The 144,179-nt window shown below is 42.4% G+C and overlaps 1 protein-coding gene across 4 annotated transcripts; it reads right to left on the bottom strand.

Moving 5' to 3' along the window:
• Positions 1-36,556: 36,556 nt before the first annotated feature.
• On the bottom strand, positions 36,557-135,313 carry ppargc1a (peroxisome proliferator-activated receptor gamma, coactivator 1 alpha). 4 transcript variants are annotated; one of them, XM_067989233.1, is made up of 14 exons: positions 135,156-135,313; positions 131,931-132,110; positions 85,759-85,953; positions 85,213-85,335; positions 83,975-84,188; positions 81,497-81,542; positions 81,307-81,380; positions 61,536-62,496; positions 58,743-58,859; positions 51,774-51,894; positions 51,553-51,674; positions 50,320-50,471; positions 45,350-45,409; positions 38,602-38,684 (listed from the first exon to the last, which is right to left on the bottom strand). In XM_067989233.1, exons 1-13 carry the CDS (start codon positions 135,201-135,203, stop codon positions 45,375-45,377), a joined length of 2,388 nt encoding a protein of 795 aa, XP_067845334.1. In that variant the 5' UTR covers positions 135,204-135,313; the 3' UTR covers positions 38,602-38,684; positions 45,350-45,374. The 4 variants fall into 4 exon arrangements, with proteins under 4 accessions (XP_067845320.1, XP_067845328.1, XP_067845343.1 ...); XM_067989219.1 differs by lacking the exon at positions 45,350-45,409 and having other exon boundaries at positions 36,557-38,684; XM_067989227.1 differs by lacking the exons at positions 45,350-45,409; positions 135,156-135,313 and adding an exon at positions 135,026-135,148 and having other exon boundaries at positions 36,557-38,684.
• Positions 135,314-144,179: the final 8,866 nt, after the last annotated feature.

The raw sequence follows: 144,179 nt of genomic DNA, 5'->3' as shown, positions 1-144,179 counted from the left end.
AGTTATTATTGAGTCCAGACTCCATAAAACAGCCCACATTTCAATACAAATTGGCATTAATTGGACAGTCACAGTATAGAGGTCATAAAAATGACTGGCCTAGGAAAAGAACATTTTCGCAGTGCAGTTGGAGTGCTCTTCTGAGGCTGTGATTGAGATATGTTGTACCTAGGCTGTGAGTGCTGAACCTTAACTGAGGGCTGTATACTCATACTGATTAACAAAAATTGTTTAATCACCACCCTGATTCACGATGATGCAAACTCTGCTGATACTACAAGCTTTATATTGGCAACCTCAGCTTTGAAGCTTTCTAGAAATATATATATTTCAAAACGGCATCAGATTTAAATTTTCACAGATACTTTTGATATTTTCAACTCACATTTATTTGAACGCATGCAAATCAGAAACTTTTGATACTATTAGACTAGAAATTATTGCTGGTGTTTGTTACTAATTTTGGCTCTGATGTAGATATTCTCTTGAGTTCAGGAGTGCTGGTCACTCCCATAAGTGGTCTACATTTCCTACATTCAGGAGTGTGTTGCACTGCATTATATTTAATCATACGATAGTGTAACCTGAGGGTGTAACAATGGTATCTCTTTGTGGTCTGAACTGAATATTGTAGGGTAGATTTCCCCCTGGTGTGGACTTTGGGAAGCCAGCCTGCGGAGTGAGCCTTCCATTAGTACAAGCGGGAGGCCTGGTCCATTTTGAGGGCTGTGCCTTATTAACATTTGGCTGGCGGGCTGTGGGCAGAAAACCTGCACCCCGGGGCAGCTCCTGCTCTGGGGCCATCGCAATATCAGAACGTGCAGCTGGCATTTGGGCTAGAAGAAGGTGGGCCCATGGAGGGGGGGTCCGATCTCATGAGGAAGTGGGACCTGGAATGGTAGTGATTTTGTGGCAGGTTAGTTCTGTGGAGTCCGAAGGGGCACTTCTGCTCCTCCTGTCCCCATAACAGTACAGTAAAACTTACCTGTTAGGCTCCTCTTCAACTGGACCGTCAACTGATTCTGGGTCATCGCACCGCACATGCTCCGCCCAGTACTGTCCTAATATGTCATAGGACCCCGATTTTCATATTAATAGGGCCTATCACCTGACTGAAAATTGCCGTGGCCACAGTGATGGTAAGTCATTCCCTATTATTTTCAAACTTCAAGGCTTCAAACTTTTCCTCTGTGTTTTTCACATGTGCCCTCAACCAATCTTTCAGTTACTGAAAATGCATTTGTAAGACGAGGCCAGATGCGAATTGTTAAACTGCTTTAAAACATAAGAACATAAGAAATAGGAGCAGGAGTAGGCCATACGGCCCCTCGAGCCTGCTCCACCATTCAATCAGATCATGGCTGATCTTTGACTTCAACTCCACTTTCCTGCCCAATCCCCATATACCTTGATTCCCCGAGAGTCCAAATCTCTATCCATCTCAGCCTTCAATATATTCAATGACTCAGCGTCCACAGCCCTGTGGGGTAGAAAATCCCAAAGTTTCACAACCTTCTGAGTGAAGAAATTCCTCCTCTTCTCAGTCTTAAATGGCCGACCCCATATGCTGCAATTTTGCCCTCTAGTTCTAGACTCTCCAGCCAGGGGAAACAATCTCTCAGCATCTACCCAGTCAAGCCCCCTCATAATCTTATATGTTTCAATGAGATCACCTCTCATTCTTCTGAACTCCAGAGAGTATAGGCCCATTCTACTCAACCTCTCCTCATAGGACACCCCTCTCATCTCATGAACCTTTGTTGCATCGCCTCCAAGGCAAATATATCCTTCCTTAGATAAGGAGAACAAAACTTACAGGCAGCAAGTAAATGTTCAGAGTGGTAGTTATAATCAAATTTCACTCATTTCACCCAATTTCAAAACTCTCCTCATGATTAAGAAAACTAATAAATCACACTGACTTTCCTTGGGTTAGCAGGCTGACTGCTATTTGCTTTTGGTCAGTCTAGTATTGAAACATTCATACATGGACCTGGTCAGCACTAGTCTTACAATAAACTGTCTGCCCTTTTTGTTACTTCTAATCACAGGATATGTGTGGTGTGTGTATGTGTGGTGTGCGGTGTGGTGTGGGGTGTGTGTGTGTGTGTATGTAGAGTGTGTGTGTGGTGTGTGTGGTTTGTGTGTGTGGTGTGGGGTGTGTGTGTGTGGTGTGTTTGTGGTGTGTGGTGTGTGTGTGTTTTTTTTATTCGTTCATGAGATGTGGGCGTCGCTGGCGAGGCTGGCATTTATTGCCCATCCCTAATTGCCCTTGAGAAGGTGGTGGTGAGCCGCCTTCTTGAACTGCTGCAGTCCATGTGGTGACGGTTCTCCCACAGTGCTGTTAGGTAGGGAGTTCCAGGATTTTGACCCAGCGACGATGAAGGAACGGCAATATATTTCCAAGTCGGGATGGTGTGTGACTTGGAGGGGAACGTGCAGGTGGTGTTGTTCCCATGTGCCTGCTGCTCTTGTCCTTCTAGGTGGTAGAGGTTGCTGGTTTGGGAGGTGCTGTCGAAGAAGCCTTGGCGAGTTGCTGCAGTGCATCCTGTGGATGGTACACACTGCAGCCACTGTACGCCGGTGGTGAAGGGAGTGAATGTTTAGGGTGGTGGATGGGGTGCCAATCAAGCGGGCTGCTTTATCTTGGATGGTGTCGAGCTTCTTGAGTGTTGTTGGAGCTGCACTCATCCAAGCAAGTGGAGAGTATTCGATCACACTCCTGACTTGTGCCTTGTAGATGATGGAAAGGCTTTGGGGAGTCAAGAGGTGAGTCACTCGCCGCAGAATACCCAGCCTCTGACCTGCTCTCGTAGCCACAGTATTTATATGGTTGGTCCAGTTAAGTTTCTGGTCAATGGTGACTCCCAGGATGTTGATGGTGGTGGATTTGGCGATGGTAATGCCGTTGAATGTCAAGGGGAGGTGGTTAGACTTTCTCTTGTGGGAGATGGTCATTGCCTGGCACTTATCTGGCGCGAATGTTACTTGCCACTTATGAGCCCAAGCTTGGATGTTGTCCAGGTCTTGCTGCATGCAGGCTCGGACTGCTTCATTATTTGAGGGGTTGCGAATGGAACTGAACACAGTGCAATCATCAGCGAACATCCCCATTTCTGACCTTATGATGGAGGGAAGATCATTGATGAAACAGCTGAAGATGGTTGGGCCTAGGACACTGCCTTGAGGAACTCCTGCAGCAATGTCCTGGGGCTGAGATGATTGGCCTCCAACAACCACTGCTATCTTCCTTTGTGCTAGGTATGACTCCAGCCACTGGAGAATTTTCCCCCTGATTCCCATTGACTTCAATTTTACTAGGGCTCCTTGGTGCCACACTCGGTCAAATGCTGCCTTCATGTCAAGGGCAGTCACTCTCACCTCACCTCTGGAATTCAGCTCTTTTGTCCATGTTTGGACCAAGGCTGTAATGAGGTCTGGAGCCGAGTGGTCCTGGCGGAACCCAAACTGAGCATCAGTGAGCAGGTTATTGGTGAGTAAGTGCTGCTTGATAGCACTGTCGACGACACCTTCCATCGCTTTGCTGACGATTGAGAATAGACTGATGGGGCGGTAAGTGTCCGGATTGGATTTGTCCTGCTTTTTGTGGACAGGACATACCTGGGCAATTTTCCACATTGTTGGGTAGATGCCAGTGTTGTAGCTGTACTGGAACAGCTTGGCTGGAGGCACAGCTAGTTCTGGAGCACAAGTCTTCAGCACTACAACCAGGATGTTGTCGGGGCCCATAGCCTTTGCTGTATCCAGTGCACTCAGCTGTTTGGTGTGTGGAGCGTGGTGTGTGTGTGGGGTGTGTGTGTGTGGGGTGCGTGTGTGTGTGTGTGTGTGGGGTGTGTGTGTGTGGGGTGCGTGTGTGTGTGTGTGTGGGGTGTGTGTGTGGGGTGTGTATGTGGAGTGTGTGTGTGTGTGTGTGGTGTGTGTGTTGGTGTGTGTGTTTGTGTGTGTGGTGTGTGTGTTTGTGTGTGTGGTGTGTGTGTTTGTGTGTGGTGTGTGTGTTTGTGTGTGTGGTGTGTGTGTGTGTGTGGGGTGTGTGTGTGTGGGGTGCGTGTGTGTGTGTGTGTGGGGTGTGTGTGTGGGGTGTGTATGTGGAGTGTGTGTGTGTGTGGGGTGCGTGTGTGTGGGGTGTCTGTGTGGGGTGTGTGTGTGGAGTGTGTGTGTGGGGTGTGTGTGTGGAGTGTGTGTGTGTGTGTGTGGTGCGTGTGTGTGGGGTGTCTATATGGGGTGTGTGTGTGGGGTGTGTGTGTGCGTGTGTGTGTGGGGTGCGTGTGTGTGTGTGTGTGGGTGGGTGTGTGTGTTTGTGTGTGTGGGGTGTCTGTGTGGGGTGTGTGTGTGGGGTGTCTATGTGGGGTGTGTGTGTGTGTGTGTGGGGGTGTCTATGTGGGGTGTGTGTATGTGGTGTGTGGTGTGTGTGTGTTTGTGTGTGTGGTGTGTGTGTTTGTTTGTGTGGTGTGTGTGTTTGTGTGTGTGTTTGTGTGTGTGGTGTGTGTGTTTGTTTGTGTCGTGTGTGTGTTTGTGTGTGTGGTGTGTGTGTTTGTGTGTGTGGTGTGTGTGTTGGTGTGTGTTTGTGTGTGTGGTGTGTGTGTTTGTGTGTGTGGTGTGTGTGTTTGTGTGTGTGTTTGTGTGTGTGGTGTGTGTGTTTGTGTGTGTGGTGTGTGTGTTTGTGTGTGTGGTGTGTGTGTTTGTGTGTGGTGTGTGTGTTTGTGTGTGTGGTGTGTGTGTTTGTGTGTGTGTGGGGTGTGTGTGTGTGGGGTGCGTGTGTGTGTGTGTGTGTGTGGTGTGTGTGTGGGGTGTGTATGTGGAGTGTGTGTGTGTGTGTGTGTGGGGTGCGTGTGTGTGGGGTGTCTGTGTGGGGTGTGTGTGTGGAGTGTGTGTGTGGGGTGTGTGTGTGGAGTGTGTGTGTGTGTGTGGTGCGTGTGTGTGGGGTGTCTATATGGGGTGTGTGTGTGGGGTGTGTGTGTGCGTGTGTGTGTGGGGTGCGTGTGTGTGTGTGTGTGGGTGGGTGTGTGTGTTTGTGTGTGTGGGGTGTCTGTGTGGGGTGTGTGTGTGGGGTGTCTATGTGGGGTGTGTGTGTGTGTGTGGGGGGGTGTCTATGTGGGGTGTGTGTATGTGGTGTGTGGTGTGTGTGTGTTTGTGTGTGTGGTGTGTGTGTTTGTGTGTGTGGTGTGTGTGTTTGTTTGTGTGGTGTGTGTGTTTGTGTGTGTGGTGTGTGTGTTTGTGTGTGTGGTGTGTGTGTTTGTTTGTGTCGTGTGTGTGTTTGTGTGTGTGGTGTGTGTGTTTGTGTGTGTGGTGTGTGTGTTGGTGTGTGTGTTTGTGTGTGTGGTGTGTGTGTTTGTGTGTGTGGTGTGTGTGTTTGTGTGTTGGTGTGTGTGTTTGTGTGTGTGGTGTGTGTGTTTGTGTGTGTGGTGTGTGTGTTTGTGTGTGTGGTGTGTGTGTTTGTGTGTGGTGTGTGTGTGGTGTGTGTGTTTGTGTGTGTGGTGTGTGTGTTTGTGTGTGTGGTGTGTGTGTTTGTGTGTGGTGTGTGTGTGGTGTGTGTGTTTGTGTGTGGTGTGTGTGTTTGTTTGTGTTTGTGTGTGTGTTTGTGTGTGTTTGTGTGTGTGGTGTGTGTGTTTGTGTGTGTGTTTGTGTGTGTTTGTGTGTGTGGTTGTGTGTGTTTGTGTGTTTGTGTGTGTGGTGTGTGTGTTTGTGTGTGTGGTGTGTGTGTTTGTGTGTGGTGTGTGTGTTTGTGTGTGTGGTGTGTGTGTTTGTGTGTGTGGTGTGTGTGTTTGTGTGTGTGGTGTGTGTGTTTGTGTGTGGTGTGTGTGTGGTGTGTGTGTTTGTGTGTGGTGTGTGTGTTTGTTTGTGTTTGTGTGTGTGTTTGTGTGTGTTTGTGTGTGTGGTGTGTGTGTTTGTGTGTGTGTTTGTGTGTGTTTGTGTGTGTGGTGTGTGTGTTTGTGTGTTTGTGTGTGTGGTGTGTGTGTTTGTGTGTTTGTGTGTGGTGTGTGTGTTTGTTTGTGTTTGTGTGTGTGTTTGTGTGTGTGTTTGTGTGTGTGGTGTGTGTTTGTTTGTGTTGTGTGTGGGTGTGTGTGTTGTGTGGGTGTGTGGTGTGTGTGTGGTGTGTGTGTGGTGTGTGTGTGTGTGTGTTGTGTGTGTGGTGTGTGGTGTGGTGGTGTGTGTGTGTGTGGTGGTGTGTGTGTGGTGTGTGTGTTGTGTGTGTGGTGTGTGTGGGTGTGTGTTGTGTGTTTGTGTGTGGTGTGTGTGTGTTTGTGTGTGTGGTGTGTGTGTGTGTGTTTGTGTGTGTTTGTGTGTGTGGGTGTGTGTGTGGTGGGGTGTGGTGTGTGTGTGTGTGTGGTGTGTGTGTGTGTGTGTGTGGTGTGTGTGTGGTGTGTGTGTGTTGTGTGTGTGGGTGTGGGTGTGGTGTGTGTGGTGTGTGTTGTGGTGTGTGGTGTGTGTGTTTGTGTGTGTGTTTGTGTGTGTGGTGTGTGTGTTTGTGTGTGTGGTGTGTGTTTGTTTGTGTTTGTGTGTGTGGTGTGTGTGTTTGTGTGTGTGGTGTGTGTGTTTGTGTGTGTGTTTGTGTGTGTTTGTGTGTGTGGTGTGTGTGTGGTGTGTGTGTTTGTGTGTGTGGTGTGTGTGTTTGTGTGTGTGGTGTTTGTTTGTGTTTGTGTGTGGGGAGTGTGTGTTTGTTTGTGTTTGTGTGTGGGGAGTGCCTCCAACTTCTTCTCAGTTCAGTGGTTCATCAGCAGGACCATCAATAAAGCCAGTTACCTCCCAGTTACAAGAATGGATTCTCAACAAAGACCCTATGCTGAGATCAAGTGAATAGGTCATCACAACAATAGACGTGGATGCTCATTGAAAGGTTGAGATGAGATAATAGATGAACTACTGTCCATGGTCATTGTGTAAACACTTTCTCAATGACTGGCTTATAAGCATATGAACTCTTCTTTGTCTCACCAGCTACAGCATAAGGAGCAATTTAAATGGGTCTGAACCCACTTTAATTTAAAGTACAACACTGAAAAAGCAATTAATTTCCAAATTCTTTCCATGGAAAAATGGCCATTAACCCTGAAATGTGACAACAATGCTTAACTTATTCATATCATATTCCTCTGTCCACTATTTTAACAGAGATATTGGAGGAAAAATTGGATAAGGGCCGTTTTTGGGCGCGGGTAGCCTGATGCGCTAGTACCCAGCACCCAATGTCTCCTGTGCAGGCAGGACGCAAGTTTCGACCGGCCTGAGTACTCACCCGCAATCAGTGTTCCATTCCGGGCCTTGCCTGTGGAATCAATGCAATTCGCACTTTCCACCAGCAGGGGAAGCACAATCTCTTGAAGGGAGGATATTTCTTAGAAATTTCTCAAAGGTCATTGGTACCTGTTATTTGCTGAAAATAACAATCTACCGTCTGCACAGAGTCTGAACGGAGATCAGACATCGCACACGTAAAATACAGATGCAGATCCCATCCTTATGTTTACACACTGATGAGTTATGTTAAAACATTGAATAAAGGTTGTGCACTACTAAATCCCACATCCTCCAATCTGCACGCCAGACCTCACCAATCTGCCAATCTGAGTTGGTACCAGGCCTGTGAGAGTGCGTGCACCAAGGTTCTCTACTGATGCACTAGGGACCTTGGTGCAAGAGGTGGACAGAAGGAGGGACATCCTATATCCACGGGGGGGGTTGGGGGGCAAGAGACCTTCCAGACATATATCAAAAAGGCAGCGTGAGGCAGCGGGGGATGAAGTCAATGCCAGGCGCACAGCATCATAAACATGGATGCAGTGCAGGAAGAAGTTCAATGCTTTGACACGAGTGGGCAAGGTGAGTGAGGTCAACTGTCAAGTGGTGTCTCCTACCAACTACACCACACACTACACCCCCCATCACCCATAGACCAACAAACTCTTTCCATCAGTAGTCAGCTCTTCCAACCAGATGCTTCCTCTCACCCTTACACATTACCACTGTTGCATGCCGCCCACCCACAACTCACAGGCCACACACACTGGCAGCTATTCAACCATGACAGGCACATTACCCAGACACACGTCCCACTTTCTTGCAGGAGAAGGTGGTGCATATCAGGAGGCACCAAGTGGCAGTGGCATTTAGCCTATCGAGCCTGTTCAGCCATGAGATCGTGCTGGACCTGTGACCTAAGTCCATATACTCGCCTTAGCCCCATATCCCTTAATACCCTTGGGTCACAGAAATCTCTCAATCTCAGATTTAGAATTCACAATTGAGCTAGCATCAACTGCTGTTTGCAGAAGAGCGTTACAAACTTCTCTCACCCTTTGCGTGTAGAAGCAGTTCCTAACTTCACTCCTGCACATCCTGGCTCTAAATGTTAGGCTATGTCCCCATGTCCTAGTATTCAAGTATAGGAGACCTCCAAAAACAGTTACAAATGTCTCAGCAGCCAGAAGCAATAATCCAGCCACTAACCTGTTAATCCTGCATGGTCCCTTTAAATAGTGCTGGTGGGGATCATCCAGGCACTCTAAGACACGTTCAGATGGTCGGGTTAAGACTTTGCGTTGAGTTGAGCATTAAGTCCCAAAATGGTATCTAACACTTTAAATCAGGGTTGTACACTGATTTGTATTCATTTTCTCCCTACTTTACATGCTTGCAGCATTCCTTATCTGTGCCTGTGCTAACTCCTATACCAAGGCGGTGTGCGGCGCATGTCACGCTGAAAATGTGTATGCGCAGCCAAGACGCCATCTTGGATGTCGGAGAGGTCGTGTAGCCCCGAAACAACGGGTGCTGCACAGCCCACTTTAGCGCCCATTAACTGCTGCTATTGCCAACAGTCATTTCTAGCCTATTTTTCTTATTAGTTTCAGGGTAGATTATGTCAGCGTGAGCTCCTGACATGTAGGCTGGAGATAGAACAAGTACCCAGAGTTTAAAATACAGACATTCACTGGTGATTTGTCCAAGAAATTGTTTTATTTCTTCCTAAAATCACAGTGAACTCTATCGCCTGCACTATAATTTTACAGGGTTATTGTCCTATATTTACTGAGATGATTTTGATACAGATTTTCAGCTGTTGTATGAGTTGGTTCATGTGCCTGTTTCCTTGGAAATGTACCTAAATAAAATCAAACTTTTCCAAACGACTTTAATAAATCTTTTGGTGATTTTTCCAGAGTTGCTGGAAATAGTATTAAAGTTTAAGCTGTCACTGGAGCTTGATGTTCTGTTTACAAATCAAATATTAGAAATTGTTAAATGGACAAAATAATTTAGGACAAAATAAATCACACCTGCCGCTCGGACAATACATGCTCAGAGACAAATAGTTGGTAGATATAGAAACTACTCTTCCTGTAGGTTTCCAATACACTGTTGAATAATTAGCTTTACCTTTAAATTCAAATCACATTCCATATGTCACGTAGTTCAACTGTAGCAGTGGCATATTAACCTGCTGCTACAGAAAATAGCAACATCATAATGTAGGCATAGTAAAGCTGTGATAGGCACTTGAGAATAAATATTATGGGCAAACTGAAAGGTCATTTTGTGCTTCTGATCATTTTTTTACTGCGTTTGATTTTTGATACTGAGGTGCAGCTACACTGACTTTTACAAGATGCTGTGATCCAGTTGTGGAAATAATTTCCTGTTACATGCAGTTCCCACTCTGGTGACAGCCAATTAAAAACTGTGAACACCTTGCAATCTAAGGTTCCTATTCTCAAAGGCATGCCCGCATCTGATGAAGAAGGAAATTTAGACCACATGAAATTGCCTGCCTGATGAAAACATCATGGTTGATAACAGTTGTCATTGAAGGAAGAAAAACAATTCCACTACCTACTGATATCCAAGCATCAATTTAGTTCTCATTCCAAATCAAACTTTACATTTAACATTTTATTTTTATTTTTCCCCATTCCCTGCTATACTTTTTCTGAGATTTTAGCACTCCCCCTGGCGAAAACTGGGCGAGATGGGAGTTAAAATGAAAGCGGTAAACTTATTGCTCTGTTCACCTCCTGCACCCCACCCAATGGCTCTGGGCTGCCCGATATTCATCGGCAGAACCTGGAGAGTTGCTTCTGGATGCCCGTTTCAGAGGGGCAGCTCGCCCGCTGCACTTAAATTAGGCTGAACCATTAAAATGGACCGGGCCTCTCGCAGCACTTTTACGTTCCACCCGGGAATTAAAATTGTCCCTTACTTCCCTCTTATCTCTTGCTGGGTACAGTACCAAGGACACCAGGAGCCCTCCAATACCTTTCCCAATTGCTATTCTGTACTCTAAGTGCATTTGCACACTAAACCAATGATTCTCATGATATGGTCACTTGTGGTCCACCTTTCTCTTACCAGTGGCTTGAGCCAGACTTAATATTCTATGTGTCTTCACTGATAGTCCGTCCAGCTGGTAAACTTGAAGTTAGTGCTGTTTGCTTTCCTCTTCTTGCAATTCAACAAGCCATCAAGGGAAACAAGGCTATCCCAGCTTCCATATCAAAAATGAAAGAGCCTCCCAGCAACTGTTCACACTGGCACAGTTGACATCCAGAATTCACCATTTGGAAAACTGTGGGCACAGGCCCAAACCCCATCATTTTGCAATACAGCTGTTGAGAGAGGCCCTTAATTATTTACTAATAGATAATACCAGCAAGATATGTGATGTGAAGCCAAAGAATACAATTTATATCCTACAACAGTGTAAAGAGGGGGAGGAATTCCTGAAATGCGTACAAGAGAACTTTCTTGATCTGTGTGTTTTCAGCCCAACGAGGAAGGAAGCAGAGCTGGATCTAGTTCTGGGGAATGAAGTGGGGCAAATGGAGCATGATTCAGTGGGAGAGCATTTGGGTAACAATGATCATAATATCATCAGGTTTAGAATAGTTATGGAAAAGGATAAGGAACAATCAAGCATAAAAACACTTAACTGGAGGATGGCTAATTTCAGTGAGTTAAAAAGGGATCTTGCCCTGGTGGATTGGAATCAAAAATTGGTAGGCTAAACAGTAATTAAACAAAGGGAAGCCTTCAAGGAGGAGATGGTTCGGGTACAGAGTAGACACATCCCTATGAGGGGGAAAGGAAGGGCATCCAAAGCTAGAGCTCCCTGGATAACTAAAGATATAGAGAATAAAATTAAACAGAAAAAGGAGGCTTATGACAAATGTAAGGTTCATAATACAGTAGAGAACCAGGCTGAATACAGAAAGTACAGAGAAAATCTAAAAAAGGGAACTAGAGGGGCAAAGATAGAGTATGAGAATAGATTAGCGAACTAACATAAAAGGGAACTCAAGAGTCTTTTATAAACAGATAAATAGTAAAAGGGTAGTCAAAGGAAGTTTGAGGTCGATTGGGGACAAAAGAGAAGATCTTTATATGGAGGCAGAGGGCATGGCTGAGGCACTAAATGAATACTTCGCATCGGTCTTCACTAGAGAAGAGGATGCTGCCAATGTAGCAGTAAAGGAGGAGGTAGAAGTGATATTGGATAGGATAAAAATAGATAAAGAAGAGGTACTTAAAAGATTGGTAGTACTCAAAGTAGAAACATCACCCAGTCCAGATGGGATGTATCCTAATTTACTGAAGGAAGTAAGTATTGAAATTGTTGAGGCTTTGGCCACAATCTTCCAATCCTCCTTAGATATGGGGATGGTGCCAGAGGACTGGACAATTGCAAATGTTACACCCCTATTCAAAAAAGGGAGAGAGGGATAAACCCAGCAATTACAGGCCAGTCAGCCTTACATTGGTGGTGGGGAAACGTTTAGAGACAATAAATTAATTGGCAGTTGGAAAAGTATGGGCTAATAAATGAAAGTTAGCATAGATTTATTAAAGGAAAATTGTGTTTGACTAACTTGATGAAGTAATGGAGAAGTTTGATGAGGGTAGTGTAGTTGATGTGTATATTTAGACTTTCAAAAGGCGTTTGATAAAGTACCACAGAAGAGACTTGTTAGCAAAAGGAACAGTGGCAGCGTGGACACAGAATTGGCAAAAAAATTGGATAGAACGCAGAGAGTAGTGGTGAACAGTTGTTTTTCAGTCTGGAGGGGAGTATACAGTTGTGTTTCCCAGGGGTCGGTATTAGAACCATTGTTATTTTTGATATATGGTATACAGGGTATAATTTCAAAGTTTGCAGATGACACAAAACTCAGAAATGTAGTAAACAATGTGGAGGATAGTAACAGACTTCAGGGGGACATAGGCAGACTGGTGAAATGGGCAGACAGATGGCAGATTAAATTTAATGCAGGGAAGTGTGAGGTGATACATTTTGGTCGGAAAAATGAGGAGAATAAACTAAATGGTACAATTTTAAAGGGGGTGCAGGAACAGAAAGACCTGAGGGTGTATGTATACAAATCTTTGTAGGTGGTAGGACAAGTTGAGAAGGCTGTTAAAAAAACATATTGGATCCTTACCTTTATTAATAGAGGCATAGAGTACAAAAGCAAGGAAGTTATACTAAACCTTTATAACACACTGGCTAGGCCTCAGCTGGAGTATTGTGTTCAATTCTGGGCACCACTGATTAGGAAGGATATCAATGCCTTAGAGAGGGTGCAGAAGAGATTTCCTAGAATGATACCTGGGTTGAGAGACTTCAGTTATGTGGAGAGACTGGAGAAGCTGAGATTGTACTCCTCAGAGCAGAGAACTTTAAGAGGAGATTTGATAGAGGTGTTCAAAATCATAAACAATTTTGATAGAGTAAATAAGGAGTAACTGTTTCCAGTGGCAGAAGGGTCGGTAACCAGAGGACACAGATTGGCAAAAGAACCACAGGCGACATGAGGAGACATTGTTTTATGCAGCAAGTTGTAATGATCTGGAATACAATGCCTGAAAGGGTGGTGGAAGCAGATTCAATAGTAACTTTCAAAAGGGAATTGGATAAATACTTGAAGGGAAAAATTTTACAGGGTTATGGGTAAAGAGCAGGTGAGAGGGACTAATTGGATAGTTCTACCAAAGAGCCCAATGGACTGGATAGCCTCTATCTGTGCTGTATTATACTATGACACTATGATACTTGAGGCACTGACATGAATTATAGGTTTGGGGATATAAATAGTATCCCACAAGTCCTCACCATATATCATCCATATATTTACAACCTAATCAAAAAACGAAATAATTATATTAGAGCTGATTTTCCTGGTGCCCGTGCTGGGGAGCACAACACATGGGCAGCACACCAGAAGAGCAGTGTGCACAAGGTCAGACTTTAGTGGCCCGGTTTCCTGTTGGGGCTAATTTAAATAGTGTGGCCTCCAATTGGGCAAAGCCATGAAGGCACAGGAAATTGCTGTGCTGCTCCAGGCCTTAAAGGCCTGTGGCTGCTTAAAAGAGGTTGGTGTATCTTGGGTCTTCGGGAAAGCCTGTGGAGCCTGAGTAAGGTTGGAACATTTTAGAAACCTGCACCTTAAGTCAAATATCCTGGAATACTTCTGAGAAGTTATTTCTGCCAGCAGATCATTTTTAAATTGAAAGGCCCAATGAGGAAGATTTTGTGCCTACATTACCGTTGTGGCATTTTGGAGGGCTGGTAGTGTCCGGACACTCAGCTTTGATAATGAAGCCATTGCCCAGCTGTTGCAGGAAGTCGAGAAAAGGAGAGATGCCCTATTTCCCCACCATGAAAATAAGGTCCTGAAGGCTGCGACATGCATAGCATGGCAAGGGATGGTTGAGGTCAATAGCAGCACTGTCCAAAGGACATGGATGCAATGCTGAAAGAATTTTAATGGCCTCACCAGTGGGGGAAAGTAAGAGTGATCCTTTGCACATATATAAAGCTGTTTGTGAGCTTCTTGGCAACAACCCATTGTCTGCTATCACGCAATGTTAAGTGCTCATTCAAATTACATGATGTAAGCTGGCAGAGTTTTATGCCCGCTTTGACCTATTTCCCTGGCCATAATGCACATGCACTCCACACAAATACTTGAAAGGATCTAATGCATGAAAGAACATTAAAGCAGCAGTAACTTCAAACTCATTGCAACTCCTTACTACATAGCGAGATGCCTCAGCCAATGGCGTAGGGTGCCCTGATGCTGCAATTTTTAATGGAAGTCCCATATGCCTCTGCAGGAGAAGATGGATTTTAACAGAAGGCAACTCAATACTACCAGAGTGAACCCATTTGAGGAAAGAGCAATAGGGCTGTGACAACACAAGTTGATAGAGGTGGCAGGACATGACGAAGCAGGCTGAGGGTTCATTCCTCTCTTACCCCCCTAGCCTCGCAATCATTGTCATTGGCAATATCAACTCTGATAACTTTCCCTGTTAGATGTAAGTGGTGATATAAGAGTATTTGTATACATTAACTTCATTCTGCATTTGCTTTTATGATTGTCCCTCTTTATGTCTTCACATAACCGGCACAGCAAGAGGATGTCAGCCCTTCCGGAACCTATAGAAAGCTCATCTGGTCTCCATGCCATTCCAGGACTTGTCAGGCCGCAGTGTGGTTACCTCCACCCAGAAGAGGAGGGAATTCTAGGTAGAGAGTATGAGGGGGCACTGAGGTCGAATCACTGAACATTAATCACTGAGAACTGGAGATTAGGAAAAAGAGGTGCGGAGAATGGAGGCCCCTCATCAGAGGAGGGCAGTGCCTCCTCCAACAACTGCACAGACAGAGGACCCAGATCTCTGTGACCACATTTTCAAAGGAAGAATGCAGTCATCAGGCAATGTGCCCAGTGACTCCTACAATATGACGAGGAGGTTAACTAGTGCTGTGAGGGAGGGTTTAAACTAATTTGGCAGGGGGAGGGGAACCAAGACATAGCAGCAGTGAGAAGAGACAAGGTTCATAGGAAACTAGCAGGGACAAATAGCAGCAGAATAAAGAATTGTGTAGAAAGATCAGGAATTAGATGGAGGAAAAAAGTAAAGCCGACTAGCATGGTGTTGGACTACATATGTGTTAATGCGAGGAGAGTTACAAATAAGTTTGATGAGCTGCAGGCACAAGTTGCTACATGGGGTTACGATATAGTGGCTTTAATGGAGACCTGGCTTAAACATGGGCAGGAATGGGAACTAAACATTTCTGGCTACATGTATTCAGGAGGGATAGGGAAGGAAAAAAGCAAGGAGGGAGGTTGGCAGTATTGATCAAGGATAATATTACAGTTCTACAGAGAAACAATATACTAGAGGGCTGAAAGACTGAATCTATTTGGTTAGAGTTAAGGAATAGAAAAGGAACTGTTGTATTGCTGGGTGTTTACTATAGACCCCCAAATGGTGAGAAGGAGATAGAGGAGCAAACCTGTAGGCAAATTTCAAAGAGATGTAAAAATAATAGAGCAGTAATGGTGGGGAACTTCAATTATCCTAATGTAGACTGGGGGGAAAAACAGCGTAAAGGGCAAGGAGGGTGAAGAATTCCTAAAATGTGTACAGGAAAACTTTCTTCATCAGTATTTTTCTAGCCCAACGAGGGAGGAAGCAGTGCTGGAACTAGTTCTGGGGAATGAAGTAGGGCAAGTGGAGTATGTTTCAGTGGGAGAACATCTGGGTAATAATGGTGGACTGGAAACAAAGATTGGCCAAGAAAACAGTAAATGAGCAATGGCAGGCCTTCAGGGTGGAGATAGTTCTGGTACAAACCAAGCATATTCCCATAAGGAGGATAGATGGGGAATCCAAAGCTAGAGCTCCCTGGATGATGAAGGAAATAGAGGTTAAAATAAAACAGAAAAAGGAGGTGTATAATAAACGTCAGGTACAGAATACAGTCAAAAACCAGGCAGAATACAGAGAGTGCAGGGGGAAATTGAAAAAGAATATAAGGGCAAAGAGAGAATATGGGAAAAGATTAGCATAAAAGGAAACCCAAATTTTTTTTATAAACATATAAAAAGTAAAAGGATAGTTAAAGGAATGGTGGGGCCAATTAGGGGCAAAAAAGGAAATCGTCTTGTGGAGGCAGAGGGCATGACTGAGGTACTGAATGAATACTTTACATCTTTCTTCACAAAAGAAGAGGATGAAGTTAATGTCGCAGTAGGGGAGGGGGAATTACAGATATTGGATAGAATAAAAATAGATAGAAAGGAGGTGTTAAATAGGTTGGCATCACTCAAAGTTAACAAGTCACCCGGTCTAGGTGGGATGCATCCTAGGTTGCTGAAGGAAGCAAGGGTGGAGACAGTAGAAGCTCTGTCCACAATCTTTCAATCCTCCTTGGATATGAGAGTGGTGCCAGAGGACTGGAGGATTGCAAATGTTACACTCCTGTTCAAAAAAAGGGGAGAGGGATAAACCTGGTAACTACAGGCCAATCAGTCTAACGTCAGTGGTGGGAAAACTACTAGAGACCATTGTCAAGGACAAAATTAGTTCTCACTTGGAGAAGTATGAGCTAATAAGGGATAGCCAGTAAGGATTTGTTAAAGGCAAATCATGTCTAGCTAACCTGATTGAGTTTTTTGATGAAGTAACAGAGAGGGTTGATAAAGGTTGTATATATGGACTTTTAAAAGGCATTTGATTAAGTACCAAATAACAGACTTAATCGGAAAATAGAAGCACGTGGAATTAAAGGGACTGTGGTAACTTGGGTATGTAATTGGCTAAGGGATAGAAGGCAGAGAGTATTGGTGAACAGATGTTTTTCTGACTGGAGCGAAGTGTACAGGGGCGTCTTCAGGGATCGGCATTAGGACCATTGCTTTTGTTGCTATATATAAATGACCTGGACTTGGGTATAAGGAGTACAATTTCAAAGTTGGGGGATGATACATAAGAACATAAGAAATAGGAGCAGGAGTAGGCCATACGGCCTCTCAAGCTTGTCCCGCCATTCATTCAGATCATGGCTGATCTTCGACCACAACTCCACTTTCCTGCCCGATCCCCATATCCCTTGATTCCCCTCGAGGCCAAAACTCTATTTATCTCAGCCTTGAATATACTCAATGACTCAGCATCCACTGGGCTCTGGTGTAGAGAATTCCAAAGATTCACAACCCTCTGAGTGAAGAAATTCCTCCTCATCTTAGTCTTAAATGGCCGACCCCTTATCTTGCGAGTATGCTTCCTAGCTCTAGACTCTCCAGCAAGGGGAAACAACCTCTCAGCATCTACCCTGTCAAGTCCTCTCAGAATCTTATATGTTTCAATGAGATCACCTCTCATTCTTCTAAACTCCAGAGATTATAGGCCCATTCTACTCAACCTCTCCTCATAGGACAACCCTCTCATCCCAGAAATTAATCTCATGAACCTTTGTTGCACCGCCTCTAAGGCAAGTATATCCTTCCTTAGATAAGGAGACCAGAACTGTACGCAGTACTCCAGGTGAGGTCTCACCAAAGCCCTGTACAATTATAGTAAGACTTCCTTACTCTTGTCCTCCAACCCCCTTGCAATAAAGGCCAACATGCCATTTGCTTTCCTAATTGCTAACTTTTTGTGTTTCTTGTATGAGGTCACCCAAGTCTCTCTGAACACCAACATTTACTAGTTTCTCACCATTTAAAAAATATTCTGTTTTTCTATTTTTCCTACCAAAGTGAATAACCTCACATTTCCCCACGTTATACTCTATCTGCTGCTTTCTTGCCCACTCACTTATCTTGTCTATATCCCTTTGCAGACTCATTGTGTCCTCCTCACAGCTTGGCAATGTAATAAATAGTAAGGAGGATAGTAGCAGACTTCAGGAGGATATAGACAGACTGGTGAAATGGGCAGACTCATAGCAGGTGCAATTTAATGCAGGTAAGTGTGAAGTGATGCACTTTAAGAGGAATAACATGGAGAGGCAGGACAATCTAAATGGTACTATTTTGAGGGGGGTGCAAGAGCAGAGGGACCTGGGGGTGCATATTCATAAATCTTTGAAGGTGGCAAGGCAAGTTGATAAAGCAGTTAAGAAAACATATGGGATACTTGGCTTTGTAAATAGGGGCATTGAATACAAAAACAAGGAAGTCATGTTAAACCTTTGCAAATCACTGCTTAGGCCTCAGCTGGAGTATTGTGTACAATTCCTGGCACCACACATTAGGAAGGATGTCAAGGCCTTGGAGAGAGTACAGAGGGGATTTACCAGGATGATCCCAGGGATGAGGGACTTTGGTTATGTGGAGAGATTGGAGAGCTGGGATTGTTCTCCTTAAAGCAGAGAAGGTTAAGGGGAGACCTGATAGAGGTATTCAAAATTATGAGGGGCTTTGATTGAGCAAGTAGGGAGAAATTGTTTCCTCTGTCAAGTGGGTCAGTAACCAGAGGTCGTAGATTTAAAATAATTGGCAAAAGAACTAGAGGAGAAATTAGGAGAATTTTTTTCACACAGAGGGTTGCTAGGATATCGAATGCACTGCCTGAAAAGGTAGTGGAAGCAGATTCCATTGGAACTTTCAAAAAGCAATTGGACATCTTCTTGAAGAAGCCTAATTTGCAGGGTTACGGGTAAAAAGCTGGGTTGTGGGACAAAATTGGACAGCTCTTTCAAAGAGTTGGCACAGGCACGATGAGCTGAATGGCCTCACTCTGTGCTGTAGGATTCTATGGTTCTATGATTCTAAGTTTGGAGGAATCCATATTCTGTATATGTGAGGTTCTCATGCACAGACTTGAAAACATGCAGACATCCTTGGAGCGGATGCAGTTCCAAGGTCAAGTGATGTGCAGCCCCTCACTGCTGAGGCCTTACTGCCAGTTTTAGATTCTCTCATGAATGCTCAGACTGCTGCAATACAGCACCCCCCTCCCCTCCACTCTTCCTGGCTGTATTGTGGCCTCCTGAATCAACAGGCTTACAGAAGAGGTTGCTCAAATCAAGAGAAAACTAGTGGTCACCTTGGTCATTGTCATGTCTGTCATGGAGTCTGTCAACCCATGAGGTCTATGGACAAAATGGCAGTGATGGAGAAGTGGAAGGCTGGAAGAGACCATGGACATTGGTGTTCTCTCTCCAGTTGGCTCCAATTCCGCAGGTATCAGTCACCAACCATCCCATGACTACACAGCAGCTTGAAAGCAGGCAAGGCCAGGCTGTCCCTGCCTCAGTGGATGGGCTGCAGCTTGAAGTTGGCCTATCTAGTGTGTGAGTGCACAGAGATTGAGAGTCCATAAGACCATAAGACCATAAGAGATAGAAGCAGGAGTTGGCCATTCGGCTCCTCGAGCTTGCTCCGCCATTCAATGAGATCATGGCTGATCTGATTTTTACCTCAACTCCACTTTCCCGCCCTTTCCCCATATCCTTTGACTCCCTTGCTGATCAAAAATTTGTCTAACTCAGCCTTGAATGTATTCAATGACTCAGCCTCCACAGCTTTTTGGGGTAAAGAATTCCAAAGATTAACGACCCTCTGGGAGAAGAAATTCCTCCTCATTTCCATCTTAAACGGGCGACCCCTTATTCTGAGACTATGCCCCCTAGTTTTAGATTCCCCCATGAGGGGTAACGTCCTCTCAGCATCTACCCCATCGAGTCCCCTCAGAATCTTGTATGTTTCAATAAGATCTCCTCTCATTCTTCTAAACTCCAATGAGTATAGACCCAACCTGTTCAATCTTCCCTCATAAGACAATCCTTCCATACCCAGAATCAATCTAGTGAACCTTCTCTGAACTGCCTCCAATGCAAGTATGTCCTTCCTTAAATAAGGGCAGAAAACTGTACGCAATACTCCAGGTGTGGTCTCACCAGCACCCTGTACAGTTGTAGCATGACTTCCCTGCTTTTATACTCCATCTCCCTAGAAATAAAGGCCAATATTCCGTTTGCCTTCCGGATTACCTGCTGCACCTATATGTTGACTTTTTGTGTTTCAGGTACGAGGACACCCAGATCTCTCTGTACCGCAGCATTTTGTAGTATTTCTCCATTCAAATAATATATTGCTTTTTTATTTTTCCTCCCAAAGTGGATGACTTCACACTTTCCCACATAATGTTCCATCTGCCAAATTTTTGCCCATTCACTTAACCTGTCAATATCCCTTTGCAGACACTTTGGGCTCGATTTTAGCACCCGCGATCGGGGATTCCCGGGGCGGGTCGGGAGCCCGGTTCCAACCCGCCCCATTTCCGGGTTCCCCACAGACGCGCTGACATGTGCGCGCAGCCCCCACATGTGGGACTCCCGCCAGCAATTAAAGCCGGCGGGGTGCCACTTAAGGTATTTATTTTGGTATTTCAAGTCGTTTAGAGACCTGATTAACGTGATATTTTAGGAGGGTTGGGATTTTACAAACAACTGGGACTGTTTCCCATACTGGGGGAAACACTCCCAGTTCAAATGGACGTGTTGCAGCCATCAGCCTGTGGCAGCTGCAAAGGTCCATATGACAGGTGGGGGGGGGGGAGGGAGAGACCCTCACTCGTTGCAGGAGGCCAATCTGTCACTTTGGACAAAGTTTGGCCTCCACCACCCTCCTCCTAACAACAAAATTCACCAACTTGCACACTTACCCCGGGGTCCAGACACATGTACCTACCTTGCGGACCCCCTCAGATGTACATCTTCTGGGTGGGGGCCGCCGTAGCTGCAGTCATGACCTCCTCGGAGGTCGAACAGCATCACCAGCCTCGCTGGCCACCCCGTCTACCTCTAACACATGGAGCTCCACAACACAGTGCTGTGACACATCCACCTGCACAGCAGGAGGGAGGGCAACCGCAGAGAGAGATGCGTCGCAGAGGGCACTACCCTTTCCACAGGGTCCACAGACCGAGGCTCAGCTTCCTGGACCTCTCTGAGCAGCAGTGCACACGGAGGCTCAGAGTCACTCGACATGTAGTCGTGGACATCTGCAGCCTCCTTCATGCCGAGCTGCTCCCGGCTGGCCCGAGCATCATCTTCTTACCTGTCGCTGTCAAAGTCACCACTGCCCTCAACAACTTCTTCTCCGCATCCTTCCAGGGTGCCACCGGGGACATCGCCGACGTCTCTCAGTCGTCTGCACAAAAGAGCCCTGCAAATACACCTACACCCACTCTGCAGTGACACAATGGGTGGCATCAGTTGTGGGTCTTCATTGTGATCCTCAGGAAAGGGCATTATTGCACAAACCAGACAAGATTCGCAAAGATGTGACAGTAGTGGTGCCAATATAATATGTTATGTGAGTTGCTCAGAAATTAAATATAAGTAAAAACCATGACAAACCCTCAAACACCCTTGTGCATCCCCTTTATGCTCACGACACGTTTGCCTTACGCTGCCTACTGCACATATGTGATGCATGCCCTGTGGCTGCAGCACAGGTAGTGGCAGGTTGAGTGAGGCTGACTGTGAAAGAGATGCATGAGAGGGTGAGTATGAGATGGAGCCATGAGATTATATGAGGAATGGGTTGAGTGGTAGTGGAGGGATGAATACTGACGAGGTGAGTAAGTGCAGGTAAGATGAGGATGAACTTTGAGTGGGTGTGAGGAGTGATGTGACAGAGTAGTGTTGGCTGTGCAGAAAGAGATGTGGGGTGGGGGCGGTGATGTGGCAGACGGAGTATAGGGAAATGAGTAAGTGTACTCACTTTGGCTGACCTACTTAGGTCATTGCAGCGCCTCCTGCACTGTATGCAGGTGGGCGATATGTTGGTGGTGCAGGTGACCTCCTCTGCCACCTCGAGCCAGGCCTTCTTGGTGGCAGAGGCAGGCCACTTCCTCCCGCCCGCCGGGGGAAGATCTTTGTCCTTCCCCTCCTCCTCACCCCATCCAATGATACCTGGAGTGAGGCATCATTAAACTGGGAGCAGCCTTCCCCCTGGGCTGCTCCATGCTGTAATTTTTCCTATTTCTTGCAGCATCAGTCGGTGGAGGACTGCCCCTTTAAATAGAGCTCCTCCAGCTGACAGACCTTACTGTGCATGCGCAGTCCGCCCGACGCGCAGCTCAGCAGCGGGGAACCCGGAACAAGAGGTAAGTGGATCCAATCAGCCTGCGATTGCGCGCGGGGCAGACTGATTTCACCGGGCGCGTTACCCATGCCCCCAATCGCACCCCCCGCCGCGAACCCGGCGCCATGGTAATATCGAGCCCTATGAGTCCTCATCGCAAGTTGCTTTTCCACCTATCTTTGTATCATCAGCAAATTTGGCCACAAGACACTCTGTTCCTTCATCCAAGTCATTGATATATATTGTAAATAGTTGAGGCCCCAGCACCAATCCCTGCGACACCCCACTAGTTACAGATTGCCATTTTGAAAATGACCTTTTTATCCCGACTCTTTGTTTTCTGTTAGTTAGCTAATCCTCTATCCATGCCAGTATATTACCCCAACACCATGAGCTCTTATCTTGTGCAGTAATCTTTTATGTGGCACCTTATCGAATGCCTTTTGGAAATCCAAATATACTGCATCCATTGGTTCCCCTTTATCCACCCTGCCTGTTACTTCCTCAAAGAACTCTAATAAATTTGTCAGATTTCCCTTTCATAAAACCATGTTGACTCTCCTTGGTTGTATTATGAGTCTCCAAATGTCCTGCTACTACTTCCTTAATAATGATTTTAGCATTTTCCCAATGACAGTCACCTTGGGTCCGGGAGCCTGACCTAGACCTCTGCTGCCATCCTCCTGCCTTATTGTTCCTCATGAGTACCACTGAAATGAAGCACTTGACTATTTCGCTGTGCACAAAAGACACCCACTGTTAGAAAGGGGAAGGTATATGGCAGAAAGTTAGGTTGACAGGACAAAAAATTGGATATCTGTGCAACAAATGTATTGGCTACAGATTATGCTTCATGCAAAATTCTTTTGGTGTTATCAGCCATGGCAATGGTGGATATCGAACATTCCCTACCAACCACCCTTTTGGTCCTTGCACTTCTTCAAACAAGAGTGGATTGGTGGATTGTTTGAAGGTGAAGGTATTGTGTGAGCTGTATTTCTGGCATTCACCTGCATGATTTTGTGCTAGTGATTGCACACTAGCTGGACACTGAAGGAGGAGCACACTTTTTGATTCATGCAGGAGCACTTCAGCCCTCATGGGTCATGTCAATCATATCCTGCACATGGACAAGCCTGCAAATTGGTACAAGTCCAAGATATGTGCTTTCTGCTCCTTATACCTATGGAGAAGATGATGAATTGGCTTGCCCTGGCAAATAAGGCTTCTGTCACCTGGTGGATGCACCAATGAACTGCTGACTGGCTTATGCAAGCTATGTCCCAGGGGCTTTGAAATCCTCCAGTAGTGTGGAAATTGAGTACTATGGCTGTCTTCATTGGCACAGACGTTGCTTTGAAGGCACAAGACTGGGGTTTCCTAGAAGATGACACAGCTCTCACAATGTAGCTACTAAACCAGAGCTTCTGGAGATTCAGGAATGTCTGTCAGAATCCATAAACCTGCTCACCTGGGTGCTCCCGAGTTGGTGTTATTGTTTCCTGGTGCATCCTTACTGCTTGTGCATCCAAAAGAGCAGTTTATTCTCCTTCTTCTCCTCCAGGTAGCACATTAATAGAGGGATGCCAAACAGGGCCCCCATCATTCAGCCCTACGGGAGGGGATATGCAGCATTATAGGACTTCGCCCATATTTCCGAAGTACTGTCCCTACCGTTCAGGCTCTCCTGCGATCCTATGCCCAGGGAAAGTGCTCCTATTGCATTTGGCGCACCCATAATTTTAATTGTTCTTGCAATTCCTTGCTGTTGATTTTGATTCTTTTAATTGCTACAGTTCAACCAACTGCTATTCAGATGGTGCCAATTTAAGATTTGTATTTTGAAATTCTGCATGCCATTATATAAATGAAGGTACAGAAATATAATCAAATAACATTTTTAGCTGCACTTTAGAAATATTTTACAAGTGTTAAACCTGAACTTGGTGACGTGGTGTCAGTCCTATTTCAAGATAATCTGAGCAATTGAAACAGATTAAGATACAAGTCAGTAAGAAATTGGTAACCTACTGAGATATGTAACTGGTTCTTGAGATTGTAATGCAAATCTGAATTTGATGTAAAGTGATATTAGGAAGCAGGACAGAAGGGTCCCAGGTTAATTTCCTGATCTGTGCTCAGATAGTTAATCTCAGCCAGGACAGCTGCAGGAGCACAGAATAGGCCTTAGTGTCCCTGGGCCAGCCATTTTCAATCATCCTGCACCTGATCCTGCTGTCCAGTGACCCCTCCTGGAAAATGTGCATCAATGGATAACAAGTGAGAACAGGATTGGGCTCAGCTGTAATTTCCCCCTATGGGTCAATAGTCTGCCAATATTCACTGCCTAAGTTTAAGAGATGAAGAATGACGAGGAACCAGTGGAATTTTACCCCGCCATTAGTCAGCCTCTTCAGAAAGGGAAGGGGAACATTATGTGAGGGGTGTGAGAGAAAAAGAAACATTTAAATTATACTTTATATAAAACAATAAGCTTCTTACAGGAAAAAAAAACACACTTTGGATTTAATGTGGAGTGATTATTATTTACCTTAGCCAATGTAATTAGTGTTGGCAAATGCTGTATTTGGCATTATTTTTTCAGAAATTAAATTTCTCTTCAAGTCTCAGATCACTACTTTTTGTTTTTCAAATCTATGCGACTGATGGTTAATTCAACAGGGGAATTAATTCAGACTATTCTATTACCACGATAGAAGGTGACTGCAATTGTTTCCAGATGGCATATAAAACTAATGTGGAGTAACCTACATTTACAGCTAAAACATGGTTTCCTTGATAGATTTTTTTAATACTGAGAGCTAAGTTGTGTTATTCACAAACATATGGGGGTAGAAATTTGTCGGCATGCAGTTTCGGGCGCGGAGGAGGTGATGTGGCCACAACGCACCCCCAAACCGTGAGGCGATCCCGAAATTGGGCCTCGGGTCTCATCTAAATAACGTGGGCAATCTGCCAGCAGCTGTCACACCTCCACAAGCAGACCACCCTTCCGTGGGATTGAATTTCAGGCCACCTATCTCATCGGCAGCAGCCTCAATTAAATGTCAGGTTGTGGGGAGGAATACAGGAGGGGGCCAATTGTGGTTAGCAGAGATGCTCAGGAGTAATGTGAGCTGGGAGGAGCATTTCTGCTTCTCCTGGCTCAACATCAAAATTTAAATTATTTTTTTACTTACCTTTTTGCTAGGCCACATCCAGGAAAACCTGGGTGGAGCAGGTTTGATGCCAAATTCCCAGAATGGTCCAAAAACAGGTGTTAGGCCCCTCATTACCATACGCAACGGGCCTAATACCTGTTTTAGGCGGCTGCCCCAGACACCTGAAAGTGGCCCATCCCAATATTGGGTGAGATGTCTTTCAGGCATCCTCAGGACGCAGTATGTTGGTCCCCAAAATTGGCACTCATGACACTATTTTACGCTCCTTAAGTGGGCGCAACGAGGTCCAATTTCTAGGCCCTGTTTCTGTAAATTTGAACAGAAAGAAAGGGCCATGTCTGTGGGAGAACATGATTTTCAGGCCTGCCAAATGCATATTAAATACAAATGAAAATCTGATGTGAGCACATTGGCATATTACAGATGGGAAAGACAGGAATTTACATGAGACCCAAACTGTAATGTCAATCATCCAATTACAATTTGTTTCATTTCTTTTTAGGGAAAATTGCTGACCATCCATTGTTAGATTTTGGCATTGTCATGTTGTTTTGTCCATGAATTGACAGTACCAAGATTTACCGATAGTGTTTACCACTACCAAGGGATGAAAAACTAATATGGGCAAAAAAGTCATGCCCATTTTTTCATAAAATTAAGGTCCCCATTGAATATTAGGGTGCAGGTTTCATTTTCCTTTTTTGTTGCCTCCCTTCCTCTCCACGTATGAGCCAAAAGTCTGTATGTTGACAAGCCTGCACCTACACTCATTATTGATGTTCACACCTGGGCGAGGTCAAAAGCCAACAATCAACAGCAAGCACCCTTGCTAATTTTTCCACACTAGTTGGCTTAGCAATGTCCCAGCTGAGTTCATTTAACTTGGCATGACCAGTGATCAAATCTGGGTCCTTTCAACTCTTCATAGCTCAGTACCAGACCAGATGGTGCATCTATTTATTGAGCCATCAAGGGAGTTGCAGGATGCATTTTCAACATGTGCCATTGACCAAGGGGAAAAAATTACAATTGCACACATTTAACATTTAACCAGATGTTTTTTTTTCAGTATATATATTAAGAATTCAACTCTAGGCTAAAACTGCTGTACAGACTTCAGAGATAAAGCAGAATGGTGTGTGTTCATGTCAGTTTGCCTCTGGTACTTGAACACGAAGTCAGTAGAGAATCTTTCTCCTTTGAACCCTTGAGATCGCTTGGGAAACAATTGGCTCATATCATCTCATTATTACCAGGACAAAGTATTATATGGCTATGTCTTTGGACTAGATAAAAAAAACATTTTTCAAATCACAATTGATACAAACTTGAATTAATCTAGATTCATTCAGAAAAGATTGAGTTATTTAATTTGTGTGAATCAGAATTAGACATATTCACTGCTTTAAAAAAACAGAATTGTGTCTATGCAGTTGTGGAATTTGTCATATCTGATCTTTTATCCAGTTGCACAGAACATTTTAGTGACAGACTAAATGTTTTCACCCTATTGTGCTTTGATTCCTTCTGGATGAAAGGTGGAAGCTGTCAGATAGATAATTGATGTGGTATCTGTACTGCGTCCAAATTCCTTGGAAAACTAGTGGGTTAATGAGTCTGATTTCTTGGCAATGTAGTGGCTTTGTGCATTTGCTTTGTCTCATTACCTTGATTATCCTGGCAGTCCTATGGGCTTATCTATCCACAGTGTCTGATTTTCCTGGCAGTCTAGTAGATCTATGCATCTGCAGTTATGATTTGCTTGGAAGTCTAGTGGGTTTATGTATCTGTAGTATTCAATTTCCCTTGTGTTCAGGTAGGTCTAAAAGTCTGACTTTGTTGGCAGTCTAGATTATGCATCTGCACTGTCTGATTATCTTGATAGTCTTGTGAGTCTGTGTGTCCATAGAATCCAATTTCCCTGGCAAAGCATCCAGTTTCCCTAGCAGTGTAGTACATCAACATGGCTTATATGCCTGATTTCCCCAGCAATCAAGTGCAAGTTAAGAACAGACGGCAAGAAATATTTTTTTACACAGTGTGGTCAACAGATGGAAAGAGTTGCCAAGAAGGCTGGTTGAGACCAGGAGACTGGACTCATTTAAGAAACAGCTAGATGCTATAATGGGAGATATATAATGGGAGTGTGTTGGTATTCCGGAAGGATTAGTCAAGTGGTTCAAGGGCCTTCTGTTGTATTTTTGAGTCTTTCCTACCCTTCTTACTCTAGATTTTTCAGCTTCTATATATTAGATTGCCCTTCAACACGAGTCCCAATTCACTATGCTTTTAAAAATAACTTCGCCAGCCTTGATATCTCGGTAAGCCTTTGGAAACATGCCCAGGATAATGAACAGAGCAACCTTTGTGCTAATTATCTTAGCTACTGGAATGATTGAAGCCTCCATAGAATCTTTCTCCTGTCTTTGATAACCAGTGGAGAATTATCCAATAATGCAAATTAGGCAATTTTAATAAAACAGTACAATAAAACAATAAAGGAGCACAAAAAAATGCTTTAAAACATCAAGGCAAATAATAAATTGCACGCAGTCGAAACTTGGGCATTGTACAATCTGTGCAAAGCAAAATTCAGTCATTTTGCAAAATGCTCTGTGATTGTGATTTGCACATTCATTGAAAAATGGTCAATTCTATTTAGAGCAGAGAAAAGTTTCATTAGGACATCTGGCTTTGTTGCCAGACACTTCCTCAGCATTCATTCATAAATGAGTGTCATGGCAGTCCTGGGGCCTCTGTCTGCTCACCAAATCCACACACTTGGGCCTTTTCCTCATTCTCACTCCCATTAGCAGCAGCATCCTTTGATACAGGATGAACAATTTCCACATCAATCAATAATCTGGATGTCAGGTCATTTTTATCAACACTGATAACGCATTCAAAATTCACGTCCGCTGGCTGTCACGACAGAGGATTAATGCGTTCAAAGAGGTTCACTGCTTCAGAGGTGGCCATCAGTATCCATGTGGGATCCCCAACCGTGAGAGATGCAGCTGCTTCCTCTGTTGATGGGCTGAAATTTAGTGCTGGAAGCACTTTTCAGTGGATTCCTCCCATGATAAATGGATTACCTCCTGAACATCCAGTGAAAATGGAAAGCCAGTATCATGTGCATCGGTAGTATAGTGGTATAGTGGTTATGTTACTGGACTGGTAATCCATAGACCAGAACTAATAATCCGGAGAACATGAGTACAAATCTCAAATCGCAGTTTGAGAATTTGAATTCAGTTAAAAAAATCAGTAAAAGTGACCATGAAGCTGTTGATTGTGATAAAAACCAAACTGGTTCACTCATGTTCTTTAGGGAAGGAAACCTGCCGTCCACTTCAGAGGCAGTTAAGAGCCTGGTTTATATGTGACTCCAGTCCCACACCAGACTCTTAACTGTCCTTTGAAGAGGCCTAGCAAGCCATTCGGTTGTATCAAACCTGCACAAAGGATTGCAGTGGTTCAAGAAGAAGGTCCACCATCACCTTCTAAGGATAACTAGGGATGGGCCATAAATGTCGGCCCAGCCAGTGACACCCACATCCCGAGAATGATTTTTTTTTAAAAAGTCACTTCTCACACCAAACATTTCATGTAGTGCTGTTTTGTGGAAAACACACCAGCAGCCATTGGCTGGATCCTAGACATTGATAGTAAAAATATTAGCTCCATCGCATTTAGACATAAGACTTCACGTGAGCTCCGCAGTTCAAACTATCAAAGTAACTTTTCTGCCTTGCAATGTCAAAGAGATGTAGCCACTCCTCAAAAAGAACCCCAGTTATTCATGCATTTTTACTGTGTCTATAGATAACAACACCATGAAAGCATTGCAGGGTTTTGGAATTCGCAGCCACCAGCAGCTTTTACTTTAGCCCAGTCATGCTAGTGCAAACCATGATGGTAATTTGCTGCTTGGCTTTTTCCCTACCTGAGCATTTTTTTGTTGATGAAAGCTAACATTTTGCTTGGGTGCAGTTTGTAAAAAAGCCAGTTTCACCAGCATTAAGGATGTCTTTGGGCTTATAATAAGATAATATTTCAGGAGTTTTATCACACACATTCAATACTTTCTGTGGGAGCATCACATGCATTCCAATGTTATTTAATTGCGTGGAGATTTTTGAAGCGACTGACTCACGATGCAAAAACTGGATCAGTTCAAAATTCTTTGCCGAATTCATTCACCTTTTCCAGCAAAACAAGGATGGATATCCCAGGAAGCCAACTTCGATAACCTGTTTGAAACAGCTCAGCACAGTTGATTCAACATCAGGACAATCTGCATTACACAACCAATAAAATAACTCAAAATGCTTTTTGAAAATATTTCCTCATGCCATTTTTTTCTCAGTAACTGAAATTCCCACTATCCAGACTAAAATTTTAACAAAATAAAAAATCAGAAAAAATATTTATTTCACAATATGATCATTTTTTTTGTTTTTCATACCTTCTGTCTTATATTTGGCTTTTGGCGCTCGCTATACTCTCAGGTTCAGTATCACCAGCCACTGCTGTAAGCTGACCTCACATTCCCTACGATCCAGAGTTCCCGTTTTTCTGCCCAATATCCAGGTAAATGATAATATTACCCAGGGATCATAACAGAGAACCTTAATCTGTACACTGGCTACTGGAACATTTTTTTTTATTCGTTCATGGGATGTTTGCGTCGCTGGCAAGGCTAGCATTTATTGCCCATCCCTAATTGCCCTTGAGAAGGTGGTGGTGAGCCGCCTTCTTGAACCGCTGCAGTTCGTGTGGTGACGGTTCTCCCACAGTGCTGTTAGGAAGGGAGTTCCAGGATTTTGACCCAGCGATGATGAAGTAACGGCGATATATTTCCAAGTCGGGATGGTGTGTGACTTGGAGGGGAACGTGCAGGTGGTGTTGTTCCCATGTGCCTGCTGCTCTTCCCCTTCTAGGTAGTAGAGGTCGCGGGTTTGAGAGGAGCTGTCGAAGAAGCCTTGACGAGTTGCTGCAGTGCATCCTGTGGATGGTACACATTGCAGCCATGGTGCGCCGGTGGTGAAGGGAGTGAATGTTTAGGGTGGTGGATGGGGTGCCAATCAAGCGGGCTGCTTTGTCCTGGATGGTGTCGAGTTTCTTGAGTGTTGTTGGAGCTGCACTCATCCAAGCAAGTGGAGAGTATTCCATCACACTCCTGACTTGTGCCTTGTCGATGGTGGAAAGGCTTTGGGGAGTCAGAAGGTGAATCACTCGCCACAGAATACCCAGTCTCTGAACTGCTCTTGTAGCCACAGTATTTATATGGCTGGTCCAGTTAAGTTTCTGGTCAATGGTGACCCCCAGGATGTTGATGGTGGGGGATTCGGCAATGGTAATGCCGTTGAATGTCAAGGGGAGGTGGTTAGACTTTCTCTTGTTGGAGATGGTCATTGCCTAGCACTTATCTGGTGCGAATGTTACTTGCCACTTATGAGCCCAAGCCTGGATGTTGTCCAGGTCTTGCTGCATGCGGGCTCGGACTGCTTCATTATCTGAGGGGTTGCGAATGGAACTGAACACTGTGCAGTCATCAGCGAACATCCCCATTTCTGACCTTATGATGGAGGGAAGGTCATTGATGAAGCAGCTGAAGATGGTTGGGCCTAGGACACTGCCCTGAGGAACTCCTGCAGCAATGCCCTGGGTCTGAGATGATTGGCCTCCAACAACCACTACCATCTTCCTTTGTGCTAGGTATGACTCCAGCCACTGGAGAGTTTTCCCCCTGATTCCCATTGACTTCAATTTTACTAGGGCTCCTTGGTGCCCTAGTAAAATGCTGCCTTGATGTCAAGGGCAGTCACTCTCACCTCACCTCTGGAATTCAGCTCTTTTGTCCATGTTTGGACCAAGGCTGTAATGAGTTTTGGAGCCGAGTGGTCCTGGCGGAACCCAAACTGAGCATCAGTGAGCAGGTTATTGGTGAGTAAGTGTCACTTGATAGCACTGTCGACGACACCTTCCATCACTTTGCTGATGATTGAGAGTAGACTGATGGGGCGGTAATTGGCCAGATTGGATTTGTCCTGTTTTTTGTGGACAGGACATACCTGGGCAATTTTCCACATTGTCGGGTAGATACCAGTGTTGTAGCTGTACTGGAACAGTAAGTTAAAAAAATAAAAATGTACCTATAATAGTTGGTGACCCTGCAATGTCAGATGACAGGTATATTAATGTTGGTCTTTAGGAGGAAGTAGTTTATTGGAGGGTGGAGAGATATTGCACATGATTGTTAATGCAAAGATGAGGGGCAGGGAGTATTCACCTGAAGCGCTGTTCAGTGATCTGCTGCCAAAGAGCTCTGGCTGCAGGCTGATGCTGGTGCCCTCCTGTTTCCTTGCCATCCTCTATGTCATCAGTGTCATCTCCCTTATCATGCTGATGGTTACTCATCCAATTGTGGTTCCATGTGTTGTCCATGTTGCTGAGCAAAATTGTGCAACAAGCAGCAAATCGCAGTCAGATGGGACATTATTCATGGGCTGTATTACAGGAAGCCACCAGACCTGTCCAGGCATCAGAATTGTTGCTTGAGGGCTCCAAAGGTCTACTCAAAAGAGTTCTAGTTGATGAATATGATTGTAGTGCAGTTTGGTCATTGTGCATAGACTGCTGAGAGGAGTCATGAACCAAGTGTTATGGGAATAATCCTTGTCCCCACATGACCAGCCTCTCATTTGCTATGCAGGGTGAAAGAGTGAGGGCATGGAGGATTGGCGCAATAAGAAAGCACATGGCAGCTTCCAGGAAAGTGGGCACAGACCTGCATGACGCGCTGCTGGTGATCACACACCAGCTACACATTAATGGAGTGGAAGACCTTGCAGTTCATGAAGGCAGCAGGACTCATTTGCAGGAGCCTTCATGGCGATGTGCATGCAGTCAATGATGCCTTGGACTTGGGCAAAGCCATGCAATATCTGTGTACCCCGGAGTCAAATCCTGCTGTTTCCAGATGTCCATAGGGAATGTAATGAGCCTGTTTGCTTTTGCACCAAAAAGTGATTGGCAACAAAAATCAGACCCAAAAAAATCAACACAGGCAAAAATTCATTTTGCCATAACTGCATGAAAGGCTTTAGTTGAAGGACTCAGCCTTTCCCAAGAGCCTGGCCTGAGGCTTGACGGCTTAGGCACATCTGGAAAACAATTTCAAAACATCAAAGTTAATGTTTTCAGTAATCTCTTAGAATCCTTAGAATCATAAAATCATAGAAAGTCATGGCACAGAAGGAGGTCATTCGGCCCATCGTGTTCGTGCCGGCCGAAAAAGAGCTATCCAGCTTAATCCTACTTTCCAGCACTTGGTCCATAGCCCTGTAGGTTACGGCACTTCAAGTGCACGTTCAAGTACTTTTTAAAGGAGTTGAAGGTTTCTGCCTCTACCACCCTTTCAGGCAGTGAGTTCAAGACCTCCACCACCCTCCGGGTGAAAACATTTCTCCTCAGCTACTATCTAATCCTTCTACTAATTACTTTAAATCTATGCGTCCTGGTCACTGACCCCTCTGCTAAAGGAAATAGGTCCTCTCTATCTAGTCCCGTCATAATTTTATAGACCTCAATTAAATCTCCCCTCAGCCTCCTTTGTTCCAAAGAAAACAATCCCAGCCTATCCAATCTTTTCTCATAGCTAAAAATCTCCAGCCCTGGCAACATCCTCATAAATCTCCTCTGTACCCTCTCTAGTGCAATCACATCTCTCCTGTAATGTGGTGACCAGAACTGTATGCAGTACTCAAGCTGTGGCCTAACCAATGTTTTATACCGTTCTAGCATAAACTCCCTGCTCTTATATTCTATGCCTCGGCTAATAAAGGAAAGTATCCCGTATACCTTTTTAACCACTTTATCTACCTATCCTGCTACCTTCAGGGATCTGTGGACACGCACTCCAAGGTTCCTTTGTTCCTCTACACCTCTCAGTATCCTCCCATTTATTGTATACTCCCTTGCCTTGTTTGCCCTCCCCAAATGCATTACCTCACACTTCTCTGGATTGAATTCCATTTGCCACTTTTCTGTCCACTTGACCAGTCCATTGATATCTTCCTGCAGTCTACAGCTTTCCTCCTCACTATCAACCACACGGCCAATTTTTGTATCATCTGCAAACTTCTTAATCAAGCCCCCCACATTCAAGTCCAAATCATTAATATATACCACAAAAAGCAAGGGACCTAGTACTGAGCCTTATACTGCTTTATATCTAAGTACACAACTGAACATAACAATTCATATGATTTGTACACCAGTTTTCACCCAATATAGAGTAAATTTCACTCAAAAGTTATGGTATAAAGAAGAGCAGCTGTTCAGTTTCTACTGAGACATAACACCCCAGAAGCTACGGTGGGGTAGATTTGAGGCCTCCTGCATGCTGTATACTGGGTGATAGTACTGCAAATATGGCATGGAATGACATATTACCTGTTCCTGCTGTTGCTGTGGTACAGCAATCTTCCCCAGTGCAAACAGCTGGGTGGCTGGAGCACTTCCCTAAGTCAGATGATAGGCCTATTAAGGATGCAAATCGGGGTGGTATCATATACATAGGGCCCAATTGCCATTTTAGGACAGTACTAGGCAGAGTGCACTGCTAGTCCAGCTGAAGAGAAGCCCACAGGTAAGCCTGTGTTTATTTTTGTGGGGTTGGGGGGAGCAGAAGTGCTCCTCCGGCCTCTGCAAAACCAGCCTGGGTTACTGTTACACCAGGTCCAACCCACCCCGGACCTACTTTCCTCTGGCCCGGAGGCTGGTCAGGCCGAGCAATATTGCGGCAGCTGGGAGTAAGTGGGTTGTTCTGGGCAGCTAGATTTCTGTTCGCAGCCTGCCAGCTTAATGCTAATGAGGCCTGGTCCTCAAAACGGACTGATCCTGCCGTCGGCACTATCGAGCAGTCGACCGTTGCACTCGGCCAATAGTTAAAATCTAGCCGTGTGTCTTAGCATCACAATATCACAACGCACCATGCAGGGTAAGGACAGGGAAAAAGCACTCCCTTTTCTACTGACTACTGCGACTCCCTCTCCCAGCCATGGTTGGTAAATCCACCTTGATGAGTAGATGTAACAGTTTGGTAGATGATTTGTTGCAGCATGGCATCCCATCACAAATCCCACAAACTACTTTTAAAACGTAGTCACTGTTTCTTATGTAGACAAACCTAACAGCCAATTTGAATACAAGCAAGGTCGAACAAACAGAAATGAGATGGATGACTAATTAATCTCTTTTTGGCGGTTTTGGTTGAGGGAGGAATGCTGGTCAGGACCTTTGGACAACTTCTTGCTTTCCTTCAAAAAGTTTCATGGGATCTTTTGGAGCCTCCTGTGCAGTCAGACAAATTTTGGCAAATGCAACATTCGCTCAGTACTGCTCTGGATTATCAGCCTAGATCATGTGTTTCAGTCTGTAATGATGCTTGGATCTACAATTTTCTGATTCAGAGGCAAGAGTGCTACCAACTGAACAAGGGCATTATAAAGTGTGAGTAATTGCTCCCTTGGACTTAATAGTCTAACGATCTATTTATTCAACCCAAAATAATAAGTTTTTTGTGAACGTCATTGGAGTTCTGAATTTTCTACATGTTCATCTGTAATATGAGCACAATTAGCCTGTTGGGTAGAATCAGAGAAGCTCATTGTCAGTAATAGTGTAAATGGAGCACATCTGATACTTATCACAAGTGGGGTCATGCTTCAACGCAAATGTAAACAAAATCTTACCGGTCAGTTCGTGGGAAAAGGAAAAAAATGCACTTCAATTTAAAAATACTAGCAGATGTTGATGAAATAAAATCAGAACTTTTATTTGAATAATAGATATATTTCATTTTTTTTACAATTAAATTTTCCAGTCTCTGAGAAAATCAGTATAGCAGGTGGTACAGTCTACTGTCTAATGGTGTTATCATAAGAAAGAGCAAGAAAGATATTGAACAGTATCTTGCCAAAACCTAGTTTTTATGGATTACATTTTTTTTGAAGTTTATAATATTCACCAATCTCCTTATTGTTTTCTCTTAAGGAATTGTTTTCATTTAGTTGCCTCTACATATCACGGATTCAAATATCATACACAATGTTCAAATGACGGGTGATCTTTTCATACATTCATATACTTCTTTTCTCCATTATGTCTATTTCTTCATCTTAAATATACAGAATGCAAGTCTTGGTCTCAGAGCCATAATAATTTGTTTCTGCAAATGGATTTATCTGTGTATTGAGGCTTGGAATAGTCTTTTGTGTTTGGCTCAAACTCTGTATTAATTAAATGCACTATAAGGGGGACTTGGGAGGGAAAAAATACATAAAACCATAGTAAATCATTTTAAAGGACCTAGATTTGAATTACCTCATCAATGCAGAAGCATGCACTGCACTTGATAACTGCAGAAATATTTCTAGAACGTGTTTACTGATTCTATTGGAAAAGCGCATTTTAATGATACACTTATAGATGCTGAAGGCAATCTGTCACCATCTGTGTTCATGTTGCTGAATAGTTATGCATATGTAGCAGAAGTAGAGCTATCAGCATTTAGCTTGATGGTCATTATTTCAATGTGAAAAGTAAACTCTGAATTCTTTATTCCATCAACATGATTCATAAAATACAATAATGGAAATTTAGGTTGTGGTATGAGAGTGAAGTCTGCTAAAATATTGATGAATATATGCTACAGAATAAAGAAATACCAATCCTATTGAAGGTTAATGACCAATCAAACCACTGAACAAACAAATTTGAGAGATCAGCAACTGATGAGATCTGTTGTAGGACAAGGTGATTAATTAATTAAATTAAAATGGGTATGAGTAGAAGAGAAAATTTAGGTGCAGAATAACAACAAAATGTTAGTCACTGGTATCCCTTAACCCGAATGTTACATAGAAATTTGAACTTTATAGAAATTTGAAGCATGACATGAAGTGGAGGGAGGAGCTGGGTAATGCAGTGAGTTAAATACCAGCCCTTCACTGCTGGAATATTCAAATACAGCCCCCACTAAGGAGATGAAAGTCTACCAAGTTTTCTGGCTGTAAGGGTTCTACATGAAATGAGTTGGAGCAGGCACTAAACTGGCAACCATGCTCAAAAAGGCTAGTATGGGAATTAAAAATACTGCCACATCGTTGCAGTAGAGTTTCTGTCCTGAGGTTGGGGCAGAGTACAGGGAGCATTTAACTTTGGTTTATCCGACCTGGGAGCATTCACATGATAGGTACATTGGATACCCAAAATAAAAAGCATTCCATTCCTTATCCCGCCTAAAAAAAAGTTTAAAACATGACATTAATAGTTTAGATGAATTCAAGAAACTAATTATTAATCCATTCATTCATTTAGATCCACATTTTACAATTTTTAAATTCATAAAGCAACCTGAGCAGTTTTGATTTGTATGATGATTACACACACAGGGCAGAGTTTGAAACATTGTTTCCCTTTATTAGTTAATTGAGGTTGATGAGAACTGCACATTTAAAAAAAAATCACAGTAATTCTATACAATGGTTCAACCACACATTACAGGTAGAAGTGTCAGCCAAAAGGAAGCTCAAATGGATGTTCCTCCTCACATTTCCTGGTCAGTACAGTTCCATCAACTAATATATTTTCACCCACAAACCTAACAGCACAGTGTCCTCAGAATTTACTTTAATTAAAATTAAGAATAATCAAGTGATATAATACATTGCTATTCTAGTTATTGTACAGAGCAAATTTTATTTTACAATCATTAAAATCCTCATCACGTTTGCCAGACAGGACAAAACATCATTACCCAAGTTATAAAGGATAGCCGAGAACTAACATTAGCTACGAATGCACAGTTTCACTTTTTTTGTTCAAGTTAGCCATTGCTACACACAAAACTATGAAATACTGTAGTAGCAATAGGTTAGAAGTTTAACATTTCTTAATACACACAATAAGCACCTAAAGAAGCTGGGTAATGTGCCTGGTCCTCCACCTCACAACATGATATGCTAAAATTAGATTTTTAAAAATAAACATTTATTGCTATTTTTTGTATTTATTTTTACAATCTTGCTATTACAATAAAGAAGAGAATATTCAAAATCCAGGGAAGAAAATGTAAACCTCAGTTTGGCATCATGTGATAAAATGAGTTAAAAGACCTGAAATTTTATCTAATAATAGTGTGAGCAGAGATAAAAGACTAGTGATACTACAGGTAATGAATGACTAGGTCAAAAACCTTTATATTGCTATTAGTATATACTTACAAAGTTGACAACTCAGTTTAGCAAACATATGAAGACAATTTTCCAATGACAGACATTAGGATCTCGCAATACAAATTACATTAGTGATAACAAATAAACAAAATGTCACCTTCCACAGCCCGAAGCAAAATGAGTTTAGGTGAGTAATATAACTGGGAGATGATGGAGTGGGGAGGAGGATGGGGTTAACACTATTCACAGTGTCTCTTCTTTTCTCAACAAATCGTAAAGTTAAACTGATTTGAAATTTGCTAACTTTATTTATCCATTCTTCTGTTGGCTTTAATCTTCTTTTAAAATAGATGTAATTTGTGGGATAATATTATTACAGGTTAACAGACAACTAATGGTCTGTAATTTCTGATCACATCTGACATTTTCATTTGAAATTACAAGCAAATCATGAGTAATCTTTTCACTTTTTTTCTCCTGACTTATTAACTTGTATCTAATTTAACATAAAGGACAAAAATGAAAGCACCTTTAATGATTAAACATAGCCATGGGAGTGGTGACATGATTCATTTTCTAAATCGTTCAGTTGCAAGCTCATTGTGATGCTACATTACGGGAAATGAGCATTGGTCCATGTGTTCAGCAGACACACAGACAACTTTACTGATCTCAGTTTCATACCTCTCCAACTTTCTAAATATATTAGCGTACACTAGTGTCTAACTTGTGGTTACATTCTTGATTTAATTATTGAAAAGAAGGCTGTATTTACAGTGCATAGCTGTAACAAACAAAATAACATTGTCATATTTACATAAAATAAAAATACTTCAATTTAACATTAGTAAATTTGTAACTATATTTCAGCATTTAGTAAATAAAATATTTGAAACACCCCAGGTATTTAATCCCAATTCTTGTCAGTAATATAACACCACATCCAAATGTCAGAAAAAATGCTGAACAAGCTGCATATTCCATCAATCGGATTATCATTTTTATATCATGTGTAAAACATTGCTAACCTATCGGCTGTACTCTTGCATTTGGATTCCTTTTTTTTTAATTGAATATCCTTCAACTTTCCTCACACACTGCAGCAGCTGTGTTCATGTAAACTTCATTTATACAGAGTGTAAAGGGGGATAAGATCCCAGGATGACTAATGCAAGTTCTTTAATGGTAAATGACAGGTTGCCTGCAAGGTACTGTGGCTTCCTCCACGAGTAGCACATTTGGTATCTGTTACCTACGCAGGCTTCGCTGAGCCTCTTTCAGCAAGGTGTCAAAATCCATCGAATCATACTTGCTTTTAGTAGAAGCAGGGTCAAAGTCATCTGAATTGGAATCTACAACAAAGGAGCACCATTTCATTAATATTGTTTCTCATAAAGCTTTATAAAATTAACTCTTTCTTAGTGTTCTGCTTTTTGTGATTGTTTTAATACTAATATGGTGTATAAGAACTCAAAGCAACTTTACCATTTTAGATTTAAAATTGTAATATAATCTAAGAACTCCTGGTTAATAAAGATTGACCTTGTGCCTTAAAAGGAAATGCAATGGTAATTAAAATCATGAGGAACTGGTTTATATCACTCAAAACATTTTCTATCTGAGTATAATATATAATACAGATGTACTCTGGTTTTCAGAATCCTAGGTAATTTGTGAGCAGTCTCCATCTCACAATATTGTTCATTTTTCAGTAGTACACAAATAATAATGGCAGGGTAGCACAAATCTTTGCGTGCTCATTGACCACAAGGTCATGGATTTAAGCTCCTCTGCCCACTTTGTCTCTGATTTCTGGCAGTTTTCAGCTGGGCTTTAGGTGAAGTGTTGTGTGAACAAGACATTCTCGGGGGTGAAATTGGTCAACGGCAGTAGCAAAAAATGGGCTGATAGCCTGTTTTACACCGGAAAAGAAAATTAGGCACAGCATAAAACAGCCCTTTTTGCATTACCAATTTTACTTGATCGATCTCTAGAGGAGAAAAGGTGAAATCAATTGATTCACTCTATTTGGACTGCATATTCTATCAGGCAATTCACATAGTATCTTTGATGGTAAATGTAGATAGATGAGATAAAAGTCCTCCTTGTTTGTGTCAAATGGCTTGGAAGGTTAAAAAAACAAGACAAAGAAAGGAATAAAATCTTATTAAAGAGGAACCACAATTAACTTGTCTTTTCACTTGCATACAATTTAAATGATTGTGTTTTTTTTAAAAGTCTAACATCCTTCTGTGCCTCGGTACTAAGGTTACATTTTTTGCTGCCTATATATACGATTTTGGTTGACAACCACATCTTCATTCAAGTGAACAAACGCTGTAGCCTGCAAAGTTAAATAATTGTCTTTATTTATCTTTTTCAAATTCAAGCTTTCATAGAATCATAGAAAGTTACGGCACAGAAGGAGGCCATTTGGCCCATTGTGTCTGTGCTGGTCAAAAGAGCTATCCAGCTTAATCCCGCTTTCCAGCACTTGGTCCGTAGCCCTGTAGGTTACAGCACTTCAAGTGCACATCCAAGTACTTTTTAAATGAGGTGAGGCTTTCTGCCTCCACCACCCTTTTGGGCAGTGAATTCCAGACCCCCACCTCCCTCTGGGTGAAAACATTTCTCCTCAGCTCCTGTCTAATCCTTCTACCAATTACTTTAAATCTATGCCCCCTGGTCACTGACCCCTCTGCTAAAGGAATTAGGTCCTTCCTATCCACTCTATCTAGTCCCATCATAATTTTATAGACCTAAATTAAACCTCCCCTCAGCCTCCTTTGTTCCAAAGAAAACAACCCCAGCCTATCCAATCTTTTCTCATAATTAAAATTCTCCAGCCCTGGCAACATCCTCATAAATCTCCTCTGTACCCTCTCTAGTGCAATCACATCTCTCCTGTAATGTGGTGACCAGAATTATATGCAGTACTCAAGCTGTGGCCTAACCAATGTTTTATACAGTTCTAGCATAAACTCCCTGCTCTTATATTCTATGCTAATAAAGGAAAGTATCCCGTATGCCTTTTTAACCACTTTATCTACCTATCCTGCTACCTTCAGGGATCTGTGGACATGCACTCCAAGGTCCCTTTGTTCCTCTACACCTCTCAGTATCCTCCCATTTATTGTGTACTCCCTTGCCTTGTTTGCCCTTCCCAAATGCATTACCTCACACTTCTCTGGATTGAATTCCATTTGCCACTTTTCTGCCCACCTGACCAGTCCATTGATATCTTCCGGAAGTCTACAGCTTTCCTCCTCACCATCAACCACACGGCCAATTTTTGTATCATCTGCAAACTTCTTGATCAAGCCCCCCACATTCAACTGCAAATCATTAATATATACCACAAAATGCAATGGACCTAGTACTGAGCCTTGCAGGACCCCACTGGAAACAGCCTTCCAATCGCAAAAACACCCGTCAACCATTATCCTTTGCTTCCTTTCACTGAGCCAATTTTGGATCCAACTAGCCACTTTCCCTTGGATCCCATGGACTTTTACTTTTTTGACCAGTCTGCCATGTGGACCTTGTCACAAGCCTTGCTAAAATCCATGTAGACTACATCAAACACGTTATCCTCATTGACCCTCCTTGTTACCTGCTCAAAAAATTCAAACAAGTTAGTCAGACATGACCTTCCCTTAACAAATCCATGCTGACTGTCCTTGATTAATCTGTGCCTTTCTAAATGACGTTTTATGCTGTCTCTCAGAATCGATTCCAATAATTTGTCCACCACTGAGGTTAGACTGACTGGCCTATAATTACTCGGTCTATCTCTTTCTCCCTTTTTAAACAATGGTACAATGTTAGCAGTCCTCCAATCCTCCAGCAGCATGCCTGTAGCCAGGGAGAATTAGAAAATGATGGTCAGAGCCTCTGCTATTTCCTCCCTTGCTTCTCTTAACAGCCTGGGTTACATTTCATTCAGACCTGGTGATTTATCTACTTTCAAAGATGCTGAACCCCTTAATACTTCCTCTCTCACTATGTTTATCCCATCCAATATTTCACACTCTTTCTCCTTAACTACAATTTCTGCATCGTCTCCCTCTTTTGTGAAGACAGACACAAAGTATTAATTAAGAACCAAATACACATCTTCTGCCTCCATAGGTTACCTTTTTGGTCTCTAATAGGCCCTATACTCTTTCCTTTATTATCCTCTTTCTCTTTATGTATTTATAAAACATTTTTGGGTTTTCCTCAATTTTACTTGCCGGTGGGTACAGAACACCTGTCGCGCAGCCTGACATCCCTTCGTGTGTCCTCCTTCTTCCAATCACCTCATATAGGGAGAATCCCACTGGGAAACCCATTGATGCCAATAATGGTGCTGGGTGCAAATAAAATTGACCACTGGCACAAATACTCATGAGAACCTAAGTTCTTAAATTAGCGAAAATGGTTTAAAAAAAAGCTGAAACTTCCATTTACCAACAGAAAAGGCTGCAGACCTCATCCCAAATCCCAGATGAGACAGGCCATCTATACCTGTAAAGTTGCTTCAAAGGCCCTTGCCTGATCCATCGGTGGATATCGTAGCAGCACACAACTGCTCTGATAGACCACCCTTAGGCTCTTCCTGGGCTGAAGACAATCTCCACTGTATTTTTTTTTACACCAAGGAGAGCAATTTTCTGAATCTTCAAAAGGTAATCAATCCCCTCCAGGGTCCCCTTTCTCTGGGGACCTTTGGGGCTTTCTAGAGGCTTCATTGGAAGGGCACACTGGATGGAACTCCCCCAGAGGTGGCCCCTTTAACTGAGGTGGATGGAGGCAGAAGATTTGCTCCCTTCCCACCCCTACTGGAATTTAGGGTGGCATTTTCATGGGGTGGAATCTGGGTGAACGGTTTTTCACTCCACATTCCAACTTGCTCACCACCCTGACACTGGATCAGAATTTTGGGACCAATGCACTTACTTGTGCCCTTTAAATCAGCTATCACCACTGTGATTCCCCAGTTACACTGGACACCCATTTCACATAGACATCCTTTCCCAGACAACTTCTTGTATGATCGACTGCATGCAGAACTGGCATATCCCCAGTGGCTATTTAAATGAATTGTCCACCTATTTGAAGTGGGCACTTCTAACACCACTAGAAGTCCAGGTAGGTTCCGGTCTTTGTGTCCAGTGACTATCAGCCAGGTGCAGAGGCACACAGGAAAATTGGCCCTGAATACTGGAATAATGGTCACTGTGTCATGTTCCAGAGGCTGTCTGGCACCATGAAAATGTATCTCAGCAAGGACTCAACCTCATCAGGAGAGGAATAGAGGAGCACAGAATATTAATGAAAGAAAAATAACCACACCTAAACATAGTTTTGATCTTACAAACACTTAATAAGAAACTAATATTCTACTATCTTACATCTAGATCTGGATGGTCCTATTCTGGGCAAAGTTCCAGTGGAGTGGGGCTTCTCCCATCCCTCCATATTCGCCCAGCGCCAACCCAGTTCCCTGGGTTGGAGGTCATTTACTATGCACAGTGGACTCCTGGCAGGATTGCTGCTGCCAAGAGGGAGCCTACCAGTGTGAAGTGGAGAATCCTGATGGTGCTGCAGTGGGGATACTGCTGCAGCACCAGAAAAAGCAAGAATACTATTTAACGGGGCAAAAGAACCCAAAAAACTGTACCAAAGCTCACGAGACTGAAGCATTCAGGGGTAAGTGCTGGGTCCAGATTTGAAGGACAGGGGGCCTCTATTAGGCCCAGCTCCCTCCTTTGCTGAACTCAGGACCTATACCCTGTGCCTTCTGCCAACATCCACATGGTGGTTCCAGGAGGCAGCGGTAACTGGGGCAGATGGGATGGAAATGAGCTGGGAACCCAGGCTCCCCCTCAGACCATTTGCATGTGGCAGCCAGGGAAGAGGTGGTCAGCGGCAGGGGTGAGGGGGATGGAAATTGAGATCAAAGCAGTGGTAGGCCTCAATACCCAATTTTTCCTTCATTCTCTGCCACTTTCCTGCCCCATTTCGGGTGGGATGATGGTGGAGAATCTAGCCCCTAGCCTTTTCCATTCAGTTTTGGAACAGAATAGGAAATTCTGCCTCCTTCCATCGTTTTTATCTACTATGTATGATTATTTTTTACATCATTTATGTATACCACATTTTAGCAAATACTTTAGCCTCAAATTTAATGAAGGAGATTACCTAACTATTAAACTAGGTTTTCCATACTTTTAATTTCAGTGAATGTACTGCTCTTCATTCTTTATTCAGATAATCTCGGCATTTTTTTCAGTCCTTCAACAAATGTTTTCACTTCCATTTTCCTTTCCCTCCATTTTACAATGAACTCATATTGAACTGCGAATTTTCTATTTTTCACTTTCTTCACATTATCATAACCTTATATTCAGTAGACTAATTTCTCGACTGTAGTTTATAATACACGTCAAATTTTCAGTCGCCTTTTTGATCATTTGCATGCTTTAAGTTCTTAACTCTAATATAGCCAGCATAGTGTGTTATATGTATATCCCAGTTGACTTTCCTAACCAGTGGAGATGATTTTCTCCAGTTACTATTTTGATTTCACTAGAAATATCGACCAAAGTAATTCTTTCCACATTTGTTTACAATGTTGTTACATACAACAATCTGAAGGAAATCATTCCCACAGAGGTCTTGGCTGATCTGATTAAAAAATGATTTGGAAAATAAGTTTCCCAAAATAAGCTAGTTGGAAAAGTCCTGGCGAGGTAGGTATGCCATTACTGTGAAATATTTTTGATATCTATCTAGTCATCAATCTATATGTTTTTGTGTTAGCTGCCAATCTATCCTTCTTCAGACTCAATATGGTGTGTGTCACATGTTTTGCTTTAATCTACCAACTAGCTAATTAAGATGAAGTATGTTTTTTTCTCTTTTAACTATTCTCTTCCATTTGGTAATTATGCACTAATCATGGAAAAGGGCTCCTACTCTTTTATAGGTCCTTCTAACTGAATTATCTCACTTAAAATATAAGACAACATTTTCTTGCTCTCGGAGCTCAATGTAAACTCCCATTCTGTTCATTTGAATTCGCACTGAAAAAATATCTGATAAAAATAAAACGTTAAAACCCTTCAAAATAACAGAAATCCCATTTGGCTTTTAAAAAGTTATATCCTGCAATTTATAGAGGAAGGAAAATCTTCTTTCAATCTCTTTCTCAAAAATTAAAGTGATAGTGCAGCATTTTTAGCTGTTTCTAAAATTGTTGTGAATTTTGGAGGAATTTCATTTTCCCAGCCACAAAAATGTTAAACCTTATTGTGAGTGAGAATTTACTAAGTTGAAGGGGATTGGATTCATGCCATTAAGTAGATACTCTGATATCACATGGGTTTCTGATGCACTGTTCTGGATTCAACTGTCATATTGGAGCTGGCTCAGCATTGTTCCAGTGCAGGCAACCCATGAACCTAGCATTTCTGTGCTGGCAAAAATTCTTGTTTAATAATGGCATGAGATGCCACTACTACCAATTCTTAGTCTCCAAGATTTCCTCCCCCTCCTCAAGCCACCTACCCTGCAGCTGTGAGAATCCCTATACACCACACATCCTCAAGATCCCTTCAATTTCTCTGAAATCTCCTTATTGTGCTGCTGCTACTTCTCTTTTTTCCTGGGATTGAGGACAGTTGTAGAGGGCAGCTAGCTGGGTTCAGTAATGGTGGAGAAGTGATCACGGATGAATAATTTGCTTGATCACTTTTGTGAAACATGGAGTATTTATGCAAAACTTTAATTCAATGAGATTAAATAGATGGGGCAGAGCCCATGATGGGACAAAGTATACACAACTCATAGAAAGAGTCAAACATCTTTATCTCGTTTGTGGTTTTATTACTTCTATGGCGCTCCTACTGGAGTGTTTTCACCTCAAACCTGACCTCCTAAAATGAACTTCACGCCTCCTTCATCGTTCATTCTCCAACATGATGTCACCTGTCAGGCAGAGGACTAAAATTCACACTCATTTCACCCTCACCTTAGTTGGCCACCTTCTCCAAAATTCAGGTCATCAACCCCAGAAACATATTCCACAGCTCTGTTTGTAAGTAAGAATAAACATGATTCTTTTTTTGTGCTTCTAACCATTGAGGAAATATTTTAAAATAGCTATTGCAATTTTTGTTTAAATTATGATCTAATTGGTGTGTCTGTATACAACAAGAAAGCATTAAGTAATTAGTGTGAATACCATTTGCAATTAATTTTACTGCAGTAGGTGGGCATTTTGTTAGTATCTAATTTACAAAATTGAAAATAAAGCATTTTGAATTATACTATTCAGCAACTGCACTTACAGAAACACAACTGTTTTAAAATTACAGTAAAAAGGAAGGCTTCAGATGGATTTTTCTTGTTACTTTTAAATGGAAAATGAGAAGTAGGGTTTTAGATAAGTTTTCAATAATGGTTTGGCAACGTTAGAAACATTTGTTCTAATTCATACAGTTCAATATGAGTCAGTTAAATATTTCATTTTCTTGACATTGTTTAATGGCATTTATAAAGTCACTGTTTAGCAGCTAATATACTCTGAATACTGTGCACTGCACAGATTTAGAAACTCTTTTCATACTCCACAACTAAATCCAAATTTATCATTTATTTAATGTCACTTATATAAATTTGAAATTAATGATTGGAATTTGAGCCTAATATTTTTTTATTAAGTAGGAAAATTAGGAAAGAATACTGCAGACCATTTAGTAACAACAGTGTACTATTTTTGAAACACGGGGAGAAATTTGACTTGCGCCCAAAATGGACGTAAAGTCGGCAGAACAACCGATCTGTGCCAGCCTGACGTTCGAGCCTCATTTAAATGCCACTGGCAAGCTGCACGTGCCAAACAGGTAGGTCAGGTCTGGGGGGAGGGGGATATCCCAGAGGGTGGGGGCTTGGACACGCCGGTAGTGGGTCAAAGTTTTTTGTGAGCCCAGGAAGAGCACTTCTGCTTCTCCTGAGCCCACAAAAGTAAAAAATAAAAATATCTTGGGCCTTTTTCTGAGCAGCCCCCAACGGTCCCTTTAAAGAGCAGTGGTTAGGCCACCCAAGGCCTGGTACATACGTTGTGCAAGCTCTACTTTGTTGTACCTGGATTTCACATTCAGGGTTCTACAACCAGCATAGGACCTCGATTTGCATATTTAATGAGGGTAACGCTGGTTTCAGATGGGTGCCCTGGACGATTAAAAATCGCACAAGCCAATATGGCACCTGGTGCACTTCAGATCCAGATCGGGCATGACAGATTGCAGTGTGATTCCAGGGGCCTGACACCCATTTTAGGGGTGCAAAACGGCCAGTGGTAAGTTGAATTTCTCCCCCATGATCATAAATTACATGTACACTAAATCATTAACATGCAATAAAACTTGGACATAAAAATATATGAAAAGATAGGTGGTACATTTTGGTAGGAAGAATGAGGAGTCCACATACCACTTGGATATTAAGAGCCTAAATGGGATAAAGGAGCAAAAGGATCTAGTGGTACAGATACACAAATCACTAAAAGTAGCGACACAGGTTAATAAGGCCATAAAAAAGGCAAATCAAACACTGGGGTTCTTTTCTAGAGAGATAGAATTGAAAAGCAGAGAAGTTATGTTAAACTTGTATAGAACCTTGGTTAGATCACACTTGGAGTACTGTGCACAGTTCTGGTCTCCATATTATAGAAAGGATATAGTGGCAATGGAGAGAGTGCAAAAAAGATTCACAAGGATGATACCAGAACTGAGAGGATATACTTATTAGGAAAGGTTGAACAGGCTGGGGCTAAGGCTCAGGGGTGACCTGATAGAGGTCGTTAAACTAATGAAAGGGTTTGATAGGGTAGACGTAGAGAAAATGTTTGCACTAGTGGGGGAGTCCAAAACTAGAGGTCATAAATATAAAATAGTTGCTAATAAATCTAATAGGGAATTCAGGAGAAACTTTTTTACCCAAAGAGTGGTAAGAATATAGAATGTTCTACCATAAGGAGCAGGCAAGGCAAATAGCATAGATGAATTTAAGGGGAAGCTAGATATGCACATTAGGGAGAAAGGAATAGAAGGGTATGCTGATAGGGTTAGATGAAGTGGGAAGGGAGGGGGTGCATGTGGAGCATAAACACCGGCATAGATCAGTTGGGCCGAATGGCCTGTTACTGTACTGTAGTTTCGATGTAACTCGATATAAGAAAAATGATAAAGACCATCAGGCCTGTCATATCTAGTTGATGGTGCAACCTTGCACAATGTTCACCGACCCCCTAACTATGCTATATCCTGGGAGAAGCAAAAATGAGGAAAAAAACTGCAACCGAATCAGGAAAATGTCTTGAAAATTCATCCATGGCTCCCTAAGGCAATTAGGCAAGGCTCCAGGAGACCATGGTTGCCCATGACTCGTCACAATCACAACTAACTAGTAACTGGAAATATCCTCCTTTCTCAGGAACAACAACTTGCATTTATATAACGCCTTTAATCTAGTGAAACGTCCCAAGCCACATAAGGAGATATTAGAACAGGTGATCAAAAGCTTGGTCAAAAAGGTAGGTTTTAAGGAGCGTCTTAAAGGTGGAGAGAGACGTAAGGAGGCGGAGAGGTTTAGGGAGAGAATTTCAGAGCTTAGGACCCAGTTAGCTGAAGGCAGGGCCGCCAGTGGTGAAGTGATGAAAATCGCGGATGCGCAAGAGGCCAGAATTGGAGGAGCGCAGAGATCTTGGAGGGATAAAGGGCTGGAGGAGGTTACAGAGATAGGGAGGAGTGAGGCCGTGGAGGGATTTGAAAACAAGGATGAGAATTTTAAAATTGAACCATTGCCGAACTGGGAACCAATGTAGGTCAGCGAGCACAGGAGTGATGGGTGAACGGGACTTGGTGTGAGTTAGGAAATGGGCAGCAGAGTCTTGGATGAGCTCAAGTTTACGGAGAATGCAAGGTGGGAGGCTGGCCAGGATAGTCAAGTCTAGAGGTAACAAAGGCATGGATGAGGGTTTCAGCAGCAGATGAGCTGAGGCAGGGGCAGAGACGGTGATGTTACGGAGGTGGTCAAGTTCCTTTTTTTAAAGGAATTAGTGACTCCATCCTCACCACATATCTCAGCAGTTTGTTCCAGAGGGCAATACTTGACTCTTTGCTTGAAGATTTTAAAGGTATGACCTCCAGCCCCACCAAACCTATCCGGTTCAAATCTATTCCCCTCACCATTTTAAAAACCAATCAGATCCCCTCCAAGCCTGCGTTTCTCCAAAGTAAATAACCCTAAGTCTTGGAGCCTACCTTCATAACTAAGATCTCTAAGATTTGATATCATTCTGGTCACCCTCCTCTGCAGCCTCCCCAGAGCCTCGATGTCCTTTACCATATGTGGGAATGAAATTTGAACACAATATTCCAACTGCAGACATCATCCTACATCGTTGAAGTGCAGTATTCTTTGATTAGTACTCAATGGACCTAGTAGTACAACCTAAAACTCTATTTGCTTTCCCTAAAACTATCTCACACTGTGTACCTTCAATGAGTGATCATCTACCACCCTGCAGTTTTTTTCATGCCTGGAATTTCCTATCCCTAAGTGAATAACAGTGTATTGTCCATATTAAATTATGTCTGACACACATAAATGCATTTACCTACCTTATTTAAATTGGCCTGAAACCTACCAGTTTGATCTGAATTAACTGGGCAGCAGCCAGAAGAGGGAGCATGGGTAATGCAATGCTGGACAGCGAGTTCTTCAGCCAGTGGCCCTGGGAAGGGCAGGCAATTTTTTTAAAAAGCCATTTGGCCCCTTCTGCAAAAAGGCTAATTTCCTCACAATGCCAGTATTTCCTTTGGGGGTATAGGCCAGAACCCAGGACTGGACCCCATGTCCACCATGTCACTGATGTACTGGCTGCTTGATGTGACCCAGGCCAGGGGAAGGAAATTCCTCTGGACCCACCCCCTCTGACATCAGAAGCCACGTTTGGGATGGACTGAGATTTCTCGCCAAACAGAAATTCCAAGCAGAGGCTTAGGGATTCTGGACCTCCAACCCCAGCAGAGGCTAGAACCCAGTATACCAAGGTCCTTGCACTATTTCTTGCCCCTCTGCTGCTCCCCTGGTAGACTTGTGCTGGGATTGTGCTGCTAGGTGACACAAATTTTCAGCCACAATCTATTTCGCTTATCAGCCATATCTTTATCCTCAAACATAACCTGCCCCCTGTCAATCCCTCAAAGGACCAATGAGGGCCTTGATTGTTCTCTGACTCCCAATGTATTGTGATCAATACAGCAATTACCCACATTCCTAATACTAGCTTCAGTTATTCTAAGCTGCTTTTTATAGTTATCCTTATTTCCATGACAAATGAACCTTTTATTCATAATGGAATACTTTTTGGGGTTAATTTCTCTATGCATATCCTTATTTAGCCATTTAGGTTTCATTTTACCTTGCACCCTCCTTTTATTCCTAGGGCTATACAAGGTTTTCATGTCCTTCATCACTGATGTAAAAATAATTCATTTTCCTACTGTTATCACAGCTATTCTTGCCCAACAGCATAGCATAATGTGCCTTTCCTAAATCTTGCCTCATTAGTAAAATTTAGCCCTGCTGAAATTAGCTACTAATATTAAATTATTTTTGGATTTTTGTAGCACTCTAAGAATCTGCTGGCTAATGTCTGTAAGTCTACTCAATACGTGAGTCAAGTTTTGACATTTGCCAAGTCTAGGTACGAGACAATTTTGCCCAGGATGTAATGTTACAGAAATCTCTAGCAACTCATTATGATTTTCTATTGCAAATCTAAGAATTTTGATGATATTGGCTGAACCTACATTTATGAATAATTAAAGCGAACTGCATGAAATCAAAAGTGATTCAAAACCACGTTTATTTTCAGATGTCTATATTGTCTGTGAAAACACTAGGAGATATTGTGTTGTAGTGTAATCTCACCTAGATCTGCATAGTTAGACTTGTAGAATTGTCTACGGCCACCAAAGCACAATTCAAAAGGGGGCTCATTAGATCTTCGCAAAGTGTGTCCATTCTCAAGGGCAGCAAATGCATCACATGTGTAACGATACGTGATGAAACCATAGTTGTCACTGGAAAGAATTGGAGCAAACACAATGTATGTCATTCACTACAGCAAATCTCACAAATGATAAATTAGATGCGGAATATAATCCACTCAGGCAATAAACAAAGAAAGCCTTGCATCTATATAGAAACATCTTAAAGTGTTTCACATACACTGAGTCATTTTGAAGTGCTTTGACTATTATGTATGGAAGCATGGAAACCACTTCTACACAGAAAGATCCCACAAACAGCAATGAGATGAATGACCAGTTAGTCCGTTTTTGGTGGTGTAGGTTGAGCAAGGAATTTTGCACAGGACACTGGAAGAACTCCCTGCTCTTTTTTGAATAGTGACATGGAACATGGAATAGACTGAATAACCAATATTTTTTTAATTACACACACTGGGGCCGATTTTAACTTGTTTCTTCTGGCATTAAGGGGATGGTAATGGCTTCAAAATGGGGTCGGTAGCCTTACCGCCCCATTGACCTTGACAATGCGACTTGCGCCATTTTGAAAGGGGCCTATCACTGGTTGCCCAAAGTGCCTGCCTGTTTCAGGCGGTAGACCCATTTCAAAATGCTAATCGGGGTCCCAGGACCCCAATTGCCATTTAGCACACTCCGATCATTTCCACGGGCAATGGAGCCAAAGAGGCCCAACCAAGGCAAGTTTGGTATTATTTTTGTGCAGCCTAGAGGAGCAGTAGTGCTCCTCTGGACCTCACAACAATTATCTGGGCCATTGCCATCCCTCCACGATTGTGACCCCACACTTACCTTGATGGCGGCCGAGGCGGCTCGATATTGGCCAGTCTTAATCCGGCAAGCTGCATCAGGAGGCCCGTTTGGTGTCCCACAGCTCGCCAGTTCGATGTAAATGAGGCCAGTGCCTCAAAATCGTGGCCGCCTCTTCGCCGGTTGGTCGTGTAAAAGTCAAAATTGATCCCTCTGACGCTCCAAAATTACGGGGACCCTTCCAGTTCCAAATCCTTACTATGTCTGAGGTTTTACCCTAGGTCTATTATCTCAAAGAGAAAACCAGATTTTGGATATTCGGGAGCACATGTACTGTGTGTAATTTAACCATTTGCAATCTCACCCATCTTCGCGCAAATGGACAGTGCACTCTTCAATTTCACCAAAAACTTCAAACCGCCTCTTCAGTTCGGTACGTGTTATGTCACCCCTGACTTTTCCCACATAAATAACACGACGCTCCTCCTGGAGAGATTTATAAAATTTCTTTGTAAGCCAAAAAGTAATTCTTCTACAGTTACAGCATATCTAAATAAGAAAAAAGAGACCTACTATAATGCTTACAATTGCCTTTTGCCTTTGCCGCTCCCTTTGCTTTGCTCTTTCAAATTCACGTTTCTCATAGTCTCTTCGATATTCCTCCCTCTTCAGCCGCTCATTTTCATATTCTTCATAGCTGTCATACCTGAAAAAATTTAGTATGTAATAAGAAAATGAAAAACATTAACAGTCAAATTTGTGCATGCAGCGTTTTGTATAGAAACAGGCTTCTTTTGATGTTATGGCCTTTACCTGTTCCAAAAATTTTTTAAGTTATTAGAGAATCACAGATAACTAAGAGTATGTTTCAAAGGTGGACTTAGATACCTGTAGTGGTGTGAACTTCCTCAGGGGTCTCTCACTCCGCCACCATAACTTCGATGGAAGTCCGGTTTACGTGCATAAACGGGGTTTCCGCCAAACTTCCACCAAAGTTATGACAGCAGAAGAAGTCTTGAGGAAATTCCTGGGAATAAATCTTCAGAGTGACATAAAAGTATTAGCAGGTTTTCCAATGTGCTTTTTTCTTGAAATTTGCATTAAGGAGTATGTATTCCTCAAAACACTGGTCAGAAAGTTCACTGACCGCAATCCCGACAGTTACGCAGCGATTGCGGCCTGCGGTGCCCTCCAGCTCTGACCTTGCCACAGTTTGCGGGGATAGTGGGAAGTGGCTTTATTTGCATGGGGCTGGTGGGCATCCATGCAACTAGAGGTGCATCTTGGGTGCCTGCCTATCCCATGCTGCCAGAAATTCTGGTGCCCACCAGCTAGCCGGAGGAGTAGGGGACCAAGCTCACTCTCTCCCAGGCCCCATTTACAGATCCCATTGGTCCCCTGTATAAGGGGCCAATGCTGAAACTTGCTGTTAAAAAAAAATGACCTTATTTGGGGGTCTAGGCTGTTTCCCTGGCCTGGACCCCCTCCCTGCCAAGTGGGCCCTATTTGCACCCTTCTGTATGGCTCAGAGGCTCAGGCCCCAAAATTCCTGGGCCTTGGAGGGCGACTTAGACATACGTGTGTTGCCAGAATTACATCCTGATGCAAGTGGAACCCACGATGCATATTCCTAACAGCAATCTTAAAAGGGAGCTTTCTCTTCAGAAATCCTGCAATCCTCAGCCAGAATTGCCCACCCAGCCCCCAGCAAAGTGGCAAGGTGCCACTCTGAAATTCCTGCCCCCTCCTCTCCCAGGGCGGACACCTTGGGAGCGGAGTAAATGCCACAAGCTTCTGTCCGCTTCATGCAAATGACCCCATCCCTGGAATGTGGGATGGGGTAAGGGCTAGGGCAAACTAGCGGCTGGAAGATCCTAGGTGGAACGGGGCTTTAGGAATTTCAGACTTTAAGACCTGGCCCGTGAGCCATTGGAATGGGCGTTTCTCGTACTCTTTCCTGATTGAAAAAGTGGCAGACAATAGGCCTCTGCTGCTTTGCAGCTAGCCACGAAGAGTTGCATGGTAGGAGCTCAGGTTAACAAATCCTTTCAGTTTTCCCTCTATCCCCATGGTAAATGCCTAGCCTCTCATTGACTGCCTTCACCTGACCAGATAGCTAAGATTAGTCATTTTCAGAGTGGGAAACCACATCAATGAAGCTGTATTCTACCTTTCCCCAGGACAATGTGTTGGAACACCAACAAGCAGCATCACTGTACAACCCAGATACTCGCTATTGTAAATCAAATACTAGGAGTTGTTTTAGCACCGTCTATCTATGGTTTACATGTAATGCACAAAATCTGTAATCTTCCCATCGCAGCAAAGCACATTTAATCATATTGTCACTGTGAAATTTACAGTATTGATTAAACATTACAGAAGTAGGTCAGTTACACAGGACAGAAAAAAAACCTGCAAAAAAAAACTTCAATTAATCTTCACAGCACCTTCTCATAATTTAAGTTAAGGTGCTGAACCAGCAGAAACCCATCACCAACTTATAGAGCAGCAGTTTCACTGATGTCCTGAAGTAGTACAGCAACTTTGCTCCATGACATCAGTGTATGAACCAATACTTGTTTATTTTATGTTTTGATGAATTTTTGTGCTTGTCAAGGTGAGGGATATCAGTGCTAAAGAATGCAGCATTTTTCACTTTTGGGACCCAGTATCAGTATCATAAGATAAGTTGAATACCTAGCAAAGTTTCCTTTACAAAAATCAAAATACTGCAGATGCTGGAAGTCTGAAAACAAACAGAAATAGGTGCAGTAAGGGGTGTGCTTCTGAAGTTTGAAATTTCAGTGCATTGTTGAGACAAAGTAAAGAGAACTTTGAAATAAAAGCAGAAAATGCTGGAAACACTCAGCTGGTCAGGCATCATCTGTGGAGAAAGTAAGGTAGGAGGGTGGTAAGACCTGAAATGTTAACCCTACCTCCCTCTCTCCACAAATGCTACCTGACCTGATGAGTGTTCCCAGCGTTTTCTGTTTTTATTTCAAAGTTCCATTTACATTGTCTCAACAATACACTGAAATTCCAAATCTCAGAAGTACACCCCTTACTGAACCTATTTCCTAAAACAACCGTAGATAAGTCACCCGGTCTGGATGGGATGCATCCTATGTTGTTGAGGGAAGTAAGGATGGAAATTGCAGAGGTACTGGCCATAATCTTCCAATCCTCCTTCGATATGGGGGTGGTGCCAGAGGACTTGAGAATTGCAAATGTTACACCCTTGTTCAAAAAAAGGTGTAAGGATAAACCCGGCAACTATAGGCCAGTCAGTTTAACCTCGGTGGTGGGGAAACTTTTAGAAACGATAATCCGGGACAAAATTAACAGTCACTTGGACAAGTGTGGATTAATAAAGGAAAGCCAGCATGAATTTGTTAAAGGCAAATTGTGTTTAACTAACTTGATTGAGTTTTTTGATGAGGTAACAGAAAGGGTTGATGAGGGCAATGTGGTTAATGTTGTGAATATGAACTTTCAAAAGGCGTTTCATAAAGTGCCACATAATAAGCTTGTCAGCAAAACTGAAGCCCATGGAATAAAAGGGGCATGGATACGAAATTGGCTAAGTGACAGGCAACAGAGAGTAGTGGTGAACGGTTGTTTTTTTTGGACTGGAGGAAGGTATACAGTGGTGTTCCCCAGGGGTCGGTACTAGGACCACTGCTTTTTTTGATATATAGTAATGACTTGGACTTGGGTGTATAGGGCACAATTTCAAAATTTGCAGATGACACAAAATTTGGAACTGTAGTAAACAGCGAGGAGGATAGTGATAGACTTCAAGAGGACATGGACAGGCTGGTGGAATGGGCGGACACATGGCAGATGAAATTTAACGCAAAGAAGTCCAAGTTGATACATTTTGGCAGGAAGAATGAGGATAGGCAATATAAACTAAAGGCTAAATTCTAAAGGGGGTGCAGGGACAGAGAGATCTGAGGATATATGTGCACAAATCTTTGAAGGTGGCAGGACAGGTTGAGAAAGCAGTTAAAAAAGCACACGGGATCCTGGGCTTTATAAACAGAGGCACAGAGCATAAAAGCAAGAAAGTTATGTTGAACCTTTATAAAACATCGGTTTGGCCACAACTGGAACATTGTATCCAATTCTGGGCACCGCACGTTAGGAAGGATGTGAAGGCCTTAGAGAGGATGCAGAAAAGATTTACTAGAATGTTTCCGGGGATGAGGGACTTCAGTTACGTGGATAGACTGGAGAAGCTGGGGTTGTTCTCCTTAGAGCAGAGAAGGTTAAGGAGATTTGATAGATGTGTTCAAAATCATCAAGTGTTTAGACAATGTAAATAAAGAGAAACTGTTCCCATTGGCGGAAGGATCAAGAACCAGAGGACATAGACACAGGTGTCAGCTGTGGCTCAGTTGGTAGCACTCTCGCCTCTGAATCAGAAGGAGTGGGTTCAAGTCCCACTCCAGGGACTTGAGCACAAAATCTATGCAGACACTCCTGTGCAGTACAGAGGGAGCGCTGCACTGTCAGAGGTGCCGACTTAGAATCATAGAAATTTATGGCACAGAAGGAGGCCATTCAGTCCATCATGTCTGTGCTGGCTGAAGAAGAGCTATCCTGTCTGATCCCACTTTCCAGCTCTTGGTCCGTAGCCTTGTAGGTTACGGCACTTCAAGTGCACATCCAAGCACCTTTTAAATATGATGGGGGTTTCTACCTCTACCACTTTTTCAGGCAGTGAGTTCCAGACCCCTGCCACCCTCTGGGTCAAATTTTTTTCCTCAGCTCCCCTCTAATCATAACAACACAAGAACATAAGAACTAGGAGCAGGAGTAGGCCATACGGCCCCTCGAACCTGCTGTGCCATTCAATCAGATCATGGCTGATCTTCGACCTCAACTCCACTTTCCCACCCGATCCTCATATCCCTTCATTTCCCTAGAGTCCAAAAATCTATCTCTCTCAGCCTTCAATATATTCAATGACTCAGCATCCACACACCTCTGGGGTAGAGAATTCCAAAGATTTTCAACCCTCTGCGTAAAGAAATTCTTCCTCATCCCACTCTTGAATGGCCGACCCCTTATCCTGCAATTATGCCCCCTAGTTCTTCACTCTCTAGCCAGGGAAATCAATTGCTTAGCATCTACCCTGTCAAGCCCCTTCATAATCTTATATATTTCAATAAGATCATCTCTCATTCTCCTAAACTCCTAATCTGACCCATTGTGTATTCAGTATACTGGGATGTAATGTTTCCCGTGGCTAACCTGTCTGAACACCAACGACACCTTTGATTGCTGTGATCATCTCCCAGCCTAATATATGCTATGCGTTTTTAGAACCCCTCACTCACCTGACGAAGGAGGTAAGCTCCGAAAGCTTGTGATTTTCAAATAAAACTGTTGGACTATAACCAGGTGTTGTAAGATTCCTTACATTTGTCCACCCCAGTCCATCACCGGCATCTCCACACCAGAGAGTATAGGCCCATTCTACTCAACCTCTCTTCATGGGACAAGCCTTTCATCCCAGGAATTAATCGAGTGAACCTTCGCTACACCGCGTCTAAGGCAAGTATATCCTTCCTTAGATAAGGAGACCAAAACTGTATGTAGTACTCCAGGTGAGGTGTCACTAAAGCCCTGTACAACTGTAGTAAGATTTCCTTACTCTTGTACTCCAACCCCCTTGCAATAAAGGCCAACCTGCCATTTGCTTTGCTAATTGCCTGCATACTAACTTTGTGTTTCTTGTACGAGGACACCCAAATCTCTCTGAACACCAACATTTAATAGTTTCTCACCATTTAAAAAATACTCTGTTTTTCTATTCTTCCTACCAAAGTGAATAACCTCACATTTCCCTACATTATACTCCATCTGCCACCTTCTTGCCCACTCTCTTAACCTGTCTATATCCCTTTGCAGACTCTTTGGGCTCAATTTTGAAATGGTAGCGGGTTGGCAGAGCAGAGGTGAAGGTGCGGGTGGCAAACCCGAATAAAAATTACTTACCTTTTCCGATGCGATCGCGATGTAATTGATGGTGATTAAAGTTCTTTCCGGGTTACGTGCCCAGCAACTCCTGATTGACAGGCTGGCTGCCGACAGGAGCTTCAACGCTGGGACGGGGGGGGGGGGGGGGCGGGGAGGGGAGAGAGAAAGAGAAAGAGAGAGAGAGAGACGTCATCCGGCGCTGGAACGGAAGATCGGGGGGTGGGGGGGGGGAGAGTGGTAGATCGGGGTGGGGGGGAAGATCAGAGAGGGACATCGTGGGCTGAGAGGGACATCGGAGAGGGAGACATCGGACATCGGAGCAGGGTGGAAAGGTAGATTTATTTTGTTTTTTAACTTTGTGCAATGGTTTTTTATTTAATTTATTTAGTTTATTTTTGCCTGATCAGGTGAGATTTGGAAGCCGTAGGAAAGCCGCCCAGGTAAGTTTTAAATCATTTTAACTACCTAATATGACAGAAGTAAATTACCTTAAGTACCTCAATGAGATACATTTGGTTCTTTACCTATCATCCTACCGGCTTTAATTGCCAGTGGCACATCCGGATTCGTGCAAATTGGCTACTGCCTTTCCTACATTCCAACAGTGACCACGCTTCAAAGATACTTCATTGGCTGTACAGTGCTTTGGGACATCCTGAGGTCGTGAAAAGTGCTACATAAATGCAAGTCTTTCTTTATTTAACATGATTGGCAAAAGAACCAAAGGCGACATGAGGAAATACTTTTTTTACATAGCGAGTAGTTATGATCTGGTATGCGCTGCCTGAAATGGTGGTGGAAGCAGATTCAATCATGGCTTTCAAAAAGGAATTGGATAAATACTTGAAGGGAAAAAATTTGCAAGGCTATGGGGAAAGAGCAGAGGAATGGGACTAATTGGGTTGCTCTTGTAGGGAGCCGGCGTGGGCTCGACGGGCCGGAGCCTTCTTCTGTGCTGTAACCAGTCTATGATTCCATGAACCATTCCCTTTAGTCTCTCTGAACAAGATTAATAATTTAGTGCCAATTAGAGCATACTATGGACTGTTTTCTGTTGTGGACTCATGTTTACTTGGACCTGGGTTCAAACTGTCCAGATGCCTTTCCCATAGGACCCCTACAGTCACTAGAGAGACCAAATCTGCAAGACTGAATGTAGTTTTTTCCAGAAACAGACACTAACAACTTCCTGCATACCTTGAGCATCTAGCTGCTGTTTGCTGGCATGTGGAGTACTTGAAACGCTTGCTCAATGGGCAAGCTCTTTTGTTTTCCCCTCCTGCTCTTTTCCACGTGTTCCAAATAATAATTTCAGGCAAATAAGTTGGACCTTCAGGCAACAATGGAGCACCTGCTCCAAGTTAACACTGATTAACTCTAGTTTTAACAAAGTAGTCGATTTTTAAAAAAATGAGTACATCTTTCCAGGGTAAGCACCTACCTGAAAATCTCAATGAAATATTAATGTATGTTATTGCTTTGACATCAGGAGGAAAGTGTACTTAGTGAAGTTTTGATTTAATAGAATACATTAAAAGATTCTACACTATTATAATCCCTCACCTGGGTCTACTATAACGGCTGTAGGGTGACCTGGAGCGTGACCTTGAATATGAGCAAGGGCTTCCACGAGACCTGTGTTGTACCCTACTGCGCCCTGAATCATAGTGGTGATGTGATCTATAAAGCAAAATAAATATAAATATATGATCACTGGAAATAATACTGATAGTATAATCTTTTAAGGTGTGAGAATTGACATCTCTTCGGCATTTACTAACCCACTGGAAAGCAGGGGATGGGTTTAATTCTTCACATGCACAGTCAAACCATCAGAGGGAGATGCTGAGCAGAGTCTAAGCACTTCCACCCCAGGAGGCTGAAAAATGTTGGTACACCTTTTAGCTACCTTGTTACTCAGTAGAACTGGCAAAGGCATGTGGAGAAGATTGCTTCTAGACTAGGGGACATCATGGCATAGTGGGATGGGAGCCTAACGGAGGGGGAAAATAACAAAAAAAAGTACTTAACAAAATTGTACATAATTTATATTATAGTTATCCCATGGCTCAGCTGGTTAGGGCCATAAGTAGATGTGCAATACAGACCAGGAGAGATAAGTCCAATCCTTGGTCTGTATTGAATTAGCTGATCTCAGCTATGGAGATGAGGGTGCCCCTGGGTTAGCAAAGAGGAAACTGACCAGGATTCCCACCTGATTACTATCCAGCGACTTCTGGTGGAAGTACAGCTGGGGATATAAAGGATTGGATCAAGCTGTGCTGCCTTTCATGATAGAATAGCCTGCTGCCATTCACTAGCCAGACTTACATGTGAAGAACGCCGAGTGGGGCATGGTATTAAAAGGCAACAAGTGCCTGTGGAACCTTGTCCCAGCAAGGAATCAACATCCTTGGGAGAGGAAGGGAGAAAGCTAGAGGAAAAATAAAGATTATATTTTGAAATCTCCATACATTGATTGTGGATGCTATTCATTGGTAACCAAGGACAAGTAAAGCAAGTAATCATAAAATCAATAGGAAAAATGTCTCACAAAAATTCAACAGAAAATAAAATAATTCACACTCTGTCTCAGAATCAAACACTCTAATTGTAAAGTAAGGTTTTTGTATAAATGAATAAAATATGTTTTCCAGCACAGGTCATTAATATAGCTGTAGTCCGTGCAGGCTCGTCATAAAATCCTGCGGTGCTGAATGACGAGCACTCAATGCCCTTTCCTCCTTATCTCTCTCCCCCTCTCTCGTCACCTCTACTGTTAGTTGAGAACAGCTCTGGTTAATATATGGGGTTGAAATCAACCACCTACATCGTTCTTACAGATTAAGAATGGCACAGTGGCTTTGCAACCAACTCTGACAGTGCCAAATAATCATAGCAGCAATGAACACAAATTCCTTAAATTTCATATTAGGTCTCCAGACTTATCAGATAGGATTTATCAATCACTTTAATTTTAAATAGCTTGGGTATAGCCATGCAATTAATGTGCACATGTTTTTAATCATTACTTTTTATATAATCTGTAATCTATATCAGGAAACAATCTGCAGTTTATTTTTGATAGTGATATTGCATTACTACAAATAATTGAGCCAAGTATGGTGTCTTGCCCCTTCAATTATCCTTAAGTACGTTGCAAACTATCCTAAGTGCCCATTTATGCTGTAAGTTTTATATCAATACATAATGTTGGTATTTCAAGTTCATCTTATCAGTACAAATTCTTTTGGGTTATGCCATAGCTACAGAACATGTCACTTGTACAGTGAACTCTCCTGGGTCTAACATTATTTTACTTTCCACATAATGATAGTTAAGGCTATGCTGTGCTGATATCATCAGCGTGACAAGCGGCTCTGCTTTAATGACATACATTGTTACTAAATATCATATCGCTTTATGATATAAAACTCAGAATATCAGGTTTAATGATCATGTACATAAGTTTAACCTTCTCAACAAAAGAAAGTGACCTCTCTGGTGGCATAAGTAAGGCCAGTTCTTAATAATACCTGAATTCCCAGAACAGGCCTTGAGGTCAGGTGAATAATTCATGGCAATGTAAATGGGTTTTAATAACATTGATCTTAAATGAAAACAGATGTTTATTTCCCCAAGAAACATGGCAGTAGATTCATTGATCGCTGGTAATTTAAAAAAAAATATTATAATGTCTAGCAAACCAACTTTACAATATGTGGTGGTTAGTGCTGCATATTCTCCTTCCTTTCTCTAACTTAAAGGGAAGATTTCCTCTGAGCACTCTATGTAACAAGATCATAAAGGGGTTTGCAATTTGGCTGCACATAATGCACGGAGGAATTCTGCTTCCCCCTCACTCCCTGGGTGTGGAATGTTGAAAATTGTTTTCTGTTGCATAGTTAGATTCCTGTTTCTTCGAGAGTAAGGTTACAAGCTACAATCATCACTCCTGATATCCAATCATTTGATGACCACGGTATGGATAAGACTAAATTTTACTGGACATATCTCTACCACCAATAGCAGCAAGCTGACATGAGGACAGTTTGTTCAAGCTCCAGCAGAAGCTCTTACAGCCAGTCATTGGAAACAGGAAAATAGATTACCTGTCGGTATTGCTTCTTTACCGCATCAAAATAGTAATGTTACGTTACTGGCAACACCTGCACCATGTTATCCATTTTTGCAATTTTTATAGTTCTACTGTAAAAATAGAATTAAAATGGTGATGGTAAAATACAAGAGTACATAATTTACTCATACGGGCCTTGGTGTGAATCATCTACAATACTTCTATAAACATAATATATTCCCATCTAACCAAATTAGCTGAAAGATTTGTTTACTTACCTGGAAGAGGATCTACTGTATGGAGATCTTGATCTGGAATGAGAATAGGGGGAGCGAGAATAAGCTCTATGTCTGGGGTAGGAACTAGATCTAGACCTTGCCCTGACTGTTCTTTGAGAAGGTGCATAAGTCTTTGGTGAGTAGACAGAATCACTGCAGGGTGAGCTGGACAGAGAACGAGAGCAAGGTCTTTCTAACAATAGCCCATCGGGTGTTCCATCCCATGGATAGAGAAATTTTTCAGTCTCATCATCACTGTCATCAAACACGCCATCCAAAGACATTCCTGCACTGAGATAAGTAGGCAGTTTTGAATAATATTCATGGCAAAAGTCTTTTTCTCTCTGATGACTTGCCTTATCTTCTACTTCATCAAAGAAAGCTTGACTTGGATGTCCAAAGTGTTTGTTTAGTTCAGCCCGTATCTCTTGGTCTTTCAGTTGTATTCTGCTATTAGAGTAGTTGATAGACTGTGTATCCAGCTGCTGACTTTCCTTCTTATAGCCTTGATCTTCATTAGCAGAAAGAAAGTTTTGCTTGTGCTCCCCAGAGAAAGGTTCTCTGCAAGGGTAATCTTGGAGTTTAATGTCTTTGGCTTCTCGTACCTTGCAGAACTCCCTGGTGTTCAATGATTCCGCCTTTGCATTTATGAACTGACAGTAGTCATGGTCACCAAACAGCCTAGTGCTTGGCCGTTTCACCTTCCTCTCTTCACTTTGGGTAATGCTAAGTCCACTGGGTAAAACTGAAGTCTTACTGAGCTGGGCATACAGTTCAGTTTGTTCTGGACCCTTCTTTACAGGACTGCTCAGTTGAGAGTTGGAGGCAGAATCACTTAAGCGTGATTTCTTTGGTGGTGGACTGCGCACAGGAGAACTGCAAGATGACCTGTGTTTGACTGCAGTCTTAAAGGGATTATCTTGATTAGCTTTATGTGGAGGAGTGGTTGGTGGTGTCAGACCTGAAATAAAAATGACAGTATATATTTTCTCACCAGTGATAGAAGGCGAAGTTAGAATTAAGAGCATTTTGAAACACTGTAAATTCTCAGATAACCAGGTACTGAAAGCTAAATCACATTGTGATATATTCAGTACAGCATTGCCTTGTGCAGCTGACAGCACAATTTGCATTAATGCAATGTGCAACAGATTCTAAATGACTTGATTACAATGTTCCTGTCTTATTGCTGCTCATTATTTAAATGAAGTGCTACCAATGCAGTCTGAATTTTATAAATGATACAGTATTTCGATCAGATTTGCAATATATAGGCATCCATGTAAATCAAATAATAAAAGATCCTCAGCTGTAATACAGTTCATAGTTAAATTTGCTTGAAATATTTATATCTGGTTTGGCTCATAGAAGTGTTCTTATAGAATTTGTTCTGAATCTGCAAAAATGACTATTGCTAATACACTAATTTTGTATCAATATTATTTGAGCATTTCTTACTATCCCCTACACTTTGTTGTGCTAACCACTGCCGACAGATTTGTGTAAAGACAGATGGCTGTCCTATGCTGAAGGCCAACAAGTAGCAGTTTATGACTGTCATTATACACGCACAAACACCCTGCATTGCAACGCTATACGGGAATGTAATTTGGGTTATTGTTCCTCTGTCACCTCTTTGCCACTTATGTGCATACTGCTTACTGCACTCCATAACAAATACCTGATATATATTACACAAACAGTAATTGTATTGAGAAAATCATTTTGGATAAACAATGTCAGTGAAGCTTAACACTTTCTAAAATAATTATTTTTTGTTTAAATGCACTTTTATTACAAACTACAAGTTACACATTTATTTTCACATTTATATTCATATTTCCAATGGTCTGTGAATGTCTGCGAATAACACCTTCTACTGAATGTTAAGCAAAGTCCTTCTTATTATTCTGCTTTTCTTCAGATGGATTTAGTAGACTACTTGTCAAATGTCATATGGAACCCCTTGGCTATAATTCCTGAACACTGAGCAGTCAAATTCTCAAATAGGTCTGTTTTTCATACTATAGCAATTTATGCCATTCAAAGCACTTGCCACAGGTCAGAATTTTAGGAAAGCCTTTATTATATGGCTTTGTGTAAATACATATAAATTTTAGGAAATACAATATACCATAAATTGTGACTATAATGTCATGGACATTCATCCACCGACCTTCGGGTAAGCGTACTCCAAGGCGGCCTTCGAGACACACGACAACGCAAAATCGTCGAGCAGAAATTGATAGCCAAGTTCCGCACCCATGAGGACGGCCTCAACCGGGATCTTGGGTTCATGTCACGCTACACGTTACCCCACCAGTGAACAAATGTTATCTATTTTTAATATAATGGGTCATTTGCTGGCTTTCTCTGCCTTCCGGATGTTTCTGCCTCTCTCTGTTTTTTTTCCTGTTTGTTTTTTTGTTGAATGTGTATTCGGGGGTTCTGCAGGTGACACCTCTCTGTCTGAACACGGTGATTGCCTTGGCAACGGGCAGTTGCAGGGGCATTCTGTAAACACCATGTATTGTTCTATATGTATAAATGCGTAGGCTTCGAGGAGCTCCTGAACATTTACCTGAGGAAGGAGGAAGCCTCCGAAAGCTTGTGAATTTAAAATAAAATTGCTGGACTATAACTTGGTGTTGTAAAATTGTTTACAATAATCCTCCAAGCTACTGACTGAAAGCTAGTCCATTATTACATGATATCTAACAAATGGTATTTCTGTTCAAATTCACTGGTGTCAACTGTTAATCACATTTTTGTTCATTCGTTTTAAAACAAAGTGAGCAAGAACATGATTTATTTTGTTTATATCTCCAAACTCTGGAAAATATTATCTATTAAGTCTGAGATTTGGTTTGCTTGGCTAGTTCTAACTGTTCAATATGATTTACATTACATTTTAGTTAACAATTTCTGTAGGACCATCCATCCAAATCCATTTGCTTTTATAATAATTCCCACACAATATGATCTCCCAGATGAACACTGCAGAGTATCAGCCTGCAAGATGTTCAAACCAGTTGCTGCTAGCCCCTAAAGCAATTTCACCAGTTTTGTATCATTGTTAGGACAGTATCAAACACACAACCAAAACACTGAACAATTTCTTAGAACACACTCCTTAAATTATGTGACGACATACTTTCAGAATCATATCTGGCCACACCATAAACAAGACACAGTTTGAGTGGAAAAGCATGTTACATGCACATACCACAGTTTAACATTAGCAGAAATAAAACAAAAGCAGATGATAAAAAACTAGTACAAAACAAATAAGGAAGCATGCACCTGTTACTCACTTTAACAGTGTGAATCTGAAACCTGTACTGAGCCATCAAATAGGAAAGTCAAATGGATAACGTTCAACAAATGATGAGTCGCTGAGTCAGAAATGCTAGGGCAAATTTTCCTGCTTCCCACCATCCCAGCGCTGGACAGAAAAGCCAGGATTCCTGGTCTATTAACATGGCATGGGGGCACCCCTGAAGCAGTCCCAGTCCCTGGCAGGGCCTAGCATCAGCAGAAGAGGCAGGAAATTTAAGTGCAGCTGCAGGCCTCTGAGGCCTGTTGTAGGCATGAAAAGCTTCCGTGATTGGGGCCTGCGAGATTGGCTGTAGAAGATCAGCAGCTAAAAGTTCCCGATTATCTCTAAACACAGTGGGGTGGTGGGGGGGGGGGGATGGGATTGAGCGTTGCTACTACCTTGCCTTCCTGTCTTTGGTCTTGTACCAGGAACTCCAGGAACCCCATACACTCTCCAGTTGGTGAAGATCTGGGGGCAACCCATAGCACCATGGTTCACTGGTTCTGCGCTGGGGCACTCAGTCAGTGATACCCAAGGAAAATGAGGGGGGAGGCTGGAAATGGCCCTCCCACCTCACTTATATTGATGTGATGGACCTCAATTCACTGTGGAAACATGTCATGCTCTGTTCCCCCCCACTCCCTCATCTGTCCACCCCCAGAAGTCCTTGAAATCCTGGACTATGTAAAAGGAGTGGTGACCGAACAAAACAGATGCCCGGCCCTTGAGCATTCCCCAGGGGCAAGGGTCAAAAAATCTAACAGGTTATCCTTTTGTATTGTATCTTAGCTTAGTTCAGTGGTAGCACCTTTGCCTCCGAGTCAGAAGATTATGGGTTCAAGCTTCACCCCAGGACTTAAGGACATAATCTAGGCTGATATTCAGAACAGTACTGAGGGAGTGGTGCATTGTAGGAAGTGTCATCTTTTGGATAACCGATTAAACCAAGTTCCTGTCTACCTGTTCAAGCGCATGTAAAAGATTCCATGGTGCTTTTTCGAAGAAACGGAAGGGCATTCTTCCAGTGTTCTGGTCAACGTTCATCCCTCAACCAACACCACCAAACAAATTCATTTCATGCTGTTTATTGCGCACAAATTGGTTGCTGCATTTGTCTACAGAAAACAACAGTGATGACACTTCAAAAATTAATTCATTGGCTGTGAAGTCCTTAGGCACATCTTGAAGACATGACAGACACCAAAGAAATGTAAGTCTTTCTCCACCCCCCCCTGATTTGGGCAGCCTGCAGAGCCCACTACAATCCAACCTTAGCATGCTAATCATGGTTAAATGAGTGTGGAATGTACAACACTTCAATTCCCTCCACTACCATTTATTCCCACCTCCAAAAAGCAATGTCAACATTAAGATGGTTGCCAAGCGGAAGTACTACAAGGGGCCATTTTGATCACTGCTTTTTTGTGTTTTTGCCAAACTGTGATAATAAAACTTGTTTGCTACTGCTTTCTCGACCCATACCTGGCTAACAGCTGCAGTATAGCTTAAGGATTTGTCCACCTAGATTTTGTTTGCCTCAGCAGCCATTGCCTTTGCCTTGGGCACTCTCCCTTTACCTCTGTTATGAGGAGGAAGAAGATGAGGATCAGGAAGAACAATGCAGGGAGGCTTGACTGTTCATAGGCGTCATCTGGCACCCACCCACAGGGACCCGTGCCTCCATGTCTGCAGGCACAGGTGATCTTTTTTGAACCTCTCAATTCACCGATGCTTCAGAAGGCTGGGCTTCACTAGAGAGGCAATAACAGTTTTGTGTCAGCTGTTTGTCCCAGACCTGGAGCCTATCTGTACCAGTAACTTTAAGAGGCACACAACTTCACCAAACATGAAACTTCCAGGCAGCTATGGGAGACATTTGTAATATCAGCCAGTCAGCCGTACACCGCTGCATCAAGTGATTTACTGATATCTTGTTTGTTGCACAGCCCAGTTCATCTAATTCCCCATAGGTGTTGCACATCAACATGAAAGGGTCATACTTTTATCAGGATAGTTGGATTTTCTCAGGTGTCGTTGATGGGTCTATGTCACCACACATATCCCTTGGGAGATGGCCATCAGATTTGTCAACAGGATAGGGTACCATTCTCTCATGCGAATAGAAAGACATGCATTTATAAAGCACCTTTCACAACCTCAGGACATCACAAAGCACTTTGCAGCCAATGAAGTACTTTTGAAATGTAGGGCTCGATGTTAGCAGGGCGCAGGTTCGCAGCGGGGGGTCGACTGGGCGCGTGGGTAACGCGCCCGGTGAAATCGGGGTGCTCCGCACACAATTACAGGGTAATTGTAGCCACTTACCTGTGCTTCCGGGTTTCCCGCTGGAAAGCTGCGCGGCGGGCGGACTGCGCATGTGCAGCAAGGCCTGTCAGCTGGAGGAGCCCTATTTAAAGGGGCAGTCCTCCACTGACTGATGCTGCAGAAAATTCGAAAAATTACAGCATGGATCAGCCCAGGGAGAAGGCTGCTCCCAGGTTTAATGATGCCTCACTCCAGGTATCATTGGGTGGGGTGAGGAGGAGGGGGAGGACAAAGATCCTCCCCCCGGCGGGCGGGAGGAAGCGGCCTGCCTCTGCCACCAAGAAGGCCTGGCTCGAGGTGGCAGAGGAGGTCACCTGCACCACCAACATATCGCCCACCTGCATACAGTGCAGGAGGCACTTCAATGACCTAAGTAGGTCAGCCAAAGTGAGTACACTTACTCATTCCCCTACACTCCGTCTGCCACATCACCGCCCCCACCCCACATCTCCTTCTGCACTGCCAACACTATTCTATCACATCACCCTTCACACCCAATCAAAGCTCATCCTCATCTTACCTGCACTTACTCACCTCGCCAGTACTCATCCCGCCACTACCACTCAACCCAATCCTCATACAATCTCATGGCTCTATCTCATACTCACCCTCTCATGCATGTCTTTCACGGTCAGCCTCACTCAACCTGCCACTACCTGTGCTGCAGCCACAGGGCATGTATCACATATGTGCAGTAGGAAGCGTAAGGCAAACGTGTCGTGACAATGAAGGGGATGCACAAGGGTGTTTGAGGGTTTGTCATGGTGTTTACCTATATTTAATTTCTGATCAACTCACATCACATATTATATTGTCACCAATACTGCCAAGTCTTTGCGAATCTTGTCTGGTTTGTGCAATAATGCCCTTTCCTGAGGATCACTATGAAGACCCACAACTGATGCCACCCATTGTGTCACTGCAGTGTGGGTGCAGGTGTATTTGTAGGCCTCTTTTGTGCAGACGACTGAGAGACGTCGGCGATGTCCCCAGTGGCACCCTGGAAGGATGCGGAGGAAAAGTTGTTGAGGGCAGTGGTGACTTTGACAGCGACAGGTAAGAAGATAGTGCTCGAGCCAGCCGGGAGCAGCTCGGCATGAAGGAGGCTGCAGATGTCCACGACTACATGTCCACGGAAGCTGAGCCTTGGTCTGTGGACCCTGTGGCGAGGGTAGTGCCCTCTGCGAAGCATCTCTCTCTGCGGTTGTCCTCCCTCCTGCTGTGCAGGTGGATGTGTCACAGCACTGTGTTGTGGAGCTCCATGTGTCAGAGGTGGACGGCGTGGCCGGCGAGGCTGGTGATGCTGTTCGCCGTCCGAGGAGGTCATGACTGCAGCTACGGCGGCCCCCATCCGGAAGATGTACACTTGATGGGTCCGCAAGGTAGGTACATGTGTCTGGACACCGGGGTAAGTGTGCAAGTTTATGCATTTGATTGTTAGGAGGAAGGTGGTGGAGGCCAAACTTTGTCCAGAGTGACAGAGTGGCCTCCTGCAATGAATGAGGGTCTCCACCCGCCCCCCCCCCCCAACACCTGTCAAATGGACCTTTGCAGCTGCCACAGGCTGATGGCTGCAACACGTCCATTTCAACTGGGAGAGTTTCCCCCAGTATGGGAAACAGTCTCAGTTAATTGCAAAATCCGATCCCTCCTAAATTATCAGGTCAATCAGGTCTGTAAACAACCTGAAGTACCTGTTCAAGTACTTTAAGTGACACCCCGCCGACTTTAATTGCCGGCGGGAGTCCCACATGCGGGGGCTGCGCGTGCATGTGAGCACGTCAGTGGGGAACCCGGAAATGGGGCGGGTTGGAGCCGGGCTCCGGACCCGCCCCGGGAATCCCGGATTTTCGCAGCCCCCCCGCCACGAACACACCCGATTACGGGTGCAAAAATAGAGCCCGTAGTCTCTGTTGTAATGTTGGAAACGCGGCAGCCAATTTGCGCACAGCAATGACCCACAAATAGCAATGTGATAATGACCAGATCATCTGTTTGTCTAGTGATATTGGTTGTGGGATAAATATAAACCAAGACACCAGGGAGCTCTCCCCTGCTGTTCTTCAAATAGTGCATTGGGATCTTTTATGTCCACCTAAAAGGGCATCGAAACAACGAGGTTCATGATGCCACCAGGCTTACCATTTAGCAGACTAGAGAGATTCTGAAGGTATGGTTCTAATGCCTGAATAGATCTGGGGAGTGCTTTAATACAGTCCAGCTAAGGTCCCTTGCATCACTGTAGTCTGCGCGTGCTGCACAATTTCATCATCCATAAAGGACTATTAATTAGTGGCCCAGAGGTCGAATAGGCAAACAGGGTCAGTAAACCACTAAAGCCTTTCTTGAGGAAGAGGCCAAAAAAGGGGAACCTTTACCAGTTGCTACTAAAATGCAGGCACAGCTCATAAGGGTCACCTTCAACTAAATAAGATCCCTGCCCACTGCATAATCAGTCTTGCCACATTTTCCCCTTTGGCAACCATACCACCTCATTCATGGAACCCTCATCCACCATTCCGATTTTGAAAGCCTTTTGATACTCTTTCTCCGAGACATTCAACCCTCTTAGTGCCACAAATCAATCAAAACATCTGTCTTCTGTAAGAATAATTATTTACTGAATATGCTATTGAGACATTTCCTAATTTTTTCTATTGCTATGCCTACCCTTTAACGCCCAGCAGGAGCCTGGGGAAATGGAGGTGGCCTCTTGGTCTCAGATCACTTGAGGACTCAAAGGGAACTGCTGCAGGTTGTGTCCCCTGTGTTGTTGCATATATCAGTTTGTCCTTGACTGCTTCCTCCCACGTGTGCAGGCATCCGAGCAAGAAGGCTGATCAGATTGTATTAAGCAGATTTTGGAAGCCCCGAGAAATGCTTGTTTGTATTCTGGTCCCAATAGTTTGGAAGCCAGAAGAGATAGCCCTCTCCATTTCCATTCCAAGATGTTATTAGCAGAAATCACAGCTTCCATGCCAAAAGCTAAAAGCAGACTCTCTCCTGCGGGGCCCTCTGCTAAAGTTTGTTCTGGAGCTGTCATGTGCTCCAGAGTTGATTGCAAGGCTGAGCTCACATCCGATAGGGGGGGACAAAACCTCAGAAAGCCTTTGGAAAGCCTCAGTGGCATCTCAACTCATTAGTCGTCTTATCAACTATGAAGGGGAAGGGAACTAAAGTAACAGGCAAAAGTGAAGGAAAACCAAAGATTCAGGCATCAACTTATAGCAAGTGATGATGTAGCCCAGCATCCAATCCCCTGCAAGAAGGTGCAGCCAAGTTTTAGGTCGCAACTGACTGTTACTGTCCTGGCACCTGTGCAAGCCCTTGGGTGGCATAGTGCCCTTACAATAAATGGCAGATCTCGGAATCTTCCTCTTTGCTGACCCAGACACTGAGAAGACAGTTTGCCATGATCATTCTCAAATAGGTTTGCCAAGGCCTGGGGAAATAGTTGGTCCAGTGTGCCCCAGGGCCATAAAAATCATGTTTTGTCCTTGCCACTCCTTTTACAGGTGGGAGCTTAATATTCCTACTCCTGGCCGCACCAGAAGATTCAGTGAGGCCTAAAACCAGTGAGAATCTAGAGAAACTGATTTCTGTTGCATTTCCTGACCTCTTATCACCCCAAATTTGGGTACAACAAAGACCAAAATCAATCCCATACAATGTTACAACACAGAAGGAGGCCAATCAGCCCATTGCACCATGCTGACTCTCTGAAAGAGTTATCCACTTAGTCCTTCCCCTTTCCCCATTTTGTTTTACATTTCTCTTTTTCAAATATTTATGCACTTCTCTTTTAAAATCTATCCTGGATTTTGCTTCCACCTTTGTTTCTGATAAGGCATTCCATGTCCTAACAACCCTCTGCATACATTTCTCCAACATCTCCTTTAACTCTTTTGGGATAATCTTAAATTTATGACCTCTGAGTTATTAACCAACCAATCAATTAAAATAGTTTTTCCTTATTTATCTTATCAAAACTTCTCATAATTTTGATCACCTCTAGCAGACTTCATCTTAATTTTCTCTGTCCTGGCAAACAGAGCCCCAGTTTCTCTAGTCTCTCCTCATAATTAAAACCTTTCCTCCTTGGTACAATCTTAATAGATCTGTTCTGTGTTCTCTCCGTGGCCTTGACATTATTCCTAAAGAAGGTTATCAAAAGTGAGACACAATGGGGTACAATTTCCTCTGCCCTACACTTGGGGAATTGGCATCTCCAGGGACTTTTCAAGTGGGTAGCACTTCATCTATAGCATGTACAGGCCCAGTGTAATTACTGTCATGAGGTGGGCAAGTTACTGTGCTCCCAACTCATTTTCTTGTAGCTATGCTTGCTGGGCAACCTGTAAAACCTGGCATGATGAGTTACCTCCGGACTCTTGCCGATCAGAGGCAAGTTCCCATAACTTCCCAGAAATGCTAGGGAACCAAGGGACTAGTGAGAAGGAAGGATTAAAGGAAATTAGTATTAGTAAAAAATTAGTGCTGGAGAAATTAATGGGACTGAAAGCCGATAAATCCCCAGGGCCTGATAATCTGCATCCCAGAGTACTAAAAGAGGTAGCCATGGAAGTAATGGATGCATTAGTTGTCATCTTCCAAAATTCTACAGATTATTGGAACAGTTCCTGCAGATTGGAAGGTAGCAAATGTAACCCCACTATTTAAAAAAGGAGAGAGAAAACAGGGAACTACAGACCGGTTAGCCTAACATCAGTAGTAGAGAAAATGTTAGTGTCTCTTATAAAGGATGTGATAACAGGACATTTAGAAAATATCAACGGGATTAGACAAAGTCAACATGGATTTATGAAAGGGAAATCGTGTTTGACAAACCTACTGGAGTTTTTTGAGGATGTAACTGGTAGAATAGATAAGGGAGAACCAGTGGATGTGGTTTATTTGTATTTTCAGAAGGCCTTTGATAAAGTCCCACATAAGAGGTTAGTGTGCAAAATTAAAGCACGTGGGATTGGTGGTAATATACTGGCATGGATTGAAAATTGGTTAGCAGGCAGGGAACAGAGTAGGGATAAATGGGTCTTTTTTGGGGTGGCAGGCTTGGGCCCCAGCTATTCACAATACATATCAATGATTTGGATGAGGGAACCAAATGAAATATTTCCAAGTTTGCTGACGACACAAAATTAGGTGGGATCGTGAGTTGTGAGGAGGATGCAAAGAGATTTCAAAGCGATTTAGACAAGTTGAGTGAGTGGGCAAATACATGGCAGATACAGTATAATGTGGATTAATGTGAAGTTATCCACTTCGGAATGAAAAACAGAAAGGCAGAGTATTATTTAAATGGTGATCGATTGGGAAATGTTGATGTACAAAGGGAACTGGGTGTCCTTGTACACCATTCACTGAAAGCAAACATGCAGATGCAGCAAGCAGTTAGGAAGGCAAATGGTATGTTGGCCTTCATTGCAAGAGGATTTGAGTACAGGAGCAAGGATGCCTTACTGCAGTTATACAGGGCCTTGGTGAGACCACACCTGGAGTATTGTGTGCAGTTTTGGTCTCCTTACCTAAGAAAGGATATACTTGCCATAGAGGGAGCGCAGTGAAGGTTCACCAGACTGATCCCTGGGATGGCAGGACTGTCGTATGAGGAGAGATTGGGTTGACTCGGCCTATATTAACGCAAGTTTAGAAGAATGAGGGGGGATCTCATTGAAACATATAAAATTCTGACAGGGCTAGACAGACCGGATGCAGGGAGGATGTTTCCCCTGGCTGGGGGGTCCAGAACGAGGGGTCACAGTCTCAGGATACAGGGTAGGACATTTAGGACTGAGATGAGGAGAAATTTCTTCACTCAGAGGGTGGTGAACCTGTGGAATTCTCTACCCAGAAGGCTGTGGAGGCCAAGTCACTGAATATATTTAAGAAGGAGCTAGATAGATTTCTAGACACAAAAGGCATCAAGGGATATGGGGAAAGAACGGGAATTTTGTATTGAGATAGAGGATCAGCTATGATCATATGGAATGGCAGAGCAGGCTCGAAGGGCTGAATGGCCTACTCCTGCTCCTATTTTCTATGTTTCTATGTTGTCATTTTTAATTTGAAGGCCCCTGATCTTGGAGGCCTGCGAGGGTTGCAGTGAGTTCAATTCTGCACCAGGAGCAAGGCCTATCTGGAGTAGGATTGCCAACTCTGGTTGGATGTATTCATCACATGACTTCACGAACTCCCACTACCTCGCCCCCACTCTCCTGCCATTGGCCATCCAACACATCCATCCTCGCAGCGCACAGCCTTCCCGTGCCAATTGAAAAGTGAACAGACTCTTCATGACTCATTTGATGATTCTTGACAGTCAAACAGCCTTTTATCTCCCAAATCCTATATATTTATAACTAATAACCGAAAGTGTTCAAAGTAAATGAAAAAAAAACAGTTTTTTTAGTGCCCCTATGATTTTTTTCTCTTGGGTTGCTCTCAGTAGTAGCTTGGAGATTAACCTTCAATTCTTGGCGACTGCAGGGCAATCCTGGAGGGTTGCCAACCATAATCTGGAGTTGGGCCTCTTTCTGGAGGAAAATTAGCCTAATTCTAGCTGAGCCTAACCAATGATTTGTACAGATTTAGCATTCCTTCTTTGCTTTTGTACTCTATGCCCCTATTTATAAAACCTAAGGTCCATCTACTTTTTTTAAACAGCTTTATCAAATTGATCTCCTACTTTTAAACATTTGTGTATCTGAAAACTTAAGTTTCTCTGCTTTTCTACCCCTTTTAAAGTTTTACCATTTAGTGTATATGTCCTCTCATGCTTCCTTCCAAAATGTTTCACCTCACGATTCACCATATTAAATTTCATCCACAGTCTATCTGCCTAATTTACTAACCTATTTCCTCATGAAATTTCTTACAGTCCTCTTCACGATTAACCATGGTCTCTATTTTAGTGTTGACTACAAATTTTGATACTGTGCTTCATACTCAAGTCCAGATCATTTATATATATATATATATATTTTATATATAATATATATATTAAGAAGAGCACTGGTCCTAATACTGGTCCCTGGGCACAGCATTGTTTGCATCCCTCCAATCAAAACAAAATCATTAACCATTACTCTGTGATTTGTCCTTTAGCCAACTTCCTAGCCACGTTGCTAAGTTCCTTTAAGTACTGTTCACTTTAATTTTATCAAGCCTCTGATGCAGCACCTTATCAAACACCTTTCTCATTATATGTCAATTTTGTTTCATATTCTCTTTTAGCCTTTCTAATCTATTTTACTTCTACTGTATATTTTCTATATTCCACTAGATTATTATTGGCCTATATTTGTCACATGGCTCTTTTTAAGACTCATTTTAATTTAAATTTCTCTGTTCATTCAAGGAACTCCATCTTTTACAGCACTTAATTTACTTCTTGTAAAAATATATCTAGTTCATAACCTAACCATCTCATGCTTGAAAGTTTTCCATAGTTTGTCCACTGTCTTATCTGTCAGTTGTTCTTTCCAATTTATCTGGACTAGTTTCCTTTCCATCTCACTAAAATTAGCTTTTTTTCCAGTTAAATACTTCTGCTTTGTTTGTTCACTCTCCTTTTCAATTTTATATTGAACCTAATTATTGTTATAGTTGTTGTTTGCTGGATGTTCCCCCTATCGTTACATTGCTACTTGCCCCACTTGATTTCCTGAAACTAGATCCAGGACTTACTCTTCCCTGTTGGACTAAAACATAATGGGGTAAATCTCGACTTTGTGCAATATGGTAAAACGGGTGTTAGTGAGTTGATAGCCCATTTTACATCTCTCCAGATTTTTATTTCCACTGAGTTCAATGGAAATAAAAATCGGGAGAAATGTAAAGTGGGCTGCCGACTCACTAACACCCATTTTACACTATTGCACAAAGTCAAGGTCTACCCCATTGATCTAGAAAGTAGGCTTAGACACATTGTAGAAACCCCTCTCCTTATTTGCCACTTACAATACTTTTGAACCTGTCTATCTTTGGATAATTAAAGTCACCCATCATTATGGCACTATATTTTAAACATTTTTCTCCAATTTGTCTACATATCTCTTCCTCTATCTCATATCCACTGTTTATCATTTAGTAATAAATTCCCAAATGAGTAATAGTCCCCTCTTCATTCCTCAACTCTAACCAAATAGATTCAACTTTTGCACTGCTTATATTATCTCTAATTCTAGTGCTTTGATAGAATCTTTGATTAATTTTATCACCTCCCTTTTTTCCTATTCTATCCCTCTTGAATATTTTATAATCAGGAATATTTAGCTTCCAGACCTGTCCTAGCTTAAGTCACATCTTTTTAATGCCATGATCTTACACCCACGAAAGTAATTTGTGCCTCTTGTTCATCAGTTTCATTCAGAATACTTTGTGCATTTACATTCCTACAACTCAAAACTACTTCTATCTGTTTGGCAATCTTATTCCTTTTAATTCCTTCTACTCCTGGTTAGCCAAGCACAAGTTGCCTTTTAGAATTTTTTGCTGGCTGGCCCTGATTAACTCCTGTTTCTTCAAGCACTTAATAATTTCATCCAGTATTAAAAACTCGAGTAGTTTATCACCAACTGAAGTAAAATTAATTGACATAATTTCTTGGCTTATCCCTAACTCCTTTAGAAGAAGACACATTTATCGCTCTCCAGTTCTCCGGCACAATTTCTCCTTCCACAGAATTTTGGAACCTGAGGGATTACACCAACACATCCTAAAGAAAACTAGGAAAGAAATACTGAAAGCTCTGATTATAATTTTCTACTGTAAGATTAATTTCTTTAGTACTATTTATTTTTCAAAAATTACCTCTCCATTAACTGGTGCTACAAACCCAATTCCCACTTTCTATGTGAAAACTGAGTTAAGATATTTATTTAGTAATTCTGCCATTCCCTCACTCTCCAGTACAAGCTTGTCTCCTTCATCAGCACTTCCCACAATGCAGCACTTCTTCAGTACTACATTGAACTATCAGTCTAGACTATGTACCCAAATCCCTCAAGTGGAGCTTGAACTGGAGAGTTCCAGTTGACAGCTGTTACCTGGATTAATGGACATATGAGACTAGTTACTGCATTATATATATCTTCATCTATTGTGCCCTCACATGTATCATAATTTCTCCCAATTGGTCAATTAATGAGATCTCACTAATCTCATTTTTAGTGAGTAGAAAAGGAAACTAGCCTAGATCAATTGGAAAGAACAAATGGTAGATAAGACAGTGGACAAACTATGGAAAACTTTCAAACATGAGATGGTTAGGGTACAAACTAGGCGTATTTTTACAAAAGTAAATGAGGTGGAGTAAAAGCTGGAGTTCCTTGGATGAACAGAGAAATTAAAATTAAAATGAAACTTAAAAAGAACCATATGACAAATATAATGAAGTGGAATATAGAAAATATAAATTATAATCAGAGCTTTCAGTTAGATTGTGGCTAATATACTAATTTCTCAGGCTCTTTTCCCATAGAGCTGTGAGATGTGGGCTGAGCAGTTCCATACTACATAGGAGGCAGTCAAGAGATTACATTACATGCATAGTAGTAGGTACCTCTAACATTGTAAAGTAATAAATCATTACTCAAAAGGACAGGGAACTTTTCTGGATTCAACAGGTCACACAGCTAAGTTAGCTATTAAAATGTTTAAATTGTTGCTTCTTAAAAAGATATTTCTACAAGTGGAGAATTCTATTTGACAGTTATTACCTGGATTATTGGACATATGAGACTAGTTACTGCATTATATATATCTTCATTTATTGTACCCTCACATGTATCATCACCTCTCCCAATTGGTCAAGAAGGAAATTCTGATTTTGAGCTATTCTTGACTGTTGACTTCAGGGGTCCTCCAGGTCTTGTTAATTTGAACTGATTTCCAGATTTTCAGAGGTAGCTTGCAGTTGAGAATTCCCATTTTACAAGGAACTTGTTTTTCAAAGCTTTACAAAACTGTTATGTTAAAGGAGCATCATTTTCATTGAATAAGTATTTGACAAGCCTCTTATTTGTCTGTATGCTGATGCAACACAATTAATTAAACTGTACAGAAAAGCACCACTGCATCACTTGTGTTTAATGTCATCATTGTGGATTTTGGGTGGGGGCAATTAAAAAGGAGCGGGTCAATTACCCACTCCATTCACTCTCCATGGGGATTTTAACACCATTGTTTTTGGTGGTGGATGAAGCATTTGCCTAAATCAGGTGGAAGCCGCATACAGACATTCAAATCGGGGTCCTATTACATCGGTAGGACCCTGATGGCCTTTTACCTGCAGTCTGAGTAGGGCGGCCATGGTAACTGCCCGCTCAGTGAAACCTGAAGACTAAAGGGGCCACAATAGGAAAGTTTCGACCTCTGCTGCCCTGGGTTCTCCCCACTTTCCTCATCACCACTTACCTTCTAGCCAGTCGCCAGCCAACTGCTTCTCTCTGCCCGTTTCAGGCTGGCAGGTGGTTGGTGAGAGTAAATACGGCCCTGGAATTGAAATAGCCTCAAATCAATGCCATCGGCAGGGTGGGGGGGGAGTTAGGAAAATAGGAACAGAAATAGGCCATTCAGCCGCTCGAGTCTGTTCGCCATTCAATTAGATCATGGCTGATCTGTATCTTAACTTCATTTGGCCGCCTTGGTTCCGTAACCCTTAATACCCTTGCCTAACAGAAATCTTATCAATCTCAGTTTTGAAATTTTCGATTGACTGAGCCTCAACTGCTGTTTGGGGGGGAGAGTTCCAGATTTCCACTACCCTTTGTGTGAAGAAGTGCTTCCTGACATCATCCCTCAACAGCCTAGCTCTAATTTTAAGGTTATGCCCCTTTGTTTCTACTCTTCCACCAGAGGAAATAGTTTCTCTCTCTCTATTCTATCAATTCCTTTAATCATCTCAAACACCTCAATTAGATCATCCCTTAATCTTCTATGCTCAAAGGAATTCAAGCCAAGTCTATGCAACCTCGTCTATGACGTTGTTCCACCCGCCCAAAACCCACTCCCAGTTAAAATCCCTCTCATGTGTCTCTTTTCTCTCCCCAAACAAAAAAAAATTGCAGAACACTTTTATCATGAAAATTATGTCCCTTTAAAATGCCATCATTAGATTGCGAGCAACGCAGTAAGAGAACAGATACTTATTTTCCTTGTATTTCTCTATCTATGAAGATATTAGAACCAGTGGCGGTGTTCTTAAAGAGCTATTATTGACACTGAAAAGTTGTCAAGCAAGTTTTTCAATGATTTTGCATTCATGCGATCCAAAGACATCAATCACATCACCAACTGGTGTTGTGTGCATAAGATTCAGTATAACTTTCAAAATGTGTATATGAAGTCAGTAGCCCTGGGTTGGACAAGAAAAATATGTATGGTTCCACTTTCAATCCTATTGAATAGCCCCTTGCTGGGTTACAGGTGTGTGGTCACCGAATAAGGACAGAATTGGGCTATGACAGCTCCATTGTCGAACAGCATGCTGGCACTCACTGTTGCAGCAGACATCAGATAAACTGCAGCTCAAACTTTCCTAATGACTAATATGACTATTCCAGAGAAGGGTTTTCAGACACGGCTTTCTGTTGATTCTGTAATAGTTTCTCTAGTTGTCTGTTTTGGTCCCTCCTCTTGCAGTTTCTATAATTTATCTCTCTCCTCTCCAGCTTCACATTTATTTCTCTCTTTCACTCCTCCTTCACTTCTGTTTTTCTCCTCTCTCTCACTTTTCATCTCTTTACTTCATTAATCCCTTCTCTCTTTCCTCTTGATTCTTCTCACTTTTTTGTCCCCAGCAAATGGGCCATTGAATTACAATTGTAGAGAGTAGCTATTGCATGATATCCTAGAGAGTGGGTCTATAGTGGTGCGGTTATCATGGCTGTTGTATCTCAGAGATTTTTTTTGCCAGAATATAATTGAGTCCAATGTTTTTACATAAAATGATTAGTGAATAATAAAAGTAAAACATAATCAATTAAAAGGAGAAAATCAGACTTAAATACTTGACAAAGGAGTAAAAAGAAAATTGAGTCACAACAAACAAAAGAAATGTTCATATAAAGATACAAATGCCATAGTCATGAATAAATATTATAAATTGTTATATAACTATCCAATAGATTAATTATTCCAAAGATATAAATTGCTATATAAATGCATAATAGGCCAATAAATATTTATTATATAAACAGCTAATAAATTACGAATGGGCTGTGTGGATGAAAGTTGATACAGTGATTGGGAGATGGGAAGTATTAATGTATTGTCATCCATCCAGAACAACCCCCATTGCTTCATCATGATTCCAGAATTTTCACCTCCACACTCTATCTGGAAGGCTATTCCAAGTGTTGGTCACTCTCTGCATGAAGAAGAAATTCCTGATACCTGTCCTAAATTTACCTTTTATTAGTTTGAACAGAAGTCCCCATGTCCTACTCTCACATTTTAATTTAAAGTAACAGTCCAGATTAATCTTTTCCGTAACACATACTAACTAATTTATCTCTCAGCCCGAAAAGACCGAGTTTCTCTAGTCTTGCCTCATAAATCAGACCCCCGCAGTAGGGATCAGTGTCATGGCTCGTCTCTGCACTGATTTCAGCACTTGAATATCTTCTTTGTTTCTCAGCATCTGAACTGGACACAGTGCTCGAGGTGCAGTTTGACCAGAGTGCTGTACAGTTTGATCATGACTTCCTTTGACTTGTATTCTACTGCTTTGGATCAACTAGATCATAGAGCCACAGATCACTGTCCACCCAACTAATCAGGTCAAGGGCTCTAAAATGTTCCAGTTTTGCAGGCATACATTCACACAGACACAAAAAAATGATTAATTTGGCAGTAAAGAAATTCCCTTTTAGATAAAAGACACAAGAATAAGAAAAATCAGGGAGCAAGAAAAAACATAAGAGCCATTATATCTCATCCAACTAGAAACCTAGCTCTTCCATTACAATATTCAACTGGATTCGAATTCTATTCAACTGGATTCGAATTCATATTCAAAGTATTCCAATTAGATATCTGACATTTTGATTCTATCACTTAAATTGGATGTAATGTAGCATATAAACACATTTTAAAAATAATTTTTTTGACCCTTAAAGTGATTATGGGACATGTTTCAACTGATTTGTGCACTAAATCTTATGTGATCAATGAAAAACACTCAGTGGGGTTGTGTGGAATGTTTGACTGAAGAAGACATAACTCACGAATGACAAAGTCATGAGTAAGTTATAAAGTCTGCCTCATGAGAGGAATACATATTACATTCTACTGCTCCCTATTGAGTATTCAGTTTATACAACATGTGTTTTGTATAATAGATCATTGAAAGGGAAATGTTGAATAAATTATGGAAATGATACAATAACAAAAATATATCACAAAGTCTATAAATTACCATACATTGTGTAAAATTTAATGTGCAATTTGTGCCTTTATGATTGATTTGACTAGCATTTGCATGAGAGAACAGTACTAATATTATCTCTTTGCTTAGAAGCAATGTGTAGTCACCGTGTCTCAGTCCTAACTGTCATAGAGCTACAATATTTTTACTTTGAACAGCGAAAAGCTCTTTCTATTTAATCACCAATTTAAAGATGGCATGTGGATATTTTATTTTTACATTAGTTTTGGCTTACAATCAATACCTACATAAAGAGAGATATTTATGGCAAGCATAAGGTTATTTAAAAATAAAACATAATGATGGTGTTCATTATAAAAACAACATTATGTTTGTGTAACAGATTGCTGCCCTTCATTTCCCCAGTACGCTCATTCTATTGTGCATTTGTGTTTGCTTGGATACCCTATCAAATAGGGTGGCTACTGAATACCCTGAATAGCCATTGGCCTTCATGTACTAATTTGTGTGGGAAAACAATGCAGCAATGGGAACCTATCAGTGGACTGTGAAAATGTACAACTAGTATCATAAACAGCCTGGAGCATATATCGGGGAAATTGCTGCTTGAAATAGCATCAGTGTTTGGAAAATATAATCCTGCTATTGAATTGTTGATTCAATTTATAAAGATCAACTGATCGACAATGTAAAAGTAAAGCAAAAACAGGTCTTACCAGCAGTACCAGAGAGTTGCACACTCAGCGTTCGTTCAATGGTCTTGGTCTCAAATGGGGAACCTTTAGGATCACTGAAAAATGTGTTTTTATTCCTTTCAGTTGCTTAATAGTTTGGCATTAAATAAAAATCAAATGCATTGCTTCTTCAAATATGAGCAGTTTATAATTTTTTTTTAGAAACACTTACTTTGATGATTCCGGTGTCAACGGCAGGGACAGAGTTGTTGGTCTAGCTGTAAAAATGAAAACAGAAACACTCGAGTTATTGATAACCTAAAACATGTGTCATTTAGTTTTTCCTTTCTGTGTTAAATTCATTTAGGAACAGCAAAAGATGCTATAACCAATGAGATAAAAAGAAACACTGAATTCTGGGCTTTTGCAATTTAAACAAAAAATGCTAGAAATTCACAACAGCTCAATCACCATCTGGAAGAGAAAGATTAACGCTTTGATTGGGAATCTTCAATAAAAGTGAAGAAAGGCCCAACCAGCTGGTCCATCAGGGAAACCTGAGGACCTTCCTGGGCCAGACTGTCGCCATAAAAAATTTTTCCTTGCTCTAAAGGTGACAGGTTGCTGCTATTTCAGGATGATGCAGTACAAACCGATGTCAGCCCTCAGCTGGCATAGGTTCCATGGACCATCCAGCTGTGGTTCAATTGGTAGCACTCTTGCCTCTGAGTCAGATGGTTGTGGGTTCAATTCCCACTCCAGAGACTTGAGCTCAAAATCTATGCTGGCACTCCAGTGCAGTACTCAGGGAGTGCTGCACTATCAAAGGTACCATCTTTCAGAGGAGGCGTTAAACCGAGGCCCCATCTGTCATCTCAGGCAGACATAAAAGATCCTATGGCACTATTCGAAGAAAAGTAGGGGATTCCTGGCTAATATTTATCCCTCAACCAGCATCATTAAAACCGATTATCTGGTCATTATCACATTGCTGTTTGTAGGACCTTGCTGTGCATAAATTGGCTGCCACCGTTCCTACATTACAACAGTGTCTACGCTTCAAAATGACTTCATTGGCTGTAAAAGGCTTTGGAACATCCGGAGGTCGTGAAAGGCGCTATATATATATGCAAATCTTTCTTTCAAAGACCCTGAGAGCAGCAGGAATTTAAGGCAGAAGTTAAATGGGGAATACCTGGTAGAACCGGGTTCTGCCCCAAATTCCATACCCATGGAGGGTGATGCGCCCATTCTCTGCCCTCTCTGGACCCAGAAATTTCAGCCTGTAAGTCATGATTTACACAAACAAATAGGAACAAGAGTACGACTAGGGAAATCAGCGTGGAAAATTTCTTTTGTAACATTATATTATACCCCATTTTAAATTAACTGACTAATCAGTTATCATTTATGTAAATATTTGTTATACTAAAAAGAATTTGACTCAAATTGTAGATGGCAGTGAATTCACAATAAAGATAACTGTAATGAATCAAAAAGTCAGCACATTTCTTTTCATTATAATGCTAAGGTATTCATGTTGGTATAAATTAGAAAATAAATCAATTTTTTAAAAACAAAATAGCTTATGAGCTGCAGCTACTAGATTTATTTTTAATATTACAATATATAAATATTCAAGTGATATTGTGCATAAAGGATGTAAGTTGGAGTGTGGAAGTTTATGTAAAATGAGCTACCAAGTGGTGCCAATCAAGTAGCACAGCCAGTTAATTTTGCATTCATATACCGAGGATGCCAAGAGGTGTAGAGGAACTAAGGGACCTTGGAGTGCATGTCCACAGATCCCTGAAGGTAGCAGGACAGGTAGATAAGGTGGTTAAAAAGGCATATGGGATACTTTCCTTTATTAGCCGAGGCACAGAATATAAGAACAGGGAGGTTATGCTAGAACTGTATAAAACATTGGTTAGGTCATAGCTTGAGTACTGTGTACTGTTCAGGTCACCACATTATAGGAAGGATGTAATTGCACTAGAGAGGGTACAGAGGAGATTTACGAGTATGTTGCCAGGGCTGGAGAATTTTAGCTATGAAAAAAGATTGGATAGGTTGGGGTTGTTTTCTTTGGAACAAAGGAGGCTGAGGGGAGATTTAATTGAGGTATATAAAATTATGACAGGACTTGACAGAGTGGATAGGGAGGACCTATTTCCCCTAGCAGAGAGGGGTCAGTGACCAGAGGGCAACAGTACCCATTTGTGACCTGGTAATTGGTAGAAGGATTAGAGGGGAGCTGAGGAGAAATTTTTTCACCCAGAGGGTGGTGGGGGTCTGAAACTCACTGCCTGAAAGGGTGGTAGAGGCAGAAAGCCTCAACTCATTTAAAAAGTATTTGGATGAGCACTTGAAGTGCTGTAACCTACAGGGCTACGGACCAAGTGCTGGAAAGTGGGATTAAGCTGGATTGCTCTTATTCGGCCGCCACAGACACGATGGGCTGAATGGCCTCCTTCTGTGTCATAACTTTCTATGGTTCTATGTATTTGTGTGGAAGATATGAATATCCAGTCAGGTCACAAATGGGTACTGTTGTTACACTCCCATGTTACACAGTTATACAAGTAGATATAGGGGCAGTGTGAATCAATTCCCATAAAAGATATTCAGACTGACACCACTGAATCCGAGAAGGTAGCTACGGCAGGTTCGAATTTGTAACGGTGACATATCACAAGCCTGTTCTTACCTTGTAGGTTATGCGATTGTTGAGATTGCAGCTGCATCTTCCTTTTGGAGATGCTTTTGTCTCTACTACTAATTTTGTGGTCATTTATCTTGGACTGAGGAGGGTCGTCACTAGCAGTCAGATATTTGAGCAATTCTGTGCATGGGCGGCGCTGGGCCTGTGACTTCTGCTGTTGGCAAATATTCCTTGCCTTGGTACTTGAAATTGGCTCCACCTTATAAGGACATAAGGAAACAACAGCATTATTAAAACTGTGAATATGAGTTAGTCAACATACCAACTATTCCCACTTGAAAAATAAAGTTTGTGTTACTACACTACTTTCAAAATTAGGCAGTTGCTGGTATGGTTTTTGTTTTGTATATTTCATAGCATAACAAAAAGGTGCAGCTGGTAATAATTATAACAAGGCACGTGTCACATGAGATTAACCCTAGTGATTGTTGAGATCACAGAAAGACTTGAAGAAAGCAGTTTGAGGGCACTGTCTTCATGTTAAAGTGTATCGGTTTGTTTAAGGAGGGAAAAGAACCACAAGACCTATGCATCATTTTTGCCACAATAAAATCATGTGCAAGTGACATGACGGTATGCTTGGATATAATTGTGTAGTGTGTTTCTAACCAAATCAAAGAAGGTTTGCAAAACACTTTTCTGATGAAGGCAGTGGCACTTTGAGAAAATGGGTACTGCATCTTATAACATTTCATGCACAGACACTGACATTTTTCGAGCACAATGATAAGAAAGTGATGGGAGCTGAGTTTTCCAGCAGTACCTGCTACTACTGGAGTGGAAAATCTTTAAAATTCTTTTCCAGTTTCTAACAGTTTTGCAATCTGTTAAGAATGCAGCATCAATACAATTAATATTATAATATAATATTGACTTTAATCACAATACAAGTAGCTAATGTCACACTACAGTGGTATTTTACTGATAATATTATACTTGACTACGATGGTAAATAATCCATTCTGAATGTGTATGTCAAGCATGTTGAGTCCAGACTTTGCTACAAATCTATATGCTGTTGCCGATTCATTCTTTAGTATACAATTAAAATAAGTAATCTGCATGACTTTTGTTGAAACCAAAGTCAATAATCCATCAGGATTTTCAGTCATTCCAGAATACCAAGTTCATTAGTTTGTACTGCAACTACTCCCATTCTTTAAGGGATAAAATATTCCTTTCTTCCCTGCACATAAATTTCTTATTACAGCACTGAAGTGTACCTTCACAACATTAGGGCTTGGTCTAATCCTGTTATTATTGGTCACGTGTGTGTGTTTGCTGCCTCCATGGCATTCATTGTAGATAAACTGTGAATTAGCCGGAGCCAGCAAGAGCTTCTTCAACTGGAAAAATACAACCAAAGTGAGGAGAAATTTAAATGAAGCATGAAATAAACAGAATCTACTTGTAAACAACTTCTTATCAAATCATGTGTCATTCAAATTAGCCCAATTTCTAACTTCCATGGTATGTTGTTGTTTTTAATCATTTCAAATATGGTTAAAAGTAAACCGTGGTTAAGAAAAACATCCTTACACATGCTCATATTTAGAAGCTTTAATGTTATTGAACCCAGTAGAATACAATCTGTTCTTAAAATGCAGTGCATCTTTCCTTAATGTTACCATTTTTGTAGGCATTTATTACTTTCATTTTCTTGTGGCCTTAATTTAAAAATCCAAAACTTATTTTGACTACATCACACCCATGCAGAGGGTAGCCAGAGGCTCATCTAATTCTTCTTAAACAGTAGGAAGGATTCTTACTAGAGATGGCTCTTCAGCCTCTGGAGTTGGAGGAGTGCAGTCAGGCGTCAAGGGAGGGCTAGGATCATTGACATTGGTCACATTCCCATCTGTCAGTGCGTCAAATGAAGGCAGTCCATCCTCATCCACTGGGATACTGTCCAGTGTCTCCGTTAGAGCAGCCAACAAGTTAGCCTCATTTTCTTCATCCATCTTCTGCCAAAAAAGAAGGGATCCTTCAATTGTTAATCACATGATGTCCTACAGGAACATAAACTTCTAGGAAAAGTGCTTCTTGCTAAAGAAAAAAAGGCACCTCAAAAAGAACACAGTAAATGAGAGCACTACTATGCATTAAGTTGTTTCTTACTTCTTTTTGTAAGTATGCTACTGGAATTTATATTTTAAACATTAACCATTCAACTATTTTAGCAGATAAATTTTAGCTGGCCCAGCATGTTAATATATTCACACACTGCATCTCTGATTCTCCTCATTGAGAAATGCTGCACCTCCTTTAGTGCTTCCACAACAAACAAAGCTCAGATCAGAAACTAAGTAAAATGAGATTCAAACCTGGCAGGCTCACTGCTCCATGGCAATAAGTGTTAATATGCTAATCCTTAACACAAACCTTTCAATTGATAAACTATCTTTCAAAGTAACCACATATTTAGCAATTTTATCTCAATATCTTTCTCTGAGTAGGCAGTTAAAATTGACCAGGTGACTTATGCCGATGTCCTGTCTGGGTACCACCATCTTCCATTTCAACCTGCTTTTCTGAGCAGACGACAAAGACATCTGCCTGAAGCCAGCGGAGTACTTCTTTAAGTATGCAGTTCAGGGTCCGATGACATCATTGAGCCCCGACCACAATTTTAACTCTAACCTGAGCAGGAAAGCCACTGTAGCAGGGCGTGGAGGAGCAGAGTGCTCCTCCAGGCCCCACAAGGAAAGTTTAGGCCTCCTCTGCCGCAGAATTCCCCCTTTCCCTACCCTGGAACCCCGGTCCCCTGGTCTTCACACTTATCTGAGTCCTAGCTGCCAGTCTGCAGCTGCTTCCCATCCACTTCCCAACTGGAATGGGGGAAAGGTCGGCCACTGGTTAAATTTGCCGTGGCCTCATTATAGAATCATAGAAAGTTACGGCACAGAAGGAGGCCATTCGGCCCATCACGTCTGTGCCATGCCATTGTGCCATCCTGCCATGGGTGGGGAGGAATCTAATAACTGAAACCCATTGTCAGTTAAAATTCCAACCCCCCCTCACCAACCGACATTTCTAGACTCCATAGCATAGATTTTCTGATTCAGTTTGACCAATTTACAGGTGAAAATCAAATGCATCCGATAGGAAATGTGGGCAGAGATCTGTTACGTCAGATGTCTACACTCCTTGCGCATGATGAACATTTCAGGAACAGAGAAGCTTAATTTCAATTTTAAATTAGGGGCGGAGGCATCCTCGATGTGAATTACAAACAATCTGATGTGCAAGATGACCATGCTTAATTATGGCCTTGAGAATTGGGTGTCTAAGGTTGATAGGCAGTGATAAGTAAATGGAGTTTGATTTAAAGGACACAGTAATGTTAAGGTTAAATGTGTTTCAGCTATTTCTTTACTGTTTCCGTCTTTTAATTTTGCCGACACTGAGGGGAGAATTTTAACCCCGCGTGGGTCCTGAAAATCAATGATTTTTGAAGCGCGACTGCAACCCAGCTCCAATGTGCCCATTTCCGGGTTTAATCCAGACGCGTTTGGATGCGTGCGAGTAACCTACTCTCCACATTCGGGACCTTAATGATTTCAGGGGGGTGGGTATTTATATCATCAATTATCATCCTTGTGAGATGTTAAGTAGGTGTTTCTCAATTAAATGTGACTGAACTTTAAATTTAACGACTCCAGCACGGGTTTCCCGGGGCTTGTGACTCTCACCAGTGAAATGAAAGTGAGATTGAGCCGTAGTTCATGTGGGTATTTAAAATTGTGATTGCCCCATCTGAATAAAAGCTCAGTTATTACAGCTGGTGTCTCAGTTCCCACTGGCAAACGTTTAGCAGAGAGTTCTTGTGTTGAGATAACTTTTTCAAAACTTTGGAGCCTTTCAAACTGACAAGATCAGGATGGAGGGGGCGCAATGGATGTATTCGAGAGGACATCTAAAGAGGAAGAAAATAACCATCCATGGCAGCCACGCCGTGCTGTGTTGGGATCTGCAGGTGCACAAGAGAGAGGAGACAAAGTTCTGGTGAACAGCAGAGAGAAGAGCTGAGTGGAGAACAGCAGAGAGGGAAGCAACAAAGGGGGCAAGATCACAGGAGGCACTACCCACATGAGAGGGTCTACAGACAGAGGCTGAGCTTCCTTGACCTATCTGAGGAACAGTGCCTACGCAGGCTCAGATTCATCCAGCAGGTGGTCACAGGCATCTGGTGCCACTTTGAGAACAGCTGCTCCTGGCTGGATCTGATGGCCAAGGATTGCCCATCGCAGTTAAAGTCACCACTGCCCTCGATTTCTTTGCCTCTGGCTCCTTCCAGTGCACCACCACTGACATTTCCAGGGTCTCTCAGTTGTCTGCACATAAACGTATTAGGTAGGTGACGGATGGGTTGTTTGCCAGGGCGTTGACCTACATAAACATCCCCCTGCGTCGACAATAGCCAGAATGAGCAGGCAGTCTGTTTCGCCTCTCTGGCTGGCTTCCCACAGGTTCAGGGTGCAATCGACTGTGTACACATGGCAATCCGAGGACCACCACGATTCAGGAGTTTTCATCAACCGTAAGGGGTTTCACTCTATCAATGCACAGCTGATGTGTGACCACAGAAAGAGATTTATGCAAGTGTGCACCAGATTCCCAGGCAGCTGTCATAATGTCTTTATACTACGGCAATCCAACATTCCAGATCTCTTCCAAACAGGAGACAGACTTAAGGGTTGGCTCATTAGAGACAAGAGATTCCCCCTTCAAACTTCACTCATGACACCTGTGAGGAACCGAAAAATGAAGTGCAAAAGCATTACAACCAGAGCCACATGACCACCAGGTGTGTCATCGAGCAAGCCATCGGCATTGAAATACTCAGGCCAGCTCGCACCACCACCAACCCCCCCCCCCACCCCTTTGCACTACCACACATACACCCACTGCACATCCGCCCAATGGGTGCCGTCATGTGTTGACATTCATCGTGAAGCAACTGAAAGGGCGAGTTGGCACTCGGGACGTAATAATGCGCAAGATGTGGAAGTGGTGCTAATCAATAAATTTTATGTGCCAATATAAAAAAGGAAACTTCACAGCATAACATTTCTTCAAGTATCCATGTGCATACTCTAGGTGAATTACAATTGTTTGAACATATGCTTCCTACCGCTTCTATGAGGTGCATTCCTTGTGACTTCAGCAGAGGCAGGTTGCTCAGATCTCTGCCCTGCTTTTGGCTTACGATCTCTGGATTTTGGAGCCTGTGAGGGCCCCGCCAAAGACAGCTCCACGTGCACCTGTGCAGGGCCAGACTCGGCCATTGGCAGAGGAGACAACATTGAGGTTACTGATTTGGAGGGGGGGTAATGGGTGAGGTGTGGGAGCGCGTTGAGTGGAGTCTCCACTTCCATGTCCATTTCACCATCATCCCTCTCCTGGGCCAGCGCTTCACCACTCCCAGAGAGCAACTTGATGCACATCAGTGATGCGTTGTAAGGCCACGGATAAGGCATCTGTCATCCTGTTTAAGGCGGTAGACATGCTGGCTTCCAAAGTATGCATGGCCATGGTCGTGACCTGTGTAAACTCATTTTAGAGCTGTGCTTGAAGCTCCATGGAGGCAGCCGCTCTCTCCTTGACAGACATTCTCACAATTACCTGCAACATCAATCCACTCATATTGTAGTTGGGACTCCTCCATCCTCTCCGCTATTGTGGAGAGTGTGCATGGCACATTTTCCAGTGCTGCGCAAAGTTGCAGCTGTACCTCAATCATTCTCATTCGCAACAATGCCCCCCGGGGTTCAGCATCTGTGTCCAGCTGAGCAGAGCTTGGAGAGGAGTGCGCCCTCCGATGCAGACTCTCCAAAGCTGCCCCTGCCACCAGTGTCTGATCCTGCTCACTTGTGAGTTGTGAATCACCAGGTGAAAACCCAACTAACTGTGTTACAGGACCCACCGAAGTGCGAGTATCTGTGCTGGTGCATGGCTGTACGTCCTGTGATGGTGCACCCTCAGAAGGAATAAGGTCTTCTGAGGAATTGTTGTCATGGACAGGGGAATGTCAATGGATGTTATTTATATGGACTTCCAGAAGGCATTTGATAAGGTCCCACATAAGAGACTGTTAGCTAAGATAGAAGCCCATGGAATCGAGGGAAAAGTATGGACTGGTTGGGAAGTTGGCTGAGCGAAAGGCAACAGAGAGTAGGGATAATGGGTAGGTACTCACATTGGCAGGATGTGATTAGTGGAGTTCCGCAGGGATCTGTCTTGGGGCCTCAATTATTCACAATATTTATTAACGACTTAGATGAAGGCATAGAAAGTCTCATATCTAAGTTTGCCGATGACACAAAGATTGGTGGCATTGTAAGCAGTGTAGATGAAAACATAAAATTACAAAGCGATATTGATAGATTAGGTGAATGGGCAAAACTGTGGCAAATGGAATTCAATGTAGACAAATGTGAGGTCATCCACTTTGGATCAAAAAGGATAGAACAGGGTACTTTCTAAATGGTAAAAAGTTAAAAACAGTGGATGTCCAAAGGGACCTAGGGGTTCAGGTACATAGATCATTGAAGTGTCGTGAACAGGTGCAGAAAATAATCAAGACGGCTAATGGAATGCTGGCCTTTATATCTAGAGGACGGGAGTACAAGGGGGCAGAAGTTATGCTGCAGCTATACAAAACCCTGGTTAGACCGCACCTGGAGTACTGTGAGCAGTTCTGGGCACCGCACCTTCGGAAGGACATATTGGCCTTGGAGGGAGTGCAGCGTAGGTTTACTAGAATGATACCCGGACTTCAAGGGTTAAGTTACGAGGAGAGATTACACAAATTTGGGTTGTATTCTCTGGAGTTTCGAAGGTTAAGGGGTGATCTGATCGAAGTTTATAAGATATTCAGGGGAACAGATAGGGTGGATAGAGAGAAACTATTTCCGCTGGTTGGGCATTCTAGGAGTAGGGGGCACAGTCTAAAAATTAGAGCCAGACCTTTCAGGAGCGAGATTAGAAAACATTTCTACACACAAAGGGTGGTAGAAGTTTGGAACTCTCTTCCGCAAACAGCAATTGATACTAGCTCAATTGCTAAATTTAAATCTGAGATAGATAGCTTTTTGGCAACCAAAGGTATTAAGGGATATGGGCCAAAGGCAGGTATATGGAGTTAGTTCACAGATCAGCCATGATCTTATCAAATAGCGGAGCAGGCACGAGGGGCTGAATGGCCTACTCCTGTTCCTATGTTCCTATGCATCCCCACAGTTTCTTCTTGTACGCATGAAAGCCCTAGAAGACAAAAGAAAACAATATGAATTAGTCCTGGCAAAGTAACAATCTTGCCAATCAACATACTCGGTCTTCTCATAGTTCAGTCAATCATTGATGAAATAAAGTCATAATGTGTGTGAAAGGTGTTTAAATTCTGTCATCAGCAGGCATTTGTGAGTTCCCAGTCTCTCTATCTCTGATTGAGTGGAATGCACATGTGTCACTTATCTCCATGGCGGTCTCCTCTGTATCAATGACCTGCACTATTTATGGAGGGCCATCTCCAGTCCTCTCCCTCTCCCTTGCGTTTTGCACTCTCTTCTCCACAAGGGGTGAAAGAACAGAACTGTGAGTGACTGACGGTCATGTACTCACCCGATGGATGCAGTGCATTGAGTGAGCGTTACTTTCAGACAGATGCATCACATTGCATGAGGATTGAGGTGAGTGGCAGCGGTGGATGGGTAAATGGGGCGGTGAGGAAGTGCGTTAAAAAGTGAACCATGGTTGCTCTTGAAACTTAAGTGGATGTGAGGAGTGTTGTGATGGAGTATGTTTGGCAAGATAGAGTAAGAGGGGGGTATTGTACACCACAGGATGTAGTTGAATCAGCAAATGTACTCACTTTTCCTGACCTGGTTAGGTGATTAAACTGCTTCCTGCATTGCAGCCAAGACCTGGGCACAGTGTTTCTGCTGCTCACCTCTTCTGCCACCTCCAGCCACGCCTTCTTGGTGGCAGAACCAGATTTCTTCCTCCCATTGCTGGGGTAAATTATTTCCCTCCTGGTCCTCACTGCACCCAGCAGTACTTCAAGAGAAGCATCTGTGAATCTGGGTGCCCCCCTTGCTCTCTGTGAATCCATGGCTTCATTTCCTCCTTTCTCTTCCAAAATTTATTTTTGCATTGGCCGTTTAAATAGTGGACTTCAGATCACATCATGTAGGTGCACAGTACGCCCGCTGTGTAGCTTGGAGACTCGAAACCCAGAAGAAGAAATTGATTGCTTCAATTAAGTTGCAATCGCAGATTCTGACCCACTCACTTCACTTCCAGGTTTCACGTCCGAAAAACTTCCATCCCACCCCTCGGTCTCTTCCCGGTTCCATGTTAAAATCCAGGCCTTAGGTTCTCATGAGGCATTTTGCAATTTTTTTTGTCCAGCACCTTTACTGGGTTTCCCTGTGGGAATCTCCCTATTTGAGGTGGTTGGAAGAAGATGAGGATCAACAGAGTGTTTCAAGGTAGGTCAAGCTGTACAAGAGAAGTCCTGTGCCCACCTGCCTGTACTCTCACCTGCAAACAGAGATGAACATATCTTGCTTTGGTTGCTATCCCTGCCAAGATGTCACCAACCATATTTGCAGGCCCTGGCATACCTAACTGGCAATGGACATGAGGAACTGTCTTCAAAGGATCTGGGTTATCAGAGAGTGAGTTGCGGATCTGCACCATCTGTTTGAAGGATACCAGTAGCTACCATGCAGCATAGAGCTGGCACATCCAATGATAGTGACAGTCAGCCGTGGCCTGAAACTTGGCTCTACTTCCTTGTAGGCATGCTGAAATGCATGGGTTGATGTCATCAAGTGACACAAAGTGCCATCCTCCTCACAACCACTTCATGCAGCATTATTTCCAATTCATCATCCAGCAAACAGGGATCAGGTGCTGGGTTGCTCCATTACTTGTCTATGGACTCATGTATGCACCTTGGGTTTCCCTTTCATTCATTTTTGCCTGTTGCTTCTTAGTTCCCTTTACCTTCAGCCTTGGCAAAGGCTGTTAATAGGTTGAGATTAAGGGCATCATTTTAAAATTCAGGGCATAATCTTAAAATTAGAGCCAGGCTATTTAGGAGTGAAATCACAAAGCACTTTTTCACACAAAGGGTTGTGGAAATCTGGAACTCACCCTCCCCGCCACCTCCATAAGGCTGCGGATGCTGGGTCAATTGAAATTTTCAAGACTGAGATCACTCGATTTTTATTTGGTAAAGATATCAAGAGATATGGAACAAAGGTGGGTAAATGGAGTTGAGGTACAGATCAGAATGACAGAACAGGCTCGAAGGGCTGAATGGCGCACTCTTGTTCCTATCAGCTGCCTTCTGAGCCTTCCCAAAGGTATTCAGAATGTTTGCCCCATATTCTGACACTCCTCTTTAATTGACCCCATCCCTTTAAATTTCACCTTGATGCAGTTTTCTGCTCTCACCATACCACTTTGCACTCAGTCACATTTGGATCTTGAGCTATGCTAATAAACTGACCTTGGAAAAAAACTGTAAATTCTGGAAATCTGAAATAAAACAAAAATGTTGGGAAGACATCGTAGGTAACTGAGAAGTCTAGGTTCAATGATAAATGAGTCAGAAGGCTGTGGCTTCAAGCTCCACTCATGTTACTTGAGCACATATTGCAGGCTGACACTCCAGTGCAGTACTGAGGGAGTGCCATATTGTCAAGGGATGCTGTCTTTCAGATGAGATGTTAAACTGAGGGCCTGTCTGCCTTCTCAGGTGGACATAAAAGATCCCATGGTGCTATTTGAAGTATGAACTGACCAATATTTAGCCCTCAACCAAAAATCAGCTTATTTGGTCATTTATCTTTTTGCTGTTTGATTTCAATGGAATGAAAATCAGGGGGTTTCTATAACAAGTCGGCAATCTGCTCTGACAGATTACCACCTATGCTATTAAGATAAAATTATACCCCAGAGTATCTGTTGAAAGTAATTGTTTAACACATACCCCCAACAATTTAAATCTCTACAGGTGATTAGTGGGTGTTCTCTTTTTTCAAAGGGATTTCTGTTATCAAATCATCTGTCTTTCAAGTTGTCCTTGCTTGAATAAATATTGTGTGGCTTTCTAAAAAGATATTATATCTTCTATTATCTGGTACATTCATACTTTAAAATAAATTCCAATTGTTATCTAATCTTCATAGACAAATATCTGGTAGTCATCTGCACTAGAAATCGTACATGATTTTAATTTTTATCACAATGCAAACCATTCATATAGGGAGCCTAATTAAGTATTTAGGAGTATAGGAAAGTACAGGACTGGAAAAGACTACAGTCCATCTATCTAGTCCCAAAAACTAATAGTTCTCCATCGCCCACTCTTTCAAATACCCATCTAATTCTCAATTACATTTTCCCCACAGTATTTGCCTCTACTGCCTCTCTGAGCATTCACCACCCGGTCCATAAAATAATTCAATCTAAACTGACTCTTGACCTTCCCTCTTCTAAGTTCAAACCTGTGTCCCATGGTTCTAGAGTTTCTGGCAATTTCCAACATATTATTGGGTTCTATTTATCTATTCTCTTAAGAATCTTGATCACTTGAATAATATCTTCCCTCGAGTTTTCTCTTCTCCAGAGTAAACAATCCCAAGCTTTCAACCTCTCCTCAGAATTCAGATGCCTTAAGCTAAATATCAGTTTGATGTCTACAAATGAGCTCTGCTAGAAATTCACAATAAACATCTTTGAGTTGGCCTGAGAAAAGCAGTGATGGAAATTTTCTAGAATAAAGGGTTTGATACTTGATAGGTTAAAAACTGGAGTGAAAGCTGTCCCAATGATGCAAAGGTATGATAATCTCTGTCTCTGAGACATATAGATCAGGTTCAACACACAGTCAATGCTCAGTAAGCTGATTTCAGTTGGGATATTGGTAGTACTGCTACAATACGGATAAAGCTTCTCGGGTTAAGGAAGGGAAAATTGAGAAGATTTCCATTCCTGATCATTTTACAGGAAGTGGACTTGTTTGACACCAAATGAAGACAAGATTGGACTTAGGTCTGATGTCCTCCACTGTCAAATAGCCTTTTAGCACTTACTGTCAAGACTGATGTATGCATAATGGTCAGCTGGTTGAGGTATTGGAGAGTGATTAATACTGTATAACTGTTCCCAGTGAGAAATCAATGCCTTTGGCGGAGTGGAGGAGAAAATTAGAGTTTGTGTTAGTTCTTCAGTACATGATCAGACAAAAGGTTTCATTTTACTCCTAGCTGAAGTATTAGATTACTATGTGTTACACTATTTCATTCATTAAGTGAAGATGAGACCTACAGAATTTGTCATTCAGAAACAAAACTTGATTCTATGGGTTCATCAGAAACTGTTAATTTTTTTCAGAAGTCATTCTTATGAAGGGTAATTCACTCATTACAGACTTTTTAATATTGTAGCGTATGTTTAAGTATATTACACTTATATTATTTGCTGATTTTTTGCTCTTCATAAACAAATTAATTATTTAGGTTTACAAATGTTTAATTTGTGTTTAATATCTGACAATTCATAAAGTGTGCAGTAGCATAGAGTGAAACTATTTTAAATCCAGCAAGCAGATTACTGCAAGTAGGGTAAATTGCTAATCCTCGGGGTACACGTCTCTGTACCCCGAAAAGTACAATTTCTTGATCGTAGAGGACAAGGTTCATTTCTAAGTACCCCTGTTTGACCATTGATAAGAAATGGCTCTGTAAAAATCCAAAATTGTAACAATTTGTGTTGGGAATAGCTAAAATGTTTTAATCTAAAAAACATCAGGGAATATGATGGGGAATATTAATATACCATAAATGAAATCAATTATATTGAATAAATAATAAATGAATGGCAGCATTGAAGGGTTGTTGACAAAAGGCCAAATTCAGAAAATCATTCCACATATTCCTCCATTTCCTGGATATGGTGGAGCAGATGAGAAAAAAAAACATGGAGCTTCACTATCTGAGAATTTATACATTTGTTCCCATTTCCTCTCCTCTGACCTTAAAGTGATGATTTTTGCTCAGGGATGGTTCCAGAAGCACCAGGTACTCTCTGGTAACTTGCCCAAGGAACCATGTGTGAGCCCAAACAGTGAGTGTTACAAGCTAGTCAACTGTGGAAGTCATCACAGCCTGATCCTGTCCTCTCCCAATTTTCAAGATGCATGCATTTTCCGGCATGAGTCACTGGATAGCACTCAGGACAGGAGCCCTGGATGATTTTTCGCTACCTAGCCCAGGGATGCTGAAACCAATTATAGTGTCACATGTGCTGCCTAGGTTAAGGTCCTCTTACTCAGCAATAGGCCTGGATTAAGACTTAAGAATTTAGTACTACTCCAGGCACTGCATTCACCCATTAGGACATTGCGGAACCACAATTTTCACAAAGGAAAATTAAAATTCTCCCTCCTCTCCCAAAAGTTTGAATACTCAAACTCTTCCTTAAAGGCAGATAAAATCTGGATTATTTTTTCATCTTTGCCTGACTGAATCTTTCTCCTTCTCTCACACATTATAACTTTAACTGGATAAACTCTCATTAATAGCATTGCTCAGACTTGCTACTGAAGCTTATCTGCACTCTTCCCCTCCTGGTGGCCTTGGATTTGCACATTATGCTTCAGTTCAACCCCTGTTATACAGTACACAACCTGGGTGAGGTCACTGTGAGCATCAAATCTGACAGTGATTTCCCTGTGACAATCATATTTTTGGAAGTGAATGTACTGTCTGAAAATTATAAAACTAAAAGTATAATTGTATAACACTACAGGTTTGACTTCCCTCCCACCCACCATACTGACACTGGATAGCCAATATGGTAATCAACAATTTAAAATTGATGTAGAAACCCTCATTGACAGGTCCAGCTTTAAAAATATACATCACAAGCCAAGGAGGGAAAGTGAGTTTGCAAAATCTTAATAATTAAGTCTCAAAGTCGATTCATGTAGATCTGTAGTTCCCACCTCATGATAATCATGAGGATTTATCCAGATGTTTTACCATTTGATGATAAATATGAGGATTATATGAAGTAGTGTGATAAATATGTTTCACTGTACAAATTAACAATCATATATTAAGCCTATGAGTACTACAAGTTCTTTTTAATGGAAGCATAATAGATATTGATAATTATATCAATTATTTATTTCATGATTATTATGTTTAAATGGGAGCTTTTTTCATGGAAACCAAGACGTAGAGCTATAGACTATAGTGCAGGACATCACTGAGATTCCAAAGAGTGATAAAGACAAGGTAAATCAAAAAGTAACAATTTGGTGACACAAAATTGTGGGAAGAAGAATTAAGGAGTTCCACAGTTCTGAGATTCTGGGAAAGAATCAGTTGCTTGATTTCAAAACAATAGAGAAGACGACCATATAAGATGGTATATTAGCAGTTGAAAAGGAACCAGAAAGGAATGTTCAGAAGAGCACTGAGCACAGTTGTATCAATTAAAATAGAAATACACGGAAGGCAGTGATAGAAAGAAAGAAGTTTAGAGGATGGGAATAAGACAGTGGAAATAAGACTGATAAAAGTGTGCAATTGTAAATTGTTTTCTTCTTTGTGATGTTAAAACTGAATCAGATTGATTACTTTGTACCTTTCCCCTGTAAATAAAGTTGTGCAAATACAACGTACTGGCAAAATGTCATTCCTCTTCCCCAGTGACGTACGGCTATAGATCTGGCACAAACAGAGTCAAAATAGGTAGTTAATTAATCGTAGCTTTATCTATTTGACCTTTGTAATGTAAGACATGAAGCAGTGCAGAAAAATGCAAACTATGATCGGGCACATTTATTGCCTCATGCTTTGAAAGTGCCTAGTTAGGACTTCAAAGTTATATACAATTTAGAATGATAGTTAAAAAAGAGAACGTGATATTATCTCTTATTTTTAAATTATACTGCACATTATGGAAATGAGGGTGCTGTCATAGGGACTGACATAGGGACAGTAGGGGGAGTAGCTGCTCCCCAATGTTAATACTGGAGGTGCTTAGCATCCCCAACGTGAGTTGACTACCATTACATCAACTGGGGAGGGGGTTGGTCATTACCAGATCTGGGCAGCCAGCTATCACTTGTCAATGTTTGTAGCCCATAAACCACTGGATTTAAATTTTTGTCAATCCAAGGAACTGCATAACTCCATAGAGAATGGGAAATTTGAATGCGATGATTTAAAAGCAAACTAGTGAGCCGCCAGCTAGCGAGGGCTAACTAACTACAAGCCTGCCCTGCTTGACATGACACTAAGCAGCACCACAAAGCACAATGCCTCACCTAGTCTGAGTGCTGATCAACAGTTTTCCCTTCAACATGTTCCTCTGCAGTTTTGTTCCTTGTGTGAAGGGCTTCGTACTTGGCGTTGAGAGTGGGACCAGAGTTTTCATATTGGGAGATAGATGCATGGATGAGAGATCCCAATAGAGATTTCTGATCATTCAAAGATGATTTTTGTGCTAAGAAAACTTGAATAATCCAATGATTCGAATTGAACAACATAAAGAACATACCAACATGGGAATTTAGTGCTAAAAATGAATTATCGGACAATTTAAATTAAAAGACTTAGAATTAAAAGGAATAGATTGTATATTTGGGGGAGGGGAGAAGGAGTTCTTTACTCATGCAGACCCAATATTTTGAGGAAGTCAGTGCTGGTAGTTGCCACCTGTGTTTTTACTGGAGGTTGGTCTTCAGTCCCGCTTTGGTGCATCTCCAGGAGGTGATGGCAAAAGTAAATGCCTTCTGCACCACTCAGGAGACATGGGAAGAAATGATATAAAGAAAAGAAAGACTTGCATTAGATAGCGTCTTTTATGACCTCAGGATGTGCCAAAGCGCTTTACAGTCAATTAGGTACTTTTTTGAAGTGTAGTCACTGTTGTAACGTAGGAAACGCAGCAGCTAATTTGCACACAGCAAGCTCCCACAATCAGCAATGATTGAGGGACAAATATTGGCCAGAACACCGTGGAGAACTCCCCTCCTCATCTTCGAAATAGCACCATGGAATATTTTACATCCACCTGTGAGAGCAGACGGGGCCTTGGTTTAACGTCTCATCCAAAAGACAGCACCTCCGACAGTGCAGCACTCCCTTAGTACTGCACTGGAGTGTCAGCCTAGATTATGTGCTCAGATCTCTGGAGTGGGATTTGAACTCACAACCTTCTGACTCTGAGGCGAGAGTGCTACCAACTGAGCCACGGCTGACATGGCTGCAGATTCTTCAGCCTTCGGCCTTCCTGAAAATCTCTGCGCCAAAATCACCAGTGGCAAATCTTGGACATAGGATCTTGTGATATGTTTACAGACCTGAAAAAAGCTACCAAAGCACAAATAACTACGTATGGGTATGATCTTGTGGCCATTACAGAAACATGGCTGCAGGGTGACAACGACTGGGAATTTAATATGCCAGGGTATTTAACAATCAGGAAGGACAGGCAGGAAGGAAGGGATCACTGTAATACAGATAAATGATATTGGGACAAAGCATCAAGATAATGAAACAGTTTGGGTAGAGATAAGGAATAATAAGGGGAAAAAACACTAGTGGGCGTAGTATATAGGCCTCCTAATAGTTGCAACTCTGCTGGAAGAAGTATTAATAAGGGAACAGCTATAATTATGGGGGATTTTAACTATCATATTAACTGGACAAATCAAATTGGGCAGAGCAGCCTTGAGGAAGAGTTCATTGAGTGCATCAGGGATGGATTTCTTGAGCAGTATGTAACTGATCCTACAAGGGGGGAGGCAACCTTGGACCTGGTCCTGTTTAATGAGTCAGGATTAATTAATAATGTCCTAGTTAAGGATCCCCTTGGAACGAGCAACCACAACATGGTTGAATTCCATATCCAATTAGAGGGTGAGAAGGTTGATTCTCAAACAAGCGTACTGAGCTTGAATAAAGGAGACTATGATGGTATGAGAGCGGAATTGATTAAAGTGGACTGGGAAAATAGATTAAAGGGTAAGACGGTACATGAGCAGTGGTGTTCATTTAGGGAGTTATTTTATAACTTTCAAAATAAATATATTCCACTGAGGAAAAAAGGGTGTAAAAGAAATGACAGCCATCCGTGGCTAAGTAAAGAAATCAAGGATAGTATCCGACTAAAAACAAGGACATATAAGGTAGCCAAACTTAGTGGGAGGATAGAAGATTGGGAAGTCTTCAAAAGACAGCAAAAAGTAACTAAAGGATTGATTAAGAAAGGGAAGTTAGATTATGAAAAGAAATTAGCAAAAAATATAAAAACAGATAGCAAGAGTTTCTATAGTTATATAAAAAGAAAAAGGGTGGCTAAGGCAAACGTAGGTCCCTTAAAGGATGAGACCGGGAAATTAATGGTGGGAAACATGGAGATGGCAAAAATGCTGAACAAATATTTTGTTTCAGTCTTTACGGTAGAGGACACTAAGAATATCCCAACACTGGACAAACAGGGGGCTCGAGGGGGGAGGAGCTAAATACGATTAAAATCACTCAGGAGATGGTACTCAGTAAAATAATGGGACTCAAAGCGGATAAATCCCCTGGACCTGATGGCTGACATCCTAGGGTCTTGAGGGAAGTGGCAGTAGGGATTATGGATGCTTTGGTGATAGTTTTCCAAAATTCCCTGGACTCAGGAGAGGTCCCGGCAGATTGGAAAACTGCTAATGTAACACCGTTATTTAAAAAGGGTAATAGGCAGAAGGCTGGAAATTATAGGCCAGTTAGCCTAACATCTGTGGTGGGTAAAATTTTGGAGTCTATTATTAAGGAGACAGTAACGGAACATTTAGATAAGCATAATTTAATAGGACAAAGTCAGCATGGCTTTATGAAGGGGAAGTCATGTCTGACAAATTTGCTTGAGTTCTTTGAGGATATAACGTACAGGGTGGATAAAGGGGAACCAGTGGACGTAGTGTATTTAGACTTCCAGAAGGCATTCGACAAGGTGCCACATAAAAGATTATTACTTAAGATAAAAAATCACGGGATTGGGGGTAATATTCTGGCATGAGTGGAGGATTGGTTATCGAACAGGAAGCAGAGAGTTGGGATAAATGGTTCATTCTCGGACTGGCAACCAGTAACCAGTGGTGTTCCACAGGGGTCCCCAACTCTTTACAATCTATATTAACGATTTGGAGGAGGGGACCGAGTGCAACATATCAAAATTTGCAGATGATACAAAGATGGGAGGGAAAGTAGAGAGTGAGGAGGACATAAAAAACCTGCAAGGGGATATAGTCAGGCTGGGTGAGTGGGCGGAGATTTGGCAGATGCAATACAATATTGGAAAATGTGAGGTTACGCACTTTGGCAGGAAAAATCAGAGAGCAAGTTATTTTCTTAATGGTGAGAGACTGGAAAGTACTGCAGTACAAAGGGATCTGGGGGTCCTAGTGCAAGAAAATCAAAAAGTTTGTATGCAGGTGCAGCAGGTGATCAAGAAAGCCAATGGAATGTTGGCTTTTATTGCTAGGGGGATAGAATATAAAAACAGGGAGGTATTGCTGCAGTTATATAAGGTATTGGTGAGACCGCACCTGGAATACTGCATACAGTTTTGGTGTCCACACTTAAGAAAAGACATACTTTCTCTCGAGGCAGTACAAAGAAGGTTCACTCGGTTAATCCCGGGGATGAGGGGGTGGACATATGAGGAGAGGTTGAGTAGATTGGGACTCTACTCATTGGAGTTCAGAAGAATGAGAGGCGATCTTATTGAAACATATAAGATTGTGAAGGGGCTTGATCGGGTGGATGCAGGATGCAGTAAGGATGTTCCCAAAGATGGGTGAAACTAGAACTAGGGGGCATAATCTTAGAATAAGGGGCTGCTCTTTCAAAACTGAGATGAGGAGAAACTTCTTCACTCAGAGGGTAGTAGGACTGTGGAATTTGCTGCCCCAGGAAGCTGTGGAAGCTACATCATTAGATAAATTTAAAACAGAAATAGACAGTTTTCTAGAAGTAAAGGGAATTAGGGGTTATGGGGAGCGGGCAGGAAATTGGACATGAAGCTGAGTTCGGATTGGTCAATGCCCTGTGGGTTGTGGAGCGGGCCCAGGGGCTGAGTGGCCGGGTCCTGCTCCTACTTCTTGTGTTCTTTAGATTTGTGGTTGGGATCAGATCAGCCATGATCTTATTGAATGGCGAAGCAGGCTCGAGGGGCCGATTGGCCTACTCCTGCTCCTATTTCTTATGTTCTTATGTTCTTATGTTAAAGCAGAATTACCCAATATTTCTCTAGTCGGGCAAAGTATGCAAGCCACAAATTGTTTCCTCTCAACCGGATACACATTGACTGCTGCCTCACGTAGGCAACCTTATCGTTCTGTGATCATGTTACCGTACTACAGCAGTCTGAACATTGATAGAGAAAGTTCAGACCACGCTTATGGGGTCATGACGGGTGGGGGAAGATGGGGGTGTCTCCATTGAAGATGTTCCTGAAGTTGCCACATGCTCCATGGTGTACTGCAGTCCTGTTAAATTGTCCTCCAATGTCCTGCACTTCCTCCTAGTGGACTCCTCCACACTGTCTGCAGCACACTGTTCAAAACATTCCCCAGTTCCTGCTCAAATGCTTGACTCTCTGCTATTATTGTTATTTTAATTGTGGGACTGGTGGGCTGTAGATTCTTCAGTCTTCGGCCTTCCTGCAAACTTCTGCACCAAAATCCCCAGTGGCAGAGGTCCTAATCTTGAATCCTGATCCATAGACTGTTGCTATAGAAGCTTTGGGCTCCAACCTACAATTGGTTTTCTTGTCTGGCTTCAACATGCCGGCAGATTAGATAGAGAAATCCATGATGCCGGGGAGTTTTCCTGGTGTCCTGGCCATCATTTATACCTCAACCATCAACTAAAACAGATGATCTGGTAATTTATTTCATTGCTGTTTGTGGGAGCTTGCTGTTTGCAAATTGGCTGCCGTGTTTCCTATATTACTGCAGAGGCTGTAAAGGCTTTGGGACATGCTGAGGTCATGAAAAGGAAAAAATATAAGCAAGTCAGGCCACTTGGCTTTGTGCACGTGGACAAGAGAGCTTATTAAAAGTGCGACTCAGCTGTTTAGCTGAATGTCTCTTGTACATAGTGCAAAAGTTTTCTCGGCTGTACAGATGTTGCTGTAGTGGCATCCTCTTGGTCAGTGCCTGTTTCCTGCTCTGGCCTTGCTTTTAGGCTGGTCTTCTCCTCAATGATTAGGCCTCTTTTATTGCAGCATGCTGCAAATAGATTTTTGTTAGGCAAGGGTATTAAGAGTTACAGAACCAAGACGGATAGATGAAGTTAAGATACAGATCAGCCATGATCTAACTGAATGGCGGAACAGGCTCGAGGGGCTGAATGGCCTACTCCTGTTAAAATGTAAAATAAAAGCATCGTGGCAAGTGCCAGCTGATCTCCCTGGCATGCCTTCTTTCATCTCCCACCATTTCAAAACTGTGTGTGGGGCACTTTAAAACCCTATCATTAATTGAAAACTTACCTTGAATAAAAATGACAGTTTCCCTTTAAGAACTCCCTTCCTGACATGAAAGAATTCAGTGCACCTTTAATGGGTGAAATTAACGCACATTTGGACTTCCCCCTAAAATTTGTAAAATCCAGGACATCATATCAGTTCTGTCAGTTGCACGTATTAGGCATGCACAATTAAGCTGTCATACATTCTGTGGCATAACATTATACGTCAGTGGAAGGCTGTTTGGAAAACTGCAGGGTGGGCAGTTGGAGAAATTTCCCACTGATGTTTCTCAGACACAATTTTCCAGTCCCCACTCACGTCATCAATGTAGGTGGCAGTATCAAAAAATCCACTCTCTAGTGTTTTTAATGTCCTTAGTTTAAATTAGGGACTAATTATAAAACTAAAAGTATAGTTTATTAAAATAAGGATTAATACTACTTCTTTAAATTTTCTCAGGATTTCCCTAGCATACTGCAAGAAGAATATTTGGTAAAATGAGATTTTTGTTATCTGTAACTGAATAGTCCCAAAGTCTGGAGATCCAATTGCTTTTCTTTGATCATCAATCTGTTCCCATTGTATTTGATAATTCATATATTCATATACGTGGGCTTCTGAATCCGAACAGTGTTCATCTAATAGCTCTTCCTTTTGTTCTGTACTCATTAAACAGAATTGATGCTGCTTGACATCTAGCTGTCTCACCTGACTTTTCACCTAGCCACATGAAACTGTTATGCTTTTAGTTTTTACACAAGACGGTAAATTTTACTTGGTTCCCCATTACTAACATGGAGCCAGTGCGTATTAGGAAATTGTGGGCACACTGCCATTTTTTTATCCATTGAAATTTACCATCAGATATTTTTCTCAGTTACAGATTCTCAGACAACTCCTACAAGTAAATGGAAGCAAGGTCACACTGTAGGCTTAAAGTAATTCCAAGGAGGAATGGTTGAGTGAAGACTTAACCATTCCTCCTTGGATGATAGAAATATATATATATTCAGAATTAAAGGACAAGGGGTTATATTTGCAAATTAAGGCCAACAAAATAAAATAGGAAATGCAGGGGGAACTATTTTACTAAAAGGACGGTAAATATGTGGAACAGATTACTGGCATGGGTGGTGGAACCAGAAACCTTAATGGATTTCAAAAAGGAATTCAACAGGTTCTTCTCAACAAATGGGATTCAGGATTATTAGAAATGCAGCAACGGAATATTGTGGATAGGTGGGCTGGATGAACCGAAGGTTTTGTCCTTTCTGAAACTGTTATCATGTTACTATAACAAAGTCACACCCAATATAAACTGCATTGTAAACTGGACCAGTCACTAGGTCGCTGAATATGAAGCTTTACATGACGGTTTGTTACTGGCCCACCACTAGGTCTCCCTGTGATCTATCTATCTCCCTTTGATGGATTTCTAATTTGAACAAGACAAGCTGAACAAAAAATGACCAGGGCAAAGGAAACATAAATATGTGAATTTTAAACTGCAAAAGAGCTGCCAGTCAAACTTATACACAAATAAAACTCACTAGATGCTTGTACTTGAATTGAATTGCTTAGCCCTTCCGTCAGACACTTGGTCATTAGCAATATCTATATGCTGTTCATAAAAACAAGCTGAACCATAGTTCATTTATAGTTATAGTGTATAAAAACAAGCTGAACCATTTTCTGTGAATGAACCTGGATTTTAACCACATACATACCAAGACAGAAAGAAGTGAAACAACACAGTGATGCACCATAGAGAAAGCTAACTAAATTGCTGTTTTTTTGTTTAGCAACAATTTCTGTCTCATACTGAACATCAATGGTAAAAACAAACCTAATTTTTAAAGAAGTGTTTGTATTTTTCCTTTTTCTGCGTGTTGCAAGTTGGACAAATCAAATCGACCTTTTTTTTCCAAAGGAGAATCTTCACTGCCACAAAGGGGGAGAAAATGAACTGTTCTGCTTTTGTACGTTGCGGATATAACTAAACATCATTTCCATGTTAGCAGCATCATTACAATATTACACACATGCCTTCCAGTGGAAGTGATTATCTAATAGCCTTTGGTGCTGAATTTGCCCTGTTTTATACTGTGGACATGGGTGAGTACATCTAATTTTGTTAGGTGCAACATTCTGACATTTTGGAATAAAATCAATTTATTTTTAGATTTTTACACAGGTTGCTAATTTGACACATCTATCCTTGAAAAGAGCACTGCAACTTTTTCTTGTTTATGATGTCTTAACATCTGAACAATTTGCATTAATAATCCACAGTGTCAAAAATAATCCCACAGCAGCATTCCCGGAGGCTGATCACAGTAAAGGTTTTAAAAGCTACCATCCAATGAGAAATAAAAAGTAAAACAAAGGAATCAGTTTGGGGGAAGGGAGATTTTGAGGATGGGAGAAACCCAGAGACACTTATGTATTACTTAACATTAAAACAAAACTTAGCAAAATTAAATCCATGAAGGCAAGTACATTTAACATTTTTGCTGCCATTTTGCTCTCCCCCAACATAAAAACTGAAGCCACTCTTTCCTCCCATATTCCTAAAATTAGAAGAACTGATACTTCCTCCATCCTGGATCCAGAATTAGGTCGATTATTTATTTCTATAGCCTGAATCAATAGTCAGAATTTATACCTGCAGAACCAACAAATATTAAAACTTAACCTATATGCCATTCCCACATGTAAAGTCGCATGCTTCAGAAATAGAACCGTGTCTGAGGTGCTTTGCGTGTGGTATTTAATGACCTCCATTGCTGTCCCTCTTACTGGTAAAGAAGATCTGGAATTCTGATTACTGACCCTCTCAGCACTTTAACTATTGGATTTCAACATCACAAAATCACATTTTAAATTTACAAATTCATAAATAAATGGAAATTTGCAACAGGATGCCCATCTCTGTACTTTTTGATTCTATAGATTTTGTTACAACTTGCTACTTGTTCCGTACCTGTTTAGTTCTGACTTGTTTTATTTATTATCTTGTGCAAATACCAACACAAACATTGCAAGGGCCAGGAATATAAGTTGAATGCACACATGAGCTAATGTATCTTAAAGAGTAACTTCTTAAAATTTACAGTGTGTAAATCATGGGATGGCCAACTGTCCTGCACAGTGTCTATCGCCTTAAATGAAGTAATCAAAAGAGAACTGTATCCTGCACATGTACATAATAAACAGAGTTTATTTGATGGATGACCACAAAATAAGGAGAATATTCTATGGTGGTCTGACAACTTAAACCACTGGCGTCAGTGTTGTGAATGAGTTATGCTGACATCTTGGAAATTTTCATTAATGATCCAGTTCTGCTACTTAATTTTAAATACCTTTATTTTTTTTTATCACAACCTTTTCATTCTACGTTAAGTTATAATTCTGCATACTATGAAAAAGACATACTGCTATTTTTTTTAATGTAGAGATTGATTCAGGTTATGGATTCAATATCAATAATTATGGTAACTGAAACCAAAGAATCCTTGAAAATCCGCTCAATTTGTTCAGTAACAAAAGGTCACCCTGTTCAATTTACACTTGATTCCGAACACAATATTAAAAAAAACCTGAAAGTAAAATTTATCTTATCTGTCTCAGCCACTTGAGTTCTGACTGCAAAAAGCAATTTGTTGATTATCAAAGAAATAAATTACCTGTTTACCTTAAAGCTTTGTTCTGAACCAAATTTAAATTTAACTATAATGGGGAGCTGCTCTGATTCATTCTTGTGAGAAAGTGAAGACTGAAGCAAAATAGTAACTGGTTGCCTTTATTTACAGAGTTTGCACGAGAAATTGTACATTCTTAGTAACAACCAACCAATTAATCATTTGTTTAAATAGTTCTAATTTCAGAGGAGCCCCCTATTGATCCATTTTTTAACCTATTTACCTTGCAGGGCAGTATCCCACTGTAAAGTAAGCAATGTAATGCTAGTGCAGTTGGAGGCACAAAAGGTAGTTTACTCTGTGCCTCAAGTGGTAAAGTGATGTCAGCAGCATTTTGATTCTGGTCATGGGTGGACATTCCTAGCTGGTACAGACCTTTCCCCAAACATCTTGGAAGTTTCTGTTCATAACAACAATAATGAGAACTTGCATTTATATAGCGCCTTTAATGTAGAAAAACATTTCCAGGTGCTTCACAGAGTCATAATCAGACGACAATGGACATCGAGCCAAAAAAGGAGATATTAGGAGGGATGACCAAAAGCTTAATCAAAGAGATGGGTGTTAAGGAGGGTCTTAAAGGGGCTGGAAGAAGTGGAGAGGCAGAGAGGTTTAGGGAGGGAATTCCAGAGCACTGGGCCTCGACAGATGAAGGCACAACTGCCAATTGTAGGGTGAAGGGAAGGGAGGATACACAAGAGGCCAGAGTCGGAGGAATGCAAAGGTCTGGTGGGGGGAGAGGGGTTGTAGGGCTGCAGAAGGTTAGAGATAGAGAGGAGCAAGGTCATGACAGGATTTAAACACTAGGCTGAGAATTTTAAATTTGAAGCATTGGGGGACTGGAGCCAATGTAGGTCAGTGAGGACAGGGGTAATGGGTGAGCAATCAATTTGGTTCAGTAATAAAAGGTCATCCTGTTCAATGGGTGAGAAGAACTTGGTATGGGATAGGATACAGGATTTTGGATGAGCTGAAGATTGTGGAGGGTGGAGGATGAGAGGCCAGTCAGGAGAGCATTGGAATAGTTGAGTTGGGAGGTGTCAAAATCACAGATGAAGGCTTTAGCAGCAGATGGGCTGAGTTAGGGGTGGAAGCGGGTGAAGTTACGGAGGTGGAAGTAGGTGGTTCTGGTGATGGAGAGGATATGGGGTCGTAAAGTTAGCTTTGAGTCAATTAGGTTGCTACGGTTGTGAACAGTCTGCTTTAGGCTGAGACAGTGGCCATGGAGGGGGATGGAATTGGTAGAAAGGGTATAGAGTTTGTAGCAGGGGCTGAAGATGTTGGCTACAATCTTCCCAATGTTTAGTTGGAGGAAACTGCAGTCCATCCAAGACTGCATGCTACACAAGCAGTCCGGCAAGACAAAGGCAGTGGAAGGGTCAAGAGCCCAACAGTGCCTTCCAGTGCTGACACCATCAAAGTGGGAACTACCCCATTTGCTTGGGTCAGGTGGGTGCAAGCACCACTTTGGGTACCTCTCTGGTAACTGCCTGTCCAGACTTGCTGGAAACTTCAGTACCTGCCCTACCCTGAGCAAGAGGGCTGCTCTGGAGAAATGTTGTAAAGGAATAAATTTAAAGTCTTCAAGAGTCCAAGTAACTTGCCTGGCCCGGACCCTACTCACTAGGCATACCAGCCGCCACTATTATGCTGGGGCCCATTCCAGGCTCAGCAGCAGGAACTCCCACCTTAGGATGTATCCATTTTTGGCTCCACCCCTCAAGCAAAGAGGAAACTCCCAGAAACGGCGGAGACCTGACGCAGCCCGGTCTCCACTGTTTTCTTCAGGGTTCCTTTGGTCTCCTACAGGAGTTAACACAGGAGACTGGTGAAATCCTCATGCAATTTCAGTCCCACAATATTTTAGAGGGTGTAAGTAGCTGCTTACAAATAAAAGCCTTAAGGAAAGTTGCAACACGACCCTGTTTGGGAGTAGGGCCGGGTATCTGACTAGGAGTGAAGTTGTCAGCACCCCAAACACATGCCTCAATAAACCCACAAATCCTGGATCCTACCCCAAATGAACTGTGAATCCTGTCTACAAACTGGGAATGCTGCTGTGGCATTATTTTTGACACTGTGCAATAAACTCTGAAATATTAATACGAATTGTTCAGATGTTAAGACATTATAAACAAGAATAAGTTACAGTGCTTTTTTCAAGAATAGATGTATCACATTAAGGACCTGCACACAAAGGTGGGCTTAAAAAGTCTAAAAATAAAATGATTTCACTCAGAATGTTGCTCCTAACAAAATTAGATGTACTCACCCCTGCCCACAGTAAAAAACAGGGCAAATTCAGCAGCAAAGGGAACCGGCTCATATCAGATAACTGCTTCCACTGGAAGGCATGTGTATAATATTGTAATGATGCTGCTAACATGGAAATGATGTTTGGTTATATCAGCAAAATACAAAAGCAGAACAATTCATTTTTTCCCACTCTGAAGCAATGAAGATTCTCCATTGGAAAAAAAAGTCGATTTGATCTGTCCAACTTACAACATGCAGGAAAAGCAATATATCCGAACACTTCCTTAAAAATTAGGTTTGTCTTTACCATTGATGTCCAGTACGAGACAGAAATTATCCGACAGCTTAATGGCTTAGCTTATCAGTTCAGGTTAAAGGGATGCAAAACTCAAAGGCTCTTAGACTAGCTTACTCTTTGACTAAATATAGCACACGCAAAAGACTTATCTTACGTACAGCTAGCACAACATAGCACAATATAGTAGTGGATAAAATTGAACATTTTTGTAATTTAATAATTGCTCTATTTTTACAATGTAAATTTTGGTGTATTTTATCTAAGTTGTATGAACTGTGCTTATATTGTCTAAAATAGAAAGCTAGTGTGACTTGAATTCCAGCACTGTGAATTTGCAATGACTTGACTGACAGTGCCAAGGCATTTTTTAATCACTTTTTCACACTCTATAGAGACTAGGCTGGCTTGTAGCAAGACAGCTGACCTGATACCACCATGTATTTGGATTGTGACCACAGTACACTGTGTCCTCTATGACAGAACTGAAGGCCTTTTATAATTAGATCGACCATTTGTCTCCAGTTTTAGCAAGGATCAGAAATTCCTTGAGTCTCCGGGAGGATGATGACAATTGCCCTTTAGCAGATAAAAGTGCTGCCAAGATGCAGTGGATTAGGTAGCACATGCTTTGGCTAAGGTGGGCGTGAACTGAAACTTGAAACCTCAGAACTGCCAAGTGAAGTAGTAATGAATGTGGTGGAATGTTTGCGTAACAGGACTGTGACCTGTACATTTGTACTTTCCACATCATGTGCCTGGGAGTGGAAGACTGCGGCTGGGAGAGCGGTTAAACACTTAGGTTGACACAACAGCTGTTTCATCCTGATTCAAACACATAAGCAAAGGCACGGTTAAAACAGGATCTAATTGGTTCTGTGCAGAAAAGCATGGAGAATCTGAACAAAAGCAAAAACATTTTTCTAAAAAAATGGTGCTTTAAGCCAAACTCTTAATACAGCTGATTTTGATCCACTTGGTCAATAAAAAGACTAATTTGTATTTACTGCTGTGACCCAGTTGGAATAGCTTGCAATATATCTAAATAAAAGTATTTATTATGACAGTGTTGAGATGTTATTATCTAACATACTGTGCCAAGGAGTATGATTTTACCCACCTGCTCTGCAATCTCAATGTATTCACATGAAATCCTGCTCTCCTCAGTTAACCCATTTATTTGGAACAGGTTAACGTCCGTGCTAAAATAGCAGAGACTGGAGGTTCAGATGTACACTTTAAGGGGGGAAAATTCAATAAGGGCCATTTTTGGGCACGGATAGCGTAATGCGCTATTACCCCATGCCTGATGGCCCCTACGCTAGCAGCACATGAATTTCGAGCTACCTGCTATTTACGATGATATCTCCGTGCAGCCAGCGCTACTGTGCTGCTGAGAGGCTGCACAGAGAATGAGGAAGTCTGAAATGGGGCGTGCTCAGCGCATGTCATCGGCAGCCTGCACCTCTTAAAGGTGCACGTGCATATTTTAAATGGGACAGGCACAATTCATTAGGAGGAGAGAGAGATGGCCGCAAGGATGGCAGGACCGGCGCGAGAGAGGGCCCCACGCTTCTCCAATGATGCACTGGAGGCCCTGATGGAAGGGGTGGACAAAAGGAGGGCCAACATGTACCAGTAGGTGGCAGGAGACCCTCCAGACTGCAACTCTGCAGGTATCGGCAGGCTGTGGCGCAGGAAGTGAACACAAGGAGTATGGCACCACCCACGTGGGTGCAGTGCCAAAAGAAGTTCAATGATTTGACACAAGTGGTCAAGGTGAGTGAATGCAAGTGTCAATTGGCACATCCTACCGACTGCACCACTGCTCTGTGCATCACATTCCCCATCACCCACCCACCAACAAACACTGCCCATTCATACGCAATGCTGCACTTGGCATGCTGCATCTCACCCACACATAGTGCCACACTTGCAGGCCACACAACTCACAGATCACACACACTGGCAGTTATTTGACCACGACAGGCACATCACCCACACACCTTGTAGGATACTCACTGACACACTATCCTCTGTCTTGCAGGAGAAGGTGGCGCATAACAGCCAGCAGCAGAACGGATCTGAGGGTGGATGGGGACGCTAACATGTCCTCATCCCCCAAAACAGATAGTGCTTCGGATCACTGGGCAGGCCGTCACTGCAGCGATGACAATATGCCATGCTGGAGGTCCCGATGAAGGGGGTCTCTGTATATCTAATGCTCCTTCTCCTTTCCCACATCTCCTTCCTCCCATAATCTTTTCTGACTTACGTGCTGCACATGCTGTCAGCACACACCTCTTACTTGCTCTTCTCTCCACTCCACAACTCAACCTGTTTCCCTTTGTCATTGCAGATACCAAAGAACACGTGGTGGCACCGTCCGAGGAGGAGGAGGAGGAGGAGGAGGAGGGGGACACTGAAGCCACATCGTCACTCAATCTGACACTTGCATCCACCAGTTCAGAGACTGACACTGCGGGTCCTTTAGAGGTTAGGTCAGAGGAGGGATCTGCACTTGGTGAGACACTGAGCACAAGTGCGCAGGAGCCGGGGTGGGGGGAACAGATACCACAGGTGCCAGCTTGCTGGAGGGCGAGGTTGTTCACTGGTTCTGCTGCAGAGGAGTCAGATGAGGACTTTGATGGGCCAGACTACAGAAGACAGCTGATGGGCATACTCCAGCAAATGCTTGGGGCATTGGAAAGCCTGCCAGAAAGCCTGTGTACCCACTGCTGCAATGTAAGCTCAGACTGCTGCTATTGTGGCTCTGGGGACCACTGTGGAACGGAGCTTCCAGGGCGTCACAGCACTCCAGCAATCCATTCTCCAGCTGATCACCAGGATTGCTGAGACGTCGCCCTGAGAGAGTGACAGTGGCGCCATGGCAGTCGGACCTGCTGTCTTCTCTCAGGATGACAGCCTTCCTGCTCCCACCCCTGCCTCTCCGCCAGTGCCCCAGTTATTGCCTATTGGCCAACCAAGCCAGACTGCCGCAGCCCATGCTGAGATGGTGCAGTCTGAAACCGGGCCCTCCCGGCCCAGAGCTGCTCGAGGTCATCCTCAAAGGCCATCTTCACGCTCCTCTATGGAAGGCCAGCAGCCTCGCACCACCCATGCTCCAGCCACTTGGGAAGCACCTCGTAGGAGCAGTAGGAACGGTAAAGGCACACGAACAACAGGCACTAAGGGAATGCACAAGGGTGAATAGTCATAGAGTTATACAGCACGGATAGAGGCCCTTCGGCCCATCGTGTCTGCGCCGGCCATCAGCCCTGTAAATAGCTCTGTTCTGTTTCCATAATTTCATTTATTCATTCATAAATATGACTTTGAATTTGCATTTGGCGGTGGTTTTTATTTGTGTGATGAGCTGAGGGGGAAACCAATGTGCAATCAGATGGAGGGTGATTTGATTGTCTTGTGGGAGCGGAAAGGTGGGGAGTGTAGGACTGTTGGTGAGTTGGGGGATGTAGTTGACATTATTGATAGCAGGCACGGATCAGGCGAGCACGCAGAGCCCTTGCAGAGAAGGCGTGTGGTCCCTGTTGAAACTTTGTGTCTTCCTCCACTTCCTCTTCCAGCTCCTCCCCCTCCTCCTCCTCCTCAGCTTCAGGCTCAGGGTCTCCTCCGATCAATGGTGGCAAAGGCTGGTCCCTCGTGATGGTGAGGTTGTACTGCATTACTATTCCACCATTACCAACAAGCCAGGGGATCAACCCTAGTTCAAGGAGGAGTGTAGAAGAGCATGCCAGGAGCAGCACCAGGCATACCTAAAAATGAGGTGCCAACCTGTGAAGCTACAACACAGGACTACATGCATGCTGAACAGCGGAAGCAACATGCTATAGACAGAGCTAAGCGATTCCACAACCAACGGATCAGGTCAAAACTTTGCAGTCCTGCCACATCCAGTCGTAAATGGTGGTGGACAATTAAACAGCTAACGGGAGGAGGAGGCTCTGTAAACATCCCCATCCTAAATGATGGCAGAGTCCAGCACATGAGTGCAAAAGACAAGGCTAAAGCGTTTGCAACCATCTTCAGCCAGAAGTGCCGAGTAGATGATCCATCTCGGCCTCCGCCTGATATCCCCATCATCACAGAAGCCAGTCTTCAGCCAATTCAACTACTCCATGTGATATCAAGAAATGGCTGAATGCACTGGAAACAACAAAGGCTATGGGCCCCGACAACATCCCGGCTGTAGTGCTGAAGTCTTGTGCTCCAGAACTAGCTGCGCCTCGAGCCAAACTGTTCCAGTACAGCTACAACACTGGCATCTACCCGACAATGTGGAAAATTGCCCAGGTATGTCCTGACAACAAAAAGCAGGACAAATCCAATCCGGCCAATTAACGCCCCATCAGTCTACTCTCAATCATCAGCAAAGTGATGGAAGGTGTCGTCGACAGTGCTATCAAGCAGCATTTACTCACCAATAGCATGCTCACCGATGCTCAGTTTGGATTCCGCCATGACCACTCGGCTCCAAACCTCATTACAGCCTTGGTCCAAACATCGACAAAAGAGCTGAATTCCAGAGATGAGGTGAGAGTGACTGCCCTTGACATCAAGGCAGCATTTGACCGAGTGTGGCACCAAGGAGCCCTAGTAAAATTGAAGTCAATGGGAATTAGGGGGAAAACCCTCCAGTGGCTGGAGTCATACCTAGCACAAAGGAAGATGGTAGTGGTAGTTGGAGGCCAATCATCTCAGCCCCAGGACATTGCTGCAGGAGTTCCTCAGGGCAGTATCCTAGGCCCAACCATCTTCAACTGCTTCATCAATGACCTTCCCTCCATCATAAGGTCAGAAATGGGGATGTTCGCTGATGATTGCACAGTGTTCAGTTCCATTCGCAACCCCTCAGATAATGAAGCAGTCTGTGCCCACATGCAGCAAGATCTGGACAACATCCAGGCTTGTGCTCATAAGTGGCAATTAACATTCGCGCCACACAAGTGCCAGGCAATGACCATCTCCAACAAGAGAGAATCTAACCACCTCCCCTTGACATTCAACAGCATTACCATTGCCGAATCCCCCACCATCAACATCCTGGGAGTCAACATTGACCAGAAACTTATCTGGACCAGCCACATAAATACTGTGGCTACAAGAGCAGGTCAGAAGCTGGGTATTCTGCGGCGAGTGACTCACCTCCTGACTCCCCAAAGCCTTTCCACCATCTAAAAAGCACAAGTCAGGAGTGTGATGGAATACTCTCCACTTGCCTGGATGAGTGCAGCTCCAACAACACTCAAGAAGCTCGACAACATCCAGGACAAAGCAGCCAGCTTGATTGGCACCCCATCCACCACCCTAAACATTCACTCCCTCCACCACCGGCGCACTGTGGCTGCAGTGTGTACCATCCACAGGATGCACTGCAGCAACTCACCAAGGCTTCTTCGACAGCAACTCCCAAACCCACGACCTCTACCACCTAGAAGGACAAGGGCAGCAGGCACATGGGAACAACACCACCTGCACATTCCTCTCCAAGTCACACACCATCCCGACTTGGAAAAATGTATTGCCGTTCCTTCATCGTCGCTGGGTCAAAATCCTGGAACTCCCTACCTAACAGAACTGTGGGAGAACCTTCACTACACGGACTGCAGTGGTTCAAGAAGGCAGCTCACCACCACCTTCTCAAGGGCAATTAGGGATGGGCAATAAATGCTGGCCTTGCCAGCGACGTCCACATCCCATGAACATATAAAAAAAAATGCAGCATACCACCCCGAATCTGCCCACCCACTCTGGGGAGTATTGCACGGCTTCTCCAGATCGGTCCAGGCAGCAGAAGCATTGTTTGAGGAGGCCTATGGTGTGATCCATGATGTTGCGTGTGGCAGCATGGTTCTCATTAAAGGCCTGCAGTGCACATGTGCGTGGGTTCCTGACTGGAGTCATGAGCCAAGGCGTGAGGGGATAGCCGCTGTCGCCCAATAGCCAGCCTTTGACTTGCCGAGGCGGGCGAAAGACACTTGGCACGTTGGACTGCCGCATGACGAAGGCGTCGTGACTGCTTCCAGGGTAGCGAGCATTGACCTCCATGGTCGCACACCAGCTGCACGTTGAGGAAGTGGAAGCCCTTTTGGTTGACGAAGACGGCTGAGTTGATATGCGGGGCACGCAGGGCAATGTGCGTGCAGTCAATGGCACCCTGCACCATGGGGAAGTCAGCAATGCGACTGAACCCCCGTGTTCGCTCGTTCTGCTTGTCTCTGTCAAGAGGGGTGATGAACCTGTTCCTCATCTGGTACAGTGCGGCTGTGACCTCCCTTATGCAGCAGTGCACTGCATACTGCGAGATGTTGCACACATTGCCAGCAGAGGCCTGAAATGATCCTGAGTCGTAGAAATTCAGCGCCACGGTGACCTTCACAGCCACAGGCAATGCTGTCCCTGCCCTGCTCTGAGGCTGCAGATGTGGCCGCACCAGTTGAGTTGACAGATCTCAGTCACGGCTTCCTTGGTGAACCTCAAGCGTCGGATGCAATCCTCCTCGGTCATGTTGAGGTAAGAGAATTGGTTCCGGATGGCCCTCATTGGATAGGGCCTCCTGCTCAGTGCCCTGCGCCTCCTCGTCCTCCCTCTCCTCGCAGCTTGACCTAATATGCATGGCCTCTCTGCATGCTTCCAGTCGTGCTCAATGCCCAGCGGGAGTCCTAGCAGACCACCCATGGTTGCCAGGAATGTTGTTCAACCACGGATGTAACTTTCCGAACCGTAAGGCAGTACCTGCCAAAGCTCTTTCAAATGTACTCTAGGAACTCTCAGTAAAAACAGGGAGCTTCAAAAAACACTTCCTATTCCACCAGCAGCCAGAAGCAATAATCCAGCAACTAACCTGCCACACCTGCATGGTCTCTTTAAATAGCGCTGGTGGGGGGTCATCTGGGGACTCTACGACACGTCGGGGTTAAGACTGTGCGTTGAGTTGAGCGTTAAGTGCCAAAATAGTGTCTATCACTTTAAACCAGCGTTGCACACTGTATCCATTTTCTCCTTACTATACATACTTCCGGCGTTCGGTATTTGCACATCACGCTGGAAATGTGCGTGTGCAGCCAAGACGCCACCTTGGATGTTGGAGGTGCCACGTAGCGCCGCAACAACGGGCACAACACGGCCCAATTTAGCGCCCTAAGTGTCCATAGCTCGTATCAGTCACATAATTTCAGGGCCTAATTTTTCCAAAAATAATGTCGCAACAAAAGGTAAATGTCCTGAAATAGTACCGGCTTCAGGAAAAACTGTATCACTAACTTTATCTGTTTTGGGGAGAAAGAAAAGTCAGATAAATCATGAGTCATTTTCATCATTATAATGTCATGTACAGAAGACAAACTAATGCATTTCAATCAGATTGGTGTCCTCATACTGTGCATTTGAAAAAACAGAAAAAAAAGGTATGCCAAATAATTCATGTAAAGGGTGTCCTTTTGACTTCAAAAACAAACACTGGATCCTGGCCTTATGTTGGGATTTCCACAGGTTTTTTAAGGGCTGGAGCCTAGACCCACCTTTTATAAGGTCAGCGGGCGTGGACTCCCAACACTTAAGAGTTTCCACGTCCCCGACTGTCAGTGGGACTTGGCATTTCAGGGGTGGCATGCTTAGTGAGACCAGACATACCAAACCATCAAACAGCAGAAGTGGGCCCCACATTGGGGTATACCAAAGCTCTTTCTGAGGGGAACTCAGCAACCTCCACCTAAGCCGATAAGTTGCTCTGAAATTTGTGGCCAGTGGGTGAAGGCAGGCACTAGATGTGCATATAGTGGTGTCGGTGCCTACCAAAGCTTTAAAATAAAAGGAATTCCCCCTGACTCTGTGAACTTTGGCAGGGTCAGTGGCAGTTTTCCTGAGCGGACGCATCCCAGTACTTATGTCAGGATATACATCATCTCCTTTCCATGAATTTTTGGCCTCAACATCTTTTTATACCAAATTCACATGATTGTAGGGGTTCAGCACTAAGGAACTTAAGATTTGTTCTAGCTCATGCATAAACTATGGTACTTGCCACCTTACATATTACATTTCAAATATATATAAAAATATATACTATTAATACTAACATCAAATATCCTGATGCTACTGATCATCCAACATCATCTATAGTATGTGAGCCTACTGATCCATGTTTCATTGCAAAGGTCAAACCTCTGGTTACACACATGCAGTATGCTATAACTGTATAATACTTCCAAACTCTATTTTAGTGCAGGGGAAAGATTGATAAATTATGCAGGTTTGGTGCCAAAGTGCAGCAGCTATCTAGTACCAATTGTCGGTACTCCATTCCCTGAAACGTCTAACTAAAGTGACTGCTTCAGGTTCTGTTCTTATTTTTGAAGAGAGCAAATGAATATTATGAAAAAACTCTGGAACTGGAAACTAGAAAAATTGATAGAGGAACAGCTCACAGGAAACCTATTAATGCGAGTCACAAGACTAACTAAGAAAACATCAGTGGCTATTAAAATTCAGGCAAAGCCATTTTACACAAGGTCTAATAATCGATTAAAGCCATGTGCACTGAGAATGAAAAGCTTATTCTTGAAATGCACAGGAATTGACAAAATAATCTTGGAGTGTGTATGAAGCTAAGGTCAGTTATAATATCAATTTCTTATCAATACAAAGTGGTTTCAAGTATGCATCAATGCAAAACTGGCAGTATAACTTTGGAGTCAGGTTGGTGAGCACACTAAAGCCAAGAGGTGTGAGAGCATCCCTAGCAGGTAGTCTCACACTGCTTGGGCTTTGCACTGAGTATACTGCCATTCCAGTCTGGTGCACAGCCACATTTCATCCATGCCCAGGCAGCCTATTGTGGTCTGGGAGCAGCATAAACTTACTTTTGACTCTTTTTAATATGTGCATACTATCACTGTTGCCTGCACTCTCATAAAACTAAAAATTAGCCAGCTATAGAGCATAACTCTGAGCATACATCCACGCAGCTATGTGCAGTGTTCCTTTGTCATTGAACATAACTTGGATCTACTGGCTGCTTATCGTACCATACAGATACTAGTCTGAGACCGCTATCTGTAATATAATGGCAGCTTAAGTCAAATAACCTTTAGAGTAATTACAAAATAATCATTAGCCAAACATTTTAACAATCCTGTAATACTTTTTCAAAGAGTTGAAGAAGTACAACAGGAGTGTTAAAGTGTTTGTTATTCAGCAGGTAGCCACTCAGCTTTTCCTTTTAATTCTCCAATACAGAAACTGGCTGCCCCAAATATCCAGCAGAAAGATATTCTCTAAAATGTATGTTATCAATTTTAAGGAGCACTGTCTTCCTGAAAAGTGTTTGACAAAGAGTTTTTTGTTTGGGAAAGAAGAGGCTTGCATTATTTTCATTACAATGGTGTCATGCACAAGTGACATGATAATGTGTTTCGACGTGATATCCATCATTGCGTTGTGTGCTTGTAAACAAACAAAAAGGTTTGCCAAACAATTTTTCATGCAAATCTAAGAAAACAAAGAACAAGAAACTGTCTTTCAATCCATCATGGACAATTTGTATTATCATGGACGCTACTCAACCCATTTAACCACCTGAGGAAAAGTAGTATAATGTTTCTTCCTGTTAACGAAACGTAAATCAATCAAAACCTTACAACTACTAGTCCAGTTGCCTTCCTGGCCAGGATACTTCAGTGGTCCCATTAGCTTAGGAGTCATCATTTTCACATAGCATTCGATTATCTCTATCTATATTTATTTCTTCAGCCCTCAGCCTTGTTCCTAACTAGAAATTCATTCAACTATTTTTTTAAAGGTGTTAATTGGCATAACATTCGCTGTTTCACTGGGAGTTTATTCCACTCTATGAAAAAAAATCCTTCTTATCTGAAATCTTCCTAAAAGCTTGTTAATTTTATACTCACATCTTTTAGTTATGCGATTACAGTCCAATTAAATACCGTGTCTGAATCTCACATTATCAATTCCTTTCAGCATTTTTAAAACCTGGATCATGTTTCTTCCCAATTTCTTTTCTCTAATGAAAACTCTGAATCTTTCTTCATAATTTAGAGCTCCAACTCTTGGAATTATCCTAGTAGCTCTTCTCTGATCCATCTCTTTAACATTTAAACACTCCTGTTGTACTTCTTCAACCTCTTTGAAAAGTATAACAGGATTGTTAAAATGTTTGTTATACTTTTACCCCAATGTTTGGCAAATAAAATAGCATTGAAGGGAGGATGCCTAAAATTGCAAACAATATTCCAAATCTGGAGATGCATCTCAGTACATGATTAGCCTTGTTGATAGTAACCACATTTATTAGGAACTTTCAATGAATAATCACCCCCAAATCCTTTTCCTTTTCTATCTTTGCCAATGGACATTCGTTCATTGTGTGCATAGTCTCTGTTTCTCGTTCCGTTTAAATGAAAATTAACTAAACAATGGACTTACTGTTTGTTAATATTTATTGGGAAGCTAAATTCAATCCAGTTGTTTTTGAACAAGTATGGAAATGCTATTGTTGTACCACTTAAGTGCTAATCCTTCTAGAATTACTACACCCAGCAAGTATCCTGGGGCTTGCGAAAGTCAACACATTTAATAAAAGAAACACTGTTTAAATTTTGTCTACTAGCATTCAGGTTATCCACCCTGTAAGTAACCTCTAGCAAAATATTTCAGGGAACATTGTAAAAAATATATATGTGCAGGCCTGAACACAGTCAATCGACATTTCTTAGGCAAATGGAGATACACAGATTTTACGATCGTGTTTTTATGATTTTTTACTTTTCCAATAGAAAGAAAGACTTGCATTTATATAGCACCTTTCATGACCTCAGGATGTCCCAAAGCACTTTACAATCAACAAAGTACTTTTGCACACAGCAAGGTCCAACAAACAGCAACGTGATAATGACCAGATAATCTGTTTTTTTTAGTGATGTTGGCTGCATATAATGTTGTGCTCTAGTGCTCTATCATGATGGAAGATCCACATCGTTCACCTGAGGAAGGAGGTAGCCTCCAAAAGCTTGTGAATTTAAAATAAAATTGCTGGACTATAACTTGGTGTTGTAAAATTGTTTACAATGATGGAAGATGGTAGCCTAAATTTTGCAATGGGGTGTGATCCTTGCCAGAAGTTTGTTGGGATGGGAATGGCACCTGCCTGATGTCATGACTGCTGACCCCATCGTAATTTCCAGAGTCAGGCTCATTTGAATAATTACAGCAAGCTCCTGGCATTGGAATTGTCTCTGATTAGGGGCTCACCTATTGAGTGGGGGGGGGGGGCGGGGGGAGGGATTAGTGTGTTCTTGCAGGATTTAAAGCAACAGCTTAAAGTGCCAGCCATCATCAGCATTGTTTCAGCTACAAGAAATCCATTTATTACTGTCCAAATGTCAGATAGGTCTACTGCAGTGAAAAGAGCCCCCCCCCCCAATCCTTCCCCCTTGCTTAGTGGATCCAAATGTTAAAGTGCTGTTACAGAAGATTAGGCTAAAGTGGACGCCCTCTTTGGAATGGATAGATGAAGGGCCCCAAGGAATGCTGCTCACAGCCAGTAGAGGAGATGGCCAGGATAATGAGTGGCAGCACAATCACCCTATGCATAGGAACTCAGTTCTGGAAAAACCTTAATGACCTTACCAGATCAGGCAAGGTAAGAGGAGTCAGCCATATCTCCCAAGAAAGCAGTCATGCTACTTGAATGATTTTCCCCTCACACTGTGTTAAAGTGCATTAATTGCTTGCCCTTGCTGCTTATGAAGCAGCACAGTGACCTTTGCACCCCCAAACTATACCTGGAAGTGTTCCTTCATTCACATCCTTGCATGCATTCACCCCCACAAAAGTCTTGCATGGAATCTAACTGCTTGTTACAATCACCTGACATCACAATCATCAAGGGTTGCATGCTGAAACTAAGCTTTACTCCATGCAATAACAGCAATGGGTAATTTTAATTTTTTTATCTATTTTTTTAAGGAGGAGAAAAGCCATAACAGCCAGGAGAGATTTGTGACACGTAGCACCTCATGACATGGCAGGAATGCACTCAGATGATGACACTGTCTCTTGGGATATCAGCACATGTGGCTTTCTGTCAGGCCTCTCTGATATCTACACATGTGGCAAAGTGCAGACAGGGCCAGGTTGCCCTTGCAGCAGCACAAGAGGTACAGGCTGGTGATGGGTCTCTCAGTCATAAGAGCCTCACACTAACACAAACCAGTCAGCCACTTCATGCACTCCTGCCACTCAGGTCACACCTCGGAGAAGCACTAGATTAGGTTTATGAGTTTATACTTCACACACTGGCACCAAGGGGAAACACAATGGTAAGAAGTGCTAGGCATCTACACATACATTATGGATTGACAATAGAGTCTTGGTTATGCGTACACACTTTGTTTTTAGAAAGGTGTGGAATTGTTTTCCTGAGGTAGCCTTAACTGGAGCTTAGTGAGTTGTTGACTACAGAGAAGGGGCTGCAGATGATGGCATCTTTGTGGAAGGAGAAAGGAAGGAGAAAATCTCCGAAAGCTTGTGAATTTAAAATAAAATTGCTGGACTATAACTTGGTGTTGTAAAATTGTTTACAATCTTTGTGGAAGGAAGAGGAAATGTGGCAGGAATGTTAATGGAGTAGCCAGATGTGGAAATAAGAGAAGAGCTCTTGTATGAGAGTAGCATAAGCTTAGCTGGCAATGGGTTCTCCTCCACATCCTTTTCAGACTGCTGCCCTTGAATCTCTTCAACCCTCTTTATAGCAGCACAATCCTTGAGAACCTAGCTGGACAATATTGCAGACCCCTAGATAAACCCAGGCATCTGAAATGCGCCTTCAACTTGCTAGTGGTGTGCTCAGTTATTACTGGTAGATGTTTGGACCTCATTAGGGTTATGTGCTGGGATGCCACAAAGTGTCATTAGCCACAGCTGCCAAGGACAGCCTAGATCTCCCAGGTGTGACCCTGAGACTTTCCTTTCAAAGTCAAAGAGTGCTGGAACACTAAATTGCCTTAAATGGTAGCTGCCAGTGAAACAAGCATTCATTTACATAAAGTGGTGCTGATGGTCACAAATGAGCTGCATATTGAGAGAGGGAAATCCTCTCCTGTAGACAAAGGTGCTGGTATTGATCAAAGGAGCTCACGAGCAACATGATTGCAATCTGAAACTGCTAGGACATTCAGAAATCCTGTCACTGTGTAAAATTGTAGTGCCCTGTCATGTTGCTGGAAGATGTCTGTGGGGACGTAGATAAAATTGTTTGCTCCAGCCGACAATGCATTCGTGACTTGCTTAATGCATCTGTGCACAGCTAACTGGCTAATGTTAGTAATGTCCCCCGTGGCAGCTTGCAGTGATGCCATAACATAGAAATTCAGGGCAGTTGTGATCTTAAGAGCTACTGTCAGTGTGTGCATGATGTGGGAGGTGGGGTGTATGTTGGGTTGCAGCATATGTGTAACTCAGTGACAAATTCTTTTGTAAAGTAAAGCTGCTGTAAGCACTGCCCCTAGAAAACTGGAGGTATGTGCGCCACTGCCTGTATATTCTGAGGGCACTGGTAGATAGGAACCAGGCATTGCAGGTGCTGCCCGACGAGCCTGGCATCTCTCCATTGTTCCTCATCTTCTTCCAAAAAGCAAAGATACAGGGCAATTACCAATGAGAAGCTCAATGCACTCCAGTTTGAAATTGGAAGGTGACGGGTAAATAGTAGACCCACAGTAAATGCATGAAGGCAAATAGAAAAGTAGCTAACACTGTCATAAAACAAAACAAAAAAAAGTTACCAAAACCAAATCAGAAATAAGGTACGTGCTAACCCTATGAAGGTGCTGCTCCTCAACTTTTGTTTGTATTTTACACCAGCACTCTTTATCTTCAGTCACCTGTTACATGTAGGGGGGTGTGGGCGGGCGGGGGCATACTGGTGGACCTCTTGGTGGGGCTGCTCCTGTACCTGACAAAAAATGCCATCCACAGGTCCAGGACGAGTAAGATTGCTGGGTAGGGCTATTGCGTGCCCAAGTAACATTGTAATGAAATCACACGGTGTCCACTAGTTTGCTCAAAGCTTTCCACGACTGGTGGGCACCACAGGGACACAATCTGGTTCATAAACAATGAGAACAAAACTACCATTTAATTTAATAAATGCGCACAATTTTGGTTGCTGGGTCACTTGCTCAGTTTCGGTAGTGCCCTCCTTCTGAGGAGGGGGAGCAATTGTTCTTTATTCTGGTGGGTGCATGCCCAATGCAACTCTACTGAACCGGGCAATAAAGAGCCATGTGAAAGATGGCTGCTGGACTTCAAAATAATTCATTTATTGTGAAGTACTTTAGGAAGCTTCTGAGAGATGTGATATAAAATAAGATTTTCTTCCACAATCCAACTCCACTTTTTACCTTTACAAAAATCAGGGTAGGATGACAGTAATGATAGCACATTCTTGTTTTTCTAAATTAAATCCTGGAGCATTTTGTTTAAAACAGCAAAAATTGAGAAAGAAGTTTGGCACTCACAGAGTTAAAACACATTGATTTCATGTGAGTAATTAACATCACTTGCTGATGTTATACATTACAAAGTAATAATAGAGTATGGGACTAGGTGTAACAACAAGTAAAATATCAAATATGTTACAACCTGAATTATACATCCATATTTTAAAGCACTTACTGATTTGATATATTTTTTATACTTTTGAAACAAATTTGTAGCAAAATTAGTCATTCTATTTCAAGCAGAGAGCAGGCTCCTGCTATTGTGTTACTGTACCACATGAGTCATGCTGCAGTGATACTGTACCATATGATTCATACTGCAGTGATATTATGCTTTATTTCACAGCATCTAACAAAAAAATAGCACATCTTATATATGCTATAAACATAATTTTGGTCTATGTAAAAAATAATTTAATTTAAGAAGGGGAAAAAATTTAACCCTGTGGATTTATCTCAAAGTATAGAAACATTTTAAGGTTTCCATGTCATCCTGTGACCCATTTGGGGCACTAACCATGCAATTGGGATAGCCTGACTTTCCTGCTTTTGGTTACTATTTTCCATAGGGTACCCAACCCACCTGCTTTTGGCGGGAGTTTCCCGGAATTGGGGATTCCTCTCCCGGGCGCTGCCTCTAACAGCCCAGGGGATCAGCTCTTTAAATTTCCTGCCTCAGTGCAACCTCCCACCTCCCAGCTCCGTGATGTCACCGGCTGCTGATCGGAGAAGCCTCTGGCAAGGTGACGTCTCCCGACCACCACCGCATCTCCGTGGAGCGCTGTGAACTGTCAGGAGGGGGTTCGGGAATGGGGGTGGGGGACGACTAGGAAATTATCTCAACTCACCTGAGGATTTAATATCCAGCGCAATTGAGGTAACCGAAGCTCCAGAGGCAGAAGGGATTTCCATTCATCAAGTGCCTCTTCTAATTCTTATTATGGACTATTAAAAGTTTCCCATTCTTTCATATTATAGCTCAGGAGCATTTCAATTCCAATCATTATTATTTTCTACTGTATTTCTAAGGACCAGCTCAAGAGGATTTGAGGTAGGTCACCTAGAATCATAGAATCATAGAAAGTTATGGCACAGAAGGAGGCCATTCAGCCCATCATGTCCATGCCGGCCGAAAAAGAGCTATCCAGCTTAATCCCACTTTTCAGCACTTGGTCTGTAGCCTTGTAGGTTACAGCACTTCAAGTGCACATCCAAGTACTTTTTAAATGAGTTGAGGGTTTCTGCCTCTACCACCCTTTCAGGCAGTGAGTTCCAGACCACCACCACCCACTGGGTGAAAAAAATTCTCCTCAGCTCCCCTCTAATCCTTCTACCAATTACTTTAAATCTTTGACCCCTGGTCACTGACTGCTCTGCTAAGGGAAATAGGTTCTCCCTATCCACTCTATATAGTCCTGTCATAATTTTTTAGACCTCAATTAAATCTCCCCTCAGTCTCCTTTGTTCCAAAGAAAACAACCCCAGCCTATACAATCTTTTCTCATAGCTAAAATTCTCCAGCCCTGGCAACATCCTCGTAAATGTCCTCTGAACCCTCTCCAGTACAATCACATCTTTCCTGTAATGTGATGACCAGAACTGTAAGCAGTACTCAAGCTGTGGCCTAACCAATGTTTTATACAGTTCGAGCATAAGCTCCCTGCTCTTATATTCTATGCCTCAGCTAATAAAGGAAAGTATCCCCTATGCCTTTTTAACCACCTTATCTACCTGTCCTGCTACCTTCTGGGAACTATGGACATGCACTCCAAGGTCCCTCACTTCCTCTACACCTCTCAGTATCCTCCCATTTATTGTGTACTCCCTTGCCTTGTTTGCCCTCCCCAAATGCATTACCTCACACTTCTCTGGATTGAATTCTATTTGCCACTTTTCTGCCCACCTGACCAGTCCATTGATACCTTCCTGCAGTCTTCAGCTTTCCTCCTCACTATCAACCACATGGACAATTTTTGTATCATCTGCAAACTTCCTGATCAAGCCCCTCCACATTCAATTCCAAATCATTAATATATACCACAAAAAGCAAGGGACCTAGTACTGAGCCTTGTGGAACCCCATTTCAAACAGCCTGCCAGTCGCAAAAACACTCGTCAACCATCATCCTTTATTTCCTGCCACTGAGCCAATTTTGGATCCAACGAGCCACTTTCCCTTGGATCCCATGGGCTTTTACTTTTTTGACCAGTCTGTCATGTGGGACCTTGTCAAAAGCCTTGCTAAAATCCATGTACACGACATCAAACGCGTTATCCTCATCGATCCTCCTTGTTACCTCCTCAAAAAATTCAATCAAGGTAGTCAGGCACGACCTTCCCTTAACAAATCCATGCTAACTGTCCTTGATTAATCCGTGCCTTTCTGAATGATGATTTATGCTGTCACTCAGAATCATTTCCAATAATTTGCCCACCACCGAGGTTAGACTGACTGGCTTATAATTACTCGGTCTATCTCTTTCTCCCTTTTTAAACAACGATACAACGTAAGCAGTTCTCCAATCCTCTGGCACCTCGCCTGCAGCCAGGGAGGATCGGAAAATGATGGTCAGAGCCTCCGCTATATCCTCCCTTGCTTCTTTTAACAGCCTGGGAAACATTTCATCCGGGCCTGTCGATTTATCTACTTTCAAAGATGCTAAACCCCTTAATACTTCCTCTCTCACTATGTTTATGCCATCCAATATTTCACATTCCTCCTCTTTAACTACAATCTCTACATTATCCCCCTCTTTTGTGAAGACGGATGCAAAATATTCATTAAGAACTGTACCCACATCTTCCACCTCCACACATATGTTACCTTTTTGGTCTCTATTAGGCCCTACTCTTTCCTTAGTTATCCTCTTGCTCTTTATGTATTTATAAAACATTTTTGGTTTTTCCTTAATTTTACTTTTCAGTACGTTTTCATGCCCTCTCTTTGCTTTCCTAATTTCCTTTTTAATTTCACCCTGCACTTTCTATACTCCTCTAGGCTTTCTGCAGTATTGAGCTCTCGGTGTCTGACATAAGCTTCCCTTTTTTGCCTGCTCTTACCCTGTATGCTCCTTGTCGTCCAGGGTGCTCTAGATTTGGCAGTCCCACCCTTTTTCTTTATGGGAACAAGTTTGCTCTGAACCCCTTGAATGCCTCCCACTGCTCTGACACTGATTTATTTTCAGGTAGCTGTTTCCAGTCCACTTTTGCTAAATCACTTCTCAGCTTAGTAAAATTGGCCTTTCCCCAATTTAGAACTTTTACGTCTGTTCTATCTCTGTCCTTTTCCATAACTATGCTAAATCTAACTGAATTATGATCACTACCACCAAAATGCTCTCCTACTGATATTCCTTCCGCCTGCCCAGCTTCATTCCCTAAAACTAAATCCAGAACTACCTCCCCACCCCCGATTTTGTGGGGCTTGCTACGTACTGGCTAAAAAAGTTCTTCTGAATTAAATTTAAGAATTCTGCACCCTCTAGTTAATATTAGGGTAGTTGAAATCCCCTACTATTGCTTCTGCACTTCTCAGAAATTTGCCTATATATTTGCTCTTCTATCTCCTTCTGACTGTTTGGAGGTCTCCCAGCAGTGTGACTGCTCCTTTTTTGTTCTTTAGCTCAACCAATATGGCCTCATTTGATGATCCTTCTAACATATCATTCCTCCTCACAGCCGTAATTGTTTCTTTAACCAATATTCCTCTGCCTTTCAAACTCAATTACTAATTTTGTGCCTTTCATTTCAGGCTCTGCTTCTTTTCCTTCTGAATCTACACTCAGCTTCCCATCCCCCTGCCAAGCCTCTCCTCTCTATTGGTATGGAGATGGAGACTGGGGAATGGGGGCTCAGGGAGAGAGGGAGACTGGGGAATGGGGGCTCAGGGAGAGAGGGAGACTGGGGAAAGGGGGTTGGGGGTGAGGGAGACTGGGGAATGGGGAGAGATGGGGACACTGGGTCGGGGGATTGGGGGAGAGGGGGAATAGGGGTTCAGGGAGAGGGAGACTGGGAATGGGGGTTCGGGCAGAGTGGGAGCCTGGGGAATGGGGGCTCGGGGAGCAAGGGAGACTGGGGATGGGGGATCAGGGGACGGAAGGTTGGGGGAGAGAAGGGGAATGGTGAATGGGAGAGAGAAGGGGTGAGGGTGGGGACCAGCATTTCCTGTAGAGCCAGGAGCAGCAGCAACTACATGCTGAGTGGGAGTGGCACTGAGAGGAGCAGCCAGTAATGGGTGAGTGAAACCTGGGGACCTTACTGTGGCTAAATAGTGAAATATTGTTTCCACTGGTGGGCGAATGGGGAACTAGGGAATGGAAACCAAGGATTCTCACTGGAAGAACCAAGGGGGAAGGGAGGAGGAAGATTTTTCAACTGAGGGCTGTGAGACTGTGGGATACTTCACCACATCTGGCTATTGAGGTAAAACTTAATTTAAAAAGGATGGAGATAATTATTTGAAAAGGAGGAATATTAGAGGATCTGGAGGGAATGGGGTTACAGGAGAGAGCATCAACACCAGGGGCCGACTGGCCTCCTCCTGTGCTGTAATTTCTATAATTCTATGAAAACTTTCCTTTATTCAGACTCAGCCCAGGGAGAGGTTTAGAAATGTTGGTGCTGAGCTGAGTTCAGGACGATGTGCCCTGTGAGAAGTGCCCTAAACACTGAGCCTGCTGTCCTTTGTGCAATCTCTTGGTTTGGTTCAGGTCGGTCTGTACTGGTTGATTTTGATGTATGAAATCCAAGTATTGGTCAGCTCTGACTGAGGTTTCCAGTTCAGAGATATCACCTTCACACGGAACTGGAGTCCAAACCAGAGTCTGAGATAGGGAGAGAGATGGGGCCTATTAAAAGTGGCATTAACTGGGGACCTGACCATTCCTTGTGCAGTGCAGGGGATTTCTGGCTATGGTTTCAGGGTGAATATCAGGGGTTATAGGATTACTACTAGTTACAGGTCGGATATCGGGTCATTACACTTATTACTACCAGTTACATATGGACTATCAGTGAGTTATTGTATTAATGTTTGTTATGAAGGGAATCTGAGTGTTGCCAGTATTACTTAGTATATAACTTCATAAGGTAAAACGCATAACATTTTTGAAGTCATATGATCAGATGTCACTTGATCCGGCATCACATGATCACGCATCACATGGTTGGATGTCATGTGGTCAGAACATCACATGATCAAACCTCCAGGCATGTCTCCAAGAAGAGTTGGCAACCCTAATTTTCCACCACTTTCAGGGCCCACCATCCCACTCTGTATCCATCCAGAAAGAACTTTGTACAACTAACCTGAACTGAGTCTTCAGAATTTCCCAGCTCCCATTTGCAGGGAAGCAATCTGTTTTAGCTGAGATCAAGGATTTACCATATTTGGAAACTCGGATTCAATGCCTACCATTTCACAATGCATTATGATAACATACCAGCTCGCTGTGCCACTGTATTGTGTAGCTGAGGCCATCTTTCAGGTTATGCAGCAGAGTTGTAAAAACCTGCATTACTGAAAGTTTTTAGCCAATTTATAATCAAGTCTAACATATAAAAGTTAGTGAGCAACACAAAACTTTGCAACAACATTCTATTAATCATGTAATGTATCTTCCATTTTCCAATGTCACAAAAAGATGTAGTTTACACTCACTGGTATAACTGAGACAGCTCCAAGTTCAGTAACACACCGGAACTGAAAACCTATACAATTAATTTTATATGCATTCTTTTTAAATAGAAAGCTTGAAGGGAGTTAAAGGCGACAACATGATGTATTACTCAGGTCAGCTGTAGGAACCATTTAAGCTTTATTGTTGTAATTCATGCATCCAACTGAACCTCATACCTTTAACTGTGTTAGTGCCTTATAACTTCCTGCTACCTATCCATTAGATGTTAATTCCAGAGCATCTTTAAATAGCATATGTGTGTATCTAGAAGATGCATGCTCAGGAGCCTCGGAACACTATATTTAGCCCTCTTTCTCCTGAAGGCACTGACTCTTGCTGGGGCATGGTCCACAGGTGCTGGCCGCCTTCCAGTGCTTTGCCAAAGGGACCAGTCTGCATGTGCGAGCTTAGGCAGTGAATATCAGTAGACTACTCTAGCATGGCATGCATCATAGCCAAACCTGATCCTTTCCTAATCCGACATACACACTCGCACACACACACTTTCCGGCAGGGGTCACTGAAAACTGACCAAGAGTGGCAACTCCAGCTAATTTTTCTCTTCCCTAACCCAGGAGCACAAGGATCAATAAAAGCACCTCAACTGCTGCCACAGCTGAAATCAGCTAATTTAACACAGGACAGGAATTGAATTTAGGATTTACTGTTTAGATGGTTTATTAAATTGGGTCACACCATTACCCCTCTGATGGTTCCGGTGCTTGATGGACCTAAAACTCATATAATGGGGTTGATTTTGAAGTGACCACATCCATTGGGTGAAGTGGGATGAGTGAGCCCGCTCTCTGCTCGACGGAGGCAGTCGGAAGCCTTTGAAATGAACTTTTGAAGCAGCTTGCTAATTAGAGGGGGTGAGAAATTTGGTGGCTCCACTGCAGAACTCAGCTGGTTCAGATAGCTAAAGGTGCGGATGAATATGAGGGGGGAGGGGGGGCGAGGGGGGTCGAGCATCAAAGGGGTCAAATTTTGTAAGGTCAGGAGGAGCATTAATTCTCCACGTAACCCCACAAAATTTGTTTAAAAAGCTTTTTAAAAACTTTTTTGAGAAGCCTGCAGGGGTCCCTTTAAGGATCGCTGGTTACACTGCTCTATGCTATAGGACCCCGCTTTGCATGGGCTAATGAGGCTCCCACCTGTTTCTGGAGGCATCTGGGCCACTTATTTCAAAGCCCCCATTAAAATGGCAGGTTTCTGGACAATGGTAGGAACGGAGTACTAAATGCTGCACTGCCGTTTTCATTGTGCTACCACCCCAATCCCACCCGAAGGAGAAGTGGGGAGGTGTGTGGATGAAAATCGGCCCCCTCATCGTTACCAGGAAATATATATCTTATATATTTAATTGAGATAATGTCACAAGAGACCAGATTGAAAAGTAGCTTCAAGCAGTCATCACTCTAACCATTCCATATTCTGTATATTAATTTATTTCTGATTTAGAATCAACATTTGCAACATTCATCCATTTAATTTTGATTAGTTAATACGTTTTAAAATCAGAATAAATCAGAGTAAGTGACCATTTGAGACAATTTATGTCCCACTTGTGTCAGTGACCATATCTCACTCATCCTTCATGACTTATCAGGTCAGCTCACTCATGGGTTATAAATCTTGTTGATCTCATAATCACATATCCTCTATCCTTTTTCAAACAACCCATGCGTATTTAATAAAATTGATTGAAAATGTACCTGATTTTGGTCCGCAATATTTCTATTTCCAATAGGGAAAAAAAATCAGTTTGAAAAGTTTTTTTATTCTAAACAGCTCCTTTTGCAAGTGACTATCCCCTGAATAATGTCTTGATTAAGGAATATTATGCACTCGGCAACTTGCCAGGTTTATGGAACAAAAGTTTTGATTCTTGCTGTATTGTATTTTAGTTGCTTACCTCAAAGAGATCAGATGATTCATTGCCATACTGATTGGAAATTATTGCTGATTGGTCACTGTACCACTTGAGTCCACCCAGAAAATTTTCTGTGTCCAAGTCATTCACATCGAGCTCAGAAAGGTCAAGTTCAGGGAGATCTGAACACAGAGGCTGGTCTTCACCAACTAAAGCAGCACACTACAGAGAACAAGACAGAGCAAGATATTTGACTTTACTAGCAAATATTGCATAGTTGGTACGTTATAATAGTAACTTCACTAAAGATTTTCAGTACCTTGCCTAATGAGGATTCGGCCAATGCTGCTCAATAGATTACTGTTAACAAGGGTGCAAGAGGATGCAGCTTAACTCCCCTTTTGTCTTTCCCTGCTGCATTCTCATTTCCAACTGGCAACTTCCTTTCAAACTCTTATAACAGAGAACTGTTTCAAAATGTGGCTCTGTTTTCAAAGTTTTGCCATTTTGTTGTTTAAACTTATTGTTTTCAGTGCAGGGTAGCTTTGATAACAGGGAAGATGAAAGAGGAAACAAAAAGCCATGGCTGCTAGCAGAAGGAATGGTTGATCCCCATGTTTCTACCAGGGAGCAAAGCAGGTTTGACATCACTTGCCTGTACAGAGTTTCCCCAGTGACTATACTACGATTAGTAAAGTACTTGGAGTTAAAACAAAAGTTTGAAAAGAAAGTGTATAAAATCATTTTGGCTGCAGCAAATATCCAAAATATCTGGTGGAACTCCATACAAGTGAGCGGTGCTGAAAATGCTTCGCTACCTGTACATGGTGCAGTAGGAGCTCAATGAAGTTAGGACCCAGGTTTACATTGCCAATATTCAGAAACCCACTCCAGAGGTGAGTCTCTCAAAACTGAATGGCAAAATATCTTCAGCATGTGCTTGGTTTTGGCAGCTGAGTGAATGTCAGATTGATACTGTAAATGAGCTTTTAAAAAACTGCCTGAGATTAGGAAGTTAACATGTGGGGAAATTGTTAGGAAATCTGCAGCCTACCATCCCATGCATATCTCACTGAGCTGCTGATACTGAAACATTTTACTAAACTTCCCTTATATGGCATAATGAGCAAACTCTACTGTGCTGCTAGTAAAAAAAAATGGAATCTTTACATAAAGTTTAATTATCTATCCACACAACTTTTTAAAGTGAACTTAACTTAATCACCACATAATCCTAAATGTCATAAAAGTAGATAACCTTGTGTTTCTTAGTATCCCTTCTTAGATAACAGTCTCATAACCAAACATGTTACAAAGGCATATTCCTGTACATTTCCTGATAATGCTCAGTTCCCCATTTTATGTATTATTTTATAGCTTGAAACCACTGGATAGATGCAGCCTGAGAAAAGGCATACTTTGTGCAGAACTTCTCCTGATGTGAAATCATGTACTTCTACTCCAGTGACATCATGAATGGAGAATGCTGCCCACAATCCACTACTCTTCATTCATAAATAATGTCATTGGAACACAACTTTATGATGTCACAAGGGGGAGTTCTACAACAAAGCACTTGTTCTCAGGATACTTCTATCCAACATCAAACAGGAAAATGAAGGATAACTGAGTGACTCAGGTACACAGACATGTCCTACTATAACATTTACAATTATGGGACAATTCCATTGACTTTTACCTGATCCCTTTTTAACTCAGTCTCCAGATTGAATACAATGGGATAGATTTTATAATGTGGATCAAAGCAATAAACAATTTTTTTTGCTACATAACACTTTCACATTTGCCCTCTAATGAATTTCAGTGGGTAACAGAACAATAATTTTCCACAATAATCTTTAATGTCAGTTAATACTGTATCAATGATAAAAATCAAAAAATATACACAAAATCCACAATACTGCATTCTTGCACTGAATAGTTATTTTTCCCCATTATTTGCTGTCCCTAAAGAAACAGGGTTTTAATAGATTGCTGGTGAGATTACAAAATATGCTTCTGGTGCCTCAAACTTAATTCCTTATTGATCTCCTGGTTCACTCACAAAACTAATGCATGGCTGAAGAAAAACAAGTTTGCAAATGCTGAAACCCATTCTTTGACAAAACCACTCAGCTGCTTATAAACGAACAGAACCTCATAGGCATCAGGAGGTCAGCGGATATTCCCAGCTCCTATATAAACTGGGATGCAAGATTTATGTACTATGTGTGGTTGGTGAGCAAACTATAAAAAGCATGCAACAATACCAATGCACTTCATGCACATGCAAGAGTATAAAAGGACCTACTGCAGCATTCTGAAAAACACTGGAATACAAAAAGCAAACAAAGACACATAAATGATTACATAGCTTCTGCCGCAGGAAAGGTTATATTCTTTCTAGCAATTGTGTCTCAAGATTATCACAAGGTTAGCTGCAATCTTCTTGGCATATGAGCATTTCTGGATCTGAACATGAACACATAAAACCCCCTTATAGAGCTATAAACTTACTACAGGCATACCCCAGTGAGCAGCTGTGAACCTGCCTGATTTTTCTTCATGAATTGTTCCATGCAGGTGATACAGACTTGATATATTGGTGTCTATTTTTACATTACCAGCAGCAGCTTTTCCATACAACCATTCTGTAGCTGTTGCACTTCTACTGTGGATGGCTCAGATCTAACGCTTTTTTTAAAAAAGTTATTCAAGAGGAAAACTATTGTGCAACAAAGATTTGAGTTTGGGAGATTATCAGCATCTTATAAAACATTGAAAAGCTAAACTCAAAGCCTTGGTTCACACATTGTGCTAAGATATCTAATTTACTCTCACACTTTGACTGTTCATGGCACAGTGCCAAACAGATTACCAAATGACAGTGAGATTTTAGGTTATATCTGAACCTTATGACACAAACTGTTTCATAAGTGAGAATTACAATAAAAAAGTCAGTGTCACCTTTCACAGCATTCCAAATGAAGGAGACAGATAAAGTCCAAGATAACATTTCTGTCCTGCTTAAAATACTAGAGAGTTTGAACTACACAGAAGTTTTAATGCAAATTTTTAAGAGGTTCAGTAAAGCTAGTTTTTCTCACAGAAGATAATGAAAGCAGCATTCCACTTGCCTGTGACATTGCCTCAAACATTTACTGGTAGAACAAGTTCAAGACAGTTGAGGTTTAGGTGTGTACACTTTTAAGCAGTATTCTCTATTCAGTCCTGATGCAAAGATCACTGAATCGTGCTACAGCTCACCTCTGTTTCACTCCACTCAAAGTCTTGGTTGCACCTGTCCCACTCCATTCAGCTTGTGGCTTACAGCAAAAACCTCAATAAATCCACACTCACACACAGCAGGCACACGTGTGGGGTGCTAGCCCCTTACAGAGATTGAACTGAAGGCACCTGTCTTACTACTACACTAACGCTACTGTTCAGGGTCACATGACAAGGTTATTAAAAGTAGCCAGGGCTGTCAGTCAGAGGTACTATTCCATGATAAAACCAATGACGTATCAAGAGGGTGGAGTTACGGCTCAGTACAGTAAATCTTTAAACTACTCAACCTTTGAATCTTCAGTCCCATGCTGTGATTTAATCTTACTTTAAGAGCCACACCTTCATAAAAATACTGCCAGCTAAAGAAATGAAATCATAAAGACAATCTTTGCTTCTTTTTTATCTTGAAAGGAGTCTACCAGAACATGAGATAAACACTTTTTCTGTAGCCTTAAATTGTTTTTTATTGTCTCTGTAGAAATTAAACATCTTTATAGCATTTGCAAAGTTTGGACAACGACTCTTCAATTCTGAATCACTTTCCTGCACTACATCTTCTGAATTATAAGCCATACATGTGTTGAACTTCCCAGGAATTGCAATGCTGAAGTGCACACACTCATCAAACTGAATAAATAAAAACTGTCTTCAATTTTCTCTCTGTAGGTTGAGGAGACAAACATGGATTCTCAGAAAGGCTTTATTAATTGAAAATCACCTAAACCTGTACTTCACCAAAACGTACACACCTAGAAAGAACATAACAAAAACGCACAGTTCATCTGTGTTGATGGTCAAAACAGTAAGGTGCAGTATTACATTATGATTTCGTGAAATTGGTATGGAATTCAAACATACACAACTCTCTGATTTTAATCAATATACAAAAAGGGCATAGGTGATATTACTTGAAACATAGGAATATAGTAAGGAGGGAAGGTTAGTGCTCTGCATCACACAATGGCAGAATATGGATTCTACTCTGCAGTCTTACACTTACTGATTGGTTGATGTCAGCCAAGTTATCAAGGCGAAAACAATAAGTGGAGGCCACGTGCTTCCCAGAGGGAAAATATATTAAGGCCCAGAAATTCATTGTCGCCATGCCCGTTTTACAGGCGCCTAAGCGTCCAATATGGCGAGCAGCGTGCCAGAAGTGTGCCATCTGTCAAATTGGTAAAGTATAGGCGACGAGGGCATGCGTCTGAGTCAGGCATTAGTCCTTTTGCATATGCAAATAGGGGACCTAATGCCTGTTTCAAGATCCAAATCTATATGCAGCCTAACCAGCAGTCCTTGGAAGGACCCCTGGAGGCTGCCACCAAAAAGATAAGTTTTTTTTAAAAAATACCCCCCAGCTCCATAACAGCCCCAAAGACGGTTGCCGGACCTCACATGGTCCCCTCACGATCACCTCCCCCCTCCCGATCACCTCCTCCCCCCCCAATGATGGCCTCACTCCCTCCCGATCACCAGCCCCCTCCCGATCACCTCCCCCCACAACGATTGCCTCCCACCCCAATCACCTCCACCCTTCCGATTGCCTCCCCCTTCCGATTATCTCCCCCCCCTTCTGATCGTCTCCCTCGCCTCCATCATCTCCACCCTCCCGATCGTCTCCCCTACTCCTGATCGCCCCCCCCCCCCACTCCCAGGACCTACCTGAGGGTTGCTGTTAGTGACGCAGTGGCCCAAAACTTAAATCCGCTTTGCTGGTGAGCTGCCTGAGGACGCCTTGCTGATCTAATTTAAATGAGGCCCAAGACCCAAAATCAATTTTGCCTCAAGCCTACCCATTCCGGCACTATCCAATTTCACCCCCTAGAGGTAGTCACTAGAGTTTGTTTCAAAGTGTCATTATTTAAAGGTTCAGAGCAAGTTGCTGACCAGCCTCTCAAGTGCGAATGGAGCATATCATTGACTGTTGCATAAAGAAGAGGACATAAAAAGAACTTGCATGTATATTGCATGCTCTTCCATTGGTACTACATTTTGGTGTGCTCAATTTCTACATTTAAAATAAACAGGTTAATGCCTGCATAAAAATAGCACATAGGAATGTACTGCAAGCGCATTAAGCATTCGAACATGAGCTTCACCAATCATAAGTTCTACCCTCATATATTTATGTTTGTTATATGACTATAATATTGTATGAGTTTCTAACATTGCTGATTTTCATGCTAACTTCATCACATCATGGATCAATTGTTGAGGGAAAAAAACATGATAGGGCCGATTTTAACCCCCTGGGCCCAATGATAACAAAGCATGCGGTGGGTCAAAATGGAGGCAGCGTCCTGCCCTCCGGCTTGGCGCCGCACTCGTGCCTGCCACAATTTTTAATTCTGGGTTTTGGGAGGCCCTCACAGCAGAGCCTCAAATGCCTCGCCCTGTTGGAGATCCCCTATTTAACGTTAAACATCCCACCAACCTCCACAACAATAACTGAAAGACAATATGAAAAATGCAAAGAAAGTTTAGGATTAAAACATCTAAAACAGCTCCCCAAAGGCTCTCGAACATCAATGTCACATTTCCTACTCCAATACCTCAGCGCCAAGCCTATCATCCTTGCCCAGTGCAACACACGCCTCACCTTCTGATCTCTCAATACTCTCCAACAGCAACACTTAGGAAAAGTTACAATTTTTCACTCCTCACTAAGAAAATTATTTAACTCCAAGGTACATGTAGAAATATTGTGAGCAAAATAAATTACCCATTGACAACAACAACAATGACTTGCATGATGTGCAGGTAAATGTTTCAAAGTGCTTCACATTAAGAAGAACAGAACAGCGAATGCTGAGCTGAAAGGGAAAAGGAAAAAATGCAGAAGATTAAGGTAGTGGGCCAAAGACATAGTCAAAACAAGGAGGGTGATGGCTGGAAGGGAGGTGGCAAAGCAGAGTGAACTGTGCAGAAAATTCCAAGAGTCAGATCTGTAGTGGCTTAATGAGGGGCCACCAATGGTACAGTGGAGGGAGTGGATACAAAGAGAAGCAGAGTTGCAGTGGGTGCATGTACATAAGGCAGGTGGAGATCATTAAAAAAGGATGTGGCAAGGCAATGGAGGGATTTACATTTACAATGGAGGGATGAAAATTTTGAAGTCAACCATATGAGCACATGACAGCCAGTGGAGCTTGGAGAAGATGGGTGATGAGAGTGTGGGACTTTGTGCAGGTGAGAACAGGGCCTGCAGCATTTTGAATGAGATGGAGATTTGAGGCAGGGAGGAAGAGGTTGAGCTAGGGAGGTCAGCTAGGAAAGTGTTAGAAAAGCCAAGCCACATGTGATGATGGTACGGACAGGGATTTTGGCAGCCGAGGCAAAAACACGGGCGGATGGAAGAAAGCAGTCTTAGTAATTAAGCAGATATGGAAGAGGAAAAGGAAGTTGAGTTCAGAAGCAAGCAGTTCAGGAGTTCCAAGCTTCAGGAGTTGAAGTGTGTAATAGCCTTTGAGTCAATAAAGGAGACAGAATAGATTTGGATGTCATCATTGTTCACGTAGGAGCTGACCCCATGCTTTTGGATGAGTTTGCCAAGAGGGAGCAGATAGATGGTGAACATGGACCTCTTGGGTACAAAGGGAGGTGGCCGTGCAGGCAGAGAAGGAGAAGTTTTTGGAAACAATGTAGAGCCTGCATTGCAATAGGTCTTAGCAGAACTAGAAGAGCAGTGCCACAGAAGTGGACTGTAGAGGAGAGACATTGGAGGAGGAAGGTATAGTCAATAGCTAAGAGGGCAAGGAGGATGAGGAGGGACAGACAGCCATTGTCATTATTGCACAGGATGTCGTTTGTGACTTTGACATGTGTGATTTAATACTGTGAAGGGGGGGGCGGGGAGGGGGGAGCAGATACCATATTGAAGGATCTTGAATAAGGAGCGGTGAGAGAGTTGGAAGCTTTGTTTGGGGGCAACGGCACATCCCACGAATTTGGAAAGAAAGAGAAGTCTGCAGGCAGCTGGAGAGTTTCTCAGGGAGGGATGTGATAATGGTGGTCTTAGTGGGGGGTGGGGTGGTGAGTGGAAGCAATCTGCCTTTTTACCCTGGTTTTGCCAGGTTGAGGGTTTGCTAGCAGTTTTGGACTGGTCCTTTGAGTATTTTGGAGTTTACTTTGTGGTTCCAGGGCAAACTTCCTTTCAGGTTTGATTGATTGAACCTGATGTAATGATTATTATTCCATGATTTATTTTCATAGCCCTTTTGTGGTGCACTGTTCTCTGTACTAGTCTTATTGCTGTTAAACTGCTCTTATTCTTGTTCTGTTGTAAAAATTCCTTTCAACAAATAAAGAAGCCTACCAAATGCGAATGTGTAAAAGTACCAGAGCTTGTTACCTTTCTGCCAATTTTCAGATTGCATGATAAGGCTGTTTAACTGATTAAAACTTATACTCAGGACAAAGGTCAACATCTACAGACCAGAAAATAATGAACCTTGAAGGAATGCTAGTCAGGCAACAGTTGTTAACTCAGTCAATTATTACTAAAGATACCAAAGTGTTCAGCATTCTACGCTATAACAAATACAGGGTACCCAATTTCCACTCTATCTCATTTCTGGAAACAAATTAATATTGGATATTCCCCTCTGACAACTACATCTCACCCCATTTCCCTTTCATCCTCACGCCTTCACATGTATTTATAAAAAATGCTTCCTCTCTGGGATTATTTGCAAATTTACTCACAAGTGATTCTGTGACTATTTTGCATAGACTTGGACCTGAGTGAACAAATCAGCATAGAAAGTAGCAAGGAGGCAGTTTTATAAATTGTTCCAGGCCTGCAGCATTCTATCATGCACTACTTTCATGATCACAGTTTCAATGCTGGTAAAGCACATGTAACAAGATGGAGCCCATAGAATGTAGTACTGCCTTGAAATACACACTCGCATGCTTCTATTGATACCAAAGAATTCCAACTTTCTGGAATTGGAGGCCGGATAAACATGTCAAATCCAGTGATGGGTTGTAACAATGTGAGCTCCATACACAAAAATGCCAGTCCCATATATAAAAAAGTGAAACTGCCCCACACACAGAAAGGGGGGCCCTCTATTTTTTCCTCCTTCATCCTCTCTGTCCTTTCCTCCATTCATCCTCCTTCTTCCCCAAGGCCTGCTTCTTTTACTATCCTCTTCTCATTCTTTATGTTTCTACACCATGCTTTTCTGATCATCTCTCTCCTTAGGATGTCTCTCCCTCTCTCCTCTGTCCTCCCTTTTTCTAGTCCTCTCTCTCTTCTGTCCCCTTTTTCACTCTACTGCTGTCTCTCTTTCCCTCTCCTCTGCTGCTCTCTGTCCCCTCTTCTCAGAAATATTCAAGAATATAATCCCCACTTCAAAATAAGTTTCCTATGTGAACATAGCAACGAGAGATCTGGCTGGGGCTACTAAAGCAACGCAGGAGTGGTGGAGAATGCTTCAGCTGTTTAAAATTCCAAGACTGAAGGACTGTTGAACCTTGCTCCTTGATTGGTACACTTGGACCAAGTAAGGAGCAGTCTTTTGTAATCCTCCAGATCTGGGAACTTTAATCAGCTTGAAGATGTTGAATTGGTCTTTGTACACAAGTGCAAGGAAGAAGGGAACTGGCAGGAGCTTTGCAACCAATTAAAGAAGCATCTGGTAGGTGGGCTGTGTCTTGGACTTCACTGATCTATATACACCACAAACTCTGGTGCATATCTCAGTTTCTCCAGTAGATGGAATACTTAAAGGGGTGCAATTTTTAATAAAGAGAATTTGGCAAACCTCGCATTGTTTATTTCCAAAAAAACAATACAATGACGTAAATTGTGTTGAAATGCAATCAATTGCGCTTTATGTCATTATGATTAAACTGATACAAGGCTCTTCTCTCAATAAACAAAAAGGTTTTGTCAAATACATGCTGTAAATCAACACAGACCCTATTTAAATTCTTACTTTTCTAGGGCAATCTAAAGTGGTAATTCAAAGCGTGGCAGGTTCCCATGACTGTATGACATGACTTAAACAGTAGTAATATTATATCAGTCAGTCAGTCGTCATAACAAGGTTGACTACAGACGCCACAAGACCTCATCATTACATTCTCCCCTTTGCCAGTTCCCGCAGCTGTCTGTCCATTGTCACTCTTCCAAATATTACACCACATGACTTATCTTGCAGTGATCTAGGGCTGGATGTTCTGCTGGGACTACATTCACTGCTAAATTTGCAGTTATTTTACATGTTAGTAATAGTGTCTGTCAGATTAAAGCCTTTCCTCAATGCAACCTACATTGGTGGTTGTTTACTGTCAATTTGGATAGAACAGAGTAATTGAGGATAAGTTGGAGGTATCACTACACATACCCACAACAGTGAGAATAAAGATTAAGTTGCTTTTGTCACCAGACCACCAAGTATATTTTTGTAACATCCCTCTCCTCTGTCAGCTGGCAGAAGTTCAGTAGGGCAGACTCCTGACATGGTTTACATGGCACTATGGGTGGTGGTAGGGGAGTGGGGGGGATTGAAGGGAGAATCCAAAATATTTAGTTTTCTCTTCCACCCTGAAGTTATCATTGCCTTCCTGCTGGCACCCTCACTTTCTTTTCTAGCATCCAGATGCCAGCAGAATATTCAGGTATGTAAAACAGACTCTTGCCATCAGCAGTGGAAAATTTAATTGTTTACTATTGGCAGTAAGCCCTTGCTGCTTGACCAAAGAAGTGTCTAGATCATAAGAGTTTTATTTTACTGATGTTATAGGTTTAGGGCTTTCAGCTCCTGTTTAGTCATTTTTAATGAAAATATTCCTGCGTGTTCTTCTGAAGCTTTAAGCAGCTTCCTACGTATTTGTCATATGTACTGTCAAAAACCAAATACAACTTTGAAAAATATGAAAACATTGAAATTGTGGTGCTGTTTTGCTAAATAATACGTAAGTACTCCAAGCCAGTTTTTCTTCAGTATGAAGCTATACTGAAAACATATTAACCTTCTGGACAGTCCAAATTGGAGTGTTAAAACCAACTATAAAAAACAACTGACCTGATCGGTGCAGGAGGCTGTGGTGGGGTGGGGGGTGGGGGGTGGGGGGTGGGGAGAGTGGTGTAGTGTAACAGTGGGGGTGGCTGCGAGGTGTGGTTGTGGTGGAAGGGAAGAGAAGGGGGCTACTGTAGCAATTTCAGGTGTACTATTCAGCACAACCAGATCCAGACTACATGCACCTTTGTAACAAACTCCTAACCACCCATTAAGCTGTATCAAATAAATGGAATGTCGTTTCCATATATAAAGTCACTGCAGAAATGCAATCCCTGTTATTCTTTACTTCTTTTTCCAAAACACATCACATTCCAACAAACTGAGTTTATAGAGTACTTTATGTAAGTGAGCAAATGCTACTGTTGTTGAAGTGAATAGGTGGCTTCACAAAAACTACAGGAGTTTAAAAATTAATTTTATGCTGTTTATTTCTGCTATGGTATTCTCCAACTGAGAAATACTGCACGAAGCAATAGTGCATCCGACCATCACTTCTGAATAAAGAGGCAATGACAGACAGCCTCACTACTGCATCTTTCATGTTAAAATAAATCATCTGTTACACATACTACAAGCAAATCTCTGTGGAACTGAGTCAGCTTTATCGTAAGCCAATGGTTATGCTACAATTCATTTTTCAATGCAAATCAGAAAGGATTTTTTTTAAATCCCAAGATTGACCGTTCATAGTTTACTATTCCAGCGGAATTTAAAATAAAAGCACTTCAACTGATATTAAAAATACATTTTACATATATCAAAAAGATGCAGGTAATTAAAAGAAAATGGTTTATTGATTTTAACTGATTTAAGAAAAAATTAAAATATATTCCTCCTCAGTTTCAGTAACCCAAACATTCAGCAAATATTGTGTTTTTAGAAAAGTGATTACAGCATGATATTTTTGGCTTTCTGAATTAAAAACTGTATTCCTAATATTGCTTTTGTCCAGCCATAAAAAAATCCACATAATTAAAATTCTTATGCATCACAATTATATATATCACAACCAGATCATTCATCACAATTTAAATGCATATGCAGCATCTCTTTGATTGGCTTACATAACTTCAACTATTTCAGATTAACCATGTTGACTTGTTCAAATACCCGATTGTAACCAAACAGATAGGCTAAGTGGTGGTTAAGTGGTAACCTGATAGAGGTCGTCAAGATTGTACACGGTTATAAGGTAAATTTCTATAAACAAACATAAATTACCTCCTAAAATGCTCAAAGGTTCACAATTTATGTAGTTTCCCTATTTTTCCATTTCTTTTCTTTACAAACCAACAACAAAGAACCTACAGTTACTCTAATCACAAGTATTGTCTGCCTGTGATCAGTTCATAATAGAAAATCAGCAGTTATTAATTAATTTAAATCAACATCTGACCTGTCTGAAATAAAGCTTTGAGAATTAATCTTTAGTTTCTTTCAAAGGCTTTTGGAAAAAAGCAAAGAAAGTCCAAAATCCTCACAGAATGAGGAGGACATACCCTTCCATCCTTCTGTCATGATAATACGCAGATTGCATGCTAGAAAATTCCACAAACTGCACATATTCAGACTGCATTGGTGTGGTTGGAAGCTCTTTCCAACTGTTGTGAGGTAAACTTATAGAGCTGGATTCTCCTTTGTGATCCCACTTGAAATGGGAAGGGACAGTGGCAGAGAATGAGGCAAATTCTGACAATGAAGCCTATCGCCACATCAGTGCCCTGATCTGGATTTCACTTCCCCTGACCTCACTTGAACCACTAATGGGCACTCCTTCCATGTTCGCCACATGCAAATACCAGTGAGGTGGCAGGGCCAGGTTCCCCCACCAATTTTCCTGGTGTCCACCTATGTTACTGCCACTTCCCAGGACAGCTGTGCGAAAGGTGGCAGGAAATCCCAGGAAGAAGTGGTAATGGCTCTGAGGTCCCTCAATGGAGAGGGAGGGCCTTGTAGCGACAATGTT

This window comes from Heptranchias perlo, chromosome 1, assembly GCF_035084215.1.
Source record: "Heptranchias perlo isolate sHepPer1 chromosome 1, sHepPer1.hap1, whole genome shotgun sequence".
NCBI lineage: Eukaryota > Metazoa > Chordata > Chondrichthyes > Hexanchiformes > Hexanchidae > Heptranchias > Heptranchias perlo.
This window is presented reverse-complemented; position numbering and strand designations above follow the sequence as displayed.

Coding starts and splice junctions, on each gene's coding strand:
- ppargc1a (XM_067989219.1), bottom strand. CDS start 135,203: ATGGAGTGGGACAGGTGCAACCAAGACTTTGAGTGGAGTGAAACAGAG. Junction 85,336..85,758: donor AGGCTGAAGAGCCATCTCTA/GTAAGAATCCTT, acceptor GTATTTTTCCAG/TTGAAGAAGCTCTTGCTGGC. Junction 50,472..51,552: donor GTCCATTTGCGCGAAGATGG/GTGAGATTGCAA, acceptor AATTCTTTCCAG/TGACAACTATGGTTTCATCA.